Here is a 144179-nt window from a genome sequence, read left to right on the forward strand (position 1 = left end):
TTCCATAGTCTTTCATTCTCTATGCAATCAAAGGCTTTTCTATAGTCTATAATGCACATGCTGATTTTCTTTTGGAATTCCCTAGTGTGCTTCATTATCTATTGTATGTTTGCATTGTAGTCCCTAGTGCCTCTTCCTTTCCTGAACTCTGCTTGTACCTCTGAGATTTCTCACTCCATGTATGATTGGAGCCTATGGATGTTATCATACAGAGAAAGTTGGAAATGTAAACAGCGATTATCCCAGGCAAAACACGAATTCGCAATTAACATTTTCAGTCACATCGCTATCAAAGAGGCAATAAACAGCAACAAATCACTATCTGGATTTCCCTGTGAATGATTTGTTGCTGTTTATTGCCTTTTTATTACCTCTTTAAGAGCAACATCATCTGAAAATCTTAATTGCAAATTCACATTTTGCCTGGGATGGTTGCTATTTAAATCCCTGATTTTGCCCAATTTTCCCTATGTTATAAAGTCCTATGTTGCAGAATTTTGAGCAGAATTTTACTTGTGTGGGAGATAACTGCTATGATCCTATACTTGCTGCAGTCTTTTGTGTCCTCCTTTTTGTGGATAGGGATGTTAACAACAAAATAAGAAGACAAAGAGAGAAAGTATAGGGAGAGAAACTGGAACCTTTTAAGAGTAGCTGAAAACATGGGATGGCAGAGGATTAATTGGTGCTATTCTTGACAAATTGGGACAGTTGGAGAGTATATAATAGCCTCTATGGTAGGAAATACCTTCCACCAGCTGTGATTTTGATAACTCTTATGGGGTTTTTTGTTATTCAGTTTGGGCAACTTCTTGAGGATTGGTGCTACAGATACACAAATGTGCAGGAGTTAGGAAGTCTACAACTCCCCCTCAACCTATCCATTTACAATGTGAGAAAGGCCCTCATGCCTTCTAGGGACCATGTGTGGGGAGAGTTTTTTGGCTGAGTTTCAGGTCCTCATGACAGATGTCATTTATAGGTTTGTAATAAATCTCCAGTTCAAGACTCCTCCACATAATGAATAAATATCCGAGGGTATGCTATTTTTCTGATTACACCAGGCCTCTAAACAAGTTTGACTTTTTGAGTTTCAGTAGCTTAAATTTATCCTCCCTGAGCCATGAAACCCACTGAGTGACCTAGAAGAAGTCACACACTCTCAGCCTTAGAGGAAGACAATGGCAAACTTTCTATGAAGAATCTTGCCAAGAAAACTCTATGAAGGGTTCACCTTAGAGTTGCCCATAAATCAGAAATGACTTGAAGGCCACTACCCCAACAAGTGCTACCGGGGAGTCCTTCTAACACTGCATTTATGGCTTCCTTACTTTAATGAAAGGAATGCATCATGCCTGGGATTCTACTTGACTTATACTGGCAGTCCAGGAAGGCAAATGACTGTGCAAAAGCAGCTGGACTGTACCTAGGAACACTTCATAGCCAATCAGCTGTTATTTGGGTCAGGAGGTCAAGCTTCACCTTGATACCCTCCTGTTTCAATGCTGAGGGTCAGGGTGGTGTATTGGGCAGGGAGCATCTGGATATCTTCTTGCACAGAATAAATTATGCCAATGTAAATTGCCAAGAGGATTTCAGCCTTTGTTGTCAAAGACTCAGTTGTTCTCATGCTCCAGCATATATCCAGTGTGGAAAAAAAACTCCTCTTCAAGCAGCTTTTCTTCACCCTCTGTCAATCTCCCCTATACAATTTATGAATCATAGGATTAAGATATTACACTTGCCATTCCCTCATCTCAGAAGGGCATTTTGATATTTATCTAATCCTCTAGCAACCATCACATAGGTCAGAACCATACTATGCCCCTGTGTTCCTTCCAGGCGATGATTTGATCAAAAAAGTAGGCACATTCATCACAGGAATTATTACATGTGCATAGTAGAGCTTCCTGGCTCTTCTTGCCAACAGCATTCTTTTCAGCAAAGTGATAAGCATCTACGTTGTTAGAACAAAAACATTACCAGAATACTTTCTCCAGAATGGGGGGTAAGAAGACTGGATCATCCGCACACACGCACACACACACACACACACTGAAATGAACTGTCAAAATTGAACTACCAAGACTCCTGTATAATTGAGCCTCTTCAGGAATAATCAGTCTGAAGTGTACTAAATGATTATACTCAAAGAGATATTGTCATTTAACCCTTCCAGGAATAGAAAAGGCTGCTTGCAATCTATTCTATGCACACTACTTGCAAGTAAGATGCTCTGAGCACTCTCAGGCACATCTATGTACATGCAGTGGTCATAAGAGTCTTCATGTTTAAGGATGTTTCAGTGATAATGGATAGGGAAAGCAGTTTACCTTCCCTTTGAAAGTATCTTCAGGTAGGTAAAATTAATACCAACTTTTCTGCCATGTTGAACTCCTCCTTTTAAAAAAAACAGTTTTGCTCTCATTGAAGAAATTCTGAATAATGGCATTCTCTGATTCAGTTGCATTCACTCCTTAGTCTCCACTACTACAAAGCCAGGAGTCCTGTCTGTGATCCGTTGTAAGAAGTCAGGATAGCTGTCCTACCCAGACAAGTACCACCCTTCACTAATCTGGGTGCCTCATCAACAAGTCATTGTCATAGCAATGGCTCAGGATGATGGAATAACTAGGAGGGAGTTTTTGCCAATGTCCCCCTGAAGCCCCTCCTCTACATCTGAGGTGGCTCAATGCCCAATAATAGGTCTATTCTTAGGAAGGAGTTGCTTCTTGAGACAGTTTTGAGGGATGCTGCTCAGACTGTGCTTTGCTGTTAAACTCTTACAAAACATTTTCCTAAATGTACAACAAACGTTCTCAAATTAATTTCTCAAATGTTCAGTACTAACAAGGAAAGAAGGGGTTTTCCCCCTCTAGATAAAGTGGACATCATTTAACAATAACCAGAATTCTAAACAGTGACTTGTCTGTCACTCACAAAACCACATACTGACTCAAAAGATCCTTGACTAATTTTTTTCCAGGATCTTCAATGACTTTTTTGCTGGGGAAGAAATCTTACCTTTTTGCTATTCATTTCTAATTTCCTTTATTAGATGGAACCTTGACAAAAAAAAATGCACCTCCCCAAAGACAAACATGCTTGGCTGCTCACCAAGGAACTGGAAGAGCATCCTCTATTTACCTCTGTATCGACGAAGATCCTCATAGCCCCACCTTGTTAGACCCTGTCAAACAAGCTAGGAAAACTGCCAAGATTGCCTGCTATATAAACCTCTGAAAGTCCAGGTGAGCTAATCCTTCTGGCCAGAATCTGGCTGAGCATTGTCCCACCAGACTCCATTCAAGATGGGGTTTGGCACAGGGCTGAGGGTCCTCTTGTGGGCCTTCGTATTAACTATCTGCTGTATCCAACAGAAAGGTAAAATCTCCCTTGTTCTTTTGTTTGATTTCTAACAACCAATCAATTAGATGTCTTAATTCACTTTCAAAAATATAACTCATTCTATATGCTGTAAGTTTGGATTTTAATTACTTCTGTCCTCCAACCCTGGAAGCTTTTCTATTCTTTCAGCTAAATATGTAAATTTTCTGCCTTGACTGGGATGTTTTAATTTTGTACTGCCTGGAGCCAAAAACAATTAGTGATATCTTGAAGGTAATAGTTTTGAGGAGTGTGTGAGAATATATAATAACCCTTTTCCTTGAAAAATTGCTAGTCTACTAGAAACATAAGCTTCTTAACAAAATAATTTGTTTGCACTATAGAAATACATGTATCCTATTCAGAAGTCTGTCAGAACAAAAACTAGATTGTGTTCAATTATTACACTGTCATCTCAGGTTTTAAAATATTGTATTGTACATCCAAAGGAGACACAATGCAATATCCAGTGTCTGTATGATGTCAGCAAGTGCCACAAACCAATGCATAGTGCTGCAACTGTAGGAGAAGTCGGAGGTCATCATGCTGTTATAGTCTTTTTTTTTTAAGTCTGGTAAATAAATGTTCACTTTTGTAGCTGCGTAGAAGATAAACGTTGTGGTTATTCACAGCTACAAAGCTCCACAAGATGGGGAGAGTGCCATTTTGGGGTGTATCAATACTATAGCATTATAACAATTTTATATCATTTTCATTGTAATCCATCCATCCCATGGAATCCTGGAAGTTATAGACTTGAGCTGTTGAACAGAAACTGTGAAACACTTCATTCAGCTGCAAATGCAAGGATTCTATAAGACATCACCATGCTATTAAAATGGCATCAAACTAGTATAATTGTGTAGTGCACATGTAGCTATAGTTCTTGATAACATGCTAGTGTAATTTTCATTCTATTTCCTTTAATACATCGGCCAAGAGAAAGTAGAGGAAAGACACACAAAAGCCTTCCATATTATAGACCATGACAGAAGAATGTGATCCCTTGCTCAGCCCCCAATGTTCTCCATACTACTGTATTTTGAAAGATTCTTATAGGGCTGGCCCAGGTTAGCTAGATGACTGATGAAGAATACTAAAAGACATCTTCACCCTCGCTCAGTTAAATTAAGCTGTAATATTCTTGGTGGACAAGATCCTGCATCATGCAGGCAGAGCCTAACTCTCTTCTAACATGTTTACTTGAATTGGCACAGAAGGTGGAAGCTGATCTCTCTGCCAGACTACTTCTCCAGATGCACAATAACAACTAAAGAGAGGACTGCCAGGCAGAGCTCTGTCTCCCCAACTGCTTTAATCACCAGTGGCTGGTGAGGGGACACAGAGAGTTGTGACTGGCGCGCGCATACACACACTCTCTGAGTGGCAGAGAGAGGACCTTGTCAAAAGGGTTACTAGGTACTTTCTCCAGCAAGGTCTGCAAAAGTATATGTGCAGATTTAATCACCTCTAGTTATGCCTGCATATGTCACCAACAGGACACTGACCAAAGCCAGTTAAATTATTTTGGCAGGTGAAGCAGGAAATTCCATAAGTACTTTTACCATCCTAGCAGTAAAAAGGCAATAATAGCAACGTATATAATTAACCGCTAATTACGCATCTGTGGTACTCATATTGCTTCTGGAGGTGGCTGACTCACCCTACCAAACCTCCGAGCTGGCCAGGGGTACTAGGCCCACATTTTGATCAGAAACTGTTAATGATGTTTGCAGAATTCTCATAAGTGCATGAGAGGTAAGAAAAGTCCTTTTGTTACTAATCTAAAATGATTCCTCAACAACACTTTTTCCAAAGTAGGTTTCATTAAAATTGATGTGACTTCTTCTCAGTAGGGTTGTGCCTGCTTCACTTTTGTTGTGTGAGTTCAAATAATTTTCCTTGACACTAAAGTGTTTTAGAAGGTTTAGCATTTACCTTTAATATTTACTTTTTCTTTTGTTTAAGAAATACAATACATATAATATTTCCCTTAAGCAACTGGTTGGCTATAGTGGTTGGGGAAATGGCAGAGAGGACTGGGTAAATAATGGAAACAGAATGCTAGACTATATAGTCCTTTCTATGTTTTTATGCTCTTTTTACTTGAAATCACGCAGAACAACATTGTGTTAGATCCTGTTAGCATTTTGAAAGATGCTCATCTTTCCCCATTCATATCAGAGCAAGTATAAAATGCTTAACTTGAGCTGGATTATTATTATTAAAAATGCCTGTTTACTGAAATATAGACTGAAGGGGAAAGTATATTGACAGTTCCATTACATTAACTCAGGAAGAAGCAATCAGTGAGCTCAAATCATATAGAGGCTTAGAAGATCACCCATATTTCGAGAGAAATTAGTTAATACAGATAAATGTACAAATAAACATCCTTACAATCTTTATTTTTTTTTTATTCTCCCTTTGTTTGTAGTCTCTAGCACAAAAGGCATATCTGGAAAGGTGACCATCATTCCACAACTTACGCAAACACCAATTATCACATGTAAGTTAATAAAATGAACTATTTCATTTATTCCCTCATGTCCATCAAATAGATCTATAAGAACAGCAAAAAGGATAAAGCCATATCATCATCACTGGGTGCCTCATTCTGACCTCAAAGTGAAGAAACCCACAGCGGTGGTGGAGTGCGAACAGTTACCTGGCATCAGAACAGAAGGCCTTTGCAATGAGGGAGGATTGAGGCCACTCTGGGACAAAGATACTCCAAACTGTCCCTGGAGTATCCTGTCCAGAGCAGACAGGACCTAGATTATTTTGAAGAGCATAGGTTTTTGTTTTGTTTTTTGTGATAATACTGGTAGAGTTGGGATGTGAACACAAGCATGTAGATCAAGCATGCTCTATTCTTTCCAATTCTGGAGGCCTTTTATATTGAACACATTGTCACAATAAGTAGGATTGTAATTTTTATTTTTATTTTTTGCCTTTACATATTTCAGTCCCCTCTGAGTATTAATCAGCACACCCCACAGTTTTATGTTGTATAATCTGCATTAACATGTTCTATAGCACAATGAAATCTCATTCCAGAGGATACAGGTCTTTCCAAAAGGAAGGATAATAGCAGATTTGGCGTGATTCTAAGTTGAATGCACAGAAAATAGAAGCCTATTGTTAATACAACAAATAATACTACTTCACACACAAGTGTATGAGATGGCCCTAATAAATCAAGCCTACTAAAAACAAAAACAAAAAGATGTAGGTGATGGTTTTCGCATCAGAACAGGACATGTACAACATACCTTACAATCTCTTGTGAATTCACAGCCTTCAATAAAGCTCACAATGGGCAAGTGTGTAGCACATGGGGCAACTTCCATTTCAAGACATTTGATGGAGACATCTTTCATTTCCCTGGGCTCTGCAACTATATCTTTGCCTCCCATTGCAACACCGCCTTTGAGGACTTCAACATTCAGATAAGGCGCACAGTGGCAGGGGAAACCGTGTCTATCACTTATGTAACCATGAGGCTGGATGGAGTAGATGTTCAATTGGAACCAGATGCCATTATGGTGAATGGTGAAAGGTAACTACATAGCACTATGTACCAAACCTTAAATTAAATACTTTGGAGGGTCACACCCAGGATTTACACCTTTGCATTTGTCTCTTGCATTTTGTGTGTGTGTACAAAATGTTTACAAAGCTAATGCAATCAAAAGGCCAAACAGACATATTCATTTATTTCTGTATTGTCAGAAAGAGCCCAAATGAATCCAAGTCGTCTCCCATCTTGGGAGAAACGTGGGATATAAATTCAATCCATCAATCAATAAAATAAATAAATATCACTAGTCAGAGAAATGGTATGAGTGTAAAATTACTGTGACATGGACGACATTCAATATTTCTTATGTTTTCTCATTAGGATTGAACTGCCTTACAGTGGAGCTGGATTCATTATTGAAAAATCTGCCATCTACACTAAAGTTTCTGTCAAGCTGGGCCTAAACTTAATGTGGAATGAAAAAGACAATCTAATGGTAAGTGTTAGGTGATAAAAGAACTGACAAGAATCTGCAGTAAAATGTTGCAGAATGGAGTGCTGATGTTCAATGTTCCATCCAGACAAATATGCCTTCCTTTATTATTCTCCATAGTTTTCTTATCTGTCTATTTTCCATTCCTCAGCCCCAGCTAAATCCATAAAGCATGCTAAGTCCCTTTTTTCTATGACCTTCTACATTCTTTAGCATTATTGTCTTTTCTAATGAATTGTGTCTTCTTGCGATGTGGGCAAAGCATGATAGCCTCAGTTTCATCACCTTGGCTTCCTCAGAAAGTTCAGGCTTCAGCTGTTCTCTGATGCATTTGTTTGTCTTTTTGGCTGTCCACAGTATCCTTCTCCAGCACCACATCTCAAATGAGTTGTTTTTCTTCCCATCCACTTTTTTCACTGAGCAGCTCTCACATCCATAGGTGGTGATGAGGAATGAAATGGTTTGGATGATTCTAACTTTACTGTTTAGTTGTATGTTTTTACACTTTAGGATCTTATCTAGTTGTCTCATGGCAGCCCTTACCATTCCTAGTCTTCATATTTCTTGACTGCAATCTCTTTTCTGACCAATGGCTGATCCAAGGTACGGGAACTCTTATACTATTTTGATTCCCTCATTATGTGGGTTGGACTTTTGTAGATCCTCCATGATCATTAGTTTTGTTTTCTTTATCTTCAGCAGTAATCCTGCTTTTACAATTTCTTCTTTTGTCTTCCCTAGTAAATTTTCCAAGGCTATTCATTTCCTCACTCCCTTCTAAATATTTTGTATGCTTTTGGAAATCATTAATTTTATCCATGCCACCTGCCCCTCCCATTAATTCTTCCAAATGAGATGGCACTTCCTAACTATTTCACTCAGAGCAAGGAAGCTTTAGCCCACCAGATGTTTTGGACTATGGCTCTCTTAATCTTATACTAGTGGCGAAAGCTTGATGTGGCTGATAAGAATTGTAGTCCACAACAGACAGGTGGGGTGATGTTTTCCCTCCTCTGTATTATAAAATTCTTTGGTTTCTTGGATCAGGATGTTTGCACTATATTCTATAAGATCACTTTCTTCATGGAAGATGGCATAGGCTGTAATGCTCTGTAACCACTGAACTGAAACAGAAATGTTCTAAGTAACTGCTTCTAATTTGAAATCCCCAGACTCAGCATGAAGATGTGAAAAGTTCCTTAGTATGCTAGTTCCTGTTACACTGTGTGTGCATTGTATGGGTGTGTGCATTGTATGGGTTGCATAAGTGAAGTCACTCATATGTGTCATGCGTTTTTTATTCTCAATAAAGTGCCTATTTCCAACAGATAACTTATTTGTAGCTGGGATATAACTGAAGATGGCTACCAAGATATGTGTCCCTCTCCCCTTTGACATTTGAACTCCATTTTTAAGGATGAAAACACATTTGGATTACATATTTAACATATTCATGTGTTTTGTTGGAGGTGCCACTTGTTATCTCAATTTCTCATTTTCTCATAAAAAATCTATTTTATAAGCAATAACCTTACTATAGATTTGCAGTGTTTTGCTCTTTCTAAAGAATAGAAAGTGTAAGGCAAAGAGAGGGTGATGCTTCTGTTTTGAATATTACAGTGAAAACAAGGTTGTTATGAATAGCATATAGGTAGTGATTCACCAACGAAACACCAATTTTCTATCCACCAAGTTTTACATTAAGTTATTAAAACACAACACTGATGGAAACTATTTTGATGTCTCTAGTGCAGCTGTTGTCTTAGATTTTCAATATATATTGTGGTGTGCCTATCTATTAATTTTATCAACTCTCTTCTATATAATTTCAGTTGGAACTGGATGAAAAATATATCAATCAAACCTGTGGGCTTTGTGGGGATTATAATAGCATTCGAACTTACAATGAATTCATTTCAAATGGTAAGTATAAAAAACATTGTTTATTGAATTTGGTTAGCCATGGTTTTGGGGGCATTATTCACTGAAACCTGTGGAAGCACAGTTTCTTCAGCATTTCAGTTCTTCAGCTGTCTTGGGAGGGGGGCTTTAAAAACAGGATATTTCAAGCAGTGTTGTTGTTGTTGTTTTAAAGAAAAGGAAAGCAAGTAGTTTTGCTTCATGTGTGTCATTTTTACTTTTTAAAACTCCTTTCTCCTGAATATTTCAATCTCTGGCTCTCCAGATTGTGCTGGACTATAGTATCTCTCTACATCCCTGATCTCAAGCCATGTTGGCTGGGGCTTATGGGAGTCAGAGTCCAACATTGCCAGGAGGGCCATACATTCACCACCTGTAGAATATTTAAATATTTGGTGACTTTCCATTTCTATGCTTATCATCAATAGACCTAGTCCAATACCCTTTGCCACCTGTAGCAGAACTGCAAACAGCCCCTTAATGTTCAGAATACCCATGGAATTCTTGAAAAGAAACCTCTGTACTTTCTCTATACAAATCTCTTGATCACTTGTTGCTTCCTCTTTACAAATATCTTCTGCCTTGATTTATAACAGGTGCCCACTTAACCAACCTAGAGTTTGGGAATATGCAGAAGCTGAATGGGCCAACAGAAGACTGTGAGGATCCTATACCATTTCCCCTGAACAACTGCACTGATGTATACGTAAGAACTTAAATACTTATTTTTGTGTTTTAGATTCTTTTGCTTTCCAAATTAGGTTAGAACATAAGGAAGGGTTACCAAATATCATATCAGGGGAAAACAACTGTGTCTTTCCCACACAGAGAGTATCACACTGAGTATTATGTTCCAAAGAGCAATACATGCTGTCCTCCAAGACAAATGTATGAGCATTCAGAACAGGCCTTCTTGAAGTTACAGAATGTATTGGCTTAATGAAGTTTTTTGCTTTTGTTTTTCCAACTAGGATTTCTGTCGAGAAGTACTAACTGGCTCTGCATTCTCTCAATGTAATGAAGTTGTGTGGGTGGAGGACTACATTGATATCTGCGTACAGGACCTGTGCTTCTGCAATGAGTCTAATTCCTTTTCCTGTGCCTGTGATACTTTTGCTGAATACTCCCGGCAGTGTGATCATGCTGGTGGGCACCCTGAAAACTGGAGAACCCCAGAACTATGCCGTAAGTACTGTAAATCATAGTTAGTCAGTAGCCAAAGTGGATATATCCACATATAATCTTGACTTCAGCAGGTCAGTTTCCACTGATGTTCAGTTAAGTCATCATGTGGTAAAATAAGAATTACATGATACTAGAAACAGTGCAAAACACACACACAATGGGTTGCAAAGTTGCAAACTTGTGTGTAAATTATAAATTGATAGATTAGTGCTTGACTGTGGAGAACTGATGTTGTGTCCCACAGGTCCCTGTTCTGTATCTATCATGTTAATCATCTTCATTCATGGTTTCCATGAACAGGTATGGAAAATACAGTATGTTTCACAACTGCGCTTAATCAGAATAGGCAATCTGATGCCTTTCAGGTTGGCTCTTCCTAATGGAATGGAATTGAGTTGTCATTTTTGGGGGGCTAAAACTCCTAAGAGCCCCAGCCAGCATGGATCAGGAATTATAGGAGTTGTAACTTGTAGCATCTGGAAAGCACCAGCTTGTGTACCTCTGGAGTAGGTGATATAATCATAAGAATAAATCTGAGCATTGCCTCTTAATCTGTAAAGTAAAATAAAGAATTTGATAAATTGGGACATTTGGGGTGTTTGGATGTGCATCCCTGTTCAGCTAAGTGATCATTTGCTTATCTGTTATGGACACCAGCTAAGCAAAGGACAGGAGCTGTGATCAGCCAGAGGAATGAAGTTGATGCAGAGAGATCCCATCTCATATTCTCCCTGCATTTGAAAAGATGACTTTCTGAAGTTCCAGTTGAAATGACTCAAAGAAAAGCGAGAAAATTGCACTGATATACATTTATTATAAGTTTTGTTAAAGAAGGCTGACAGTCTGTAAATTAATTATCTTTTATTTAGTTTACATAGTATGGAAATAAAAGAGGTAGTTTGCTGAAAATAAAAGACCATTTGGCACACCCCAGCTAAATCTCAGAATATTTCTCATCTCATCAATGCTGTTAGTATTTCACAGATGAAAAATAAGACACTTGTAGCTGAGCAACATCATAGTGTGTTCAAAATGGCAAACATTATCAGTGGTGAAGAACAGACTGCAGTAGTTTGCTTTTGCCTGATCCTTCAGGGAAGGGCAAGATTTTGCCCAATCCTGTCCTTTCCTCTACTTTCCTTCTAAATTAACAAAGTACAAAATACTTTTGCATACTGATATGCAAAATATGCATTTTTGCAGTAATTGAAGTAAGCTGAGGTTAAAGGGGGGAGCGGGAGAGGAAGAGGAAGAGAGAGACTGGGACATTTTAAAAGCATCTGAAAAAGTGGAGCAACAGAGAATTAACTGGGACTGTCCCTGTCAAATCCAGAAAATTGGAGGGTATGTAACTGGGTGGAAATGCCTGGGATCAGACTGTTACTTTCGCTGAAAATGTAAGGCTGAAGATAGGCTCACACATGGAGATTTTTATGCTACAGTACTTTGTATTTTGTAGACACATATGCACAGAGGGAGCCTAGTTTGGGAAGCCCAACTACTTTGATCTAGCTGTGGGCAGGATTTAAATGTAATTAATTAGAGAATAACTGATAAAGGAGGCAAACACCATTTAAGGTAGCATGTTATTAGTATTTAACAATTAATAATAATAATATTTATATTTCTCCACCTCTCCCTGTGGATCGAGGTGGGGTTACAACCCAATAAAAACATACAAATGGAATCAATAAAATCGAATGCAGTACATCATCTCAGCAATAATAATATCCAATAAAAGCTAATTTATCATAGTGCAACAGTTTTATAACAGTAGAATTGTTCATTATATAGATTTATTTGCCTAAAGCAGATTATGCTGCATGCATCCAAAGTAGAACTCAGTTTGAATTTTCTCCCTGTTAGCAATGACATGTCCTTTCAACATGCAATACCAAGAATGTGGATTACCCTGTATGGACACTTGCACCAACCCTGAAAGATCTCAGCTCTGTGAAGAACACTGTGTGGATGGTTGCTTCTGTCCACCAGGTAAGCTTTCTTCCTCAGGTGTTTCCAAATGATGAGTGGGAGGCTTCCACTTATCCCCACCTCTGCCATCATTGTGTGGGCTTCCTCCTGTACCACTGCTGAGGCTACCAACTGTGGAGGCCTCTTACATGTAGAATTGGTAAGGGCTGCTTGACAGTGGAACACACTCCCTCAGAGTTTAGTGGAGTCTCCTTCCTTGGAGGTCTTTAAACAGAGGCTGGATGACCATCTGTTGGGGATGCTTCGATTGAGAGTGCCTGCATGGCAGAGGGTTGGACTGGATGGCCCTTGTGGTCTCTTCCAACTCTACAATTTTATGATTCTGTGTCTTAATGGTTCATGCACAAGACCTTATTCACTTCATCCTCACCAAACACCACCACTCTTAATTAACTGCTGCCACCACAGACACTGTGGGTTTGAATTTAAACTTTCCAACTTCCCTTTTGTAGCATTCTCAGAGACAGTGTGATGTTACAGCATTGGACTATGACTCTGGAGGATAGGGTTAGAGCATTGGACTATGGTTAGAGCATTGGGCTATGACTCTGGAGAATAGGGTTTGAATGCTTTGTTGTTGTTCCTGTTGACCTTGGGCAATTCACACTCTCTCAGCCTCAGAGGATAGCAATGACAAACCCCTTCTGAAGAAACTTGCTAAGAAAACCCCATTATAGATTTGCCTTAGGGTTACCATAAGTCAGAAATGATTTGAAGGCATACAACAACAACAACAACAACAACAACAACAACAACAACAAATGTCCATGGCCACCTTAGTCGATGAGCTCTGTTTGGGTATCGACAGGGGAAGTGTGACCCTGTTGGTGCTCTTGGACATCTCAGCAACCTTCAATGCCATAGACCATTGTATCCTTCTGGAATGCCTGAGGGAGTTAGGTATCGAGGGCACTGCGCACCAATGGTTTCAATCCTACTTCTCGAGCAGATTCCAGATGGTGAAGCTGGGCGGCAGCTGCTCTGCTAAAAGAGAGCTGATATCTGGTGTCCCTCAGGGCGCCATCCTGTCCCCCATGCTGTTTAACAATTACATGAAACCGCTGGGAGAGATCATATGCTGATGACACCCAAGTATACTTCTCTATGTCTCCAATGGATGCAGTGACTAGGGATGGCATCTCTCCTCTGGATGCCTGCCTTGGGTCACTAATGGGCTGGATGAGGGAAAACAAACTCAAATTGAATCCAGGAAAACGGAGGTACTAGTGATAGGTTCCCCAAATCCAGAGACGGAGATTTTTCAACCTGTCCTGGACAGGGTCACAATTCCCCTAAAGGACGAAGTTCACAGTTTGGGGGTACTTCTGGATCCATCTCTACAGTTGTCATCTCAAGTAGATGTGATGGCCAGAAGTGCCTGGTATCAACTTCGGCTGATATGCCAACTGCATCCCTACCTGGACTGAAAGGACCTTGAAGCAGTGGTACATGCACTGGTAATCTTTCATCTTCATTTCTGTAATGCGCTCTACATGGGGCTACCTCTGCACCAAGTTCAGAAGCTTCAACTGGTGCAAAATGCAACAGCCAGATTGGTCACAGGAACACCTGTACTAAAATCTCTTCACTGGCTACCAATTAACTTCTGGGCACAGTACAAAGTGTTGGTTATTACCTTTAAAGCCCTACATGGCTTGGACCCGAGTTACTTGAAGGAACACCTCTCCCTACATAATCCTCACCGCACTCTCAGAATCTATTGGATTATCCAAATATCAGATTGATATCAACTTCCCACAAAGCATTCACTGTCATGTCCCCTAAATTGTGGAATAGCCTGTCGGAAGAGATCCAATTTATCACTACCTTAGGAGCCTTTAGGAAGGTGATTAAGACAGAACTCTTCTGGTGGGCTTATCCCCCAGATCTTTTGTAAATAAATATAAAGGGACATCTCACTCTTAGCATGTTAAGTGGACCAGATGATGATATATTGATTTTAATGTGATGTCATGATTTTATGCTGTATTTTATATGAAATTTTATTTTTATAATTGTAAGCCCGCCTCGATCCGTAGGGAGAGGCGGGAAATACAAATAAACTATATTATTATTATTATTATTATTATTATTATTATTATTATTAAAGTATTCTCAGAGGCAAAGAGTATAATAATAATAAGAAGAAGAAAGATTTGTTAAGCAGAAATTAAGCATAGCATCAGATTTTTTATTCAATACATCCAAATCACATCTCTCATTCTCTCACACACTCATATCCTAACTAACTCTGTCCCTGACTCTATCTCACCCTGACTACCTGCCAGGAGAGACCAGCAAAAAGAACTGGCTTCCTGGTGGTTTGGGAGCATGGCGTACTCATGATGCATGCTATCAAGATGCAGAGAACATGCTATAAAGCCACCCCGTGCAACCACATGGCAGTGGCATGAGGTGGCACAGCATTTAGATTCTGCATACTGCCAAAATAGAGGAAAATCGCCACCACAGCAGCAAGGGCACCTTTTTTTCAGGTGCAAAAAGGAGCGGCTTTCTGCCACTTCTTTCTGCATTGGGAAAATGACGGATTGTGGCTGCAGCATGCAGTTGCCACAGCAATGATCCAGTCCTCAAAGGGTCAGCTAGAAGCTGCTCCTTTGGGGTGGACTGTTTCGCCCCTAACTCTCCTAACCACTCAGACTTCTAAACCCAACTCTCAGAGAATCAACTCTCACTCTAACTGCCATACACATCTGCCCTTTTAAAATCCCCTCTGACATTCAGCCTGTATCGGGTCAGTCCAAACATTCTGTGCTCTTGCCCCTCCGAACAGATCCTAACCCTTAGTACATCTACTATATATTATTTACATTACCATACTGGGTGTAATTAATGGAACAACATTTCCATCCAAAATGTCCGTAACATAGCATTGTGCTCTTATCCTATCACTACCAATCAAAAACCATTGGGCAACTAGTCCATTTTTTCTTCTTTAACTAGTATTGTCTAATGAGAGGAAAAATCACACTGGAAGTGAAAGAAAAACGTGAAAGGTTGACACCAGATATCCCATAAGCATCTTTGAATGAGACTGTGTGATTGTGTTATAAAAATTTAGCCTGGAAATACCCAATTTCTTTAAGTCTTTGATTGCTAAATGATTGCAGTGATAGAAACTTTTCATATCACATGCTTCCTCCAGGGTAAATGTCATTTATCTCACTGGGACACTTGTATTATGGCGAAAATTTCAACAGTGGAAGAGGGTCATGAATCTGTGTTAATTTTTTGCAGTTAAACAACAGAGTTCTGCAGCACCTTAAAGACTAAAACATTTAATTTGGTATATGCATTCAGTTTTCAACTAAATTCATCAGATGCACAAATCTGTTGAAATTAGCTGGAGTCTATGAAAGTTTATGCAAGATAAAACTTGTTAGACTATAAAAGGTCACAAAGCTGATGTTCCCCTCTTATGGTATTCACTATATGGGCAAGAAAATATTTTGCAGAAAGTGTGTGCCCTTTAAAATAAAAAAGAGTGTAGAATTAGCTACTGGCTCAGGGAAGCTGTGCACATTTTGTAACCTGCAAAGCAAGATCTATATCATGCTTGTTTCCCACAATTGAGACTGAAAGTATCTTATCAAATTTAAAAGCATGTAAAATGTAGGCATGGAGATACAAACCCCCCTCCCACCTATTGTAAAAACTTATTGTCCACTTCCTACTCTGAGATTTTCATGTGAGCTATTTTCTGTTGTAATACATTAAATATCCAGTAAGCTCTGTTTTCTCGTCAGAAGACATAAATCTATTACCTTTTACTAAAAAAACATAATGTGCATATTTTTCATTGCTTTAGGAACTGTGCATGATGACATCAGCGGCTCTGGCTGTGTCCCCCTTGAACAGTGTTCCTGCATTTACAATGGCAAATCCTATGCTCCAGGGGCCACCTATTCAGAACCTTGCCGATCCTGGTAATGTGTGTGTGTGTGTGTGCGCGCGCGCGCATCTTCAAGTCGCCTGTTGATTTATGGTGAACCCATGAATTTCATAGGATTTTCTTAGGCAAGGAATAATCAGGGTGGTTTTGCCAGTTTCTTCCTCTAAGATATAGCCTACAGCACCTGCTGTTCCTTGGAAGTCTCCCATCCAAGTACTAACCAGAGTTGACCCTGCTTAGCTTCCAAAATCAGATGGAATATGGTGTTTTTAGGGTATTTAGACTTTCCAAGTAATTTACCTCCTTTGATAAGATGAACCTGCTGTTTTCATCTATGATTTCAGTATTTGAAAGTGTTGGCAAGTCTTTCAAATCTTCTGTTACCTAATCATTTTCACCAGATGTTCCAAACATGGAAGGGGGGAACCTGCTCACTTTACAATGGTCCCTTCCTTAACTGTCTTGTGGCAAGATTTACTAAATTGAACAAAAGGATTTATGTCTTTACTTTTAAAATGTTTGTATCAACATACGATATAAATCACAGAGATGTAGCAAAAAATAGAACTTAATATTAGTCAAAATTGTTGTCTTACAAATGCACACATTTTCATTTGATTTTTTGCCAGTTCCTGCACTGGAGGCCAATGGGACTGCACAGATGTTCCATGTCCTGGCATTTGCTCAGTAGAAGGTGGATCACACATCTCCACTTATGATGAAAAACATTATGATGTCCATGGTGACTGTACTTATGTTCTGTCTAAGGCAAGTTTGCTATTGATAAAATTAGCAAAGAATGTCTATCTGCTCCCTTTCTCTCACTTTCTCATATATGCATATACTTACAAAACACACACACACACACACTTACATTTACAGATCACACCTTCTTTTTCTAAGATTATAAAATCAGAGTCTTTGTTGCTCGGGCAAATCCCTGGCTTGGATATCTTATTACATTGTTTATATAGTTCTTTCTTTCTGAGTTTTAAATCCATCTCATGTGAAGTAGTGGCATTCTTGTAAATTTGCAAAGACACGGGCTCAGAAGTGACATGGTGCTGGTGGGGGTGAAGAGAGAAGAATATATGCAGTAAATTTTCCATTTTGCCCTGATTTAATTAAACACTCCAATGAATATATTTTTTAAAAAAATGAATAGAGCACTCTGACTACAACGCCCTGTCACCTGGGATGATTTGACAATGAAAGCAAAATTAGGCACTATTAGGAGGATTCCAGACTTCAAACTGAAGATGTATGGGACTATTTCAAAAGAACTAGGTTTGCTTGCTTCCCCATATTTAAGAAGCCTGGCATGTTCAGTATTCTCAAAATGGAGATATGCAAGAAGTGTCATCCTTCTGACAATTTTGATTGAAAGTGCTCCCAGTCTCCATAAAAAGATCCAAATTTTGTTTCTATATCCAAAACAACCTCTGGTAGATGTTAAGCCAAATCCTAAATCCTTAATACTTCTGATTTAAGGAAGATTAGTTTGTATATCTACAATAACCTCTCAACACAATTGTACATTTCAGAACCACTTGAAATAAATTAATGATACAGAAGGTAATTCCTATTTTCACTCTTTAGACTTGTGATGACAGCCTATTTACTATTCTTGGAGAACTCCGCAGATGTGGCCTAACAGAGAGTGAAACATGCTTAAAGATGGTAACCCTCAACATCAATGGAGGAGAAACTGTAAGTATTCAAATCAATTTGTGGAGAGTACCTAGTAAGCCAATATGGCTCTAATGATGACAGTAATATAGAAATCTGTGTGTAAAATAAACATTTTTATTCCATTTTATGGAAGAAATATCTCATGTGGCCCATAGGACCACAGGACATCCTTCTTTTCCAGGACATGCCCTACATTTCACCCTTCTGTCCAGAAGGAATTTCAAAATATCCTCCATTTTGAGCATGACTAAGAAGCATGAATTTATATTGATATGGGTGTTTTGAGGTTTCATTTTGTAATATCCTATGTTTTTCTTGGATGTCCTACATTTTGTGGTGTCTTGTCCTTTGAAGTTAGGACATCTGGTCACCCTGCTGTGACCAGATACAGGCCCAATACAGCACAGCCACAGCAATGATCCACCCCCAAAAGGAGCTCCAAGATGGAGCTCCTTGCCATAACACTGCCAAGGTGTCATTTGTGTCCTGGGGCATCACAGTGATGTCATGCATGCACCATGCTGTTTGGACGTGGCATGCGCATCACATCATCAATACGCATGCCGTGTGGATAGCACTGCGTAACAATGGTGCTGTCCACATTAACTAGGGCTTGGGAGTGTGCGGTTACTGTGCATTCCTAAGCCCTAGTTTTGGCCCAAGGGCACAACAAATCAGGCCATAGTTACCTTTATCTAATCTCAGGTAAAAAAGGCTGGAGCAGAGGTTCAGTTTGTTTGTTTGTTTGTTTGTTTGTTTGTTTATAGCACACACACACACTGCCCATGGCTTAAAAATCATTAATTTGCCCTCAGCCTTACAATAACACATAAGGAAACGGGGATGGCAATAGGAGAGGGAATTAAGTCCAGCAGATGCTGGCTGCTCTTCTCTCACTCAGAAGTCAAAGAAGTTGCAATTGGGATGGCAGGAGGGCTTCTCACCAGCCCCTTGAACTATGCTTGTTCTCTCCTTCAAAGACCACGGGGGGGGGGGAGCATTTGGTATCGAGGGAGAGCTTCTCACCAGCCACTCTGTGATGTGGCCGATGGAGCTGTGTCTGGCTGCTGTTCTCTCCTTCAAAAGTCAGAGCAGGGTCTGCTGGAATGGAGGGAGAGCCTCCCATCAGATTCTGGGACTAAGGCATGATATTTTCCCCCTTAGAGGCCACCACGGTGTTTGTTCCATGTGTGGAACTTATCCTTCTATACCCTCCAGTACCACCTTAATTCTATTCCACAGTTCTAGCAGATCCATTTGAACAGCACAAAAAAAATGGCTCAGGAGGCTGTGAAAGCAATAGGTGACAATTTCTGCCCCTCATTCCTTCTATGACTGGAAGTCTTCCACTGAGTGGAAAGGCCATGTGTTGATCTATTCAAACTAAAGATATTCACATGCCAAAGGACACAATACCTAATAAGGATATACATTCACATCTGGATCTAGGAGCATATGTAATGGGGGAAATGAATTACCCTGTTGAAGATAACATTAACATAACAGAAATAAAACAAGAGATGAAAGCTTGGAAACATGATTGTATTGTAGAAGACAGGAAATATGAAGTGACACATATTAAGGGGAACACTTTAGAAGTGTACTTTCTCTTTGGGATCAGTTAAAAGCAGTGCTGGGAAATGTTACTTTTTGGACTATAAGTCCCATAAACTTCTAGCCAGAATAGCCACTGATAGTTCTGGGAGTTGTAGTGCAAAAAGGTAGCTTTTCCAAGCTCTGTTTGAAAGCGTCAAAGAGTTAAGACAATTACTTATTTATGTTACCAGTTTGTATTCTCTCTGATCTTTTAACATCAAAGTACAGGGATGTTATTAGAATTATTTTAGACAGCAGAATAAATTACCCTGCTGTGGAGACTGTTGTTATATAAAAGTCTGTAAACAAACAAAAAAGTTGCCATCTTTGGCTGAAGAGTCTGCAAAGACAAGTCTTTATAAGGGGTGGGGAGGAGGAAGAGATAAAAGGCTGAGGCTTTAAAGACAAACATTGACAGTGGAATTGTTCAGAACTGAAATGAGGATATCATCTTTCTGTCTTTAATGGTTTATGAGTGTATGATGTAATTTCTAATCACCCTGATGAGTATGCTTTTTCTCTTTCTCACCAGACGGTTGTGATCAAGCCTAATGGTGATGTATTCCTAAACTGGATCTATACCCAACTACCTATCTCAGCAGGTATGTTGCATACCAGAAATGATTAGCTTTCACCAAATGTTCCACTCTCAGAGACAAACTCAGAAGAGTAGCTCACTATTACCACAAGCTAGCAAGATTTGATTTAGTTATCATTTACTGATCACTTTTCCCCAACTAAACTGGGTCTTCTGATAATGGAACTTAGGACTGGAGAAGAGAAGGATTACTTTTTTATGGAGAAAAAAAAATCTTCTTGTTATGCTTTGGGAATGTCCAGCCTCAGTTACTATAATGAACTGGTTGAAAGACTGACTAAAAATCTTTGTAACTTTTAACTAGTTCAGAACGGCGAGGCAAGTTAACTTGGACTCACTATAATAAGTACTGTATATTTCACTTAATTTGAACTGGAGTAGTTCCTTTCCAGCTATAGGCTACTAGTTTAAAACAGTCTTGAGAGCAGTGTATGAGAAAAACTGTGATCTACCATATGAAATTGCTTAGACTTAATGTCTTTTTTGAAGCTCTTCACTAGGTGAGGTTATGTAAGTGACCACCAGATACAAAAAATTTTTCTTTTGTGCAATCTATTTGTGGGACTCACACCTGAGAGATCCCTGGTACCGTCTATGTCACTTTTAGGTGCCACACAAAGTCTGTTGTGACCTCTCAAGCTTTCAGTGGTTAAACCATTCCAAAGGACATTGCCAGTTGTGTACTGTATATTTCTTATAAGGAAGCAAATAACAAATGATTTGAAAGATGCGTGCAATATATGACTGTAGCAGCTCACAGCACAGGAATATCAAAAGTGGAATGGGAAGCAGGATGGTCAGTGTGGAGTGATATGATGACTAAGTCCACACTGAAAGTAATCATACAGATATCGCACCTTATATCAAGCCCTGTGCACATTCTCGATACATCTATGAATTTGTATGAATTAGTCTTCACAGAATGTGGCCCCTCCTCTTCTGAGGATCTGGCAGTAATTGCAGCTATGAACCTCAAAAAATATGTGCATTTGTTTAAATCCATAGCCAATGTGACCATCTTCAGACCTTCATCTTTCTTCATCATGGTGAAAACCAGCTTTGGCGTTCAGGTAGACATCCAACTCATACCCATAATGCAATTGTACATTCATGTGGATCCATCTTTTAAAGAGAGGATGTGTGGTAAGAATTATTTATAAACTTTTTTTTTTTTTACATATTTGGTTCCAAATGTGTTGTGAATTTCCTGAGTCATTCAAATGCTTTGGTTTTCTTTTAAAGGCCTGTGTGGAAACTTTGACAACCGCGAGACAGATGACTTCAGAGTCCTAAGTGGAGTGGTAGAAGGAACAGCCGCTGCATTTGCTAACACCTGGAAAACACAGTCTTCATGCCCCGACATCAAACATAAATTTGAGGATCCTTGCTCACTTAGCATAGAAAATGGTATGCGTATGTTGAGAGCTGTAAGAAAAATACACAAATTTTGTTAAACTATAATTTTCAATTATAGGGGGCTTTTTATTTTTAAGAGTGAAAGATGCTATACTGAAATGGGTATCCCTCATTCTTTTTAAGATTGTGCCTGTAACTTTTGCTAATAATCATAAACTGCCACATCTATGCAGAATTATTTGTCTCTGTGTACACATATGTAGACTATTTTCAATACTTGACCAGGTCCTTCCATCAAATTAGGCAAATACTGCCTATTGTTGTAGCACATTGTTCAAGTACCGAAATATCCCAATTAAAATCAGGGGTATAAGCTGTGTTAACATTTGTATCTACAATAGTTTTCAAAGTGATATGAATGGGTTTCTTCCCTTTATAGAGAGATATGCCAATCACTGGTGTGGACTGCTGACTGACCGTAATGGACCTTTTGCTAAATGTCATTCCTCAGTGAATCCAGCTCCCTATCATAAGGTATAATGCTAGCTATTTCATCCAGTTTAAAAAGATTCTATGAGAAATCTATGTATTTATCAGAAAAAGATTGTTACACAGTCAAAAAGATGGATCTAAACAGGTATCTTTTAAAAGGCCTTGGTTTAGCAGACTTCTTACCTTTGCTCTATTCAGGGAGGGGACAAGTATGCTTATAATCCCAAAGAATCTTTTGCTGAATATTGTGTAAAACAAGAAACTTTCTTATCTCTACAGAAGCCCAAATATGAGACTATCAGTGGGGAAAACCAGAGATCAGTGGCATGAGAGGCTGTTAGAAGGGAGGATAAGCGTGGCAAATGAAAGAGTGCTAAGTGGTAGACAAGAAGAATAGTCCTATTGAGACAGATGTCCTATCTTGCTGGTCAGAGATGATTAAAATAAGGCCCAAGAGTGAGACTGACATGAAAATATTTAGATAGGGCTTCCAGATATTTTGAAGGCTGGGAACATAGGCAATCACAGTTTGAGCAGAAAACAGAAGGTAGTTCTAAGCATTAGCTCACACATGTGTGTTTATCACTTGGATGACTACAAAAGCTCATAAAGGCCTCTACAGGTATGAATGGGTCATCACAGATCAAACACTATAGGCAGAGTTTTCTTTCCCTGACTCTTTTTCCGTGACACTGTTCAATAAAGTCAGTTCACATATTCCCCAGCAAACTGTCAACAGGTGATAAATTATGCTATGTATCCATGTGTGAACTGGTTTGAAGTTTTCAGTGCTAGATGAATATTTGAAACATCAGCTTCTGCACCTGAAGACAAATAAACTTTTCTGTTTTCTGAGATACAGCATGAGACCTAGTTTCATTTTCCTGATTAATGTTTATAATCCCAAATTCTTTATTCTGAACATTAGACAATGCAAGAAATCTATTTTAATCTCTCTAATGAAACTCAAAAGACAAGAGTATCAATAGGGATAGTCAAGACATAGAAACATATTTCCATCATCAATTGTGACACTGTCAAAATGGTTTGAAGGTACATAATATGGTCCTGCTGATGGAGCCAAGTATGCTTGTTGGATGGGAAATCATTCTTTGCTGAGCTAGACAAGGATGCAATTGAAATCTAGTGAAAGACTTTAGTCTGAATAGTAGGCAAACTTTTAAAAGAGATTATTTGGAATTAATACATTTTAACAAGAACATTTTCTTTCTTTCTTAGAATTGCATGTTTGACACTTGCAACTGTGAGAAAAGTGAAGACTGCATGTGTGCTGCTCTCTCTTCTTATGTAAGGGCCTGTGCAGCCAAGGACATTGAACTTCCAGGATGGAGAACCACTGTATGTTGTAAGTGCTCTGAACAGCTAATCCAGGACTTTCCCAGAAGAAATCATTCTGCCAATGTTTTCTATCAATTTCTGCACCCTGCAAGTTTCCTCCAGTGTAGGGTTGCCGTATTCCCTTTGCATATTATATGCCGTATTCTAATTTGCATATTATACAAATTATTATAATCATGTGTGTTAATAATTTGCATTGCCATGGACACAATCACCGCACAACACAAGGCCATCTCTGCTTGCCTCCTTTCCTTTCCCTCCTTCTGGCCTGTCAGGGGAAGCAGGGAGAGAATGGAAAGATAAGGTGGCAATGCTACACCTGTGCAGTAGCAACTGGAGCCTGAAAAGCAGGATGAGGCTCTTGCCAGTGCCCACCTTTTGCATTGTTTTCTGCTTCATCACCACTGCCACAATTTAACCTATTCATTGGCTTGTGATGAGGGAGAAATTCTGAATTTGCTGCTTCAGCTGGCTCTCCTGGCTGAGACATTTTTTTAGTCTCTTCAATCTGGTATTTTCCAGGGTTTTTGAGACAAATAGCAACCCTACTCTAGTGGCACTTCAAAGGAATGGATTACATGACCCATATTTCAGTAATAATTTCCAGTAATCCTTATTCTTTGAAAAAGACATACCTAGGAGCTTATCACTTGGTGTTTTAAATCGGCTCCAGCTTCCTGAGCTGCAGCAGGATGGAGGTGGGGATTATCACACACTAAATCACCGCAGAATCGCCAGCTTCCATCAGCCCAGGTCCAAGCCACACTCTGCCAGCACTTTTTAGAAGTCGGAAAGCTTTCTGATATCTTAAAAGTGCTGGTGGAGCATGGCTTGGCCCTGGCTGGGATCCACGCTGATGGCAGCCGGTGATTTGGTGGGGATTTAGTGTGAGATAATCTCCACCTCCATCCCATGTTCTGGCTGCAGCCCAGGAGTCTGGAGTTGATTTAAAATGCCAAGTGATAAAAAATAACAATAAAATCTAGAGAGCAACTGGCTGAAGAAGGAAATAGAATCAATTGGTTTACTTATTACCAAATCAAAAATAGATTTCTTCAAGACCTGAAATCTAATGGTATAGAAACCCAATTACTAGAAATTGATAAACTGCTTATGGATAATATGGACAAAAAGATCTCTAAATACTGTACTTTATTGCGGGAAAGAGATTTTGAACAGGAGCCGATCAAACAATATATGATAGATCGGGCAAAAGATATGGGTAAAGAAATTCCTTTAGAAGCCTGGGAAAGGGCTTGGAGTCATACTAATGCCTTCACCCAATGTATGAATTATAAAGAAATTTTTATTAAAGTCAGCAATAGATGGTACTACACTCCTGCGAGATTTAAAAAATGGGTAAATTAAAATCTGATAAATGTTGGAGGTGCCAGGAAGACAAAGGGACAATGATGCATATGTGGTGGGACTGTGTAAAGGTGAAACCCTTCTGGGACGAGATCCATAATACAATTCAACAAATCTTTAATATTGGATACAAAAAAAGACCAGAACCATATTTGTTGAACTTGACTTATTTTATTAAAAATAATTACGAATGTAAATATTGGAAAACTATACAGTATATGATAACCGCAGCCAGACTGATTATTGCAAATCACTGGAAAGACACTAATGTAATACAACTAGAAGAATGGCTTATTAAGTTAAATGATATTAGACAACTGGACTTGATTTCCTGTAGTTTAAAGAGGGGAAGTAAAAATGAGAGGACACAGTTGGAATAGAAAAAAGTGGTGTCCTTTTTGAAAAAAAGGTGGAAATTGGAGGACAGTCTGGTTGAAGCTTTCTCATAATGGATAATCACTAGAAACTCTTCAAAAATAACATTGATGTGGAAACAAGGTTAATTTTGAATGACCAGTTCACTTTTCTTTGAACGTTTATATTAGCTAGGGTTGCAATATTTTGGTACTAAATAATGTTGGAGAAAACCTTATAAATACACCATGGGAATTGTTGATAACAATGGGGAATCTTCAATTAATTGAGTGTATATAAATTTAAACAAGAATACATATATAATTAAGGAAACTTCATAAGAGGGGAATTCAAAGCTAGGAAGTAGAACATTTGCTGAAATCAAAGCTTTGTTATTTTGAAACCTGAATTGTATAGACAATATATGTCATTGTAACTATGTATTCAGGAACAAACTTGCTTTTTCTGTATGGCAAAATTTAATTTAAAAAAAAGTATCACTGGGAAAAAAATGCCAAGTGATAAGCTTCCTAGTCATAGACATTCATGCTACATTTTAGCCATGTACTGTGTATGTTGAATATGTATCTCATGAGAAGCACCCCAAAGCTGCAAATGTTTGGCAGCCATATTATTAACCAGGACACATTATGGAACACATCATTGATTTATTCTGTTTTCAATAGATGTCCATTTACTTCTGATCTCAGTTCAAAGTTCTAGTCTTAAATCGTCAGAGATTTTGATAATGATCACTATTCGCCATGCATTGAGATCAGGGCTGGGCAACTTCAGAGGGCAATTTCCCACATCCTGGACCCAGCACAGCATACTGCACCCAAAACTGCAATGGAAATCCATTTCTAGTTTCATGAAAATGGTGTTTGGGAACAAAGCAAGGCACATGAGGAAGCTGCGTGTTGTTTTAACGAAGAACAGTTGCTCCTTGAAGGGCTCAGAACCATACATTCTCTGTGTGTGTATTTTTTATACGAGCCATGGGAAGTCTAGGTGGGTAGAAGGAGGCACAAAATTAACAGGAAAGTATTTGATCCATGTGGTATCTTTTGCCCACCCTGATTCAGTTTAACAACTGAAGCACTTCTCTGAGGCAGGTGAATGCTAAGGATAGAGTCTTAGGAGTCATGGTACTTTAATGCTTCTCTGAGGCAGTACTGCCTGCATTCTTAGGTTTTGCTTTATCAGGTATTTGGCTGACATTGGGTGTGCTGGAAGTAATAGTGCCACTCTATTCTGCTTTGGTCAGGTCTCACATACATACTGTGTCCAGTTCTGGACACCACAATTTTAAAAGGATGTTGAGAAGCTGGAGTATGTCCAGAGGAGGGCAACCAAAATGATGAAGGGCCTGGAAACCATGCTTTATGATGAGAGACTTAGGGAGCTGGACATGTTTAGCCTGGAGAAGAGATGGTTAAGAGGTGATATGATAGCCTTGCTTAAGTACTTGAAGATGGAGCAAGCTTGTTTAACAATGGATGCAAGCTACAGGAAAAGAAATTCCACCTAAAAATTACGAAGAACCCCCTGACAGTATGCTGTTCAACAGTGCAAAACACTCCCTCAGAGAGTGGTGGAATCTCCTTCTTTGGAGGTTTTTAAACAGATACTGGATGGCCATCTTTCTGGGGTGCTTTGATTGTGAGTTCCTGCATGGCAGGGGGTTGGACTGGATGGCCCTTGTCTCTTCCAGCTCTATGATTCTATGATTTACACTACAGTTATATCAGTTTGATAAACTTTTAACTGTCATGGCTCTATCTTAAGGAATCCTGGGATTTGTAGTTAGTCGAGGTACCTTTAAATCTTCTCCTATATTTCAGGGGATTGTTCTTGAGCTCTCTAGCAGAGAATTCTAAAAATCTTGCCAAATTGCAAGTCCTAGAATTCTTTGGGACAGAACTACAACTGTTGAACATGTATCAAATTGAAATAACTGTGTAGCACAAATATGCCCATTTACCTAATTCTCTTGTTGTATTCTTACTTTGCTATTTTAAGTGATTGTTTGTATCAGCTACCTTGAGTGTAGGGTCTTAAGGCCAAACCATTACAGGTATGTATGTTAATTAAATAAATAATGGCATTTTATTTGTTTTCCTCCTTCAAGCCAAATACATCACTTCCTGCCCCCAATCCCAGAATTACAGCTATGTCATCAGTACCTGTCAACCTACCTGTCGATCACTGAGTGAACCTGATGTCACCTGCAATGTCAAGTTTGTGCCAGTTGATGGATGCACATGCCAAAGTGGCACCTACTTGGATGATTCTAGAAAGTGTGTGCCTGCTAACAAATGCCCCTGTTATTACAAAGGAAATCCTATACCCTCTGGCGAAGTTCTCCATGATCTTGGTGTTGTATGGTAAGAAAAAAACATCATAGTCTAAATATCAGTATTTAAATATATCATACATCATGTTAGACCTGAAAATGCAGGCAGGTCTCAGTTTGCATCAGGGTTATGTTCCTGGACATGTGATGTAAATTGAGAATAATGGAGGAAGCCAATTCCATAAGGAATCACTGGAAAGTAGGGGGATGTGTTCTAGTACACTAAGCCACAAGGTTAGTGAAAAATCAGAACTCATCCTAGAGAAATTGTGCAGATGCTCTTCAAAAGGACAAGAAGGGACAGAAGCTGCTGATCTCAAGACTGTTTGGCTAGCATAAACTGGCTTGCTGTTAGACAATACAGGCCTTGTATCTGCTGAGATTTGGTTCCAGGACCCCATGTAGATACTGAAATCTGTGGATACTCAAGTCCTTTTAAATATAATGGCATAGTAAAATGGTATCTATTATGTAAAATGGCAAGAAACAAGGTTTGCTTTTTGGAACATATATAAAGAGAGAGAGAGAATGTTTTCAAACTGTGGGTGTTTGAATCTGTGGATAAAAAATCAGTGGATATGGAGGGCTGACTGTAGTTTTTATTTTAGAGGAGCACACAGACAGAGAGTGACTGTGGTCTGCTGTGCCTTCTCCACCAAAGTTACTGTGTTGAGAAGGCACATCAGGAGAGACAGATGCAGCACATCTCTACACTTCTGTTCTGCTGCATTAAAAAAAAGGGGGGGAGGGGATCCTTAGATAAAATGCCAGTGATTCCTCCCTTCCCAATGAGTCCTCGATGGTAAGCAGGCCACAAAGTTCTTTGCCATTTTTACTGCATCACACTTAGCAGAGTACACCTTTCTGCACTGGTACGCTTACTCACTTACTCTCTCCCCACCATGGCTTTCCTACCTGAGCAGGCAGAGGAAACCCTTCTCTCCAGCCACACCAAAAATCCTAGATTCAAATTTCTTCCTCCCTATCACATACCCCTTTCTAAGAAGGCAAAGGAAACCCTTTCCTTTTGGGAACATCAAGACTGCACTTGTGTTCTTCTCTTCCTCACTCCTCCAATCTAGGCAAGTAAGCCCAATCTAGGATGCATCCATACTGCAGAAATAATCCAGTTTGACACCACTTTAACTTCCATGGCTCAATGCTATAGAATTCTGGGAATTGTGGTTTTGTGAGGGACCTCTAGTGCCAAAACAAACTATGATTCCCAGAATTCCATACTATTGAGCCACGGCAGTTAAAGTGGAGTCAATTTGGATTATTTCTCCAGTGCTGATGCAGCCTAGATTGAGTTTGCCTGCCTTCTGCGGTGTGGATGAAGCCCTGGTCAGTTTTTCTTATGGCAAAACACACTCTCCTCATCCTCTTGGCCTTTTTGTCCGTCCACCACACTCAACTGCACAGCCATGCTGGGAGAGAGATGCATTATGCAAGAGATATTTATTTATTTATTTATTTATTTATTTATTTATTTCTGGAGAATTGTAAATGTCATCTGTTTTAAACAATGGTAATGTAAATTGAGACTTGCCTGTAGTTGCATTGTAGCCGAGTGATTGCTTTTTCCACATTCTAGTAATGTAAACTAAAATGCCTATATATGTATAAGTAGCAGAATTTTTGTGGGGGGAAGGGGGATTAGAATTAGTAACAGATAAGGTCCCATTTTCAGATTCTAAATGTCCCAGAATCATAGGTATAGCTGCATTACAAGCTTTACTATGCTATCAGCTACTCTTTTGTACTGATTTTTTTTCATGGTTAGATTATAAATTTTCAACTTCTAGGTCCAGGATTTCAAATCACAAGAATATTATTATTATTATTATTATTTAAATGATAATTAAAAAAACATACTCCCTTTTTATTCCATGCAGTACTTGTAGCAAAGGAAAGCTGAATTGCATTGGTGGAGGAGATTCAAAGCCAGGTAAGAAATATATATGTATCTGTATACAGGCAGCCTACATATTACATGAGGGGTCCATTTCTGGACCTTTCACGTTATACAATTTTCACATAAAATCTAGAACCCTATTTTTTTTACCCAAAATGAACAACAAAGTGTTCTCACTAGGCATCTTCCAGTGGAAGCATACCACAGAATCATGCTGGAAGATCTAGAAAATATGCAGAGAGAACATATCTTTTCCAATGTGTTTGCTTGAACCTGTATTATATGAACCTGCATAATACACAGCCCAGTTGTATTTATATACTTTAAATCCATTTTGCTCTTTAATTCTAACCTACTGAGTCCAGTTAAAAACTATGAAAAAAGTCAGTTCGTTACAATAAATTAATTAATAAAAACATCAGTCTGAAATCTTGTACTCAGTTCCATTGAACAATGTAGAGTTACTTTTGAATAAAGATGAATAGAACCAGGCTATAGATTTTTATTTTTATTTTGATACACACACTTTATTGTGTCGACAGGTATGAAAAGACGAAAAATGCCAAACTCTATAGTGGAAATATTGTACCTGTATTTATGATAGAAAACCATATTGCACATTGGTGGAGAGTACACTGCAGGCCATTAAAGATAGTTCCAGAAACCACAGCACACAGAGTTCACCCCATTTCTTTTTCCCGTTGTAGTCAATGCTTGCAATTTCACCCCTTATGTATGGCATGTTTTATCTCTCTCCCTTCCAGCATGTGCTGCCCCCATGGTATACTTTGACTGCAAAAATGCCACTACAGGCATCACTGGAGCTGAATGTCAGAAGAGTTGTCAGACACTTGATATGCACTGTGTAAGTATGCAGGACCTAGACTTTAACATGGTTGTGCAGTAAGTCTGCAAGCCTTTCATGTGAATTCATTAGATAAGTTTTTTGCATCCACTCTCTAACAGCCCTGCCTCATTCCCACAACTTACAGGATTCTGTGTCAGGGAACCGTTGTTGTTGCTGTTGTTGTGTTATTGTTGCTGTGTGCCTTCAAGTTGTTTCTGATTTATGGTGAGCCTAAGGCAAAGATATCGTGGGGTTTTCTTGGCAGGTGTGTTCAGGGGATTGCCAATCTCTAGGGCTGAGATAGTGTGACTTGCCCAAGGTCACCCAGTGGGTTTCCATGGCTGAGTTCGGATTCAAACCCTGGTCTTCAGAGTCATAGTCCAGTGCTCAAATCACTGAGCCACACCGGCTCTTCATGCTGGCTGTGAGGGGATTATCTGCCTTCATTAATGAACCTGCCATTGGTCATCCCAATTAATAGATCAACCATTGGTCATTCAGATCTTTGTATATACATTACCCATCCCCCTACCCAAGAACCCCCTAACATTACATAAATATAGTGCTTGTTATTCAATTTTAAATGCCTTGGTACTGGCTTATAAAATCCTGGGACCTGTAGTTTTGTGCAGTACTTAGTATTCTCTGCCAAAGAGCTCTAGTTTTGCACCAAACTACAAATCCCAAGATTCCATAGGATGCAGTCATGGCAATTAAAATGGAACTGTAATATTATAATTTGAAGTTGGAAATGGACCTCAAATCTCTTAGGTATACATTGGAACTGCTGAATTAAGTAGACATTCATTGTTTAACAGTTCCAGGCTCAATCATTTGAGCCAACTCAATTTTGGTTCGATTAGAAAGGAGTAAAACCATATGGTTAAGGGTATTATTATCTCTCTTCTGAAGCTGTGTTTTGTTCTTGACTCTTACAGTACAGCACACAGTGTGTCTCTGGCTGCATGTGCCCTAGTGGGCTAGTGTCAGATGGCAAAGGTGACTGTATCCCTATGGACGAGTGTCCATGCATCCACAATGATGTCGCTTATAAGGCAGGAGAAAAGATCAAAATTGACTGTAACACCTGGTAAGTATTCACCCAGAAAGAGCTAGATGTTTGTGAGCATCTTCTTAAAAATAGATGGCCTACATTACAAAAGAAGATTATCAAGTTGGATAACAGTTAGAAGATAAAATGGGGCCATCCCCATTACTTTTTTTCATGTTGATTTACTCTTCCGCTCCAATAAATACGTAAAAATCTGTCCATATTCAGTCACATATAAGCATTTAACACTATAATGTAAATGTGATACTCTGTGTGTGTGTGCGCGCGTGAGAGAGAGAGAGAGAGAGAGCATGAAATACAGCCTACAATAGCTGGTTCCTGGTATTTATTGCTGATCTGACATACAAGAATTAACCAGGGCTGACTCTGCTTAGCTTCCAAGATCAGACAGGATCTGATGCCTTTAGAGTGTTCAGGCAGATAGACTATAGTGTGTGTGTGTGTGTGTGTGTTAATAAATATATTTCCCATTCTTCAAATAAAAATTTCCAAGATGATGCAAATAAAAACCATATCAAATAATTAACAATAGAAAATACAACAGACAAAACAACAATATTACCCTTTAGGAATTGCAGAAAACTAGGAAATTCAAAGGTATTCCAAGATGATGCAAATAAAATTTGTATCACATAATTAACATTATAACATAACAATAGAAGAACAACAATATTGCTCTTTAGGAACAGCAGAAAACCAGGAAATTCAGAGATATTCTTTGAAAGTTATGGTAAAATAAATTTCTCCCTATCGTACACTGTTATTTTTGTCTAATAACTTCTGTAACAATTTTCTTTATAAAGATAAATTCAAATATCCCTCTGGTTTAAAATGACAATAAATGATAGTGTCCTAGATTTAGAAAACAGTGCCCCGTCATTTCAGAACAAATCAGAGAAGTGTTACGAAAGGATATTTTGGCCATTCCACAATAGAAGTTTCAGAAGCTTTAATATGCATGAATGGCCTAAACATTATATTGTCTGTGGTAGAAACAATAAAATTAATTGGTTTGGATTTCTGGTTTTCCAGCTGTCCCAAAATTATGAAAAAGAATGCTACAACCTGGGCTTTTTCCTACGCTTCTTTTTCCTCACCCACAACCCCATATTATTTCTTTCTTCTTGTCTGCATATGTTATCTATATATCTGTTCTAGATATATTTCTTTTAACCATGTTTCACAAGGCTACAACATGCTGTGTTAAATGTATATACGGCAGTTTATAGTTGAGCAAACACTTTCAAATGCTATTTTTTCCTCTCTTTTTTTTTAGTGTATGTAAGAACAGAATGTGGAAATGCACCAAAAACAAGTGCTTAGGTACCTGTGCTGTTTATGGAGATGGGCATTATATCACTTTTGATGACAAGCGTTACATTTTCAATGGGAAGTGTGAATATACCTTAGTCCAGGTACTGTGAAACTGACTTGGCGTTATCATTAGTGAAATTATCTTTATCCACTACAGGAAAAAAAAATCAACTGTTCCTTCATGTCCTCTCCCCCAACCAAACCTGTTTTTTCTTAGGATCACTGTGGACAGAACAGCTCCACTCCAGGAACTTTCCGAATCATCACTGAAAATGTTCCTTGTGGCACAACTGGAACTACTTGCTCTAAGACTATTAAAATCTTTTTCGGGGTGAGTAGCATTCCTGGTTTGCTAAGACTAAGAGAGCACTATCAACAATTCGCTTCTGAAAGGGGATATTATTTTCTCTGCACATTAAGCTCCAAAGAACACTCTACCAAACAAACAACTCTGGAACAGGCAACTTAAGTAAGTGTACGTTGTGACCTTTGTTAAGGATTCCATGCAGCTTGTTTCACCCACCTCATGGCAGAGTGCTTGTGATTCTCAAACAAGAGTGCAATGTGAGAGATAGTAATGCAATTTGAAAGCAGAGTAATTAGTATTCTAAAGAATAAGGTGAACAACAACCAGTCCCACATCATTGTGGAAAAGAGATTCAGGAAAAGAGATTTGCTGCATCATTACAGGAAAAGAGATTCCACTTCAACATTAGGAGGAACCTCCTGACAGTAAGGGCTGTTCGACAGTGGAGCACACTTCCTCAGAGAGTGGAGGAGTTCCTTTCTTGGAAGTCTTTAAACAGAGGCTGCATGGCCATCTGTCGACTATGCTTTGATTGAGAATTCCTACATGGCAGGGGGTTGGACTGGATGGCCCTTGTACTCTCTTCCCTCCAACTCTATGAAGTTTATCGCACTGGGGTAAAAACGTTCCCCAGTGCATTCTAACGGGCAACAGCGGGGCCGTACACGGAACGTGATGAGAACCGGATGGGGCCCAGAACACGAGTTTACCGCACAGGGAATGCCGCTGCCGCCGCATGTTCCCATCGCATTCCAATCAGGTTCCAGAGGGCACCATTTCTGAGAACGCTTGGAAACAGTTCCCAGAAATGGCGCCCCCTGGAACCTGATTGGAACCTGATGGGAACGTGCGGCGGCGGCGTTCCCCGTGTGGTAAACTCGTGTTCTGGGCCCCATCCAGTTCTCATCACGTTCCGTGTGCGGCCCCGGTCGTGCCCGTTAGAACGCACTGGGGAACATTTTTACCCCAGTGCGATAAAGTCCTATGATTCTGTGATTGTTATCTATGCAGCTGGAGTTCGAAACACTGCAGAAATAGTCCAGCTTGAGGCCGCTTTAACTGCCCTGGGTCAGTGCTAGGGAATCCTGTGAATTGTAGTTTATTGTGCCACCAGAGCTTTCTGACAGAGAAAGCTACATGTCTTAGATAACTACAGTTCCCAGAATTCCCTAGCACTGAGCCAGGGCAGTTGAAGTAGTCTCAAACTGGATTATTTCTACAATGTGTTTTGGACTGAGTTCAGCAGAGAAAATAAAGGTGGTTTCATCTTCTCTATAAAAACATATGAAATAGGTTTGCTTACATATATTAAAAGTTTCACAATATCTCATGGTGAGAATCTCGAACATGCTCTTCAGACTCAAGGGAGAAAAGTGCAGACTACAAAATACAAGGCAAACAAATTCAGGCTAGCTGATGTAGGAAGAAAGAGAATGAAGGTGACCAAAGTGTCCGTTCAGCCACAGATTTCAGGTACTTTACAATCCACATATAAGACCAACAAATAGGAGAGGGCATGAATACAAGCTATGCCTAAATTCTTAAGAGAGATGTGCAAACTAGCAATTACAGAGTAAAGGCATGTTAAGGCTGTTACTTCAAAAACTCCTGTTCCAAGCTGTTTTTTTTACATGAATGTTTAAATATATATATATATTAATGTTAATATTTCCATAGATAAACATGTTTCAAGTTTTTTGTCAAGACAGATTAACTAATAAAGTGGGGAATGGTACACTTGAAATGATTCTTGTTTACATGTTGTTGTTTTAAAACTCATCATACTTCAGTTTTTAATATTGTAATTGTTTTCCCATTATTTGTTTTCCTTGCCAGACCTTTGAGCTGATACTCAGTGAGGAACACCATGAACTGATACAAAGGGGAGAAGGAGGTCATCCGCCCTACAGGATTCGCTATATGGGCATCTACTTGGTTATTGAAGCCTACAATGGGCTGATTATCTTATGGGACAGGGGAACAAGCATTATTATCAAACTAAGTGCTGATTTTAAGGTGAGACATCCTTTATAACAGCAATGGGAAAGTGTGGCCTATAGGGATCGTGTGCCCCAAATGCTGTTTTTCAGGCCTTCTGCTAGGGGAAATGGGAAAATGTTTTTTCTCTGTTTTGGCTCGCTCCCCTCTCCAGCTGATTTAGGCTTCTGGTTGATCTCCAGGTTTGAAGAAGATATCTTCCTGGTTTAAATAAGGCCTTGCCTGTAATTAAAACTGATAGGGCAGAAATAATAATAATAATAATAATAGCAAATTGCTCACACACTTGCTAGATGGTGGAGGGTGAGTTTTTAAAAGAGATGTTCAGAAACATTATAAATAGTTAAGAATTTTGGGGGGGACATGGCTGGGGTATGCAGCCCTCAGATTTCAGGTACTTGTCCATCCCTATTTTACAGTCCACATATACCATTACCCAATATTGTACATTGTTTACTTCCAGATCTCTTTCTTTTACATCTTGATTTTTAAGGCCCATTAATTGGACTATAAATCCATGTTCATCTTGTAAGTTGGCTTGGGTTGCTTACTGGGAGAAAGACAGCATTGAAATGAAATGAAATGAAATGATAAATAAATAAATAAATAGTTAGTTCTGTTGGAAATTGTCACTATGTAAATGAGTTTAGGATCATAGCGGGTCTAGGAGATCCTAGACAATGGACCTTTATTGTAATGACTCTATTGTTTTATTTCCTCCTCTATACAGGGCCAAGTCTGTGGCTTATGTGGGAACTATGATGGCAATGGAATTAATGATTTTACAACTCGAAGTCAGTCTGTAGTAGGTGATGTGCTGGAGTTTGGAAACAGTTGGAAGGTATCACCCACATGTCCAGATGCCAAATGCACAAAGAATCCCTGCTCCAAGAACCCATACAGAAAGTCATGGTCCCAGAAACAATGCAGCATCATCAACAGCAAGGTCTTTGCTGCCTGCCACTCTCAGGTACATCAGACTTCTTGGATAGAATCTTCCTGAAGATCAGAATTCATTCAAGTGCTCTTGAGAATTTCCAGGTCTAGTAGCTTGTGGTGGTATCACTGGATTTTTATGCTTAGTTGATTTCAGCCAGGGCCAGGAAAAATTGCTGTTTTGGACTACAGTTCTCAGAATCTTCCAGCAATCATGTCTGTGTATGCTAGGAAATACATTCCCTAAAAGTAACTTTTTCAGGGTTTAATTCCAGTATGGTCATTATAAACCAAGTTACTTTCAATATGATATCCAACCTGACATTCATCCTTGCCTAGTAGTGGGTGTTATCTCAAAGAGCCGTTGCTGGGCGAATGCAACTCTTATGCAGCCCAGACCACAGTCACGCTCATCCAGTAGCCTTCCAAAAATGGGAGCTTGCGGTTTTTGAAAAGCTGCAGATTAAGCACGGCTAGGGTCCAGGCTGCGTACAGGTAGCACTCGCCCAGCCATGGCTGTGTTCAATAATGCCTGTGTTTGACTTTTGAATCCCACATCTGTCTTGGCAGGATTTCTGGGTGCGATTATCTCCTATGTGCTCACTCATCATTCAATAGATGGTTCACTCTAGTTGTGATTGACTAACAGACCAGACAAAGACTTATACAGATCTTCCACCTTGCCACTCTAATAATGTGAAAATAAAGACCACTTTATATAAAGCAGTTGCTTTCCCACCTGCCATTATCAGACTAGTTAAATTTATCAACTTTACAGCCAGTGTTTCATGCCTCATATATCTATCTCTTATTTTTACAATTATTATTATTATTATGTTTATTTATATCCTACCTTCCTCCCTGTGTACAGGGACACAATTGAAGAAATTGTCACTAGTAAAATATGCTTAGGAAATACATATAGCAGCTCCTTTAATTTTTTAATAGGTCGACCCAGCTAAATATTATGAAGCTTGTGTGACTGACTCCTGTGCTTGTGACGCTGGAGGAGATTGTGAATGCTTCTGTACAGCAGTAGCTGCCTATGCTCAAGCATGTAGTGAATTTGGAGTGTGCATATCCTGGAGGTCTCCATCCATCTGTCGTGAGTACTTCTCTCATACCTCAGTGGACAGTGAAAATAGAATGAACAAGTAGCTTCAAGATCACCACCAATTGTTGCCACCAACTGGATATAAAACTATTTTGATATCTTGCCTTACAATGAATGGCACCTTGAAGAAAACTGTGCCAATTACATTGCTGTGAGCTCATTTTGAATCAGCAATTGCCCAATACAGGATTCCAAATGGATGGTAGATATCACCCCATCACTGTGATTGGAAATAGCAATAGCAATAGCATTTACATTACTATACTGCTTAATAGTGAACTCAGCACCAGCCACCATCTTGAGAGGGAGAGACGAGGCCTGGCCTGGCAAGACTAAGAGCCCTCCTCCCGTCCATCTTGAGGGGGAGAGACGAGGCCTGGCCTGGCAAGACTAAGAGCCCTCCTCCCGTCCATCTTGAGAGGGAGAGACGAGGCCTGGCCTGGCAAGACTAAGAGCCCTCCTCCCGACCACCATCTTGAGGGGGAGAGACGAGGCCTGGCCTGGCAAGACTAAGAGCCCTCCTCCCAACCACCATCTTGAGGGGGAGAGAGGCCTGCAATTTTTTGTATTGTATTGCAATTTTTACTGTACACCACTATGATCATTGCGGAATAGCGGTCTATAAATAAAACTTATTATTATTGTTATTAAGTGGTTTACAATCTGTAAGCCATTTGCCCCCAACAAGCAGGTTATTAATTTTACTGACCTACGAAAGGATGGAAGGTTGAGTCAACCTTGGAGCCCTGGGATCAAAACCACAACATTGTGCCTGCAGTCCCGGCATTTAACAACTGTGCCACGAGGGCTCCATACTTTACCATTTGAATACTCTCTACCATTTGAATCATATTGGCCTGTTACAGACAGCCAAAATAAAGCTGCTTCGAGTCACAGTGGAGGTATGGTGTTTCAATGATGCATGCGTCCTAAGAGTCCAGAAGCCACACCAAAGCCACACTCCAGTCCTTAGGGCTGGAGCGTGGCTTTGGTGCGACTTCTGGACTCTTAGGACACATGCATCATTGAAACACCAAACTTCCACTGTGACTCGAAGCAGCTTTATTTTGGCTGTCTGTAACAGGCCATTGTTGGATTTATGTACAGGCACATGTCATAGAATCCACAGTTATTTTAATGACAAAAGCATTAAATTGTTCACTGTTTCACATTGTTTTACATTGATGTTATGCATACACAGCCCTAGGAGCTTGTGATATAGGTTAGGATGTAGATATTTTGTTTGCTTGTTTGTTTGCTTATGTGTATCCATACAAGAATATTTGGTTTTTAATCATTTCTCTATCCTGTTTCTTTTAGCACTGTTCTGTGACTATTACAATGCTGATGGTGAATGTGACTGGCACTACAAGCCTTGTGGAGCCCCATGCATGAAGACATGTAGAAACCCAAGTGGGAGATGCCTTCATCATTTACCAGGCTTGGAGGGTAAGGTGGCCACTGAATTATCCCACTGACTGCACCAGATGCAATAGGATGAAGGTTTCTCACACACGCACGTGAACAGTAGTATACAACTCATCATTTGACTCATTATGCAACCCATCAAAGTGGTACACAACTCATCATCAGGGGAAATGGAATCCATGGGCTGCATGTGACTCCCAAACCCCACTCATGCTTTCTATTTGTCAGTTAGTTTCAAAGATGCTACAAGATCCCATTATATACTGATCTTCCAGACTAACACAACTATGTCTTTGTATCTAAAGTACATTGAGAACAGAAAAAGAGAAGAAAAAGAGCAGATTCCAAGAAAAGTATAAAATCCACGAGTTTCTGATGCCATTAAGTACCAGAAAGCAAACAGTACTTTTTATGCATTATCTACAAGTAGCTGCAAGATATGGAAAGAGAGATACAGAAATGGCAACCCACCATACAAAAGTCCCTGTTCCTGATAGCCATACACAATAAGGCTGCCAGAACCCACTCTCAGCCTCAGTAGATGGCAATGGCAACCCCTCTGAAGAAACTTGCCAAGAAAACTCAATGATAGATTTGCCTCAGGGTCACCATAAATTGGAAAGAAGGCACACAACAACAACAACAACAAACCAGAATCCCCATGGCTATTGGCCATGTATGCATTCCACTTCTCTCCCTCAACTAACTTTTCCTTTCTCTTAGGCTGCTACCCATACTGTCCTCGTGATAAGCCCTATTTCAGTGAGGATGAAATGCGTTGTGTTGATGTTTGTGGTTGCTATGATGATCAGGGTCACTATCACCCACCAGGAAAAAAATTTCACGCAAGGGAGACTTGTCAGTCATGGTAAGTAATGTATATAGAGTTTGACAATATTGGGAGCAAATAATTTTACCAGAGTTTGGCAGCCAAATGCTCCCAATCATTTATTATATTTACTCATTCTTATTGATTTAAAAATGGCACTTTATGCCAACTATCAGGTACCTACCACAATGTGATAGAGTTCAGCAAGAGCAAACTCAAGTGGGCAGAAGATAAGAGTTCAAATTTGGTTTGGACTATGCAAGAAACCTTGGAGATTAAAAACATGGAAAATGTTAAATTATTCTTATTTACAGTTCTCTATCAGGGCAGTCAATGTGGTAACCTTTGTTGTGCCCAAACATATTCGGTACTAAAAATAAGTATTCATATGTACAGTATACTTATTTAGCATACAAGGTATGCAGGCCTCCTTTTCCCCTGAACATCAGAAAAGCAATAATGAAACTTATATATTGTGTTCCTGCAAATTGTCATGTACAGATGATTCATTCCAGTTGAGGCAGTAACAATGAAACAAGTTGGTATTACAGCAGAGGGAGAACACCCACTCACAACATTGAACAACAACAGCAACAGAAAGAGTGAATTCTAAGTCTAGCACCTACTGAGTCCAGCTAGTATAAAAAGAAGAACAATGAAAAAAAGCAAAAGGAGAAAGAAGAGGAAGAGGCTGGATGAACCATGATAGGAAGATTCCAAATCTTCATTAGTTGACTAGGGAATGCATTAACAGCAATACTGTATGAGAACTAGATGAGAAAATAGTTCAGCTGTGATTACAGGTTGAGTATCCTTTATCCAAAAATGCTTGGAACCAGAAGTGTTTTGGATTTTTTGGATTTTGGAATGTCTGTGTTTGCATATACATACTTAATGTAATATCTTGGAGATGGGACCTAAGTCTAAACCCAAATTCATTTATGTTTGTATACACTTTATACATAGAGCATGAATGTAATTTTATACAATATTTCAATAAATTACACATTAAACAAAGTGTGTGTACATTAAACCATCAGAAACTATATTAACTATATTAGCCACCCATGAAAAACATTTTGATATTTGAAGTACGATATTTCAGACTGGAATTCTGGATAAGGGAAACTCAACCTGTAATATATACTACTTTTCCTTGCTTTCTATCTCTCCATAACTATCTATCCATATAGCAAATGTTGCAAGCTAAAAATGTTGGAGAGGCATTTAAAAATAAATCTGTTCAAATAAATTGCCTTCAGCTATGTGCAGCATTAAAGGGAGGATGTTCAGGTTCTAAAGTTGGAAACATAAGTGTTACAGAGGCATCAGCACTCACCTATGAAGTGTTGAGAAGTATGTTCTGTAAAAATTATTTATCAGCTAATATTATTTTTGCATCATATATTATTTTTTAATCAAAATTAACATTTAGGTACAACTAAGTAGAAAATAAGCATCGATATATGAAGCTATGAAATTTTATTCTTACATTTTACTGTTGTTTCTTTCAGTCAGTGCACCAATAGAGGCATAGAGTGTAGCTACAACCCTAAAGGTACAGTATAGAGATTTGTGATAGACACTTTAAGAAGTATTTCATATGACTTTGCTTAACCACAAGTCATTCTTATTCCAAATTTCAGCATGCTACTGCTATTATGAAGGAAAGACCTATAACTACAAGGATGTCATCTACAATACCACAGATGGCTTGGGCTGGTGCATGATTGCAACCTGTGATGTCAATGGAACCATCAACAGAGAGCTCTACAAATGTGCAGGATCTACACCAACAACACCATTTACATTTACCACTGTTTCAGCTACAACACAAAGTGAAGCAGGTATACCAACTGGGGCTGAAGGGATGGGTACATGGGATCAAGCACCAGTTAATTCAGTCGCAGACCTTCTTCAAAGTAAATTTGAGTAAGGTTGTGTGTGTGTGTGTGTATATATATATATATATATAGAGTTCAAATAAATCCTTTAGTCTAGCTTCAGATCTTCATCCCAAAGTAGTTTAATAAATACTGAGATGAGTGGGGAAACATCTTCCTCTCAAAAGGACAAATGGCATAATGGTGTACTTTGTAGAACCTATTGGATATTCTGAACAGTAAGTAATCAAAAGTGACCTGTGAAAACTGATAATCAGTGGTTGGTCCTAAAGCATAGGAGTAGCTATCTTTCAGATAAGATGGTGAGTGGTGGCTTCCAAGTCAGTAGGATAATAGATTCACTCTGGTTTTTAATCTAAATTTTAAAGGTGTTTTTCTACTTGCTGAACTTATTTTATGGATATGTTTTAGCACCCTTGGTGCTCTTCTCAAATTTAGATTAAAATCCAGAATAGATTCACCACTTCACCATCGTGGAAACTGTCAGCTGCTACAAGCAAAATGCCACAAAAACAAGGAAATCTTAATCATTTCTTTTCACTTCTTCAGAGCATGGAAGGAGCATGGTACAAATAACAATATCAAGTATAAATAGTACACTTTCTTCTTTCTCAGAATGCTATAAAGATGGTCATTTTCCAAAATAGAATAACAATTGCCAAAGTTGTTGGGTTTTCCTTTCTGACGAATAGTGCTTTTACTTACTTCAAATTTTGGAGGGATGCTGTGCAGATTTGATCTTTTACTTTAATGATACAAAATGCTTGGAGTTCATTGGGAGATATTTTGTTTGTTTAACATTTGTATCATCATCATCATCATCATCATCATCATCATCATTCTATGCTTGGAAAAATATAGGACCCTAATTCATCAACTTGTTTCTGCATTTCAAATCCATAGGCAGAACAATTATAGGATCATAGAGTTAGAAGAGATCCAGCCCAGTCCCCTACCTTACAGGAAATCACAATCAAAGCACCCCTGACAGATGGCCATTCAGCCTCTGTTTAAAAACCTCCAAAGGAGGAGACTCCACCATATTGTGAGGGAGTGTGTTCCACTGTCGAACTGCAGAGATGGAGAACATAATGGCTGGGTGCCAGCAATTCTTCTTGAAGAATCTAGTGCAGTAATGGGAAAGCTATGGCCCCAAAGCTATTTCTTAGGGCCCTAAGACCCCAAAGCATTGTTATTGTTAAGTGCCATCAAGTTGACACCTACTCATGGCGAGCCCATAAATGTTACATCTCCAAGCCCCCCTACTGCCTGGCTCTGCAAACTCAGGCCTGTGACCTCCCTCACTGGGTCTATCTATCTGGTGTATGATCTTGCTATCTGCTATCCTCTACCTTTTCTAGAATTATTGCCTTTTTTAATGAAACATGCCTTCTCATAATGTGGCCAAAGTACAACAGCTTCTGTTTGATCATCTTCGCTTCCAGGGAGATTTCAGGCTTAATCTGTTCAAGGACCTGTTTGTTTGTCTTGTTGGCTGTTCATGGTATCCTAAGCACTCTTTGCCAGCACCACATCTCAAATTATCTGATTTTTTTCCTAATCTGCTTTCTTCACTGTCCAGCTCTCCAATCTGTACATGGTGGTGAGGCATAAAATGCTTGTACAGTTCTAACTTTAGTGTTCAGTTGCATATCTTTACATTTTGGAATTTTGTCCAGTACTTTCATAGCAGCCCTTCTCATTTCTAAACTTCAGAATTTTTGGCTGCAGTTTCCATTCTAATCCAAATTATGGGAACTCTTTAACTATTTTGATTTTCTTATTGTCTAGGTTGAATTTCTGTACTTCCTCTATGATCATATTTTTCTTCTTTATGTTCTGCCTTTGCATTTTCTTCTTTAACTTTCCTTAATATTTGTTCCAAATCTGTGATGTGGAGACGCTGCCCCTTTCTGCCCTGGAGGCTATGGCAACCACACAGCATGGCCTGTGCATAGCAGAAAAAGAAGCCCCAAAAAGGGGCTTGTTTTTGCAGTGCAGAACAGGCATCATTGGGGCACTCGAGTGCCATAATGATGTCCATTGTGTGCCATACCATTTGGATGCGGCGCATGAACGACGTCATTTGCACTCATGCCATATGGATGTGTGCGTGCCAAGATGGCGTCCAGGCAGTGTAGTAGTGCTCAGGAGTGTGCAGATGCTCTGCTCTCCCAACCCCTAATTTTGGCTCCAGGCCAGCACATAGTGCCAGTCTGTACTGGGCCAAAGTCTCTTGGAGAAGCCAAGGTAGGATCCTAACCTTGGAAGTTGAACACTTAGAAATACACCATGATTTCATTTACACACACTAAGGAATTTAGCAGCCAAATATCTGAAGACACAGATTGGGTGTTTTTTTGATACTGTTCTCCAAAACATAACATATACTGTGCCAGAATACTATTTTATTTTTTAAAACCAAGTAAACAATTTTGTTTTGAAATACCAGGAAAGAAAACTACCAAACCTTTCAACTTATCAGTGACTTAAGGAATGGAAGGCATGCTTATCAAATTTGCAGATGACACTGAATTAGGAGGAGGAGTTAATACACCAGAGAACAGCATTAAAATTCAAAATGATCTTAATAGATTAGAAAGCTGGGCCAGAACCAATAAAATGAATTTCAGCAGGGAGAAATGTAAGGTACTATACTTAGGCAATAAAAATGAAGTGGACAGCTATAGGATAGGAGACCCATGGCCTGTCAACATTACATGTGAAAGGAATCAAGAAGACGTACTAGACCACAAATTGAACTTCAGTCAACAGTGTGATGTGGTAGCTAAAAAACCTAATGCAATTCTAGCCTGCACCAATAGAAGTACAGTGTCTAGACTGAGGAAAGTAATAATACCACTCTGTTCTGCTTTGGTCGGGCTTTACCTAAAATACCGTGTCCAGTTCTGGACACCACAAATCAAGCCAGACATTGAAGGGCTGGACCATGTCCATAGGAGGGCAACCAAAGTAGGCACTGGAAACCATGCCTTATGAGGGGTGACTTAGGGAGCTGGGTATGATTAGCCTGGAGAAGAGAAGGCTAAGAAGGGATATGATAGCTTGATTTAAATATTTAAAGGGATGTCATATTGAGGATGGAGCAAGCTTGATTTTGGCGTCTCCAGACATTAGGACTTAGAGCAATGGATTCCAACTACCGGAAAACAGATTCCACCTAAACATGAGGAAGATGTTTCTGACAGTAAGAGCTATTTGAAACTGGATCACACTCCCTTGGAGTGTGGTGGAGTCTGCTTCCTTAGAGGTTTTTAAACAGCCATCTGCCAGGAGTGCTTTCATTGAGTATTCCTACATGGCATAGGATTTGACTGAATGGTCCTTATGGTCTCTTGCAATTTTATGACTCTATGGTTCTTCGAAAACAAACTAGCAAAGGCAGACTGAAATAATTACATCTTTTTGACAGGAGGAACTACACCAAGCACAACGTCATGTGTGCACAGAGTATGTGAATGGACAGATTGGTATGATGTGAGCTACCCAAGATTTGGACCAAACAATGGTGATTATGAAACACCAGAAAACATAAGAGCCAGAGGACACAATCTTTGTAAAATTCCAGATCAAGTGGAATGCAGGGCACAAAGATTCCCCAATGAAAAACTGGAGTCATTAAATCAAAAGATAACTTGCACCAAAACTGGGGGTTTGATCTGTAATAACAAAGACCAGGTTCCACCAATATGCCAAAATTATGAAACCAGGTTCTTATGCTGTGAATATACACCATGTGGTATACCAACATCCTTACCTGCAACATCAACAGCTGCAGAAACAACAGCTATATCTAAAACAACGCTGCCAGCATCCTCAACAGGGTCTACAAAAGCAGAGACCCCCTGGTCTCCTGGAAGCATGGCCACCACCCTTCTCCCACCCACTTCCTCACCCGGCTGCCAGCCCCGGTGCCAATGGACCGCTTGGTTCGATAACTACTATCCAAGCTCAGACAGAGATGGCTTTGATCTGGAGAACGAGGAGACAATCCGAGCAGAGGGAGGCCAGGTCTGCGAAAACCCTGTGGACATCCAGTGCCGGTCAGAGGAACACCCCCATCTCAGTCTGGAGGAGCTTGGTAAGAAGGTGACCTGCAACCTTCAGGATGGAATGGCGTGCCTGAATGCAGAACAGACAGGAAAGATCAAAATGTGTCCCAACATGCAGGCTAGATACCAATGCTGCGACTACAGCCACTGCAAACCGGGAACCACTGCACCGGGTTTCACGACAGCCGCCACCACAACCATAGAGGGCAGCACCCCTGGAAAGAGCACGCCACCAGCATCCTCCACGGGCTCGACCCCAGCTCCCCCGGTACCCACCACGACCCAGAGCACCACAGTTGTCTCCACCACCCCAGGAGTAACAGGCTCGGTAAGCACACCTGGAGTCACCCCCGGAAAAGGCTCCACTGTGACCGCCACGTCCCTGCAGTCCACCCCCGTTTCCATGCCTACGGCGTCAATCCCAACTGGAGCAGAGACTCCCGGGGTACCCGGAAGCACGGCCACCACCCTTCTCCCGCCCACTTCCTCACCCGGCTGCCAGCCGCGGTGCCAGTGGACCGCTTGGTTCGATAACTACTATCCAAGCTCGGACAGAGCTGGCTTTGATCTGGAGAATAAGGAGACAATCCGAGCAGCGGGAGGCACGGTCTGCGAGAACCCCGTGGACGTCCAGTGCCGGGCTGAGGACTTCCCCGATGTCAGGCTGGACGAGCTCGGTCAGAACATGACCTGCAACCTTCAGGTTGGATTGTTGTGCCGGAATGCCGAACAAAAAGGGAAGATGGAAATGTGTCGCAACTTTCAACTTAGATATAAATGCTGTGACTACAGCCACTGCAAACCCGGAACCACTGCATCTGGTTTCACGACAACCACCACCACAACCATAGAGGGCAGCACCCTGGGAAAGAGCACGCCGCCAGGATCCTCCACGGGCTCGACCCCAGCTCCGCCGGTACCCACCACGACCCAGAGCACCACAGTTGTCTCCACCGCCCCAGGAGTAACAGTCTCATTCAGCACACCTGGAGTCACCCCTGGAAAAGGCTCTACTGTGACAGCCACGTCCCTGCAGTCCACCCCTGTTTCCAAGCCTACAGAGAGTACTAAGCCTTTTGTCACAGTTTCCATAGCTTCCTCCAGTCCTACTGTCACCACAGGTATGTTACTGATGCATTCCGCAATATTACTTTCCAATTTGCCGAACAATTTTTCAAATATCACAATTTCTTTAAGTACCATCTTTCATGAGTTTTGGCTTTGCTGATAATATTCTTTAAATATTTCTTTTTCCTATATTATAATGCTAACATTATGCTCAGTATTACTTGCATTTTTCTCATATTTTTAAGTTGACATATGTCTCTTTTTTTACAAAATGTTATCATGGCATCCTATTTAACTTTAGAATGTAAATGACCTTCTTTTCTACTTTCCAAGTATATTGTGGTTTACATATTGTCACTATGTACAATGCTTTTCACAGTGAAGAAAGAGTTTTTCTTTTTCCTGTTTTATTTGTGCCATTTCTATTAAATTTAGATGTCGCCTTGCAGTTACACTTAAAATGTAAATATTGGATTATTTTGTTCTTGAGTGCAAAGAGAATGTGTGCTGGCACTTTATGCTAGTCTGTGACAATATAAGGGTTTCTGTGCAATTTTCTAGCAGTACTTGTACTCTTGGAACTTGTATATTTGGGAACTTTCATATGTGTCAAAATCCACATGCCTTTCACACAGAACCCCCTCCCCAAAGTATTTTTCACAAAATAGATTAATTCCTTGGTTTTTGAACAGGAATTATTTACAGGAAAATTCCACATTTTTTTGTGGAAAAAAGGCCTGGTGGACTCCATGGTTCAGAAGGTCTAGCGCCAGATTTTCCTGAAAGGGATAACTTAGCCACAGTAGTCCATGCTCTCATTTTAACTTGTCAAGCTGTTTAATGTTATTTTAATTTTTCTAATGTGTTTCTATTGTTTTCAATTATTTTAATTTTATTTATTTATTATTTATTCAATTTATATCCTGCTTTTCTCTCACCAAGAGATGCAAGAATGCTTACAAAGTTTAAAATAACAGGTTAGCTAAATATGTCCTAGTACAAAATATATTAATACTATTAAACTTCTGTGCTATAAAAGTACATAGTTTAAAAGTTTAAAATACATTTTAAAATACATGTAATATATAATTAAAACACAGAAAGCTTTTTTTAAAAAGCACACCATTTTCAGTTGTTTTTGAACTGTTTAACTGTTTTAGTGAACACTGCCCTGGGATCCTTGGATATTGGGTAGGTTATAAATACAGTCAGCCCTCCATTTTTAAAGGATTCATTCCAGACTCTTCCCCCCCCCCCATGAAAACAAAAACTCACAAATATTCAAGCCCCATAGGCTTGAATGGGGATACAAGCCCGTAAGTGGTATGCCTCGGGTGCATGCCCCATTTTAAACCCCTCAGTTTGCTCCTCATGGGTAAGCGAGGGTCCCAGATCTGAAGTCCATGAAAATGGAAGGGCAACTGTATGTTCATAAATAAATAAATATAGTGTTCTGTGATTTCCATTCTGATATCCATTGTCTGACATCTATTTATTTTCTTCTTATGCCTTCAACAGCATCAAGTAGTTCCATTACATCTACTATAGGAATTACAACGGTCACTTTAAGCAGAACAACTCCTTGTTTCTGTCATGTGTCTGGAATTACAGATTCTTTATATTCTCCTGGTGAGTATCTCTTAATATATTTGAAAAGGAACTGAAGTAATAGTAATCCATATATTGCTTTGTACAGTGCACCCTTCCCATCCCTGTGGATAGGGAAAAATACAGACGCCAAGCTCCATATTCAATGGATGCCGACATGCATGTGCCACCATTGAATAATATGTGGCATGGTGCTCTGTAGGTGGTCAGATCTGTGGATCTCTGACCTGCCAATACAATGGGCCCCATTGTATATATAGTTCAAAAATGTCCTTTATAATTCTACCTCCATAGTGAATTGCTCTAGCTAGGAAAGTTTCTATATTGTATTGTTTTAGATGGTTAGTGAAAACGCATGTATGTAAGTGTGTAGGCATTTTAAATCAATGCTACTTGAAATGATGTTCAATGGAGTGATGCTGGTCTAGGAGCTATCAGCTCCTGGTCTCAGGAGAGTTTCCAGGAAAGAAAGAAACAACTGCAGCCTATGAGCCTGTTTGTGCCTCTGAGCACAAATACAATCCTGGTTCCAAATACATATCTGGGGGGAAACTGTCGGTCACCCCACATTGGATGGTTTAAGAAGCTCTGTTTTCAATCATTTTGTTCATCTTCTTTTACCTGGCTTCTGTCAGCTTTTGGTCTACTGTTTTCAATGTGGGTTTTTTATTTTACAGGTTTCATTCATTCATTTATGAATGAATGATATGTGTTATGATAGAGCACAGGCAGAAATTCTGATTAAATAAACAAAAAACTCCAATGGCTAAAGGAACCAGCTAAGGCTTTATTGTAAGAAAGATAGGGGAAAGTGTTCTAAGGCCCCATACAGACAGGCCAAAATAAAGCTGCTTCGGGGCACTTTGGAGGTATGCTGTTTAAATAATGCATGGGTCCTAAGAATCTGGAATCTGTGCCAAAGTGGCGCTCCATTCCTTAGAACTGGATTGTGGCTTTGGCGCGACTTCTGGACTCTTTGGACGCAAGCATCATTTAAACAGCATACCTCCAAAGTGACCTGAAGCAGCTTTATTTTGGCCTGTCTGTATGGGGCCAAAGGGTGCAAAGCTAGCACTCAGCTAAACTAGTTTTACTGTATTTGATATAATTTGCTATATGGCCAACCTGGCTACCCCTGAATATGTTTTTCACTGTTGTAGAAGTGTGTGAACGAAAGGCTGTGAAGAGAAGGCATAAAGTTCCCTAAATGTGTCAGTTTACATATCCAAGAGGCTAGAATAAGTGGATAAGAGATGAGGAGTAACATAACTCTATCAATATCACTCACTCTAAGATATCTTTAACCCTTTAAATGCTGTGTGTTGTTTTATTTCCAATAATTTATATGTCAAACATCCATCTGAGTGTTTTCTAGAAATGCAGTATAAAGCTTTGAGCATGAATTCATTCTGTCATAGCAGCAGGTTACTTTGTCTGAGTGTGGAAAATTGACATAAGCATCAGAGCATCTATCCTTTCTCTCATCTCCCTTTCTACCTGGCCTTTATTCTTTACATCTACTACTATGTGCTAATAGTTAGTTTGTAACTGTTAACTATTTAAAAATTGTTATTTATGTAAGTTACATGTATAATGTGATCTAATTCACGCTAAGTAAGGACTTTATGCAGCCATCAAGAAAATTTATTATTATTATTATTATTATTATTATTATTATTATTATTATCTTTTATTTATAAAGCACTGTAAATTTAATAGCACACAATATATAGATTAAGCCAACATGGTGTAGTAGTTTGTGTGTTGAACCAGTTGTACAAAGATAATTCTGATAGAGGCAACAGGAGCTGATAGAAATACACTGTTGGGTTCTAGCCAGTCAGTTTTGTAAATTTTGCAATTTTAAAAATTTGCACTAACTATTAAGCAGTAAGAGACTGGGCATATTTCTGTACTTTTAAGCTAGTAGCATTTTTGCAGATATATACCAAATCATCTCCAAAAATTGGTACAGTGCTACAAAATGTGATTAAACCCATTTTACTCAACCTGTACACCTTTACCTGGGCATATGTATCATTGAACTCAGTGAAGCTTATGTATGAGTAGACATTTTAGGATTCTGTATCAGTTTAATCCTATGCATGTGTTCTTAGATTTACTTAAAGGTAAATGGGATAAGCATTCCATTGAGCATAGGTAAACATATAAAGTTGATGCATACATATATTCTTAAATTGTCAAATTATTTTGGTTTGTAAATACTGCTTTACAATTCATTTATTTTTCTTTCCTTTTTAATTAGGGGACATAATATATAATAGAACTGATAGTGCTGGGTGTAGTTTTTATGCCATTTGTAACCAGCACTGTGAAATTGAAAGGCACCAGGGACCATGTCCTTCAACAACTCCTCCCCATCCACCAACTACACCAACTTCACCAGTTACAACTGCTGAAACATCTTCAGCATCAAAAACCACTGTTTTTGTTCCCTCAACTGAATCATACACTTCTTCACCGGTATCGACCACACCAGGCATCCCAGGTTGCCTTGATATTAATCCAACTAGAAAGGTAAACCAATTTTAATGCTATTATTTTTATTGTTATTATATTTATTTGTATCCTGTTTTTCTGCCAAAATTGAGATTCAAAATGGCTTACAATTTAATAACAACACAACACAATTAAAAACATACAAAAAGTGAACATTAAAACAGGATTAAACTATTCACAGTATTAAAACAATTTGAGCCTCCAGCAAAATGCAATTTTTAAAAAAGATAAAAAGCTTTTTAAAATGGTTTAAACACTACACTACCCCCCAGCCTTTTCTTTAAAAACCATGGGGCAGTACTGATGGTTGGTGGGACACTGCCCTTTTTGCCCCGGATTGGTGCCATATCAGCCTCACGCAGCGGCACCACTCCACTCCCTGTAGGGAGCAAAAAGAAGTCACTCTAAACAGCTTTCTGGAAGGGGTGTCATAAGCGCTGAGTTGTGGCATCGTGATGTCCCTTCCATGCAGCACTGTTTGGGCACTGTGCCCAATGTGCTTCATCATGGCGTGCATCCTGTGGACCATAATAGTGGCCAGGCAGCACGGTAAGGGCTTTGAATGTGCAGACGCTCAGCCCTCACCGTGCATACAGTCCAGCACAGAGTGCCGGTCTGTACAGCCTGTCTTCTTTAAAAGCTTGTCAGAATAAAAGGGTTTTGCCTGTCCATAAGGACAGCAAGAAGGAGGGCATTGTGGCTTCCCTGTAAAGAGAGCTCCAGAGACTAGGTGCAGCCACTGAGAAGGCTTCTAGTTATAACTAAAACCATTTTTGTCACAGGTTTTCCAGGAATGTATTCTTGAATTCTGTACAGTGGAAGGGGAACTCAGCAGCCCTCCAGACATTTTTGGAAGGCAACTCCCAGCATTCTTCAGTTTTGGCTGCACTGACTGGGATTGCTGGGACTTGCAGTCCAGGAATATACTGAGGCATATGATTCCCACCACTAGTGAGAATTTAAACATAACATTGTTATTTGGTAAGAGCTTGGAAAAGTTACTGTTTAAAAATATAAATCCTAGAATCCCCAAGCCAGCATGTCCATTGACCAAGTAAACAGGGTGATATTGGGAGCTGTAGTAAAAAAAAAAGAAAGAAAGAAAGAAAGAAAGAAAGAAAAAAAGGGGGGGGCTTTTTCCAATATATATGTTCTGTAATCACACTAAGTGTGTGCTGTCAATAAAATCATTTTATCAACAACATTCCCAAGAAAATGAAGAGTTAAGCTCCAGGTAAATTGCAACTATATCATTATATTTCCATTGAAATATTAATATACAATATCAATCTGTATTTATCACAATCCTTCTGCCTAACTATACAGAAAGAAACAATACTTTTAAATGTATAGTATTATGGATTAATTCAGCAATTTTTGTTTTTGAAATCTGCAAAATAGCTTCACTTTTTTTCAATCTGATCCACATGTCACAGACTTTTAATGCCTGAGAATGAAATGATTATTTGCATCCAAAACTGAATTGAATAATTATCTGTTTTCTCTGTGTTGTATGAGTTTATAGATTTTGATGATTTTTCATATTTCATTTTTTTTTTTTTTTTGTATGTGCAAAAGCAATGAATTTTGCACAAAAGACAATGTGGATAACATTGCTTGTTGTGTAGAATACACTTTGGTGTATTTGGTTTTGTTTTTTTAACTACTAAGGCATGAATCCTTCCAATAGTCACAAGTAGACCCAATCAATCACCAGCATTGACCTAACTGTTGTTATTACCAGTAACAGTTGATTTAATAATTCTGTTTGGGGCAGGGAGCATCAATAGAATTCAGGCCAATGCTTTTCTGGAAAGACAAAATGACAGTGAAAATGGGATGAGGAGGGAGTGCCAGTCATTTTTGTCCCCTTTTGGTGACAGTTACTTATATTCTTTCTAGAGTAATGTGATTTCATTTGTCTCAATAGTACACCAAATGCACAGTATTTTAACAATGGTATACTGGAATCCAAATGCAAAATCAGCATCTCCAGCCATGTAAGTGAGGTCTGATATTGGTAACAGAGCAGATATACCTGCACCTAGATTCAACTCAGAGGTGTGCTTCAGAAGAGTATATATGAATGACTATCAATCAGAATGGGCACATTTATTTGACTGGGCATCTTGTAGTGCCAAATGGATAAATGAAGTCTACACTCAGATGTGCATGTGATTTAAGTGATCTAAAAAGGAATGTACATGCAGGATGTCTTTAGCTGAATAAATGAAGCAGGTGTGCTGCAGTGGATACTGGGGTGAATTTGGAGCCCAAAGACTGAGGGTCCTTTCATACTACATAATTATAACACTGTGACTCTACTTTAACTGCCATGACAACATCCTATAGAATCTTGCGATCTGCAGTTTAGAAGTGACCATTTAGACTTTTCAGCCAGAGAGCTCTAGTGCCTCACTGCACTACAAACCCCAGATTTCCATAAGATGCAGCCATGGCAGTTAAAGTGGAATCATAGTGCTATAACTGTATGATGTGAATAGGCCCCAAGACTCAAATCTCCTGTCCCTTAGGGAGCTCACAGAATGATTTTAGAGTAGTCACAATCTTTCACCTAATTTATCTTGCAGAGATGTTATTATGATAAAAGCAGGAGTATCATGTGTCTTGCCTCAAGCTCTTTGGATAGCTAGTATATAAATGTAATAAATAATTACAGCATATTTGATTTCCACAATTTAATTACTTATATCCTGGTGTTCACAAAGCAGAAGTCTGCTCCCTAGTCATATAGCAAATACAAACAGATGCAAAGGCAACATATACTGTGCAGTCAATGCAACAGGATTTCCATTTTCAGGATGGAGGACATCTGACTGTATTTTTAAGTCCTGAAGGGAAAGTAAGAAAGGCATTGTTGCATGTAGTGTGTAACTCATCCAGCTGTTGCCTCTGGTAAATGATATCTAAATCCAATTGTTAGTTACAGCTAAAGTAGATGCACTGAAACATTAGGACCTTGGCCAATCAGCATTTACATATGTTCCATTGATTCAGTGGTTCTATCCTAGTTGGCACTAACAGTTGGATTTAGGCTCAAGTTTTGAAGGTTTCTGATGTGTTTCAGAAAATTGAAAATCTTCTTAGCAGATACAGAAGACTCAAAGGTAATAGCAGTATAAACCGAAGGAAGTAACATCTCCCTTGCCATTTTTAGCTCTCTTAAAAACAGACATCTGACCAGACTTGGTCCAGGGTGAAGTAGTATGGTGAAAAGATATTGGATTTTTTATAGGGCTTTCCCACAGTTCAGCATTGTTGCACTGGAGATCTGCCTTGTACTCACTTGGGATTGAATTAACAAATTATATATATATATATATATATATATATATATATTGCCTTTGACCCTCACCACAGGGATGAGGGTGGGGAAATAACTTATTTCTAAGGAGCACAGTCATTCTAAAACAAATTTCCTGTGGATCACTTCTAGATCAATGAAACTTGGATGTTAAGCAACTGCACTATGGCAACTTGTGAAGGAAATAACAGAATTGTTGTGGTGCCTCTACCACCTCCAGAAAAGATAGAATGTGCAAGTGGACTTGAACCAGTCAAAATAGAAGATATAGATGGCTGCTTCCACTATGAGTGTGAATGTAAGTACAATAATTTATAGTGCTGTTCTATGCATATCAACACAAAAAGCAGTCATGTTGAGTCAAAATGGACTAACTCCCAGAAAGCTGAGTATAGGATTGCAGCCTTAGCAAGCAAGAAGAGAAATTATGCATGTTTTGATTTTATGGTATGAGATTATGAGATAACACAAAAGTGCATTATTCATTATATTCCTACCCCCTTTAGTAATAATGGACAGTTACTAATGGGTGTATAAGAGCGGTACCTGATCCTTTCAATTTAATCAGTGGAACAGCTAATGATTCTACACTATTAATTTCCTTTTATTTACATTTATTGAAGATTTCATTCCAGCAATGAATACTTTTATCTTTTGGTTTTTCCATTCTAGGTATTTGTACTGGTTGGGATGATTCTAACTACATGACTTTTGATGGTGCTTATTACACTTTCCATGACAATTGCACTTACATCCTGGTGAAAGAGATTGTAAATAAACATGGAAACTTCAGTGTTTTAGTTGACAATTACTTCTGTGATCCAGCTAATGATCAGTCCTGTTCCAGAGCCATTATTGTAAATTACAACTCTATGGCGATAGTGCTAAGCAGTCAGATGCACAATGGAGTGAGAACTTCTCAGGTATTGTGTTGTTGCTTTTATATTTATATGTATAGATAGATAGATAGATAGATAGATAGATATGCGCATGCGCGCGCACACACATGCATACTAATACTATCTGAGCAAAACAAAACAAAATAAAAAGCCATAATAACAGCAAGATCATATAATCCAATCAGTGGTTTGAGAATTACCCCAATTTCCTCTGACTGCAAAGTTTCCATTCAGAGGAAAGTCCTTCTCCTCGAATGATTCAGTGATGCTGGAGGGGAGCCGACGATTCCCTGATGTTGAAAAGTGCACCAGGCTTTCATACGCGGGCACTTCCTCAATGTTTTAGAGGAATTTACCAGTGCATAAGCGCTGGTGTGATAATCTTTAGAGTAACATACAGTGGTAGTGTCAAGTGGCACAGTGAAACCTGTGCATAGACAGTGGCCCAGTATCCTTACAGAGTGCTCCACATTTTCCTGCAAAATCTGGAGCAAAAGGTGAGATTTTCTACACTGGATTAGGGGAGGGATAATGCAGATTCATTGTGGAACTGGCCTCAAGTTGTGAAGATAGTCCTCACTCAAAATAGCATTGTGTAGACACAAGGACGTAGCTAGGATTTTAGGAAGGGGGGGTCCAGATTAAGTGCCACCATTATAATGGGGCTTGGGTGCGGCGGCACAGCAGCACACACCATTCATTTTTCTAATGGAAGGGGGGGCCTCCGGACCCCAAGACCCCCCCCCTTGGCTATGTCCCTAGTAGACAGGTCAAAATGAGGGTGGGGAGAAACCAGTTTATATGGCCTAAGTAGACATGCCCTTCTTAAAACCTAATCTTTGGTCACAATCTTTCATTGTGAGATGTATCTCCAGTGTATAGCTACAATACGCTTCCTGGTGCGCTCATTCCTTCCTCCCCCATCCATCTGCAACAGATATTCTCAAGGAATTTCTGGGGGTCCCAAGGATGATGATACTATTCTATGTCCAACTAAGAGAAAATAACTGGAAGTGTCTCTGCTGCTCTCCCAGTTCTCCACTGACATAGAAATGTCTGGGATTGGGGAAAGCTGCCACACAAGGTGATTTGTGTGTGTGTGTGGGGGGGGCTGGTTGTTATCTGGTCGGAGCAGAATTCCAGCCTCCATGATGACCAAAAAAAGAGGGTTACAATGGCCTAGATGGCCTTATGCTGTCATAGCTCACTAAAACAATGCCAACTTTTATTTCTATTTTTCTGTTCCTCTTCATTCTCCTTTTTCTTTCTTTTTTTCTCTCCCCTTTCCATCAAAAATTGAATTGTAACAAGCATATTGCATGATATAAAAACATAAAATAAAATAAAATTTGATATCTAATGCACATCTTTGCTATTGCATGGCTGTAGTAGACAGTACCTTTAAATAATCACATCATTGGTATGACAAAGGTGCACATGATTTGCTTGACTTTTTTTTTAAAATCCCTATCAGTGTAGCTGGGGGCTAGGGGTTATTTTTTTCCCCTCTTTCCCAAGAAATAAAAGCACAACAGACTCTGCTCCCAAGTTGGTGCAAACTAAATCTCTTGTGCACACATATTATATTCCATTTATACCCCACATTTAAACCCGCAGGAGTTTCGTGGCTGAGAAACTGTGACTCCCCCCCCCCCCAAGGCTAACCTAGTTCAGGGTTGTTCTGAAGGGCTTGCCATTGTCGGGGAGTGGGGGGAGTCGCCCAAATAGTGTGACATAGATGTGCATAATTTGATTGACAGTTTTTTTAAAAAATGAGAACGATTGAAATTTGGCTCCTTTTTAAATCGATACAAATGGTAATGTGAACTTCAACAGGGTTAAATTGCCATGGAGAGATTCAATCGGAGTAAATGTAGTGGGAACTTTGATTCGGTATTGCATCATCGAATCTCTCCTGATCTACTCGGCACAAAAACGCTAGTGTGAATGCAACCTTAAGCTTGTTTTTTCTACTGCTGCTTTTAGGTTCTTTTCAATAATAAGCCAGTCAATGGGCATTTCACAGTAAATGGCATTATAGTTACCAGTACCAAAACTACCATGACAGTTGAAATCTCTGCCATCGGTGCATTTATTGCCTTCAACGGACTCACCTTCTCAATAAAACTACCATATTCCCTATTTGAACACAACACGGAGGGGCAGTGTGGTAAGTAAAATAAATAAATCCCAGCTTTTTAAAACTATTTTCACAAGCCCATTTCTTCAAAATCATGCATTGAGCATGCACCAATCACCAGTCTAACAATAAGAGCATATGTTCATTGTGTATAGAGGAGACTCCACTTCAGTTCCTGAGATATCCATTTCAGAAGATCTCAAGGCCAAGAAAGAGCAGGTACCAGTTGGCATAGAAAGGACTGAGCTAGATGGATGAAATGTCTGGATTAGTATATGGCAGTGTGCTGTTCCTATGTGCCTTCAGGCCAACCTATCCTATGGTTTTCTTGGCAAGAATTACACAGTAGATGCTTCGCTTTGCCTTCTTCTTAGGCTGAGCGAGTGTGATTTGTTCAGAGTCACCCACTGAATTTCTGTGGCTGAGCAAGAGTTTCTATGGCCTTCCAGAATCCTGGGCTGCATCCACAATGCAGAAATAATCCAGTTTGACACTAATTTAGCATGCTATGGAATTCTGGGAATTGTAGTTTGGTGTGGCCCCAGAGTTCTCTGAGAGAGAAGGCTAAATGTCTCACAAAACTACAAATCCCAGAATTCCATAGCATTGAGCCATGACAGTTAAAGCGGTGTCAAGCTGCCTTGAATCCCATTATGGGACAAAGGTGGGATATAAATCCTTGAAATAAAAATAATAATTAGTATAAAGACGGATTATTTCTGCAGTGCAGTTGCAGGCCATGCTCAACACTTAAATCACTACACTGTACTAACTCTACATTTAAACATATCTAAGAATAGAAGCTTAGAATGCAAATTATTATATATATATTTTTAATAGACCAAAAATAATGTTGAAAATTTAATTTAGGAAATCGGGTTTGTGATGCTGATGATATTCAAAGTAAATATGCACTCATGCACTCTGTATATTTAACTCTTCCTGCTTCTCAGGAACTTGTTCAAATGACCGGTCAGATGATTGCCGCTTGCCCAGTGGCCATGAAGCCAATTCGTGCGTTGAGATGGCTGTCGAATGGCAGGTTTATGACAAAAATAAGCCTTATTGTGAAGGAGTTACCCCGACACCAACACCGACACCTGTGTTGCCTACACCAACCAGCTGCACAACTCCTTCTCCTCTGTGTGAGCTGATTGTGAGCGAGTAAGTTAAATCCAGTTTTTACAAGCATTTCAGCCTTTTCCTCTTGCAGAACAAATATTTAATAAAGCCTCTGATGCACAGATAGTACAAAACAACAACCCTATCATTGCCAATATATGGGGAATCAAAAATGTGTTCGTTTGTTTCTTAAAGGGAAAGAGTACCTCTTTCTTTGTTGCTCTTATAATATAGATTTGTGTTAGTAGACATCTAGGCCTATTACAGACGGGCTCTTCCGGCGCCCCCATCACGTGCTATGGGTTGGCCGAGGACCTAGCGTCCACACTGGCCTCACCCCTAGCACATGACGAGTGCGTAAAGATGGCGGCGCCCTATACACACGGGCGCCGCCATCTTTACATGCTGTATGCACAGCATCCGCACGTCGCGCACCGGATGTGACGCCTCAAGTGCGCGAGTAGCGCCTTGTGGTGTCTCATCCGGGGTGGAAGAAGAAGCACCATTTTGGCGCTTCTTCTTTGCTGTGTCCGGGAACCGCGTTGTTTGGATGCTGCGGTTCCTGGACGCAGCAACCAGCAGCGGCGCGAGACTGCCCCTTCTGGGTGGTCTGTAACGCGCCCTAGACTATTTTCCATTTAGTTGTATATCAAAAAGAAGGGTGACATTGCAAAAATCCAGGATCAGTACTTCAGTGGTGGTAGCATACCAGTTGAAAGACCCCTTTTAGCAGTGAGACGCAAAGGAATCTTTCTAGAATTAATACATTCATAAAACTGACATCCTTGCCAAACAGAATACTATCCTTTTTTCTGTACTTCCATTTTGAAACAGTTTGGCTCCAGATGATGTGTGCAAGCCATGGCTCAACCACATCTTCTCTGCTTATAGTATCTTTGTAGATTGCCATAGAGTTCTGCCTCCCAAAGTGTTCTATGAAGATTGCCTCCTTGAAGCCTGTCAGTCTGCCAATGATTCCCTGAGCTGCCACTATGTAGAGATGTATGCTTCCCTTTGTGCAGCTAAAGGTGCTTGTACTGACTGGAGGAGCAAGACCCAAGGAAAATGCCGTAAGTAGAACACACACATGTTTAATTATTCTAAAGTAAATAACCACTGAACTGACCAAATGAGGTGATACCAACAAATGCTTACTGACCAATGCAAACAGCAATTTGGCTGGTGTTAACTTTATTTGTATGTCATATTCTGATTTTATTGCCATGCTTCTCATTTTTGACAAAATTGAGAAGGCAGAAGGCAAAGCAGCAAGAGAAATGAAAGGCAGAGAGAGTAAAGATGCCAAGCACTAGGGGAAGAGAGGTATTGTCCAGATTCCTCCTGTGTTTTGAACTTTATAATGCCTTTGTAACATCTTCCATAATCCCCCATGGATCAAGATTACTGATGAAACAATCCCTCCAAAATTCAGGTCACTGACAGCAATAAGAAGAAAAAGTGCCTGCAGGAGTTGGCTTGGAACATTCTGGGTCTGCTTTTAGATTTAAGGTGGATTTTGCCAGGTTTTAGTTAGTGAAGAGAGTTGAAATCAATTTGAGAAGTAATTGTTTACTCAGTAAAATGTCACTATTCTTCTTTAATTGTGGAGAGATTTGCAAAAACATTCCTGAAAAATGGACAGAAAATGATTTTGCTGAAAAACCTGTAAGAAGAGTAAAATTATTCCCAAAAATGTTCTCAGTAAAAACAGGGGTACAAATATTCTGGAGAGCAAACAAAACAACCCTAAATACATTATTTCCCTAAAAAGACTTATCTTTATTTTCTTGTATACCTAAGAGTAAATTCATTAACATTTGCAATTTTAGCAAGAGGCTGAGTATTTTCCTAACACCAAGAACTAAATAGAACAGAAGAATATGGGTTGAATCCAGAACTGACCCTTCAGCAATGGAAGGACATTGGTGAAAGGATCCAGTAGAAACTTCCATTAGAGAAAGGGGGTGGCTTATTATGTATAGGGTAAAATTCTCCTTCCACTTACAGACCTTAATGCTACCTCACACACTGTTCAAGAGAGGTCCCTCAACACTGAGCAGATTACCTGGCACCTTGAGTGGGTACAGATGGAGAGGGAATAGCCAAAAACTGCTTCCCCTATTTCCACTTGTGAGATCATGTAGTTTGCAGAGTTGCATTCCATTCTGGTCTGACTTCAATCCTATGAATATTTAAATCTGAGGGTTCCTCCAGATGTTCCTTTAGTCTTTACTTTTTCTGGGTTGTTTTTTTTTTCAAAAAAATATTCAAACAATATTTCTCTGGTCCTTGATGATTTTCTGGAAATTCCTGACACCACTTGTAGTAATTTATCTCCACCTCAGGTAAGCTTCTTTTTAATCATGAGACCTATTGGAACAATATGTTTCCTTCTATTCTCCTTGTTTCTCTTCTTTTTAATTTTTACAAAATTATTATAGTGTTATCATGCATCAGTGAAATGCCATGTTTGCTTTATAACACTTTGAAAAATTAGATTCAGAGAGGAAAAAATTTGCCCTTCAAACCATAGGACCACCTCAGCAGTTTTATAAAATATCTTGAAGAGCTCTAAACCCAGAAACTCACTACACACGCTCACATGGCTAGAATGAATCTAATAGATACAGAGGTAATAGCTACAAGCAAAACACCCCCAAACCTAAAGAGTTGCTCGGCAAGAACCCCTGCTTCTTTAGACCAATATGGAAGAGGCTTCAGTCATCAAAACCCAACAGTGAACAATCAAGATGGAATTACACTGTGCCTTGTGTCTCTTTTCCTCTTTGGGGTAGAGATGTTGGTTGGGCAGAAGCATTAGATTAATGTTTCTTCTCCAGATAGGTTCAGTCTAAAGCCCTCATGACTGATTTATCTGTTGTTTTAAAAGCCCTTGAGGAAAATATCCTATAGAGTTACATGTAGGATATAGTTCTGCCTTCAGAAGTCATTGTCTGTTTCTTAATGATGTAATTTATTCTCTTCTCTACAGCATACCATTGCCCCAAAGACAAGGTATACAGTGCCTGTGGTCTTGTTCCTGCTCCCACTTGCATTGATGGGTAAGAATAAACTGTTTTCTTGGGCCCTTACTGATTAGTTTTAATGGCTGTGCTTATCCTTATTTGGTGTTTTTATTTCCTGAGTGTGGCAGCAGTGGACAGTTGTTTAGCTAATACAGGAATATTCTGTGAATTAAAACAAATGAGCAGATAAAGTCTTAACTACTTATTATTAATTCCATCTAAGGCTTCATAAATCCCAACTTTAGCTAGTATCTAATTTCAGGTTTTGGATAAGTGAACTATTACTGGTACCTCCTTCAAACTTCCTTGTTTGGCTTTAAATGTAAAGAATCATCTCTCATTCTCAAACATCAGATGCAATAATCTTCATGTCTCATATTCCAGATCATTACAGAATATAAAAAGTAATGGCTGGCATACTATTAGGGCACTATACTAACATTAAAATAGTTGCATAAGCATGGTTCCTAGTGCAGCCAGCTGTTTGTACAAGCACACACACAGCCTTCTTCCTCACTTTAGATGTGGTAGGTGGGGAGATAGTTGACTGTCACTCAGTAGGTGAAGCTATGGCATCATTGCACAATTGTAGGATCTAGCATAGATACACTGACATATGCTTATATTGCAATAAACATTTATAGGATCTGGGTCTTATTTCTAACATCACTGTTCCAGAGTATTCCTTAATAGATAGAAGGTACTGATCATGCAAATAATATCTCTTGGACACCTTTCACTGTTACAGCGATACATATCCCATAATTAGAAGAGATCTGCACCAGAATGGAGAGACAAAATGGCCCCGTGTCACTAAACTGATGGAAGTAGATATAGTAGCAGACAAACATAGTATTGCATGGATGGGATTTCTACCCCAAACACAAACTGGTAAAATTAACAGGTTGCCTTTGTTGTATCTTCTACAGTAGCAGAGACTGAGGTGTGGTACATACCACCAGCAAGCAGCGTACCTGTGCCGATTTTAGGGTTAGGGACCATGTGGCAACTGCACAGTCCCTAGCCCTAATACATGTCGGCAGCATTACAATGGCAGCACCCTGTATACATGGGCACCGCCATTGTGATGTAATGGACGCATAGCATCCACATGTCACACCACACCAGTTACGTCATGAGTGTGTCATTGGCGCACTCACGATGTAACTATGGCGGTGGAGAAAGAACCTGGTTTTTCCAGGTTCTTTGTCCTCCAGAGTGAAGCCTCACAGTTTAGCATCTGTGGCTTCCTTTTGGAGGAAATTAGGCCGCCACCAGCCCGGACTTACCAAGAGGTATGTACCGGGCCTAAGCTGTTTATCATGCTCATCAAAACCATTCATAAATTGAATACTCTTAAATGATTGTTTTTTTATGCTTGTGCCAATTTTTCTTCAGATCACTGCATATGTGAGTAAAATGTGAGTAAACGTTTGATTACAAAATTAGAAATACTTATATCCATTCCTGTTTGCCTTGCAGGCCAACTGAAAATAATAATGCCCATGTTTCTGAAGGATGTATATGCTCAGAGGGCAAAATCCTGTTCAATTCATACTCTGACATCTGTGTCTCAGAGTGTGGTAAGTTTCTCCTTTCATAGTTAAACAGTCATAACAAGTTAAACCATAGACAGGTACAGCAGTAAAGGGCTGTGTAGAATCTTTGTTCATGTCTGGCAGCCAAATAGAGCCAGTGTAGTGTAATGGTTTGAGTGATGAGCCAGGGTTCAAATCGCTGGTCAACCATGGAAACTAGCTGGGTGACTGTAGCCAAGTTATACTCTCTCAGTCTCAGAGAAATATGAAAGCAAATCCCCTGTGAACAAATCTTGCTAAGAAACTCCTGTGATAAGTCTGCCTTAGGGTCACCATAAGTTGGAAACAACTTGAGGGAATTGTTTTTTGTGGGGTTTTTGGGCTATGTGGCCATGTTCCAAAAGAGTTTATTCCTGATGATTTGCCTGCATCTGTGGCTGGCATCTTCAGAGAAGCATATACATTTCTCTGAAGATGCCAGCCTCAGATGCAGGTGAAATATCAGAAATGAACTCATCTAGAACATGACCACATAGCCTGAAAATCCCACAAGACACTAAGAATGCCAACCAGGTAAGCCTTCGTCTTCACAACTTAGGGGGAACTCAGCTGCAACAACAAGCCAAGTAGAGCAAACTAAGGAGCAGGAGCAGTGGAGGAATATTTTGGTTTTTCCTTTCTTCTCTTCCCTATCATATTGAGTGTAATGGGAGAGAATTATCTACATCAGCTCCAAAGCTGGCATAATTTTCAGGACCTGACTAGGGGTATGGAAGGGTAGTGGGGAGGCTTAGGGTACTGCAGATTAGTAGACACCATTGATATAACTCTGTCTCAACCTGTGCTGGCTCCCACACTGCCAACACAAGAGCAATAGCAAGGGAGGTGCCTGCAGAAGCCTCAGTGGATATCCTGCAGCAAAGATCCCATCCCAATCACTGACCTCCTTCTCTAGCCATGGAATTGCATTTCCACTGAACCCTTCGATTTGAGTCTCACAAGGGAACATGGGGCTGAGCCTTTCTGGTGTGGAAATAATACATGTATAGTCATAATTTTAGTTTTCTGTACCACTAACTGACGCCTTTATAATTTCATCCTCTCAATATATTTTTTAATGACAAGCAGGCTACAGCATGTATAGCAGGGAGCAGAGATGCCACACCAGGCTCCATTTCCTTGCCTCGCTTTGGGTTTTTTGTGTAACTATGACAACCACATGTAATGAAAGCAAGTTTTTTTCCGTAGTGTGAAATACACACTGAGAACTGTAGTCTGGTAAAACACCCAGTGTTGCTGCTTTTCTTCTTTGATTCCATTGCTTAGAAATTTGGAAGGCAGATTAAAGAATGTAAATAGAATTACACAGGATTTTTCCTTGAGGTGACCTTACTTGTATAATTGGCTTACTGACCTCGGGGGGGGGGGGGGGGAATACAAAGCAGCATAAATATTTAAATAATTTCTCTTCTTGTCTAGTGCATGGATTGATGTAAACTGCTATCTCCCCTTCCATCCTAACAGCTGTTTTTGAGGACTATGCAATCCCTACCTGTACATCCAAATTCCAGGGGGCAGCACAGAATTGTAGGCAGTGGTCTCCCCCACCACTAGTTCTGCATTAAAATAAGGCACAAGTAAAAACCATTAGGAAGTATAGTTCTCCTCTTAAACAAAGTATGGCTCCCCAATGAGCCTCGTTTTACTACAAAACTTTTCAGAAATCACAGGTGGGATTTTCCAACTTTGAGCTGCTATTGATTTTCAATGGCAGCAGTTGAGAGAATGGAGATGGGGGAAAACAGTTTGTAATAGAATTAGCGAAATCAACAGTTGCTGGAAAAATAAAATATAATAAAAGGCTAAATTAGTAAATATTTTGTACAGAAACAGAAATGATTATAGACATAGGGAACCAAAATGGGTATCAACAACTTTTTAAATTGAAATCCCTTGTGTTTATGTTTGAGCCTCGTTACATTTATATGAATTTTTGAAGAACTTATATGAATTCTTCTGCCTTCATTCCTTACAGGCTGTGTGGGACCAGATGGATTGCCCAAACTGGTAAGTATTTCCCTGAGATGATTACATAGACTGTCGCCAAGTATGTTAGCAATACCAACAATAATTTAGGCTGCAAACATGAGCAGGAACCAATAATTGCCCCAATTTTCTTGGGTTGTGGATCAGTAATAGAGGCTCAAGACTGAGATGATAAATAATTACATGGTTTTTACTTTCTTTTTTTAACAGCCGGGTAGCAAATGGAAGAGCAACTGTCAAGAATGTATCTGTGAACCTCTGTCAGTGAGTGTACAGTGTAAGCCACTGACCTGTGAGACCTCAAAAACACCTGTTTGTGAGAAAGAAGGCTTCATACCTGTTCCTGTGCTAACTCCAGAAGACCCATGCTGTCCAGAAGTGCAATGCAGTATGTACTGTTCCTTCCTAACCAAGACCAGTTGATTGCTTTGGCCCAAATTCTGCTCTGTTACACTTGCACACAGGTTGATCTATAGAATCAATTGTAATATGACATGACACAGAGTCAGCAAAGAAAGATGAATCTTAATTCAAAATGATAAGTCTGCCTTAAGGTGGGATTCACTCCATCACAATCACTAGTGAAAGGAAGCAATTTACATTATTATGGTTGCTGTACATCTCACTTTCCAATATAGCAGCCTTTGTCTCTTAGACTACAGCCTCTTGGAATAAAAACATTTTCCTTACAGAAAACACAGATATTTAGTCATTGCACAATTGACAGAAAACATCAGCAGGACCACTTTGTGGCCATTCATTATTGATATGGTATTACCATACCAAAGCCATTCCTAAAGCACATGGAGGGGAAAAACATGTTGATCACCACTGTGGGAACTGCAAGAAGGCTCAAGAAAAAGAACTGTTACTGAATTTTAACATTAGTAATACATATCTATATATCATGTCCCTATAGCTGACCAGGCAAGGTTTTCTTTCATGAGTTGATAGTAATGCTTTTCTCATTAGAGAGGATGCCTGACAAGTGATACAAAAAGACTCCTAATCAATGCAGCTGAACAGCCAAGTCACCATTTTCATCTACAGAAGCTGCACCCCACAGTCTTTCTGAGTTGGCACTTTCTATTTAACATGTACTAAATGTTGGACTAAGACTCCAAGAGACCAGGGTTCAAATCCCTGCTCAGTCATAGAAACCCAATGTACAGCCTTGGGCAAATCACACACATACTCACTCAGGCTCAGAGGAAGGCAAAGGCAACCTCACTCTGAACAAGAACAGTTTCTAGTTATTTCTCAAAGCTGTTTTTAACAGAATTGAAGAGTAATTTTGACATGAATCTTTCAAATTTTATGGTATTATCTTATCAATCCTTATTTTTCAAGAAAGTAACAAATGGAAATACAATGTGCAACAGGCTATGTAACAAGTTAACGTTTTTCATCATCATAATGATTAACAGGAACTACCATTTTCAATCACTGTAATAAATGACAGAAAACATTACTTTTGGAAAGTAGCTTCCAAGCTCTGATGATTCCCTTCCACTCAGGCCCCGAGCAGGCAGGCCAAAGGAGCAGCTTCTGGTCACTTCAGGGGCATGATGTGCACATGCTCCCAGAGCAGCCAGAAGGTGCTCTGAGGCCATGTAAGATGGCCCAAAGCCGCCGGCAAAAGGCATGGTAATATTACTTTAATTTGTTATCTGCCTTATTTTATTAAATGTTAACATGTACTAATATGTATTATATTTAATTATTTTTGTAGAATGTATGCCATAGGCAGGTTTATTTTATCTGTTTTAATTGATTATATGTACAATGCTGTGTAAATTTCAGCGCTATATAATAATAATAATAATAATAATAATAATAATAATAATAATAATAATCCACTCCTGCTGGTAGCTCATTTGGGACTGCCACCATGGCCCCTTTGTAAAGTAGGCCATGCAGTTTCTTCTGTCCCTAGCTCATCCTGGTCTGATTGCAGGTGGAGCAGCCAGAGGCCACTCCTTCATGCCCGTCTGCTTCATCTTCTGTGGATCTGACTATTTTATAAACATAATTAGCATTAGGGAGGGGGTTTCAAACCAGAGCTTGGAAAAATGTAGGGAGGCATATTCCCAGGATCCCTCAGTCTGGATATTTTGAGAGTTGTAATCCAAACTATAACTTTTCCAGGCTCTGGTTAATATTTTTTTACCATGCATACAACCTGACCCCAACCTGTCACTCACTAATTGTGACATTATTCCAGCAAGGTAAGAATTGTTTTCTAGTATCATATGCCAATGGTGGCTTATTCAGCTCTTTCTTCATTCTGATTCTTTCACAGAATGCAATACTAGTGCTTGCTCAAATAAGAAGAAATCTTGTGATCCTGGATATGAATTAGCTTCTGTTCTTTTAGAAGGAGACTGCTGTGTTACCTTCACATGTGGTAAGCACTAACCTTCTGGTCCCAAAGAGGAGGCAGACTTAAAAATAGATGAGAAGTATAAAATCAACGATTTAGGAGAATCCAAACGTAACAATCAAAGTAAAGTGAAAACAATTTTTTCAGTACACCTTCACTTTCCTCAAAACATATGCTGGAAACAGAGGATGGTGTTCTGGGACAGTGCCCATCACAGTTACAATTTTCTATCTATTTGTTGATTAATTTACTGGAACAGCATTAAAGAAAATCAAATCTCTGCTTAGCCACAATGTTCACTGATGCTGCTATTCTGTAACCACTCAGCTTCAGTAAACCTAACAACACTTACTTCTGAGTCAATGTGCATAAGATTGCATTGTGGCTGATTTGAAGCCAACCATTTCTAATCTTCCTCAAAGTGTCAATATGAAGAGAGTATGTGGTTGGGAATGGGCTGGGGAACCATGCATGGTGCCATCTCAGTTTATTTCTCTGATTTATACATAACATTACCATCCTTCTTTTTGCTCAAACAATGGCACTCTCCTTGGAGTTAGATGTTGCATATTAAACAAAATAAAAGTAAATTCAGTATAGATAGATTACATAAAAGATGCAGTATTTATGTATAAACTCTTTGACATTTTTAACTTAGCCATTTCCCTCCCAGGATATTTCTAAAGTAAAATATATTTCTCTTTTCAGAACCAATCCCAAATATCTGTCTGTTCAATGAAACAGTTTACAAGGTAAGACTATTACTTTACATATACATTGTGCATATGTGCATATGCACACCAGAAATAAACATATCCATATCCCATTTGTTTTTCAATCATAGGCAGCTTTTGGTAACAGCAGCCACATTCAGGATTCAGTCTAGGAAACTCAGGATCCATGTTCTTGAACTCATTCAGATGACAAAGGAAGCTAGTGCTGTTTCAGCATGTTGATTTGTTTATGTATTTATTTATTTGCTTCTTTGCAAATACATTTGTATCCTACTCTTCAACCCTAAAAATTTCCAGGAGTAGCTAACAATTATCCAGAATAAATAATCAACAAGAGCATTATAATTGCAGAATGACAAAATTACAGCAATGGTTGATAAGATCACATTAAAGACAACAAAGGCATAAGGTTGGCTTCAGACTTTCTAGAGTGGTGTTCTGTATATGAGATGGTGCCACTGGTAAAACTGAGAAAGGCAAGTGTATTACTTTTGCATTGCTCACTATACCCTACTTAGGTGGGGAGAATATCAGACAAAAGTGATTTAATCAGTCAATCAAAGCATGTTTTGGTAGGAAACACTTATTTTGTTACAGACCTACCAATGCTACTGTACATTTTATAAGACACTCAGTTATATGAGTTTTGTACTGGTGGTACACACATCTGAATTTTAAAGTTTAAAGTTTTCAGTTTTTACTTGAGGTCATATTCAAATACTACCCTGGGTTTCCTCATTCCCTCAGTAAGTAACATTAAGAGTGAAAATGATACTAACCTACTTGAACCACCTATGTATAAGTCTCCAAGTGGGCAGATGATTAAATAACCATTTTAAAGGGATGACTGCTTCATTAACTCTGAAAAATGATTGATTATAGGTCATCTCTTGTGCCGCATAGAAAGCAGCTCATTAAAGCAGCCCAAACTATTATTATTCCCTGCTTTAAAAAAAAAAGCAGGGGGAGTTTCAGCTTTCTTACAACATTTCTATAATGATGACTTGTCCACTGGCCATTTTGATGACTCCTTCTCTGTGCACTCCATTTTCTATAGATTTTTCTGCAGATGACAAGAGTACAATTCATGACATTTCTTGCAGGCCAATCTTCAACATACTTGCTTAGAAGCAAGTTTCATTAAGTTTGGAGGGTTTCATGCATGATGCCCTTTCTAAAAACTATCCTGCCAATCAGCTGTTTTAGGGGTAAATGAATATGGCCCTCCAGAGGTTGCTGGCCTAGAACTCCCATCAACCCCAGCCAGCATGGCTAATGGTGTGGGATTCTGGGAGCTACAATCCAAAAACGTTGGGCACAGTCACCCAACCCTGGACTATTTAGTAGGAAAAAGGAAGTATGTTTGTAGGTGGCTCTTTTTTAGAACCTTAACTAGTGGGGATTCATCTTTTTTTCTAAAGGGGCACCTTCAGGGGTGGAAATTGTGTGACTCTCCAGATATCGTTGGACTGCAATTAATGCAACCCTAGCTTGCATAGCCAATGGTGAAAAACTCTGGGAGCTGGAGTCGAACAACTCTGGGAGCTGGAATCAAACAACATCTCTTTGTTAGGAGGGGTGGAGAATTGATCTTAAAGTTAGGTGAAATCCATACCCTTCCAGTAATAAATATGCTCAGGATTGTAGCCTCAGGGTCAAAGTAATTCCAAAATGTAGGGAGCAATCGTATTTATTTCATTTACATTTATGTTGCATCTGCATTTCCTACAGCAATCATGTAATGTGTGAAAGGCAGGTACATAGTCCAAACTTCCAGAGAGTGTTAACAGAAACTTTAGGTTATGGCTGGCAACTATTATTATTATTATTATTAGTAGTAGTAGTAGTAGTAGTATGCTTTTCTCCAAAAAATTGAGACTCAAAGCAGTTCACAGGTTAAAAGAACAAGAGAAAATAGTCTGTCCTGCTCTTATGCTTTAAGAACAGTGTGGTTTGAAGAGATCAGCAGATGAAACTTTAACAACACGGAGATAAACAATATCACTTGTTGCCTCTGCAGATCTCACTGCTATTTAGCCCTTAACACATTACATTTTTACTGAGGTATTAATAATCATGGTGACAATGATCAGAATTGCCACAGTTATCCATTCCCCTTTTGGACTATCACTGGAATTTTGGTAAAAATGAGATGAGACTAAAAATTGAAAACACTTTGTATGTGAGAAGTGTTTAAGAAGCCTTTGGTGTATGATTTTTAACTAGCTGAGCACCCACAGTTTAGTTTATAATGAGACTGCTGTTCTTTTACTTTTGCCAGCCTGGAACAACAGTTCCTGGTAAGCCTTGTGAAACATGTGTGTGCGGTGATGAAATAGACCCAGCCTCCAAGAGAAATATTGTGGAATGTACTGAAGTTGCATGTGATACCTCTTGCCCAGTGGTAAGCAAGAATCCTTCTTTTCGTGTTACTGCTTAAGCTTTGTTTTGTTTTTTAAACCTGTATTATTACACTGTGAGCACAGATCCCACTGATGATTAAATATTATTATTTTCTACCCAACAGGGTCATGAGTACCAAGTAAAAGCTGGAGAATGTTGTGGAAAATGTGTCCAAGTAGCATGTGTCATCACCCTTAATGGCACTGTTGAGTTGCTCAAGGTAAGCATACACGTTCTCTTCTTGAAATCTTTACAAGACTGTAAAGATTATAGGCAAGACCAAAACTTAGCAATCAAATCTCTTTCCTGCATTTTTGCTAGCTGACCTTTTCAAACTGGGACAAATACAGTTAGAGGCCTAATCTCTACACTGTCTACTCAAATGAATGCTGAGGTGATATGTCTGAGCCACTGAAATGTGGTTATGTGAATAGCTGAAGGCATGCTTCCCCAGCTGAGTGCAGTATAGAAATGCACAATACTGGATTTATCCATTCAGTGAATACACACCAAGGAATCCCCAGCCAGTTTGGCCAGTGGCATGAAGCGTGGGAAGGCTGGGCTAAACTGAATACGCCATTCCACAGTCTTTGAATACACATATTGTAGGGTTATCACATTAGCATCTGTCTGTCTCATATTTGACGATCTACAGTATTCAAACCTGAAGCAGGAGCCTTCAAAGAAGTTCTGTGGAGCAAGAATGTAGTGTTTTGATAGTTCAAGTAAGCAAATACAGAAACAATGTACTAGGAAGATGAGGAGTCAGCTGTGGAAAAAGATGTCTCATCCTATCCAAAAAAGAAAGAAAAAAAATCTATAAAATTTTGGGACACAATCATGAAAATAAAAGGCAGATAGAGAAAATGATGGACTCTTCTCCATCCTGGCCACCCTCTGTTTTTGAAATATGAGACATAGACTGATTAGGAGCCTGAAAAGGACCAAGCCCAGGCCTGTTCTAAATCTCCTTATGACAGTTTTCTGAGGGCTTGTTGACATGGGTTATTTACTCAGAATTCCCTCCAGGCTAACTATGTTCTGTTTACAAGTTGTAGGGACAAAACCTCAGATCGGGTGCAGACTGTCTTAACCATGTCTGCACCTGACTGAACCTTTCCTCCCTTAACCCAAATTTTAAACCTTACCTTTTACTATAAGTTTTTGTCTCTCTCTGCAGCAACAGTGAGTGGCTGCCTTCCCACACAGTCCTTGCAAACCAACTGGTGCTGCCACTGCAGCCATGACTAGCTTTGGGGTCAGAATGAGCCATTCAGCCTGAATAACATGGCTGGGCACTTCACAGTGACAAATAGGGAATCACATGGGAATGCAGCTTCCGTCATCACTGCAGAGAAACACAATTAAAGTGGGAATTCAAGATCGGAATACTCTGGATGCAGCCCACAGTATTCTGACCAGTGAAGACAAGCCTTGAGTCACAGATCCATAGTCCCTCAAGCCCATTTATGCAGTCACTTTGTGCTTAAGAAACACTTACTCTGAATAGGGTTCACTAAGACAAAGATAGTCAAAATAACTGCAGTCAGAGCTTAAATGAAAGCTGGGAATCACACAGCCTTCTAGATGTGGTTAGTCTGCATGTTCCAGCAGCCCTTGCGAAGTTAGCTATTGGTGCAGGACACTGGGGTTTGCAGTTAAACAACATCTAAATGACCATGTAGGACAAAGTAAATTTTCCTGTTGCTACATGCCACACACACACACACACCTACACCTTGATTTTTGAATTTATCTAGTAGTTATGCTGTAATCTCTGATCATTTCTCTCTGAAGATGAAGATGCACACCTAGGATAAATGGTAATATGCTCTGAGGTATAAATGAGTGGGTGGAGAGACATTTAGAATGCATTTGCTGTGATGTAGCTTGCAAGTAAAAATAATGCTATCTTTTGTCTCTTTTTATTTCTAACAGCCTGGTGAGATTTGGCACCCAGAAACTAATAACTGCACTCATTATGAATGTGAGGAAATTAGCGACTCATTAGTTTTAGTCAATACCGTAAGAAAATGTCCCATGTTTGACCCAGAGGAGTGTGAGCCTGTAAGTTTTATTTAATGCTTTCTTTCTAATTACAGTCTGTCTTCCTCCAACCTCAGCAGGTGTCATGCCCCAGGCGGGGTCTTTATTGCTTTATTGTTGCTTTCCGGTGGTGAGGGCAGGGAGGGGGAGGCAGTTCAGAGTAGGAAAATGTGGTTGGTTCCAGTTCCAAGAGAAAGAAGTGCAGTCCATCCAAAGAAGATCATTTTTGTTTCTTCACCATTTGGAGCTGGGACCAGCTGCATAGAATCATAGATCTGGAAGAGACCTCAAGAACCTTCCAGTCCAACCCCCTTCCATGGAGGAACTCACAATCAAAGCCCCCCCCCCTCAAGAGATGGCCATCCAGCCAAGACCTCCAAGGAAGGAGACTCTACCACTCTCCGAGGGAGTGTCTTCCACTGTCAAACAGCTCTTACTCTCAGGAATTTCTTCCTAATGTTGAGCTGGAATCTCTTTTCCTGTTGTTTGAATCCATTACTTTGGGTCCTAGTCTCTGGAACAGCAGAAAACAAGCTTCATCCTCTGCATTGTATCCCTCTCTTCAGTGGTAAACAGCAACACCCCCTATCCAAAGCGCTTGACAGCTGCCTGGAAAGGCAGGTTCAGTTGGGGCTGAAAGGACTAGAGAAGAGTGATGATTTTAAAAAAGGAGAATACAACCATAATGAATATGGGATTCTGAGAGCTGTAGTCCAAAAAGTTACTTTTCAAGGCTTGCAAATATTTTGCCTCCAGTCATTTACAGCTTTGAAGATTTCACTGAGATTAGACTCCATAAATGGACTTGTTATTATTATTATTTCCTTTTCTCTCAAGATTGGGACCCAAAGTGGCTTACAATTTAAAAAACACAGTACAATTAAAAACTTACAGAACTGACAATTAAAATGGTATTAAACTATTACGATATTAAAAAGATCATTCATTTAAAAATAGAATATATATATATATATTTTTAAATCACTTTAAAAACCATAAACTTTAAAAACAATACACCACCCCCAGCACATCCTTTTCAAAATTTCCATTTTAAACGTCTGTCTAAATAAAAAGGATCTTAGTCTGCCGGTAGATGAAGGGGCCATTATGGCCTCCCTGAGAAGGAATGGCCTTCTAAAAATAATATTTAAGCATTTCTATTATGTTTCCATTGGTAGTTTTAAGACTAAGTATATGTTGCAAAGCCACAACTAGAATATTCCTGTCATTGCATTTTAGTAACAATATCCCCCCCTACACAAACACACACACACACACACACACTGACTTTATTTCTTTTCCAAAGGATGAAGTGGAGCTGACTGATGATGGCTGCTGTAAAAGATGCAAACCTCAAGAACGTAAGTGATTGTTCTTTGCTTACCTTAAAATAAAGGAGTTGCAACTGGATGACTGGGACTTGTTTTGAGGAATGGCTGTGTAAAATTCTCTGCCTAATTCCACGAAGTCTATATGCGGGCTAGGATCCATCCTCTTTCAGCTATCCCTTGTATAATAAGATAGAGGCAAAGTGACACTGGAGGTTCTCAACCTTCTTTTGCTCAGTTTCCCAATATTGAATCATTCAGACTGTATTGACTCTCCCCAAGCATGACTATGGTTGCTTTAAACCACATGTACCTGAAACATCCCTCAGCTAACACATAGGTGAAATGTTACCTTTTACTGAAGAGGGAACAGTAAGAAATTAACATTACATACATTGTGATGTAGTAGTTTGAGTGCTGGACTATGGCTCTGGAGATCAGGGTTTGATTTCGCACTTGACTATGGAAACCCACTGGGTGACCTTTCAGACCCAGAAAACTCCATTATAGCGTCACCTTAGGGTCTCCATAAGTTGAAAACAACTTGAAGGCACATAACAACAACACACCTGTAGAGCTCTTTTTGTTTTTAGCTTATCTGTGGTGTATCCACAGCAGTGAATATGAGGACAACGTGTGAGGGTTTTTTTCCCTTCTCTTCCTTTCTAGAAAAATCCTGCAAGGTTCATAAGAACCAAACACTTATCCGGTCAAATGACTGTATATCCACCGATGTTATAGAAATGACATACTGTGAAGGGGCCTGTCCAAGTTCTTCAGTGTAAGTGACAAGAAATCTTTCTATCCATTCATCTATTTCCTAATGAGACATTGAAGTGATCTCTCTCTGGCTTTGCTTCGCGAATGAAGATTCAGGAAGGACTCATCCGCGCTTTGTACAAGCGCGTTGGTGACTAAAAAGGCCAATTCGGGATAAACAGCAGAAAGTCTCCTTGGATGATGTTTCCAGGTTGCGGTTCTTTCTGCGTTGTTTCTCTTCGAGGCTCGTTCGGTGTGAGCTTTCGAAGGAGGCTGCAGCGTCATGGATAGTGCATCTCCATGCCTCCCGAAGCGAGGCCAGGGAGGACCATTGTTGGTGATCTATCTGACCAAGCCTGAGATGTTGTTTCAGGGAGTCCTTGTATCTCTTCTTTGGGGCGCCCCTCTTACGCTGACCCGTGGCGAGTTCACCGTAGAATACTATTTTGGGGAGGCGATGGTCCTTCATCCTAGAAACGTGTCCTGCCCAGCGCAGCTGCATCCTCAATAGCATGGCCTCAATGCTGGTGATCCCTGCTTGCTCGAGGACAGCAACATTTGTCACATAGTCAGTCCAGTGTATATTTAGAATTGTGTGGCAGTATAAGTATTCCACCCTAGCAGACTCCTTGATACAAAATGTAGCATGGCATTCCTAATGCCAGAGGTCATTTTTTAAAAAGAAAGAAAGAAAGAAACATTGCTAGAGATACAAAACAAAATATAATGTATGCAGTTTATGCCCTTGTCTATTCAGTGCAAAGGGATATGATTTTGATACTAAACTTGGCACAAGGATATACAGAAGTATTGCTGAAGTCTCACTTCTCTTCTAGATCTTAGTATTCACTATAAGGGTTGTGTGGTGCAACTCTGCCAGCAGATATTTACAGTATACTGAGACAATGTAGGATCTCTGCTACCACAGGTATATACTTTGTTATACTAGGACACAGGTGGACAAAATGTGGCTGTGGGAGCTCTCCAAACAGCCCTTTTCCTGGCCAAAACGGGTGAACTGTTGGGGTTTTTGGCGGGATCCAGTTTGAAGACCCATTTTGGTAGATACAAATAGATGGTTTGGAAATGTGTGCTAATAAGATCAGAACTCTCTTTTGAAACCAGGATATCATCCGCTCCTGTTTTCACTAGGATTTCAAATAGAAAGATTTTTGCCTCTGAGATCACTAGAATCTAGCAAATTTAAGCCGGGAATAGAGATCTGCCAGTGAGCCTGTATAATACAATTGCATTTTATGGAATATGTCTCATTTAATGTCTTTCATTTGGACAGGTATTCCGATGAGACAAGGGCAATGCAGCACAAGTGTACTTGTTGCCAGGAGCTCAAGAGCCATAGGAGAGAGGTGACCTTGACATGCCGGGATGGCAGAAGTATCAATTATGACTACATCTACGTGGATGAATGTCAGTGTATGACAGCATGCATCCCACAAGCCACCATTAGTTAGAGAAAAAGAAGAATATGCATTTGTCCCAGGATAAAGAAACGAGCATGTTCCAAAGCAGCTAAAGTTAGCATTAGTTGCCATCTAGTGCTACTTCATCTCTCTGTATTCCCCAAATAATATCTGCCTTTTTCTTGGTCAGATGTCATATTAAATTAATGTACTCTTTCTTGCATGAGAATTTACAGCCATCTGGCTAGTTGTTCACAGAATGGGTACATTTGGAAAACTCTCCAAGCATCCCTAAAAAGAGAGTAAAATGGTGATATACATGTGTAACATTTTAATGCAGAAAACTGAACTCTTGTACTTGACAGGTTTGTCCTGTGCTGTTTATTTTTGGCTACAGTTCTTTATGTTACTAAGCATATTTTTTTTTGATGAGCACAATCTTTTGTATAGTATTAACAGGCATCTGACTGTGGTGAAAATAAGTATGATTCCCATTTTTTTCTGTATCTCAAGGTTAATTAAAAATAAGCATGTTTCAACTTTGACAGCTGCTGTTTTTATTAATTCAGTACTGACATCCCTTAAATGAAATTATTGCAGTGCAAGACAGAGACCCCAAGAGGACAGAGTTACCACTTGCATTTCCTTATGATATTTTATCCCTAACACAGATAGTTTTTCTAACTACTGTAGTAGCAAAGTGCAGCATGCTACTAAATAGAAGCAACTTATATCTTGTGCATCACATAAAACCTAATTGTGAAGGAAGAATGTAAAACTCAATTATTTATAGGCTGGATCCGGACTCACAGAAAATCCACTGAAATCAATGGGACTTAAGTTAGTCATGATTTCAATGGGTCTCCTCTTCAAGGGATGACCAAGTTTGGGTCCAACTATATGGGTCTTTTCTATACCACCCTTCGAATCATACTCCCACACCAATTTAGAATAATGAATTAAAACTGAAATTAAAATAATTGAAACCGTTGGTCCACCAAGCACAATCAAATGGTCAGCAAAATTACATTTTTATTTCAAAAATTGGCTGCTAAAAAGACAATAAGGTAGCAGAGTCTTGTGGAGTGTTTTACAACTGGAAAACCATCTCTGAGAAGTCTCCACCATTCTTACTTCAGGAGGCCTGTCACTGAAGACCTTAACAGGTCTCTAACTAGTTTGTGTTCTGACAAATGAAATAAGGATTTACAGTGGTATGTGAAGCTCACCAAAGTTGAGCAGCTACCACAAGGAATAACTTCAAGGAACTTGCAAAAGATATTATGGGTCCTCCTCCTCCACCTCCACTTTTCTCATGCCCTTTTTTGAGAGAGAGATGGAGAAGGGGGAATGGCAATCTCTAAAACTCCATGAATTTTGCCTCCATGTTTTCCATGATGTCCCTTATTTGTTAATCTTCTCAATAAAATAGCACAGATAAAATGCTGCATAATCTGGTCATAGAGATCTAAAGATTTTCATGCTACACTTCTGCCTTCACCACAGCACTAAAAGCAGCTTCTTATTCATATTGGAGGTCCAGTGACATTTAAAAAAAACTGTTTTTGTGAACAGCTGAATAGCTTATTGTTACATGGAACTGAGAAAAGTGATCTTATACTGCTAACAGCTGTGCAGAAGAGGAGCAGTTTGCTACAAGAAAATGAACAAGTCACATTTATCTCAGCTACTTGCTGGCCCAGGAAAGTTCTCCAAAATAATACATTGAGTCCATGTTTGGCAGATTTTCATTATTAGTGTCCTCAGACTGCACTTTAAGCCTCTTGTTCACTAGATGGAAGTGCATATGTATACTAAGGGGTGAAGGAAACACTGTTAAATCCTCCTCACATCCATGGGAAAAACTGAATTAGAAATAGATAATATGAAATATGGAGATGGAACATCTCTTCTGTCATTTGCACCTGTCTAAAAGTAGAAAGGTGATGATGCTTTACAGACCTCCAGTGTAATTCTAGACATGTTACTCTGCCAAAATTCCATTCAATGCCATTGAGTTTTGCTCCGCAATAAATATACATAATGAGCCATAATGAAGTTAGATTCTGCAAAATGCATACCCTTTGTCCATTTTACTGGGTCTCAGTTATTTAACAAAGGAAAGATAAGGGCCACAACAATGCAAATGGAATCAAAACTCCACAGAAACGTGAGATATCTGTCAGTAATTTGCAATATCCCATGCGTCGTCTGAGAACAATTGAAAGCCACACTGCATCTCCTTTGAAAAAAGCTACACAGAAAATCAAATTAACTACTATTTCATGTCATCTTCTGCCACACTAGCTTCATTCTTCCTTCCTACTACCCCCTTTTGACAAAGGGTACAAAACAGACATTCTTCTTGAAAACACCAATGCACCAAAAGATGCTGTATTCAAACATCCTGTATTGTTGCAAGCTGGGGGTTGTTTTTATAGAGATACAGGCATAATGGACCCCTTGTGGAGCACGCTACTACCTCATGCCCAATTGGTATTGTTTCATTACACTAATTAAGCTTTCTTGGTTTTCTCAGCTGATATGCCATTTGTCTAGTGAGAGGTGGTGCTAGCAGCAAAACCTTCAATCTGAGAATGTAATCCTAGTGTCCAGTCATAGAGTAAGCCAATATGTTCTATCGTTCCTTCAATATCAGTGGGAGGAGTTTTCCCACTTAATGGGAAAATATATAGGCTTCCTCCTAGTCCCAACAGAGTATCTAAACTATGTTCCCCAAGACTATATCTTGAAGTTTGCAACAAGGAATGTTGCTTATTCTTTCTGTCTCTCCCATTATCATGGTGACTAACACTACTGAAAGATATGCTTCCTTTTCTTGGGAAGCAAAACAACCCGTAGAAAGAAGGTAACAGACACTATTTTGAGTTGATTTTCTGCATGTTCCAATTATTCTCAACAAAGAACAAGACAAACATTAAGTATTTTAGACAGAATTAAATCTCCTTCCTACATAGGTCATTTTCTAAAGAGCATGTTTTATTGGAATCAATCTCAAATTATTTCTTGAATAGATAAATTTTGTTTTGACCACATGGAAACAAACAGGTCCACATAAACTGCAGTTAAAGTAAAATTGCCAAGGTTACCTATTTTCCCTCAGCCCATAACCAAATGTGTCACTCCAGCTGCCAAATAATTCACTCAAGAAGATGCACGGAGGATTTTCCCTGTCAATTTTAACCAATTATATCTTTGAAGCAGGACAAAAAGCAATTGCAGCTTAAGCTATTATTCTTTACCTGTAGCGGAATCCATTTGATTTTAGTTTGTTTATATTTTACAATGAGCAGAGGATTTAGTTTGTTTATATGTAACAATGGTCAGACAAACTGGATGAGACAAAGAGATAAGGAATGAGTATCACTTTCAGAATGTAGTTGATAATTGAGGGGATCTTGTAGCATCTTAGAGACCATGTGAACAAAAGAGGTTGTAGCATAAACTTTCATAGCTTTGGCCTACTTCCTCAGTGCAGATCAAGTCTACCAAAGTTTATACTACAACTTCTTTCAGTCACTTAGTTCCAGTGCTATAAGATCCCTTTGCATACTAATACAGCTATGTCTCTGAATTTTGCACTGATGATTGAAGAAGTCCGTTGTCTGTAGGAATGTATTGTAAAGATACTGTCACCATACTTTAGGCCCAGGACTGGAAAAGCCATGTAAACATTGAATAATAAAACAGAAAGATGAGTTGCACCACCAGATGTGTAACATTTCTGTTGCTGCTTACACTACATTGAGGTAGTGCAGATGAGCAATTCAACAAATTCTGATAATGGCATATATTAACATGAGCAAGAGAACAAAGATAAACCTATAATCAAAAGCAGGGATGGGGCAGGCCAGTGTTGGTAATAAAACACTTAAGTGGACTGTTTCATTATATTGGAAGATGCAACTGGCACATTATTATTTTTTCTGGTGAGTTTTTTTTAAATTTGGGAATGATGCATTGTATTTAGGATGACTTAGCCAACATTTGATAACATTCCTCCCTCTGTAAATGATGCATAGCCAAAGAATGGAGAAGGGGAGTGTGTCCTGCAAAGTGTGGGTGTGTGTGTCTTCGTCACCTGTCAAAATGATGGCCTCATGAACTTCATACGGTTTTCTTAGGCAAGGGATACTCAGAAGTGGTTTTGGCAGAACCAGGGCTGATGCTGCTTAGAGAATAATGTTGAAAAAAATGAGAGAATAAAGAGTGCCATGCTGTCAGTCCCATGTCTGAGAAATCTCCAACAAAGTAATCTACAGTTGGCTTTCCACATTTGTGACTTTGACTTTTGCAGATTTGATTATTCATGGATTTGATTGATATGCTCTCTCTAGGAATGTCTAGGTTCTCCAGTGTGACTCTGTTGTCAACTTCTGCCAAGTCATGCTGGAGGGACCTAGAGATTCCTAAAAAAACACTTCTCTAGGCATTTAGAGGTCCTCCAGCACACTTATCATCAACTTCTAACAGATGTTAACCACAGAGTTGCCCTGGAGGACCTAGAGATTCCTAGAGAAATGTTCTCTCAGGCTGAAAAGAATAGTATTTTTTTAATTGCAGTTCTTTCACTTCCATGGTGGTCCTATTCCCTTACCCCAGTGAATGTGGAGGATCCACTATATTTGAAAACCATTACTTAGGTTCTCTATTAACTTCCAAGAGTTTGCATTATCAACACATTTGATACCTTGATAAGTCTTAGAAAAACAGTTTCTCAATAACAATTCCAGTGCAGACTCCAAATCCATTTGTCAAGATGTCTGTTGATAACAAGATTTATACAGTCGATGATGCTGTGAACAGGTCCAACATGAACTGTTTATAGAGATTTCCAGTGCATTGGACTCCTCCCCGAAGTATCCAGTGACCCTGAATTTTAAGGCCAGCAAAGCATGTGATTACCAGTGCTATTAGTCAAGCCTCTATCTCATTATGAGATTATACTTCTCAAAGGATAGAAAACATACGTACAAATTACTAGTGAGGTCAATAGTGCCCATCCTTCAGTCTCAGTCTATATAAAGCTGTATCTATATACTCATTTTTTCCTCAACATTTTTGGTTGTTGAAAATATAATTTGAAACATGGATATGTAACTAATGTAAAAATTATCTCCTTTCCTCTTGTTTACCATGAATCTATCCTTGTTTGCTAAAGAGGTTTTACTCCAAAATCTGTAATTACTGTATGTACAACAGATGGCAAATTCTTCTCGCCAAGAGAAGACAACAAAATCGTTTATGCACCATTTGCATTATATGCTATTAATCAATCCTGACATGATACTGTGTCATCTACTGCAACCACTTCAGACTTAATTAGAGCAAAATCAACTACTTTCCCCCTCTAAACACAAGGAGGAGAATAGCCTTCTTCCTGTCTACTAAGCTTCTGACTCACCAATGATGCTGTCCAGGCCTCTTAGTATTATAGTATAGCACTGGTGATTTCACAGACCTGTCACCACACTGAAGCTTTACAAAGGCTTCAGTTCAGCTGATACCATTGAATTACCACGTGTAATGACTGTTGCCAAATTATGCCACCATCAATAAATCCACTCAAGTAATATAAACTATCTATACAAGAAGAATATAGTTGATGCAGTTTCTTCAGAGTTGCTTATTTCTCAATAGAAGAAAAGTAAAGTACAACTTTGCTTTAAAAACAGAAATTTCAAACAGAAATGATTGAGACTGCCCTTGTCTTAAGTGCTAGCTCATAGTAGTTTCACCATGTGGTTGCTTACTCAAGTGTATGATCCTGGACCTGGGGTGGGGGGAAGCATGCCCTGCATTTGCATGAATTGTTCACTAGGTTAGAGACATAATACTTAATTTAGCCATGTAATTCATTGCATAATTGTACCACAACTCCCGCCCCCCATCTTCTTCTTAAAAGTACAAGCTATTGAAATAATTTTTCCTGAAAGGAGATATTTTCGCTGACAAAGTGGGTTAAAAAGTAATCCTGATTTCACCTGATATCCTAACTAATTCACAATGAACCATTAAATGCAGCCAAGATCCAAGGGAGTGCTTCCACAAAATGCACTGCTTCTACTACCAGCAAAGTTGCAACTCTCGCACCTGCACTTCAGCCCTGTGGCTCTCCAGAGGGCTGAGAAATACTCTGAGCAAGTTTTTGATGGCACAGAGGGCTTCTTGAGGGAAGAAGAAGGAAAAGAAGTGCCAATTTTGGTGGCAAAGCAGAAGATCCAATGGAAGTATAGTGGGCCCTTAGTATCTGTAGATACCAAAATCCATGGATGCTCATGTCCCATTAAATACAATGGTGTAGTAATATGGTGTCCCTTAGATAAAATAGCAAAATCAAGGTTTGTTTTTTGGAATTTATATTTATTTCTGAATCTTTTCAAGCCATGGATGCTTGAATCTGTGGCTATGTAAGGCTGACTATACACCCTTGCATCCTGGCCTTAACTAAAATATTTTTTTAGAAACACCCCCTTGGCTCTTATCTCAAGAGTCAGCCTTTTTTTGAGAAAACTCATTTTGCTGCCCAATCCTAGCCATAAAGAAAAGTGCAACTTGCTTCAACATATCTTACTTGCTAATTATGGGTCCTGGAGACAGAAGTCTAACTTATACCCACAACTGGGGGAAAAAAAAAAGATCAGCTCTACTGATGACCTGGGATATCAGGAAAAGCTTCTTCAAGCACAGAATGAAACAATTTTGCAACTCTCCTTAATTGAACGAAAGATACAAAATTGGTATTATCAACCACTCCAGCTTGTTAGGAGCAAAACAAGACAAGATCCTTGGAGAGATGACAACCATCTCATGGGTACTGGACATGTGCCCTTGCTGGCTTATGCAAACAGCCAGAAGGGACTGGATAAGTGGGTAAGAGGAGAGAGGTGGGGGATGCCTCACTGTAGCAACGTAGAGTTCCATTTTTGCCAAAGAGATTGTGGGGAATAATCCAACCACACTAGTTAACTACCAGTATGCAAAGGGATCTTGTAGCACCTTTGAGACTAAGATCCCAAACACACAGCAGAAATAATTCAGTTGGAGATGGTTTTAATTGCCCTGGCTCAGTGCTAGGGAATCCTGGGAATTGTAGTTTATTGTGGCACCAGAGCTCTTTGACAGAGAAGGCCAAATGGTCTCCGAAAACCTTACTGAAAGATAGGTGGTAGCATACCTCAGATTAGGCTTGCCATTTCACGCTGGTGGGCGGGACTTTCCTGCCCCCTGGGGGGCATGCCCGGTCCCATCCCGCCCCCGGGTGGCTGCCCAACTCTGAGCTCCCAGGGCTGCTGCCTACCTTCTATAGAGTGCTGCCTGTGAAGCATCCCTGGAGCAACAGCAGCAGGAGGACTGAAACCAGCAGGGGCAGGGTCTGCTGCACTGCCCTGCCTCTATTGGCCAGCCCTCTGCTTCCTTATTTGGGCAACATCCATGCAGGGAGGAATTTACACTCAGGCCAGCTGCTTCCCCCTTTCTCTTTCCCCTCCTTCTCTTCTTGTTGTTCCGTTTTTTTTCTTCCCCTCCTCTTCCCCTCCTCTTCCTCCTCTCCCTTTTCTTCCTTTCTTCCCCCTCCTCATCTTCTTTTTCTCTTTCTTCCTCTCTCTAAGCCCCCCTCCTCTTCTTCTCAGGGGTCCAGGGCTTCTCAAGAAAAGAAAAAAGGCTTTGGATCTGTCCCATAAATCCCTCCTAAGCTGAGACATACCTGGGAAAAAGAGGGGGCGAGGGGTTTGGGGGGGTTGGAGGGGGCAAGGAAAAGGAGGAAGGGGGGAATTGCTAAGAAGGCTTGGGAGTGGGAAATGTAGTTTTCAATGGCACAAGGGGCTGCCTGTGATCTTGCAAATGCTATACCTGCTTAGAAGTGGGAAATGTAGTTTTCAAAGGCACAAAGGACTGCCTGTGATCTTGCAAATGCTATGCCTGCTTGGGAGTGGGAAATGTTCTTGTAGAATTGGGGGGGGGGGGGTTGGCCAGAAAGAGAAGTACATTTCAGCCTTCTGTCTAGGAATAATGCCAAAATGTCCTCCAATTTGAGCATGCCTAAGAAACATGCATTTATATTAACATTTTAAAAAAATTATCAATTTTTTCATGTGTCCTCCATTTTTTAAAAAAATGTGTCCTACATTTGAAAATGTGGCCCTACATTTGTCCTACATTTGTCCCAGTTTGGAGGTCCTGCCTTATGGCAACCCTACCTCAGATGCACTGAGGAAGTAGGCTCAAATCTATGAAAGATCAAGCTACCAACTTTTCTTTCAGTTAGTCTCAAAGGTGTTACAAAATCCATTTGTTTACTGATTTTCCAGACCAACACACCTGTTTTTGAATAGTTAACTTCCTGACAGTCTCCAATACCCTTTTTGTGTCTCAAGGTTCTGGAGCATATGGTGACCTCTCAGCTCCAAGAGTTCCTAGATGAAACACATTATCTGGATCCATTTCAGGAGCTTATCACTTGGTTTATTAATTTGGCTTCCCTATCAAAGCTTAAATTTTAATTCAGGCTGCATCCTGATCTTATCAGGTTTTTGCTACAGAATTTGCAACCTGAATACAGCCCAGGTGCATCCTTGCTTCCAGGAGCACTCTGCACTGCCCTTTCTGGTTCCAGGAGTATTCCAGCTTAAGAAAATAGCCACCAGAGCGCTCCTGGAAGTGGGGATGCACCTGGGCTGTATTTAGGCAGCAAACTTGGTAGCAAAAATCTTTTGATAAGATCAGGATGCAGCCCGATTTGAAATTTAATCCAGGAGAGGTAAACCAAATTAATAAACCAAGCAATAAGCTCTTCAGTCTGGATCAAGTCCAGCATATACCACAGTTCTTCTCTCTCTCCAAAACCAGGGTAGTAGCAGTTAAGATGGAGGGAGGGCCTTTAACCTAACTCTGGCTCTAGGTAGAGTAGAGATGTGCCTGCCTCTCCTTCTCTCCCTCCAAGGCCAGGATAGATGATTACATTCCAGGTAGATTACTGCAAAACACTTTTTGTGGGTCTGCCTTTGGAAATTATTCTACAGGTCCAAAATGCTGTAGCCAGGCTGCTGACTAGGACATTACAGGGCGCATATAGGGATGGCATAACCCGGCAGCCCCCGTGACAATCACGCTTTTGGGGGGCCTCTCACGGTCACGGCCCGGTTTGGGGGCCCCCCACGCCTTGTTCCCGGTTCGGGGTCCGCTCCTCCGCGCGCGGCTGTGCGCCACTCTCCCCACCTGGCGCACTGGCGTAGCCTAGAGAGCAGCTCTTTAAAACATCTGCCACTCAGAGCTATTATATAACAAGTGAGCCCACTTGGTATATATACCCTCAGGAAGCCTTACTTTCCAGGTTACAGTGAGCAAAGAAAAAAAGGCCATCAATCGTTCATGTTGTCTGAGAGTTTAATTGCCTCATCTTTTAAATGTATACCGCGTCAGTATTCTTGTAATTCTTTATCACAGGATCGTTTTTGAGGCCCTAAACACCTTTAATTGTAATATGCAAATTTATCCCGAAGCTGACCAATGGGAAAGAAGCAATCAGCCCTCCGCTTGGGTTGGTTTTCAACGGCTTGGTAAAGGAAGAGCTTTTGCTTTGCTTGTAAATAGGAAGGGCTTTGCGGTAGCAAAGGCTGCAGAAATAGTTTGACTCCCCCCTTAAACATCCATGGCTCAGTGCTATAGGATTCTGGGAAGTGTAGTTTCTTGTGGCACCAGAGCTCTTTTGACAAAAGGAGGCTGAATAGTCCACAGAGGAGGCGTTGCCTGAGGGCAGAGCGGTGGAAGAGAGGAGGCTGCTCCGGATGGTCCTGGCACTTCCCTTGGCTCCCTCCCTCCCTCCCTCCGCCTCCTCCTCCTCCTCCTCTCGGAGCAGCCCCACAGCCAAGCTCATTCACACTCCCAGGCTTTTCTCTCCCCCCCCCCTGCACTTTGAGACCCCTTTAACTGCCAAAGCTCAATGCTCTGGAATTCTGGTGTCTGAGGCATTTGGCCTTCTCTGTCAGAGAGCTCTGGTGCCACAATAGACTACAATTCCCAGGATTCCCCAGCACTGAGCAGTCTCAAACTGGACCATTTCCTCAGTGTGGATGCACCTGGGGAGGAATTCTGGGCACTGCAGTTCAACTAAGTTTGGAGAGTTATGAGACTCCCTGTCAGAGATAGCTCTGGGGCCACAGTGTACTACAATTCCCAGCATTCCCCAGCACTAACCCAGGACAGTTAAGTCACTCTCAAACTGGATTATTTCCTCAGTGTGGATGCAGCTTTGGTGAGGAACTCTGGGCATTTCAGTCCAGCATTGTTTTATTTCTGCAGTGCATTTTGGATTAGAGACAAGGTGACCAGGCATCCTCCTCCTTTTCCAGGACATGTCCTCCATTTGGATCATGGCTAAGAAGCATGGATTTATAATTACATGGGTGTTTTTAGCTTTTATTTTTGGCCATGTCCTACATTTTTTTGCTTGGGTGCCCTACATTTTGGGGTGAGGGCATTGGTCACCTTGGTCAGATAGCTTTCCAGGGGTTTAACTGCCATTCTGCTGTGGTGCTGGAACAGACCACCATTCCCAGAATTCCATAGCATTCAGCTGAGGCAGTTAAAGTGGTCTCAAACCAGATGATTTCTCCAGTGTAGATGCAGCCCAAGCCTTTTGCCTCTCTTATGTCTGAGATTTCAAAGCCCAGCCCTGGCACCACAACAAACTACAAATCCCAGGATTCCATAGGATGGAGTGATGAGAGTGAAAGCAGTGTGCAGCAGCCTAAGTTTGCTTAATGCAGTTCTTAACATGGTGCACCTCTTGCCTACAGAGTCTCCCAGGCCCCAGCGGGGCCCTAGAGTCCTCGAGGGGCTTGGGAGAGGCTGTCTCCCAGGCCCAGCGAGGCCTTGGAGAAGGTTTAAAAATGTAGGACCTTTTTTTTGGTTAATTTCCTGGCCAGGAAATTTTTTAAAAATGTCCTACATTTTAAGCCTTGTCCTACATTTTTCCCAGTTTTGAGGTCCCCCGGGATGGCAACCCTAGGCGCATATAACTTTCTTGTTGAAATAGCTTCACCAACTACCTGATGGTTTTCAGACAGAAATCAAAGATCTGGCTATGACCTTTAAAGACCTACACGTCTTGGTTCCAGACTACATGAAAGACCATCTCTCCCTATATGAGACTGGCAGGATTTTAAGATCTTCACAGAAAGGCTTCTGTCATTCCCATCGCCCACAGGCACATGTGGTAAAGAAACAGGCAAGAGCCTTCTCAGTGGCTGCTCTCAGACAATGGAATTTCAGCCCACAGAAGGTTAGGTTCACCCCCTCATTGCTCTCTTTCTGTTGCTAGTCAAAGGACTTTTGATTTAAGATAGGTTGTTGACTCAGTTAATGGGACAGAAGGGGTTTTAATGGTATATAGTATGCTTTTTTTTAAAAAAAATTAAATGTGTCTTAAACTGTTTTTACTTGTGCTCTTCATAAAATTGTGTGTGTTTTTTTTTAAAAAAACAACCCTTCTGTCCTAACAGTGTTTAGCTATATTTTGTTTTAATTGGTGGGAAGCAACCTAGGTGTTTCCTGTGCTGGGAAGAACAGCAGGATATAAATAAATGAAATACATACATACATACACACTCATGAGACAGTGGATGGCCAATGCAGTGAAACTTTCTAGCATAGACAAATGGTGGCTTTACATGTTATATAAATTTAATGTAATCATTACTGGATGGAAGAAATAAAATAAATTTGTAGTTCTTAGCAGGACCTTGTACAAAGGCCTGATATTGGCCTTTGAAACAGTCCTATGAAGCAGATCAGCATTATTCCTGCTGTATTAATTGGCAGGACTGCAGGAAAGGGTATGCAACTGTGATCAAGAATGGATTCAAACCCAGTCTGTTTCAAGTGCAACAGAACAGCCGGTGGCTCTCACATGATACACCTTATCCTTCTAATAAGCCAACCTTTCGTTAAGAGTAAGCAGATTGAAAAGAGCCCTTTGTAGCTGAGGAAAGTCTTTTTGCATTTAAGTACAAACTACTAATGCTGCACTAAAATTGTCTACATTTTACTAACTGCAAATTTATTATTCATTTTTAGCCTCTGGAATTACCATGTTGAAAGTATGTTCACCATAACAGGCCACATTTCATCATTATTTGGTATACATTTATTAAATTAGATAGAATGAGAAAGAAAGACCTTACAATGCAAGAGACAAACATATAGACCTCAATACAGTAAAAAAACAATGTCTTCAGAATTATTACAGCAAAACATTCTCTATACAGTATTACAGGTCAGCCAAGACAAGCAATTATATCAGTAAAGGGAACACTTGGAACCATCAGCACACACTCAAATGGCAGTAAAGAAGGTAGCAAGCATCTAGCTAGACAAAAATATTCCTGCACTTTACAATTCACAGGCTCTTGGCAGGTTTGAAATTAATACCAACACCAGCACAAACCTCAGCTGGACTGTGGAGGGAGGCAGTAAGGGATGTACAAAGCTGAAGATGACATTTTGTTAAATGGAGCATATGAAAAAACAGTATTAAGAGTTGTGCACTGCACAACATTTACTTTAACTGACAGGTGTCTAGCGCATTTTCTGTTCTGCGCATCAGAAATATGTGCCCCAGTGTTATTCACAATTAACTGGATGCAAGTGTTTTTGAAATTCATAGGGATAACTTCCAAAACTGTTTGCAGGATCAGGCTTCATCTGGGCAGCTATCAATAATAATATAATAATAATATTTATTTGTATACCGCCCTATGGCAAACCAATCCGGGCGGTTGACAACAGTAAAATATAAAATCAAGATATGCATACAACTACAGTCATGCTTGCAATTACCCCTTTTCCTTTTTAATGACAAATACATAGTAGTCATTAAAAATGAATACTAATTTAATATTGATAGTGCATTGCTATTATGACAGAAAAATATTAATAGTGAAATAATATTAACAGTGAAATATTTTATTATAGTAGCTACTAGTAATCTATGAAAGCTCTTTCAGTTTTAAAATATAAAAATGAAGAACTACTATTTATACTCCTAGGGTCTTCTACAAGCTCTGTATTGTTGGGACCTTCAGGAAATGGAATTTAGTTTGAATTTTCCTGTTTCTAGGTCTATCTTACATGAAAGGGCATTCTCAATGGTTTTCGGTTGGATCCAACTTAACCTCCTCTTAATGTAAAGGCTACTTGAGCTTTCCACACAACACATGCTTTGGAAAGTTGAAGGTCCAGTCAGAATAGAGAGGCAGATGACACTAGGGGCTACTTCAGTTTTTTAAAAAATCACCTGCTGTGATTTCCACCACTGGGAGTATTTTGAGCCAAACATTGCTTGGGGTAACTGCTGCCAGGGGAATAAACTCCAGATATCATTAATCATGTTTATAATTGAGCTCCAAAAGCTTCACATGTACAATTAAATGCCATCCCTAAGCTATAAGAAAGCCTTTAAAATTATGTCTGATGGTTACTTCAGAATAAACTCAAATATCTAGAAATGTGTGCACAGTAATGCAGCTCACTTTATTCCAGCGAAATGGTCCATCTTTTTCTAAAGAATCAATTGCCATTTTCACTGAACACTTCTGAGCAACATTATGTTTAAAGATCTAACGTTCACATATATCACAGGAATTAACTGTGCTATGATGCTACTTACAAAGGTCTAATATTCATTAACATGCCAATCTGGAAGTACTGCAAGGTATGAAAAAGAATCCAAAATAATCTAATTTTCTGATGGACAAAGATTGGTTCTGGAACAGCTGTAGGGAATATATAGCCCTCCAGATGGTTTTGGACTGCAACTCAGAATAGCCCTAGCCAGCACAGCCAATGGTGAGATATCATGGGAATCACATTCCAACAGTAAGCTGAGTGCCATGTGCTCACCATCTGTGTTCTAGAGTATACTCTAAAAATACATTGCCATGTATTGTTATCTATGAATTTTAAAAGAAACAGAAGGAGAGGGGAGGGGAGAGGAAAAACTAGCACTTGCAGGTCTGCTAACCAAAGTAGGACAGTTATATTTTAAGTAACAAATGGTAAAAGGAAAACACATACTTTTTGGTACAGTATTTAAAAATTATTTTCCTACCTATACTTTAATTATTAAAAAAATAAATATTTTAACTATAGCTGGCTATACCAGGAATATTTATGAGGATATGATAAAAGTAATTTTAGTGGACTAAATTTTTTAGTGGAGTACTTTTTAAAATGCTTCAGAGAAAGGAGCAAAAATAAATGAAGTTGAAAAAACATGAGCGCTTCCTTTCAAAATAATAAAATTCACAGCCAATTTGAAAGCCTATATTGTGTTCAAACACCTGAGGAAGGACAAAGTACGGCTAACAATAATATAAGGTATTTAAAATGTTTTAAAATGATCAAAATGCCAAACTGCACATAGTAAGAAAAATGTGCATATTAAAGTGCATTACTTTACTTTTTTAAAAAACAAAGAAAAACAAATTGATTAAACAAATATAAAATGTATTATGTTCCAAAGTTCTACAGATCTAACAATACACAATGAATATGTACAATGCTTATCTTCCTATCTATTGGGATTGTATTTAAGTTTGGTTTGTCTCATTTGGAACAATGGATTGTTTTGTAAGGTTCAGCTCTGATGGAAAGAAGTCACTGGGCATGCAATGAATTACAGTGTATATTCTACTAAAAAATTGAAAATCGTGCCTAAAAACGGGAAAAAAAATGAAGCCAATTTCTTCTCAAAACATTATTTTATGATGACTGATAACCAGGAAGCATGATTATTAAACCAAGATGTCAAGTTTTTCAGTATGTCATACCTCTGTTTTCACCTTTTTAAACAGCTCACCTATATAGAAGCAAGACCAATACAGGTAAACAAAAGAGCACAATAAGCTACAATTTTGTCTCTCAAGAGTATGCTGCTCTATCCTGAGAAATAAGTGACTGTAGATTTCAGAAGCAGAACAACATCTCAGACAAGAACCACTATCTCTTCATCAAAAGAACCAAACAAATATATTGCATTCATGCCCAATTAACAAGATGATAAAAAGAAACTTTCTCTAGAATGATTGCAAAAATTAGAAAAATGCCGGTTTGTCTACCTTAGGAAGTGTTATGAACTGCTGCACTGTCCAAGGTTTACTAAAAAAAGGTACTGTGGAATAACTCCTTGTGTCTCACAGAAAGGGGCAGAAATTACTTCTCTTAAAAACACTCTATGGAACAGCAGTCACCCATCATCCCACTACCTACATCCTCCCCTTTATCTGCAAAATGCATAGTGCTGAAAACTAGATGTATATGCTTGTGTGTTTCCCAGAAACACAAAAAAGGGGGAGCAGCAAAGAAACCCCAACTCCGCCTCTCACAGAAATGCAGCCATACATGGCAGAACTGATATTTCATAAAAAGGGCTGAGGTTTTCATAAATCATATGTAAAAACAGATGTGTAAGTGTCCCAACAACCACCATCACCATCAAAGAAAAAAAAGAAAAAACTCTTCAGATACTTTCTCAGAAAGTTCTTCCTCTAGCTAAATCCCTGGCTTGGCAAAATCAAAAGTAAAGATAACAGTGAACATGGGGAATGTGCAGAAGGATCTAAGATTCTTCTGCAATTTGAAGCAAGGAATTGATAGCAGCATCCTTGTTCCCTCTCTGGGCTTCTAGTACTGAACGGATTACTTCTCTGTCCATGTTGGGGAACATGTCCTGGATAGATTTTAGATCCTCTTCATTACAGACATGCTGAGGGTTGACTGCGGGAGGCGGAATTGTCACAGGGACCATGCCTGGGTTACAAACAGCAGGCATTCCTGGAAAAAAAAAAGACAGATAGTTGAAGAAGACTGACAAGTCTTGAGGTCTAGCACATCAAAACTAATAATTAGTATAAAGTATTGGTCAGAAGCTTCCAGTTGAGAATGTAACTGTGTTGTAGGTGTAAAAGCAAAGATACATAAGAACTGGTTTAATCAAATTCTACAATTGGTCTTGATGGTCTTTTGGAAGAGCAGGGTAATATCCAACTGAGTCCACATACAGAATAAAAGACCAACAGCAGATAAGGTTTCTCCCTCTGCTGTACTTCCGCTCCACACATACCACATATGCCTCTGAGGGTTTGAGAACCCTTCAGAGCTGTCTGGGATATAAGGGAAATCACACTGTGAGAGCATGAAGTCCACAAATTCAACACTGAATGGAATCTTTAATGTATTTACAAGGCTGTAAAACTCCAAGCATCTAAAAGAAAATGGCTACTATGGCCAACAATCTGAAATACTTCTTTATTTCTGAATCTATCATGTAGCTTCCTAAATAATTAAGAGTTGCACCTATACCTGTGTTTTTCATAGCCTTGAAAGTACGTGTGTAATCAAAGCAGATAGCCTAGATTAAAGGCTGGATCATAATATCAACGATATAGGAGAAATAAGGCAAGCAATGTGTGTAACTAGTTTAGGAAACCAAGGTTGTCTGGCTGCACTCACACCTCACATACCTTTCTATCTTAAAGTACACTGGACCTATATGATAGAACAAAGGAAGTTTGTTTAGAAATGATCATAAATAAAAGTGTAAGAGCTATGGATCCAACTTCTCATGATGATTAACTTGATACTTCCCTGAGAACTGAAGTCATGTGAGAATCTGGCCCTATGATCAGCCTCCTACTTTACTAGAGTGAAAGGATGAAAAGGGAATTTATTGCTGCTCTGGACTCCTGAATCCCTGGGAATAAATAATGGTGTCTAAGGAAGGAACCAGAGCATTGAAAAGGAAGTGGAGAGAAAGAGCAGGTTTCTCAGCAATTATTTTTCCGAAGCAAATGTAAAATGCCCATTTGTAAGTAGCAAATATTCTCATTTCATCCTGAGAGATGTAGCAGATAATTTAGAATACATTATCAAGAAGAAATCAACAGACTCACTTAATAGCCACAGTTTTCACGGCTCAAACATTATGAAGTATATCAATTAAGCCAAAAGTATTAATGCCTTCACAAATTTACCAAATTACTATTGCTGGTAAAAGGCATTAGTAAAAGGCCAAAATTAAAACAAGTATATTTTGAGCTGAAATGGCATCTATGCTGCTTTTAATTTGCTTTAATTTAATGCAGAGCAGGGGCTTTTAACTTTAGGTCTATGGATGTGCTTTATTATTTTTTTTCTTTAAAAACTTTTAGGTAAAAATTAAGTTTTTTAAACTGTTCATTCGAATTTTCATTCAATACTTGTCTATGTAAAGGAAATCCATTTAATCCGATAAAATAAAATACGTTGCAAAAATTTGTCTCTGTGTATCTATGTGAATTTTTTTCTAGGGAAAGGGTCCATAGTTTGCATCATATTCGCACAGGGGTGCTTCACACACACACACACACACACACACACACACACACATACACACACCAAATAAGGCTGAGAATTGGGATATACCTTTACAAATACATAGGGGAAATGTATGATCATCATAATGACTGGGGGAGGCTAAAGAACTCATCGAGAATATTAGTTTAGAGAAACTTGTAATGGCAGAAGATGTTTGAATATAATATTCTAACTGATAACATACATGGCAATCCAATCAGCCACAAAGCCAAAAGTAAATTCTGTAGAACATTCTGCAAAACCTAAGTTGCATGATGCGATCTGCTATCCTCCACTTGGTACCTTTCAGATGTCTTGGACTGCAACTTCCATTAGCTCCTGCAGTCAATTTAACATATTACAATAGAGAAAGGAAGTTGTGAACCAAAAAAATCTGAAGTGTGCTAGGTTGAAGAGAGCTGCCATGGACAGCTGTGTACTTCTACACAGAAGGAGCAGAACTGGGATTACAGAATTTTACAAGCAACCTTCTGGAGTACAATCAGAACATGAAGAGTACTTTGATCTGATGTAGCACATTTTCTTTTAGAAAACTTGGCCCAGGGATTTACAGAGTATTAAAAGTGCTAAAATTAACATTTCAGCATTTTTTGTTGGGCCACCTAAAAAAAATGTTCACATTTGTTCTGTGTCTCATGTGTGAGGGAAACAGCTAGAAATAATCTGAAATATTAATATTGCCAGTTAAGAAAAACAGTTATTAAAATGTCATTTTCATCACGGTAGTCACTTGAGTTATTCACCAAATAGTCTCCCTGAATCAAAACAGGTAAGTGCTAGTATTGAATAATCAATGCTTGTACACAGATTGTTGGTGGCCTCTTTTTTCCTCCTGTTTACAAAGAATGTACTTTAAATTTTAGAAAGCAGACTTGGTTTCCAATGCAATAGCACAACTGCAGCCAAAAAACAAAACAAAACAAAGCATTCAAGCATAAGCAATGGCACTCAATGAAACATACATATAAAATAGCAGTGTGTTTTATAGCCAGTGAACACTATTTATGGACAAGCAGTGCAAAAGGGGTACAAAATAAACTCATTCACGTGGTACAGAAAATATTACTGAATTTAAAAACAATATTCAAGCACAGTCAAGTGCCTTCCCAGTCCTACACCTTTTTGCCCTGCAATTCCCTAAGTGAAACCAAGCTATGAATATTTTATCTGTACAATATCTTCTAATGCCACAAACAGGAAAAGAAAATCTAACTTTCATTACCATCTCAGTATCTCATCTGAATGCTACTGAGTTTTTTTCCCTTTAGACTTTCTTCTGTCAAGACCATGCTATGCTAGAGATTAAAAACATTACATAGCAAGATAAAAATTCTAAGTATCATATTATTTCATCATCTCCTCTCCTCATCCAAAATACTGGACACTGGACATTTTACTCAACAAGCACTTTCTCAAGGCACTTGACTGGACATTTTGTACTGCAGTTAACAGAGAGGATGTCACAATACTCACTTTCTGATGGTGAGTCCAATAATGTGTTGTACTACAATCAACACTGGAACATTACAAAGGAGAATAAGGAAACGCAGCACAAGTAATTTCCATTCCTCTCTCCTCATTTTTACCATAACATGATACATGGAGCTTGCAAAACACATTGCTGCAATAATCAGAGGACTATAAAGCTCATGATAACTACTGTACTTTCTGGCATATAAGACTACTTTTTAACCCAGGAAAATCTTCTCAAAAGTCAGGGGTTGTCTTATATGCCGGGTGTCGTCTTATAGGGTGGGTGCAGAAACTTCTGAACCGAACTGGAGAATCTGCGGTCGCTGCATATGGTGGGGTAAGCTCAAAAACGGCCACAGCTGCATTCCCACTGCATGCAGCAACCATATGAAAGCAGCAAGGGTGGCACTGTACAAGTACAGTAGAAGAAAATCCATTCACCAGGATTTGTGGGAAGAAGTGACTTAACGCGGTCCCAATTACAAGGTGAGGGGGTGCCTCACCAGGAAGGTGTAAGTAAAGGGAGGAGCAAGCTGCAAGCGTCTGGGATGGCTGAGGTCTGGACAAAAGAGCAGCGTTTGTGCTTTCGGCTCTGATAGTCTTGGAGACAGGGAGGGCTGAGCAGGCAGGGAGAGCTGACCAATCCAAGCAGGCTTTGTATACAACAAGTTTTCCTGCTACGTACCTGCATGTCATAAGTATTTGAATTAAAATTACCATATTGAAATCAAATCTGATGTTTTTAAAATTTTTATTTGATGTGCATTGGAAGAGAGGTAGTCTTATACGGCGAGTATATCCCAAACTCTATATTTTAATTGGAAAAGTTGGGGGTTGTCTTATATGCCCAGTCGTCTTATACACCGGAAAATATGGTACTAGGGAAACTAACAAGTTCCATGTTACCACAGCAGCCCTGAGAAGAGTGACAAACATGTAGCTGTTTTTAAAAAGAAGCACATTAGCACGCATATGCACCACTGATATAATATAAACTTTTAATGAAGTGTGTTCACCAGTTAGGTGCAGTTTGCATTCCAGTTCAAGCACTGGGTACCTACCAAAAGCTTCACATTTGCAAATAAAGTAAAAGGTGATAACAAGAAGATACTGTGAGTAATTTGTTTCTGGGTCTAGGAATTAGGTAAACAGCCTGTTCCAAGTAAGTTAGCACTTCCCTTGACAAAGCAGATACATACTCTGGCAATATTCTTCAATTCAAAGTTGTCACTGGAGAGCCAGGTGATTTCAATAATGACAAGGTGGTTATGGCTGTCCATGACTTGCCTGACAGTTATGATAATTCTAGCCACATGTAGCCTTTCACCTCATTTCTGGAACTATATGGAGATTTGGTTGCCACCCTGCTGTCATTTATTTGGGTAACACGTTTATTTGGGCAAGCTTCCAGGAAATAGGTGTCAAGTTTGTTCCATCATATATTATCTTACAATGAGCATTTGAGCAATGCTTGTATTATAATGTGTTTTATGGAAGTTGTTAACTACCCTGGGCTCTTGGTGAGAACCCCAAACCAAAAAGATCTTTCTGGTTTATGGGATGGGGGGTGAGCAAATTAGTAATGCCTCCAAACTTAACATGATCAAAAGCTAAGAGGCAAGTAGATGACATAAAATCCAAGTGACAAACAAATCAACAAAATGGTTTATTGATATGTTCCCAAAATCCATGTCACACACAATTTTCTCCTTACTAAAAATATTCAACAACCAATCATTAGATTGTTCTGTGCTACAAGCACCTTACTCAGCACAATTTTCCCCCATAAAACAAGTAAAATGGTTGCAAGTGGAAACAGTATAAGCTTATACAGTGGGCCCTTGTTTTCCGCTGGGGTTTGGTTCCAGGACCCCCCCCCCCCCCATGAATAACAAAATCCATGTATGCTCAAGTCCCATTAAATACAATAGCATAGCAAAATGGTGTCCCTTATTTAAAATGGGGGAAATCAAGGTTTGATACTTGAAATTTATACTTTTTAAAAAATATTTTCAAGCCGTGGATGCTTGAATCTGTGTATAAAAAAATCTGTGGATAAGGAGGGCCAACTGTATGGTAAAGGTCACATTCACACTTTTAATAATGATTAGTGATATAAGATATAAGCCCATGACTTGTTGTGCTGCTTGACAACTCTGGCAATATCATGCTTGTTTTTGGAAATGCTTTTCTGTACTGAACACACAAGTCCCCTCAGAAGCAACACAACAAGGGACCAGCCCCTAAAATGTGCACAGAAATATAATGAAAATGCCAGAGGAAAACAGGTATAATTTGGCAGTGTAGTGCTTTTGGCATGATGAGATTAGACATGAATATATATCTAGCAAGGTTCTACTGGTAATGCAAGATTTGTTCAATGATAAAATTCTTTTTCAGTGATATGACAATGAACATTCAAACACCACCTCCCCTTTCAAAGCATGACAGTGAAATAGAAATATCTAATACCACATATTTCAAAGATTATTTGAACTGTGTATCCTCAAGAAAGGCAGGTATCTTTCTTGTGAAGAAGCTGTTCTGCCATCACCATCCTTTTGTACAGGTTTATGTATAGGCCACAACCCCTTTAATCACCCTAAAAACATAAAGGTAGGTCAAATTCACATCACAAGAGCTAAATATCTTCTAACCTCAGTTGATTCCACACGTTTTACTCAAACGAGTTATTTTATCATACAAAATATATGTGTTAAATCTATCAAATGATGAAATGTTAAATGAGTATGAAAGGAACTCTAAATGCTAGAAGAAAGGATGCATAAGCTAATACTATTGTTTATGGTATAGTGGTGAGAACTAGGTATATTATTGTCAGGAACACTGAGGGAAAAGACTGGTAGAATTATTCATATACATTTAATGGGTAAACAAATATTCTGTAATATTTGTGGGTGTGAGATCATTTCTTCAATGAATTGTCATAAGGTTTTTCTTTTTTAAAAAAATACAACTTGTTTCCTATTCTGACGAAATAGATTAAAATACTGTATAAAATTCCTAGACTCTGTGTATTGTGACATCCACCTGCAGTGTCCTGTATTGGAACATACTGCATACAAATAAAAAGCAGTTTGCACAACCTCATGCAGCATTCTTGTTCCAGTGGCATGGAATGCAAGAAGGAATCAAAAGGACTTACCCAGAGCAAAGTATTCAAGCCCTGAGGACAGATGAAAGTGTGGGAAAGGAATAAGACATGGAAAACAGATATTATTCTACTTTGAACTAGAAAATATCCTTGAAGGAAGACAGTGGGTAAAATTCACACATACTTCAGATCTTAAATTCCATGATTTTGCCACATATAACACTATGGATCACTAACTCACTAAACACGTTAAGTGATCCTCACTTGCCAATGGCAATATATGCTGTGAAATGATTAGGTAATGTCCAATTTTCCATGGTATGGATAATGTATTTCCCAAAACTTTGTACCTGCCTTTTTCGTAATGCCAGTCTCCCCTCCACCCTTCTTCCCATCCACATCTGGATCTATTTTTTGACATTCAGCAACTGACTTTCCTTTAGACTAAAGTAACTCCATATAATCTCTTGTATATCCTTGACATTCTTATCTCTTGATTCTATTTGTCCCTTTCTACTCTTGCCTTTCCCAGTTGAGAAATATCTTGCAGTGGTAAGTTTCTCCTCCTGCAAAAATTTACCTCAAAATAAGAATAGAGACAAAACAGAATAATAACAATCTCCACACTGAGCTGTAGATGGGGAAGTCCTGAACTGAATGTCATTCACTGTGTCAGTCTGAAAGGGTGTTCTAAGTGTGTTCCAAATCACACCAAGGGGCTTAGGTCTGATATGCTCATTGCACTTACCACACCTTTTTTAAAGATCTGAGTTCTGAATGCAACGGTTTATAGATGAACCCACAATCCTAAGGACACTGGATGCAGGGCTTGCCTGTGCACTGCTGCTCTCTACATAATAACCTATCATATTCTGGCAAAATCTGATCCATACTGAACCTGAGAGATAATACAGTGTTACCCCGGGTTACGAAAATAATTCGTTCCGCCGCCGCTTTCGTAACCCGAAAGGCTTTCGCAAGCCGAAACCCCATAGGCGCTAATGGGGAAAAGCCGCGATTTGGTGCGAAAAAGCGCCGAAAAGCACCAAAATTTCTTTCGTAACCCGAAATAACCTTCGTAACCCGGAACAGTTTTTTTCAATTGGATTTTTTCGTAACCCGGAAATTTCGTAAGGCGGCGCATTCGTATCCCGGGGTAACACTGTATTCGAACATTAGTATTGACTAGATTGCACAAAATATTTTCTTCCTGAGAATATTTCAATTCCCTATAATTTTCGAAAGTATCAAATGCAGCCATGGCAAATTATAATCCCCACGGCAAAGTTCAAACCTCCATGACCTTCACCGCATCATAGCATTCTTTTAAATAATCCAAATGTGTTATTGGAAAAAATAAGTTAACCATTATTCCACAACATATAGACAAATAAAATAAACCTACTCTCACTAAGATTATCCACCATCCCGTGAGGACTTTAACTTTTACTAACTGCCTAGTACAGTGATGGCGAACCTATGGCACGCGTGCCAGAGGTGGCACTCAGAGCCCTCTCTCTGGGCACATGTGCCATCGTCCCAGCACAGAGTTTGCCAGAGTTTGTTACTAGAAAGCCAGAGGGACATGGCACTTTGCAATAAATAAGTGGGTTTGGGGTTGCAGTTTGGGCACTCAGCCTCGAAAAGGTTCACCATCACTGGCCTAGTATATAAACTATACAATAATATTTTAATCTTAGAAATTAGTTTTAGCTGAGATCAAGAGGCTCAATGTCTTTAAGATGCTACTTCAAACTATCAATATTTCTCATGTGTAGCCACAAAATATCAACAGATCATGGAAAAGCTGAATGACATTGCATAGTTAGATGATGTTAGCAGACAGCAACTGAAACTAAGCAGCAAAGCAGATAAAGTAACTACTCCCTAGTGCTAAATCTGGTGCCTTTGTAGCAATTTCCTTATCTAGACTTTTTACATTTCCTTCTAAGCTTTCTGCTTACAGTTCACTCCTACTTCCACATGCATGTATATAATTATCTGCTAACTCAGGATCAGAAATGCAAAGACCTGGGAGGAAAAGAAAAAACCTAGACCAGAGGCTTTTTTGTGGCCTACACCCATTTTCTTCCCTTTAGAAAAACAATTCTGTGAAATACTGAAGACATGGTCTCCCCTGGAAGTTAGCTTTTAAAGACAAAATTTCATTTACTCAGGATGTGCAGACTTATACACACACACACACACACACACACACACAATTTATCAAGTTACAGGCTAAATTCCTGATTATACTGTACTTGCAGAGATAGCAAACAGTCAAAAGTTGTTGATTTTTTTTACAAAGTTTTAACTTTTAACTTTCAATATCCAAACAGGTTGATAGCCCTTAATATTGTGACTATATGAGACATTTGCTGTACAAATAATTGTTTATTACTAGAGTTTTGCCTCCCAGCTTTTTTAAAACTACTTTTCAGATCGCAAAAGTCAAGATACAGATTCTTAGGAAGGACGGGGTGCAGCAGTTTACAGTTTTCTCTCTATGTTATGCTGCAAAATGTGCCATTTTGCTTGAAAAAAACTAAGGGGCTAAACAGACTGGATTGAAGCGCCTGTGTGGGGGCAGTGTGGGGTGTGTGGTGTTTGGACGAAACATGCCCTGACACCACCTCCACATCAGCATCATCCCACCCACCTAATCTCACAGTGGGTGGTGTCACAATGCTCCTTTGGCATGGTGCTGCCGCAGCAAAGACACCCTTTTTGCCAGCTCTAAAAGGGGTGGCATTTTGCTGCCTCTTTTTGAGCCAGCAAACTGCCTAATTGGGGTCATGGCATGCAGTTGCCACGGTCCCAATCTGACGCTGAAAAGGGCGGTGGGACACTTCTCTATCAGGGGTGTCTGTTTTGCTCCTATGGCACTTATACTTTTGAGACTGCAATCTATGCATGCATGCTCATTTCAGAATAAGCTTCAATAAACAAAGGGGGTTTTACTTCTAAGTAAAACTACAAAGGACTGCGCTATAAATTTTTTAAAGTACAGTATACTAGCTAGTGTATTTTATATACTAACTAGGAAATATGTGATGCACACTTTTGTTATGAAGGCCAAGTAAGTTTAAGTTTCATAAGAAAGTACATACTGCATATACTTCATTTCCTCCAATTTTCTGGCTTTTTTGTCAGAAAAAAATTTTAGTGGGTGGTGGCAAAACTAATTTTCTAAGGAACATTTATACAGTCTGCCCTTCCTTTATGCGGGGGATCCGTTCCCGACTCCCCTACGTAAAGCGAATTCCGCCTATGCTCAAGCCCCATTTAAATGAATGGGGCTTGTGTATGCAGTGGCGTGTGCACGCCCCGTGCACACGCCCCATTATTCCTTATGGGACGCCCCGCTCCTTCTCCCAGCATGGCTTTCAGCATATGCTGAAAGCCGCATATGACGCGGGCACACTGTACATCCCTGATAGCTCTTCTTTGGTTCTTTCATTAGAGTGAAAATGCAGTTCATATCTTCTGTTTTTAAACTGAAAAGGCTGGGTTTTTTAGTTTGTTTTGTTTACTAAGTTCTATATAATAATTGAAAATACAGTCCATATCTGAGGGAAATGGTTAAATACTATATAATAATTAACCATTTTCCTCAGATATGGACTGTATTTTCACTGTAACAACTGATCCAAAGAAGAGATACCAGTGGTGTATAAACTAAATTAAAAGACCAACTGACAAAGGGAACATCGTAATATCATTCATAAGAGAGGCTTAAGTAAATATGCTATTGAAGCTCAGTGGACATGATTAAATACCTACTGCTGGCAATATAATATTTATTCACTCACTGAAGGAACCCTACATACACATACAAAACTTTGGAAGTAATTGCACAATAAGTTGTTTAACAAAGAGTAATTCTGTGTTGAACACTATGAAGTTATATCTTCCCTTTTTAGTACAGAACTGAATTTGCTAAATAACAGACAGGAAGGAACAGTTTCCATATTTGGCACACTGAATAGTCCAATTTTACTTTAGTTAAATCAAAATATAATAGCACAGTTTATTGGTAATCTCCCACCTCCTGTTCAACTCTAAGAATTGGAATCATTATTTGGAGATTTTAAATACAACATGAAATGCACCACAAATTGTTTAAAAACTTATTCTCAAACTTCAAATAGCTCAATCCTTTGCTGTTTGTACTATATGCTATAACTGAAAATTTCTTCTGAAAACAATTGTACTTGACCTGGAGGATCAAGTTGACAATCTGGAATTACCATATCACTGCAGGCCCAGGAAGACTTGTTGGCTAAGAGTGGCATTTACCAATTCCAGGTAACGTGATATCTGTCAGCCAGAATCTTACTCGCTCAACACTGGAAATCAGCAGTCATCCCAACAATAGATTAGTAGTTAATAAAGTTGTTGGACGCTATCAAAATGGCCAAACTGATGAATTGGATAAATGGTAAATCATCAGGAAAACCAGAGATAGAATGGAATAAAATAATAGAATATTGTAATAAAAGTGGAACACTTAATACTCTTAACAAAGGAAATTACAAAACAGAGAATACTAAATCTAAGATTAGACTAAGATTAATGCATACTGTATCAGTAAATACAACAAATAACGATAAAGAAGTGAGAAAAAATAAAGAAGCGGTTTCATGAATTGGCAATATAGGTACACAAGGAAGTTAGAGAAGCTAAAGAAGTTAAAGAAGAAGATAACTCCATCAACTCAAGTATGGAAGATAAGATGAAAGAATTAAGAGCAGAACAATTTTCATAAAACAAAATGCATCATGTAAACAAGAAAGAGACTAATTAATAATGGGTTGAATTTAGAGCAAACAGAATATAAAATCAGGAAGAATTCAATATAACTGTTGTAGAGCAAATTTAAATATATTTAGAAAATATGATATTTTCTTTGTAATATGTATTAATTTGTGAACTCCTAAATATACAAAATAAAGTACCCCTCCACCTAAAAAGTAACATGACATCTGTAGCAGTTCTTGAATAAGAACAGTCTGAACATGGTTACCCATGCACTGATATCCTCAAGATTGGATATTTGCAATACACTTCCTTTGAGTATGCTCTGAAAATAGCACCTAGTGCAGAATTTAGAGGCCATGTTGCTACTTGAGCATGTTACAACTTTGCTAAAAGAATTGCTTTTGCTACCAATATGTTACTGCAACAGGTCCAAGGAGATGCCATTAACATAACGCACATAACAAGTGGGCTCCAAGTTTTACTTTAAAAAATTATGCAGTACTTATGCAGTTGTAATGAATCTTGTACACTATACAGGAATTCTGACAAAGAATGGTAGCATATTGAACAAAACACAATAAAATATTTATTCTTGTGTAGAATAACATTATATAAGCATAGTGGAAAAAGAACGAAAAGAAATTTTCAGGTGGAAGTCACCAAAGCCCACGTAAAATAATTTCTGAAGAAAAACTGGAGAAACTTTTAGCATAGTGGTACAGAGCTCAATTCAGCATAGGGAGCCCAAGAGTTATAGAAAAATAATGGAAGAAGTGGTGATCTATGGTAAGCAGGAGATGGGAAATTTATTCAGTTTCCTTGTCCTGTCATCTAGACCTAAAGAAATTAACAAAGTAATGAAAATGAATAGATTACAGAGACTTTGTATAATCCATTTCATTATGAAAGGAAGATTTCTTTCCCTTCATAAGAGAGAAAAACTGTTTCCCTGATCAAAAATAATTTTACGTGTACAAATTGGAGCTATTTGGAGAAACATTCCTTTTCCTATACAAATACCTGAAGCATTTTTAAAAGCAACTATAAAACTATACCAAGTACAGTTAGACTTTTCATGGACACAAGCCAACATGTCTACAAGAGTCACATAAAAAAATATACATACTCTACATCTATTGCAAGTATGCTAGTTGCATGGACAGGAAGTATATTTGCCTATTATTGGGCATAGTTTGAACCTGTGAAACCAGTTTTAAGAGTAAAGCAAAACAAAAAACATGGTACGTTAAGTGCACCATTTAGTGCCTGGTTGGGCACAATCAAGATGTAATGAGTTTCAGAACTGCAGGCCTCTCCACTAGCGCAGCCACAAAGGGGAATCCAAAAACTTTCACTTCTCCTTTCAGTTAGCCGTAGTTTGCCACATAAACTTAACACACATAAATTGTGATTGATCTAAATTAAGATTAGTGGAAAACTAACTGTAGTTTGAAGCTGGCTTGTTTCTACTAACATACCATATATATTTGTGTACAAGTCGACCTCACGTATAAGTCGAGGGATGGTTTTAGGGCCAAAAAATGGATTTTGATATGACTCATAGATAAGTTGAGGGTAGAATTTACGAGACAGAAAGTTTTAAGATCGGGTTGGAAGTGCAGGAAAAAAAAAGAGAAGTTTGGTTGTCAGAGGAAACACAAGAAGGAGGAGCAAGAGGAAAAGCAAGGGTTTGAAAATCGGGCTGCAAGTGGATGGAAAATGGGGAAATGCAAGGAGGAGGAAGAGGGAAAGTTTGAGATTGGATTAAAGTTGAGAAAAAGTGGAGAAATGCAAGGAAGTGGAGGAGCAAAGGTTTGGAGATCAGGCTGCAAGTGGGTGGAAAATGGGGAAATGCAAGGAGAAGGAGGAGAAGAAAAGGTATGGAGATCAGGCTGCAAATGGAGGGGAAAAGGGGAAATGCAAGGAGAAGGAAAGATTTTCAAATTGGCTTGAAAGTGGAAGGGAAATGGGAAAATGGAAGGAGAAAGAGGAGGAGAAGCAAAGGTTTGGAGATCAGCTTAAACTGGAGGGGAAATGGGGAAATGCAAGGATGAGGAGGTGGAAAGGATTGGAGATAGAATTGAGAAGGGAATCCCCCCCCCCTGCCAAACCCATGCCATGCAGGTCTTTCAGCAGTCACTGCCGAGGCACTGAGAGTGAGGCATCGTGGCTGCTTTTTAAAGGACCTTTATGAGCAATATTACAGTTTGTTGTTGTTGTTAACTGCCCTCCAGTTGATCTCAACCCATGGCAACTGTATTGACCTGTATAAGTCGACCCCAGATTTTAGGGTCAATTTTTTGCCATAAATTTCTTGACTTATACGGTAGTTAAACCTTAACACTGTCAGACTTCAGACAATACTGCAAGCAGCAGTTAATCACTGAATCCTTCTAAGCTCATCCTGGCATCTGCACTGACAAAGGAACAAGGATGGGAGAGTGATAACTGTGGCTCTTGCTCATAATGCTGCACCCACATACTGTAATCTATTCATGACACTCTCCAACTCTCAGAAAATCCATAAAAAACAAAAGTATGTAAATATCCATTTATCCTTCAAATTATACTTTCATACTGAACACTACATTTTATATGCTGGGTACTTTGGTGAATAGCTTGTTTATCTCTCTGTTTGTAATTTAGCAGTGTTCAAGAGCTTGTTTTTACTGCTCATATTCAAAAAGAGAAAGCTGGGGAAACATACCTGTTATAGGCACATATCCAACTCCTTGCTGATACACTGTGGGCATCAGGACCACTGGCTGGGGCTGCATCATCATGGCAGCTGGTAAGGACTGCACATTAAAAAGTTAATAGAAATGCCTGTTTTAGAAATTATTCTAGAAACAAAAATAAAGCAGCAAGATAATGTATTTGCAAAAAACACTTCAGGATGTATCAGTTACTGCATTACTAAACAACACACTGGTACCAGTCAATAATTACCACCACTTTAAAGGAAATTTAACTGTAAATACCCCTGAATTAATTAACATTTGAAAGGAACTCTAAATAGACACCTCCATTTCCTCAAATCAAGCTAATTTTTTGTGACAAAACTGTAAGGAAATTTTAGCACAGTTTCACTTTGGAATGCATTTTTAAGAAGGGAATAATTCAGATCTCCAACTATGGTTATGTGCATAAGACCTTCTGACAGAGGTGCTGTTTTGTAAATTCAGTTAACAAATATCATTGGGCAATGTTTTACATGACACCAAACAACACCATGCACAAATAGTAACACACTTCTGGACTTGAATTTTCCCTTCTTGCATAAGGTACTAAGCAAAACGCTTTCCATCTAAAAAGGTCTCAGACATGTGGACTGGCACTGGATACACATTCTCTAAACAGAGCCACCTTGAATCCCATTTTGGATAAAGGGGGCAAATAAAACCAATAAACAAATAAATTCACAAAGTAACAAGAAAAGCAAAGGGTAAACACTGCAACAAATAAGCTTCATTTACAAATTCTGCAGATTTTACCACTGGGGAAAACATTTGAAGCTATGTTGTTGTTGTTAACTGGCCTCCAGACAATTCCGACTCATGGCAACCCTGTGGATGAGACATCTCCAAGACCCCTGATCCTCCACTGCTCTGCTTAGGTTCTGCATGTTCAGGCCATGACCTCCCTGATTGAATCTAGCCACCTTCCTTTCGTTCTCCTACCTTCTACCTTTCCTAGCATGGGTGTGGTCCAAACGGCACTTTGCACCGGCCTGGCCATGTACTATGGTTGCGTGGGGGCGGAGCAACCACACACCCCACAACCCTAGTGCATGGCAGCAGCATAATAATGGCAGCACCCTGTTTATATGGATGCCGCCATTGTTACGTAAGCACCACGCAGTGTCCGCACGTGGCCGTGCAGCGCTTACAAAATGAGCGTCAGTGGTGCACTTGTTACACCAGCCATGCGTCTTTAAAAGAACCTGGTTTTCACAGGTTCTTTTTCCGCCGGAGGGAAGCCGCATGGTTTGGCGCCTGCAGCTTCCCTTTGGGGGGAAAAAGGCCGCCACTGCTACGGACATTCTCTAAGGTATGTACCGGACCATGATTGTCTTTTCTAACAAATCATGCTTTCTCATGATGTGACCAAAGTACAACAACCTCAGTTTCATCTTCTTGGCTTCAAGGGAGATTTCAGGCTTGATCTGTTCTAGGATCCATTTGTTTGTCTTCTTCCGAGTCTAAAACTGCTCTTAGAATCATAGAATCTTCATATGATACTTTCTTTGTACAAGAAAACAAATACGGTGATAAAATGCACCCTCGCCTTTGACAATTGGGAAACATCCTGTTTCTCCATATTCTAATTGTAACCTCTTGTCCTAAGTACAGATTCCTTATCAGGACTATCAGATGTAGTGGCAGTCCCATTTCTTTAAGAGCATTTCATAGTTTTTTGTGATCTATGTAAATGGTTTTGCTATAATCTATAAAGCACATACTGATTCTCTTCTTTGCAATCTGGTCCCTAGTGCCTCTTTCTTTCCTGAACTCTGCTTGTACCTCTGGGATCACTCTCTCGATATATGACTGAAGTCTATGCAATAGAATTTTGAGCATAAACTCCCTTTACCACCTTCATTATTAAATAATTGTCTCTCTCAACAAAGAAATCTTCTTCAATTCATTTAATATTTTTACCATTATGAATGCCTATTTCCTGGTGAAGCCTTGGTGGCGCAGTGGTTAAATGCTCGTACTACAGCCATTCACAGCCATAATGTTGTGAGTTCAATCCCAGGGGCTTCAAATTCACTCAGCCTTGCATCTTTCCGTAGGTTGGTAAAATGAGTATCCAGCTTATTGGGGGCAATTAGCTTACACACTGTAAACCACTTAGGGAATGCTTAAGTGCACTGATAAGCGGTGTAGAAATGTACTTGCTATTGCTATTGCTAACCATTACCGGGGATGAATAGTACAATAACATCAAAGATCCATAAAACAGTGATGCCTTTACTGGGCCAACCAAAATGCACAATACACATGCTGCAAGCTTTTGAAGCTCCACTGGGTTCCTCAGTTCAGATGATATGGGAAGGAATTCATGGAGGCAGGCCCCTCCTCTTTCTGAAGAAGTCCAGGAAAAATGGTTAGGTTCCATTAGCCAGACAAAGTAGCCAGAAGGAGGAACTGCTTGCATAAATACAACAGTCACAACATCTTGACAAACTGCAGGGTCTTGACTAACATGCCACCCTTTCCCCCTTTTTCCTGTATGGTTTTTAACACCTTTTGCCTGTTGAAGAAGCCAATGGAGCGTCAAAAGCTTGCAACAAGCATTGGGTCTTAGTGCATTTATATAGAACATATTAACTAAGGGTTGTCACCTGGAGCTACTTAACATGATGCAATTCCTATTGTGAGCCTTTGTATCATTTCAAATGCTGTGATTTAACAATCTCACTCGTTTCAACCATACAAAATATTTTTATAACCAGTTTAAAAAAACATTGCTTCCAACACCCCTAACCCCCGCAAATGTGGAGGGCCAACTGTAATTGTTATTTTATACACATTTATGTTTATCAGTTAATTACATATTTACACATATGTTTAGCTTACCGTATATGACATAACCAAATTAATCATTCCTTCTTTGTCATCTCCCTGCTTTCCGCTCAGACTATACCACTCATCTTCTACTTTCCCTTGTTTCAGTGATTCAGGAATAGTAATGTGAGTCCAAGCAATACGATCATCCATTGAAAAGGCTCTCTGAAAAGCAATACAAATATTTAAATAATTAAGCAAGAAAAACATATTTAAAGGACATAAATAATCCAACTACAGTGGTGCCTCGGGTTACGAAATTAATTCGTTCCGCGGCCGCTTTCGTAACCCGAAAAGCCTTCGTAAGCCGAATTGCCATAGGCGCTAATGGGGAAAAGCCGCGTTTCGTGCGAAAAAGCCGAAAAAAGCACCAAAAATTTTCTTCGTATCCCGAAAAAACATTCGTAACCCGGAACAATGATTTCCTATGGGATTTTTTCGTATCCCGAAAATTTCGTAACCTGGGTATTTCGTATCCCGAGGTACCACTGTATCTCTATTATGAAATTTTGCCACTTTAAAATTACACTAAATCAGGTAAGAGTGATATAAAAATCAAACTGCCTTTATATTACGATTATGTGCTCCTCAGAAAGGAGGTTATGTCTATTCCTAAATGGAAACATGTTAATGGACAAGAAAGTTTACTGTGGTGAACAAGAAAGTAACTTATTTTTTTAAAATGACCTTCTTGGTGGTTGCATCCAGACTTTGGAACTCCTTCCCTAGAGGCCAGGATGGCTCTGTTCTTGCTTTCTTCTGTTGCCAGGTCAACATTTTTGTGCCATCAGACTTTCACAAAATGACTAGGGTTGGGCTTGTAATGCTGTGCAGTGCTATTTTTTAATTTGTATACAAACTTTTAATGAATAATATTTTCAATATTGAATGTTTTAACTTTAAAAATTGTTTAATTCCTTTTTGAATCTTACCTTTATACTTTTGTTAATGTTTTTTGTATTTTTAAAGATGTTGTTAGTTGCCTTCAGTCCCATTATTGGGGAAATATGGGATAAAAACTAATAAAATAATAAAATCATCAGCATTTCTTCAAAGTTTCAGGATGTATTGTAAGATTAAAAACACTAGAGTAGACCATTTTTCTACCGCTATTATAAGTTACATCAACTGGCTTCATTTAATCAGACTTGAAAATAAGCAGCTGCAACAAAATACTATCGAAATATTACCTAGATGAGGCCTGATTGATGTCTTTGGAACAATCTGATTTAGCAATTATCCATTCCCCATAGAGGCTTATAAACATAATGAAAAGGGGTGTTCAAAGTCTCTGATGAAGCATTTCAAAAGTTAAGAAATGGTAAAAGGGACAAAAAAAATCACATGTACACTCAAGACAGAAGTCACACCGCAAAGTACAACTTGAAACTTATTATGAAGCATGGTCAAAGCCCTGTGAGAGATATGACACCTGATTTTTTTGTTGTTGAAAAAATGTACTTATTTATTATCTTCAGTGGAAGAGACTATCAGTTCATGTTTTGTCAACACCTCTTCTAAGTGGAATTTTATCATTACCAGAAGAATGGGGAATTTTTATCCCACTGGACAGATTTAGCCTATGATGCCTATGGAGTTTTGCCTCCAGGTCTTGTCTATCTTTACTTTTCAAGAGAAAGAAGCAGCTATTTGAGAAGATGAGACTCTCCTTTCTGTTTCCATAACCAGATAAGCAGCCAACCTGATCAAATTAATGCTTATTAGGAGAAAGAAAGAGCACGGGTAGTAGTAGTACAATATGCTGCTTAAATGTACTGAACGTACAGTAGTCAGAATCTCACAGAAAGAAGATTCTTTCCATCAGTGTAGCTCCTTAGCATTTTCAATAGCACCACTAATGAAGAACATACTTAGGATCAAACGATTCCACTGTACAGCATCTTTTGTCTATGTAAACTGACAGAACTGCAGATTAATGTAAATTTTATATCGGACACTAGGTTGTCAAAGAAATAAAATCAAGTTTAGCATCAGTAAATTTCACAGGACTCTTTTTAATCATTCCTTTCCGTACACATACAAACTCATGTAAATGCCTACACCATGCTACTCTAATATTTCAGTTGGCATGTGCAAAGATCCTCTTTGCTGATATATAAAAGAAATTGGAACACTTTATACTAATGCTCAAATAAGAATTCCACATACTAGAATTTTACTTAATAAATTACAAACCCTGGAAAGTAGCTTTTAACATAAAAATATTTCTTTTAATTTATGTGCATAAAAAACAACTACATGCAAACACGTAACAATATCACTATTAATCAACTGCAGGAGGCCATCTGTATTTCTAGTGCTAGATCCTGCATTCCGTGAGAGTGTGGAATAACTATATATTCAGAAAAGAAGGGGGGGAAATAGCTGTACTATTTTAATGTCACTGCTGAGGGAAGATCAAGTTCTTTGTATATGCAAAAGGACTCAGAAGGAATAAGTGATACAATAGCGTGTGACCTTTCTAACAGACTTTTTCTCGTATATCAACCTGGGATAATGAGAATATTAAGATTGCAATGTATATCCTGAGAAGCAACAAACTGCAGCTATTACTGGTGAAGCAACTCACCCCCTCAGCTTTATGTTTCCATTCTCTTCCAAAGTTGTCTAAGCAATTTTTGCTTGTGGATACATTCTCCAGTAGTGCCATCCAAAAATCTGATTGAAAAGGCTCTAGCCCTCTCTAGCAGATATTAAGAAACTTCAGATTTTGATGCACCATAGCATACTCCCCATATCATTAAGGGAAGCAGTTCTATCATCAGGACTTTCCCACACACAACTCTATGCAATAAAGCTAATTATTAGTTTCAATTGGCAAGTCAATTCACCTTTTTCATAAAGATAAACAAAATACAACACATATTAGGGAAACATCCTCTTGAATTATGAAGAGACACAAAATTCTAAGACCTTGTTTAACAAGCAGATGTACATATGTGTTGACTATTCAGCTCTAGAATGTTTCAAAGGTGTTCTCTGTGTGAGGCACAGAGACCAAGATGAAGAACCACTGAATCATGGTCAACACACACGTATATCCCTTTGTTAAACAAGGCCTTGAAATTTTGTGTTGCTTAACTCAAGAAGATGTCTCCCTAGCATGTGTATTACATTTTGTCTTTCTGATGTTCATCTTTATGAAAAAGATGAATTGAATTGCCATAAAATTTGCATATATATTTAACAGGTCTACTCTAGTTGGAACTTACAACTGGACTGAAGCCTTGATACTTTGCACCAACCTTTTAAAAATACATAGCACTGGATTCAGACCAAACTTGTTCAATTAAGTCCCCCTGATGTCACAAGACTTAAATCACAACTTATTTGATCAGTCAGCATAAACCAGCAAACTTTTCAACACATACGTGAATGAAATGGTGCCCAAAGCTAGATTTTTATATGCAAATCACTTAATTTTATGGCAATTCAATTCACCCTTTTCACTAAGATAAATATATATAACATAACAAAGACAAAATTTAACACACATGCTAGGGAGACATCCTCTTGAATTAAGAAGTGACACCAGATTCAACTACATGAATGGTTTAAAACAAGGCTGTATGAAAACATGCTGATTTCAGAGGAGTTAGCCAAACTGTGTTTAGGACTGTAGCCTTTGTCTTTGAACAGTTACACTCTTGCTCTGGCAGTCAGCCATGCCTTTATGCTAGATATGGAAGAAGGCACTCCCCCTCTTCCCTGTTTCCTCTTTGGTCAGTACAAAAGGCAACAGACTGCCTAGGAAGAGACAGAACACTCTATGATGCTACATTAATAATAGAGATGGTTCAGGTGCATCCTACACATGCAGAACACAAACCAAGGCCCTGTACAGATGGGCCCTTTGCAACATCATGGCGATGTGCTAGGGTAGCCTCCGGGCAGCGCGTGCACAGGCCCTGCAACCCTAGCTTGTCACCATGACGCCATAGCTGTGCAGCACCGTCCAGACAGCACAAACAGCTATGACGTCACTGCTGCACGGTGTGCAGATGGAGCCGTGCGGGAGTAACATGCTCACGCACGCCACCAACTGTTTACAGCGGCGCAAAAAGGAGCAGCTTTTCAGCGCTCCTTTTTTTACACAACCGCACCACACAATTTGGTTGCTGTGGTGCAGCTATGCAAAAAAGAGAGGCGGCTCCTGGCTGCCTCTTTCAGGCAGTCTGTACCCCGCCCAAGATAGCCAGATGTGCTGTGACTGTGCAGGGGTGACACAGAGTAATTCCCCAGCCATCATCTCATTCCATGTCTCTGCTAATGCTCAATCTCTCTCTAGTGTATTCAGCACAAAACCCAAGATGAATAACAGAGGAGACGAAGATAAATCCAATCATCTGTTGCCACCAGTATGTTACTTTTTATACAATCCCAGGCTAGAAAGGCAGACTAGAAACTTTTGGGATTTGATTCACAAATATGTGTTCATAAGCTTAAACATATGTAGGACTCGAGTCATGTCATTTTATTAACCTGGAAAAATTACATGGTCTTCAAAAGGCTGCAGATATCAAGATTATTATGGGCTGCTTTAAATTTGTATAGCAATTGGAATGGTTTAGGTTATTTTTTTTTTCCAAAAAGGTAGCCTACCTGACCTCTGCAGGAACAAAAACTAAACACAACTAGCCCAAGAGAGCTTTCTGTTAGTCCTTCTAACAAAACAGCCCCTTTCTTTCTTTATTTGAAAAATGGCACATGGTGATATCATTAAGAAACTGCACTGTCACAAAACAGAACCCTTTACTTGCTTATCATGGTCAGAATGCAATGGCATACTTCTGCTGCTTGCACAAGTAATTTCCAAGAACATAACTAGGAGGTGATTCTACCTCCCTCATAAAGCCCCTTGCCCCATCAGCCCTAAAAACTTGTTTCAGGGGACTGAGAAACCCTTCAAAGAAAATTTTCAGAACCAGGGAGGGCTGTGAGCAGGAAGAGCTCAACACTGCCACAAGAATGTCATTGATGTTAGCTCCATGTCAGTGTTCAAACGTTTGGATATTTATCAGTTGAAGAATGGAGGCTACCAGGTTTACAGAAAAAGTTTGACTTATTTCTGTAAGCACAAAGAAATATGGAAATCTGGAAAGTTTCTGATACTTAAGAATACTATCATATTATATGGTTAATCTGTTAAATAGGAATTACACAGGAAATTATAGTTTTATTCTTGTTAATTGTCATGCCTCCAGAGCATCTTTGATGCTCCTGAGACATATATTTAGTTGAGATTATAATAGGTTTTCTATGTATTAGTTTAAGAGGGAAAATAGAGTTCTACAGCTTTAAGAAAGACCAGGATTGTGGGAAATCCCAGGGTCTTATGCTGTCTCCCTCTAGTTAGTTTCAGTGTGTAGTAAGATTTCAGCCAAGTCAGACCTGGAGAGAGTATTTTCCTTTGACAAAAAGATAAGTCCACAAAAGAAGAAAGATAGTCCTCAGAAGAAGAAAGATAGAATCCACCAAGAAGAGAGCAAGGTATTTAGGAAGGACTATTGAGAAGGAAGAAATCAGTTTCATGTTTATAACCAGTAAAGCTTTTGAAACTTAAGAAATTTGTGGACAAGTCTTTTGTTCTGGCTGTGATCCCGAGAGCCAGAGGCCTTACTACACCCAAAGTCCATAACATTGCTCTTGGGACAAAACATTAACCATTGGAGATTCTTCTGGATATTGGAAAAATATTATTAAGCTTTGATTTATGTTTTAAAATTAGTCATTAATCTATTCTCATTTACAGAAAAAGCTGATAGTTTATTGAGGAATGACTTTGCTGTGGGTACTAATGTTAATGGAATACAAATGGTAAATAGTGCCACAAACTGATTGTGAAGTGGCCCTAAACTGCAAATAGCAAAAAGTGTTCCATCAGGATGTCATGTCCTGCTGCCAGGCTCTTTTCTATGATGAAGTGAAACTAAACAGTAGTTGGTACAAAAAGCATCCTTTATCCCTAAGCCATGTCTTGGCAAATCAATTAGAAGACAGGAACTGCTCAAACCTCATCAAATATTTCAAGGTAGAAAGAATCCACTCCAGGGGGAACAGTGCACTGAATAACTTTGTTCCATCGAGGATTTTTGGCTCCATTGTGAGCTGTGGGAGTTTCATAGACAGCATAGCCAAGTCGTATTCTGCAGTATGGATCCATGCGTGTCATACCATAGTTCTTTGCTAATTTTGCCTGTGAAAACACAAACACATGGGGAAATTGATCAGTTTGATATCACTTTTCACGCAGGTTTCTAGACTGAAAAATGTACATTTGCCGTAAGCAACGTATTAATCATTGTATCAACCAATAAAAAGTACAGTTTTAGAAAAAAAGTTAACAAAAAGATGAAAGCAAGCCATGTTGCCAATTGATTTACAACATCTCATTTTAAATTAAGTCCACCTACTCACAGCACTCTAGGTCACATTCAAAATCTTCATGAAGGAATGCATTTACGCCCACTCAGCTGCATATGTTTTAATTCATAAAGCTCCCAGATAATTATAGCTTAGATTTACGTCTAGTGTGTAATGCTGTCAGTGACAAAACTGAGAGCAGAAGAGCTGAGCGTGAAAAGATTTTACAGAGAAAACGCAAGACAGGGCAAAGAAATCAGGACACGGAGAGATGAAAGCCATGCCTTGAAACATGAAAAGATTAACTGAAATTGCCCTCCCAGAAAAGGCAAAAAGTGGGCAGTGGGAGAGTATAATCGAATATTAAGGTTCTAATCATGATGTTTATATTGCCTGTTTCAACAAGATGATCTGAAACAAGAGATGCAAGACAATATCAAAACAAGCTTTTTCTATGCTAATATGTAAAGGGGTTAATCTATTCGCTCACCAATAAACAAGGCTGATAACAGAGAATGATTTCAATAATTTTGTGGTTAAAGTTTTCTTTGACTAAATTACGTCTCTAGATTGGGTGCTTACATGTACTGGGGAGCGGGGGCATGTAATCATGTAACAAAGATTCTAAAGGAGGAAGCAAAGGAAACTTACAAAATCCCAGCATACATAACATAACTGTGCTCACCCTAAAAGCTGGATAGATGAGAGAATAGAGAGGGGAGGTTGAGTGCTTCCAGGAGAATTGTGTTCTTAACTTTTACCAGGAGATGGTTCCTTTTTCAAGAAGTTAAAGTGCAGTACTTATATTGACTCAAGGAAAAGTCAACTCACATTTTGTGGGTCATTTTTTTAACTAAAATTTTCGAGACTTATACATGGGTATATACAAAATCCAGTAACAGCCAAAATCCACCAAACAGTGATATGTTTCTTGGATCAATCAAAATGCACCAGAGACAGTTGCAAGCTTTCAAAGCTACACTTGCTTCTTCACTAGGCAAGGTGTCAAAACCCATGCAGGTGAAAAAAAATGGAAGAAATGAGTCATGGGGCTGCATTCTGTTGTGGTTCTTAGTTCAGATGATACAGAGGGGTATTTTTTGCAGTTTGCCCCTTTTCCTTCTCGCTATGAGGTACCTGGGAGATTCCCGAAGTCCAGGAAATTTAACTTCCATTTGCAACACAAAAAGGTACTTTCTTTGCAATCCAGTATGTCTCCATCCTTTATGAAGCTGCAGGCCTTTTGTTAGGCAGAGAACTGAGAACAACAAAATACAGGTGTATGACTAACATCTTCATTTTTTCCTCCTTCTCCTCCTCCTGTATGGTTTGTTACACCTTGCCTGATGAAGAAGCCAGTGAAGCTTTGAAAGCTTGCAACATGTATATTGTACATTTTGGTTGGGCAAATAAAGGTAACCACTGTTTGAGGAATTTTGGATGTTAATGGAATTTGCTATTTGGCCAACATGGCCAACCCTGGATATGAGTATATACAGTAACTTTGAATCTTTATTCATAGAAATATTATTATTATTATTATTATTATTATTATTATTATTCTCTTAATTCTTATTATTATTTATTATTATTTATTATTAGATATTTTTCAGCATTGAAATTTACACAGCACTGTATACAATCTTTTTATTAGACATTCCCTGCCCTCAGGGTTACAATCTAAAAAGACAGACACAAAAGGAGAAGGAATCGTGGTGGGAAGGGGATCAGGTCCTGGAGGTCATCTCTCCCTAAGAGGCCTGGACCAAGGCAGGTGGACTGGAGGGAGGGCTCTGTTTCTTCAGGGTAAGCCTATTCATGCATCTTTTAAAGTTTAGGACTACGATAGCTAGGTTGGAGAAAGATGTAAAGTCCACACCTTGACTACCGATTGATTCTTAGAAATGGGTCCCCCAGTGGCCCAAGACATGCTCTGCTTCTCTTTGCACTGGAGTCAGTTCTTTCTTATCCTCTACTTCACTTGCCTGTTCAGAGTGCCAATTTGGGGGTGGGGTGGGGGGTGTGTTACCATAGGGACAAGCTGGCTGCTAGTATCTGTGAGTTTTGAAAATAGGTATTTGAAGCATCTTGATTACAAATTCAGTAGCCTGTCACAGATTTTAAAGCATTGCACAGCACTATCTCAATAATTCCACAGAACTTATATATATACAGTGCGCCTGCGTCATACGCGGCGCGCTTTAAGTGGTCTTGAGCGTATGCGCTCAAGCTGCGGGGGGGCAGGTGGCACATCCCATTCAAAGAATGGGCACGACCCATGGCGCTCCACGGCGCCCGAGCCCCATTGTTTCCAATGGGGCTTGAGCATAGGCGGATTCGCTTATGCAGCGGGGTCCGGAATGGATCCCCCTCATAAGACAGGCGGATTGTCATACATACTGCTATCCATACACATACATACTGGATCCATTAAAAAGTTTCCAGTTATGCATTTATTTACACACATGTTAATTTGTTTTTTTGTAATCCAGTAGCAACTGACTTCAGGGGTGATTAGATATACAGGCATACCTCAGTTCAAAACTTCTGAGAAAGAAGCTCCTTTCAAAATCTTTTGACAGGTGCAACATCACACCATCCTTTCTCTGTTTTATCTACCTGAATGTTTTTCCCCAGCATTGGCATCGGGAGAATGGTGAAGGAGGGTGGAGAAAGACAGACAGTACTGGGTTGCAGCAACTGTTCTGCAATAACAATGCCATAAAGGTTGGCCTGGAAAAGACTGAAATCTACTGTAGGTGATTCTACTGCCAGTTGTTTGGGCTTATGTCCAACAGGCAAAGTAAACAGTCACCTCCAGAATCACTTACTGAGCATGTGGGAAGAGCAAAACAAAAAGAAAGGGGAAAGCAGATTAGCCTGTCTCACCAACTATCCTGCAATGTTGAAAAAGGATAGACTATACATTCCGTCACCTTAATGGAAATCATTGTGGAGAAAAGTTGGATTGCTTCAAACAGTGCAGCCAATCACGAGCCAGCTGCCCTCAGCCAATGAGATGCTGGCAGGGAGAGATTGACAGTTCCGTGTGTGGCAGTTAAGAACTTCAGATAGGGTTCTGTTGAGTCCAGTGAGTGGACACAGTTTTAATGAGTTCCAGAGGGAACTGGGTTCAAGTCCAGGTGTGAGGGGCTTACAACCTGACAGATACTCCGAGTGAGGGAGATCTCTTAAAGAAATGAGAGGGCGGGTCCAACACCATCGGGACTGCCCTGAAGGGACAAGCCCTCCCTCCACGGCCAACTGTCATCGTCCAGCCTGGGGGGTGGTAGAGGGAGGGTCCAACACCATCGGGACTGCCCTGAGGGACAGAGCCCTCCCTCACGGCCAACTGTCATCGTCCAGCCTGGAGGGAGTGAGAGGGAGGGTCCAACACCATCGGGACTGCCCTGAGGGACAGAGCCCTCCTCCACGGCCAACTGTCATCGTCCAGCCTGGAGGGAGTGAGAGGGGGGTCCAACACCATCGGGACTGCCCTGAGAGGACAGAGCCTCCCTCCACGGCCAACTGTCATCGTCCCCTGGAGGGAGTGAGAGGGAGGGTCAACACCATCGGGACTGCCCTGAAGGGACAGAGCCCTCCCTCCACGGCCAACTGTCATCGTCCAGCCTGGAGGAGTGAGAGGGAGGGTCCAAACACCATCGGGACTGCCTTGAAGGGACAGAGCCCTCCCTCTACGGACAACTGTCATCGTCCCAGCCTGGAGGGGTGAGAGGGAGGGTCCCAACACCATCGGGACTGCCTGGAAGGGACAGAGCCCCCCTCCCACGGCCAACTGTCATCGTCCAGCCTGGAGGGAGTGAGAGGGAGGGTCCACACCATCGGACTGCCCTGAAGGACAGAGCCCTCCCTCCACGGCCAACTGTCATAGTCCAGCCTGGAGGGAGTGAGAGGGAGGGTCCAACACCATCGGGACTGCCCTGAAGGGACAGAGCCCTCCTCCCACGGCCAACTGTCATCGTCCAGCCTGAGGGTGAGGAGGGGAGGGTCCAACACCATCGGGACTGCCTGAAGGACAGAGCCCTCCTCCACGGCCAACTGTCATCGTCCAGCCTGGAGGGAGTGAGAGGGAGGGTCCAACACCATTGGACTGCCTGAAGGGACAGAGCCCTCCCTCCACGGCCAACTGTCATCGTCCAGCCTGGAGGGAGTGAGAGGGAGGGTCCAACACCATCAGACTACACCTGAAGGGACAGAGCCCTCCTCCACGGCCCAACTGTCATCGTCCAGCCTGGAGGGAGTGAGAGGGAGGGTCCAACACCATCGGGGACTGCCCTGAAGGGACAGAGCCCTCCCTCCACGGCCAACTGTCATCGTCCAGCCTGGAGGGAGTGAGAGGGAGGGTCCAACACCATCGGGACTGCCTTAATGGGACAGAGGCCCTCCCTCCACGGCCAACTGTTCATCGTCCAGCCTGGAAGGAGTGAAGGGAGGGTCCACACACCATCGGGACTGCCCTGAAGGGGACAGAGCCCTCCGTCCACAGCCAACTGTCATCGTCCAGCCTGGAGGGAGTGAGGAGGAGGGTCCAACACCATCGGGACTGCCCTGAAGGGGACAGAGCCCTCCCTCCATGCCAACTGTCATCGTCCAGCCTGGAGGTAGTGAGGAGGAGGGTCCAACACCATCGGGACTGCCCTGAAGGGACAGAGCCCTCCCTCCACGGCCAACTGTCATCGTCCAGCCTGGAGGGGAGTGAGAGGGAGGGTCCAACACCATCGGGACTGCCCTGAAGGGACAGAAGCCCCTCCATGGCCAACTGTCATCGTCCAGCCTGGGGGAGTGAGAGGGAGGGTCCAACACCATCGGACTGCCCTGAAGGACAGAGCCCCCTCCCACGGCCAACTGTCATCGTCCAGCCTGGGGGGAGTGAGAGGGAGGGTCCAACACCATCGGACTGCCTTGAAGGGACAGAGCCCTCCCTCCACGGCCAACTGTCATCGTCCGCCTGGAGGGAGTGAGAGGGAGGGTCCAACACCATCGGGACTGCCCTGAAGGGACAGAGCCCTCCTCCACGGCCAACTGTCATCGTCCAGACCTGGAGGGAGTGAGGGTGTGGGTAAGGGGCTATTTTTGTATTGCAATTTTTTTGTACACCGCTATGATCATTGCGGAATAGCGGTCTATAAATAAAACTTAGTATGATTATTATTATTAAATAACCTGCGGGTTATTATTTTGCCTGAGTGGCAGGATAGAGCTTAGAGAAAACTAAACAAGAGAAAGGGCAGGGTGAATGTCCTTGAAAACAGTAAACTTTGACAATGTAAAGAGTTGACTGGTTGAGTTGCAGTTCTGTTATATCCTGAGGGATTTCTGTATCCTGGGTGACTGAGTTAATAATAAGAATACAAAGATACATCTGGAACCAGTGCCCAAGAAAGACTAAATTAACAACTTCATATCATTGATACTTTATACAATTCTATTTTTAACCAAACTTTATTATTGTTTAAAAAACCACTTGGCCTGCAGTTTTTAACAACTCAGAAACATGCTACTAAACACTAAAAGGAGTCTAGAGTGGGTTGTCACATAAATTTGGTGGCAGTGGTGGGAGAAGAACTCCCAATGCCTGCCATCATAGGAAAGGACTGTGGGTGAGCATCACAATCATAAGAAAAGTGGAGACTACTGAAGGAAAAGAATTATCCTGGAATGCATGTTGAAGGAAACTTTTAAGTAGTCTCTAGAAGATTCAACAGTTTTTTGCTTACATCCAGCGGGCTTACCTGACCTGGTTGTTTCATTTCACATGAGAATATGTCAGTCCTTAATAAAATTCTGTTGAAATATGCTGACAGACCATATCCAACCTTTTTGGGGCCAGGCACTGGAACATGTGGTGGTTTCCCCAACTCCAGGGTTTCTGGATGAAATGGATTATCTAGATCCATTTCAATATGGTTTTGAGACCTGGCTATGGAACAGAGACCAGCCTTGGTGGATTACCTACACAAGGACAACGGGACAGGGGGAGTGCATCCCTGTTGGTTATCCTGGATCTCTCAGTGGCTTTCGATACCATCAAACATGGTATCCTTCTGGGCCACCTCTCTAGGATGGAACTTGGAGGTACTGTTTTAAAGTGGATCTGTTCTTTTGGAGGGGCGAACTCAGGGGTGGTGCTGGGGACTCCTGCTCAACTCCCTGGCCATTGGCCTGTGGAGTCCTTCAGGCTTCTGTTGTTGTCCCCTATGCTATTTAGCTATACATGAAACTGCTAGAGAGGTCATTTGGGGTGCGGAGTCATAATATGCAGATGACACCCAACTCTATTACTCCTTTCCCACCTCAATCCAAGGAGGCTGTCCTGTCCTAACCAGTGTCTTCATCAGTAATGCACTGGATGATAACTCTATAATGAAGTTACAGAATTCTGAGTTTGATACTGCGAACTGTTTGCTTTACCCGTAAACATCAAAACACAGTGCTTATTAAGAAACCTATGGCATTCTTTTAAAGATACTGTCAGTATCTGCTAACAATTTTATAACATCACATCATCTTCAACACAAAAATTTAGACATGCAAAAAATGGCTAATTCAAATCTGTACTTTTACAAAATTACCTGCACTACAGTGATACTCAGGTCTCCAACAGTACCCATTGCGCCGCCATATTGTAATTGTTGAGGCTCTTGAGCATCCATTGGATCTGTTGTTGTGTTTGTGTTGGGTGATGCGAAGAAACTCTGAGGAAGTTCACCAATATATACCTATAGAGGAAAACACATAAGCCAATATGATATTGCTTCTGCTTCCACCTGCGTTCTTTTTACAAATCTATGGCTTGTACAGACAGCCCAAATAAAAGCTGCTTCGAGTCACAGTGGAGGTAGTGTGTTTCAATGTGCTGTGTCCTAAGAGTCCAGAGCCACACAAAGCCACGCTCCAGTCCTTAGGCGTGGAGCATGGCTTTGGTGGACTTCTGGACTCTTCATGCATCATTGAAACACCATACCTCCACTGTGACTCGAAGCAGCTTTATTTGGGCTGTCTGTACCATTGAACCCAAATGCTATTGAACTTAACTATAATGAAAGGTGTACTATAATTATACTTGGCTTCTGGGTGCTACCACATACTAGATCTACTAAGACCTCCCTCATTCATAATTTGTTCACAAAAAAGCAAACCTAGCATGTATGAAGATGAGTGGCCAAATGGGAGTTTGGTGTGGGGAATTGCTGTCAGTTGTTTCCATTTAAACTGTTGGTATTACAGCAGAACAGGCTTGATGTTGGGGCCTAAGTAAAAACATGACAAATGCCACTAATACTAATGACTGCTCAAAACTACTCAGTGATGTTATAAGCCATGGTACTTTCCCTATTGGGAGGAGGGTAACATATATTAAATAAATAAATGCATAGAGTAATGAGACTTTCTTGATCATATTATATGATTGTTTAGGGAAGGTGGGAAGTATGCCTGCTAATACGCATTGACTTCTTGTTGGCGTTCAGTACCACTGATCATAGCAAGCTATGAAAACAGCTGTACAATTTGAGCACATTGCTTTGCAGTGTTTTCACTGCTATCTCAAGTACCCTTTCCATAAGCATGGTGCTAGAGGAGTACTGTTCAGCCTTATGGAAGGTACTTGCAGGGTTTCCAAAGGGATCAATTCCATCCACAATGCTGTTTAAAACCTAAATGAAGTCAATGGATGAGAGCATCCAGATCTGTGCGTGCATGCACACATGTGAGTCTGCGCATTGTTACTAGTATGCCAGTAACATATTAACCACTTCTTTTTCATCTCAAGCAGGTGTGGGTGATGAGACAGATGGGCTGATGAGGTCTCTGTCTTCAGTAATAGACTAGACAGGAGTGAATAATCAAGATTCAGTCCTACTGAGCTCTACTCTGTCCTCAGCTCTGTTGCTGGGTAGTTGCTCTAGCTTGTTGAGGGAAATGCAACTAGATCTAGAATGTGTGATCACATTCCCTATGAAGGGACAGATCTAGAGCTTATAGATTTTCTTAAATTCATCACTGACATTGGAGGGTCAGATGACCTCTGTAGCAGAACACCTTCTACCAACTTTGATTGATAGCTCACCTGTGATGCTATCTGACAAAGCTCTACTAACCTCTAGTACAAATTACTGCAGTGTATTTTTGACTTGGCTACCATCAGAGATTATCTGAAAACGACATCTACTACAGAACTGATAAGCCTGGTGCTAATTCACCTGTACTGTGTTTGTGGGCCAAAGTCAAAGCTCTGGTTTTAACCTATAAAGCCTTATATGATTTGAAGCCTCAATGCCTCAAGGACAGCCTTTTCCCATGTGAACCTAGTACATATTTGAGGACAGCATCAAAGGTTGGTTCTCTGACAGAAGTTTGAAAAATGGAAACAAGCCTTTTCTGAGCCCACACATATGGAACATTCTCCAAAAAGACACTTACCTTGTCCCATCACCATTTTGGTACCAGACACAGATATCACTAACAGCCCAAATGTTGTAGGCTACTTCTGTGTTTATTTTAGATTGTGGGAATGGTCGGTATTGTATTGTTTATAGATTATGTTTTTACAATGTGTATTTTTATCTACTGTGTTGGTAATAGTTTCTATTTATTGTCTCTCCTCTTTTATATTAGTTATGAATTCCCATATCTGTGTGAAGTGCAGACTGTAAATTACTTCAAGAATACTTTTTTTACAGAAGAAAGTGATACACACATTAGTAGCACTAGTTGTTGATTATATGAAAAGCCTGGTTTAACTTTTTACCAACCTTCCTCTATACAAAATCAGGTGATATGTTATAGATTTTAATAGGAGTAATACCTCAGTGTTCAACCTTGCCAATCTTGCCAATCTTGCAAATACTTGTCTTCATAGTTCCAGGAAATATAAAGGCTGTAGGCTACAATTTTTGAAGATGGCACAGAGCTACTCATGTCCTGCTAGATACTATCTTTCAGGTGTAGGAGTTAACATAAAATTTAATTAGTGGAAGCAGCAGCTCCTGAGTAAGAGCCTCAGGATTCAACAAGATTAAATGTAGCTAGTCAAGGCTGAAATACACTGAGGAAGTTTGAAGAGGAGGAATATTGTCACCCTAAATGCTGTCAGATCAAAGACCAGCTTAGTGCTTCTTCAAAAACCACTCAGTTGAATATGGAAAACCTTCTAGAATGTAAGAGTAGAAATGTCGCGGATCTCCTTCGGCAGGCCATTCCATAGCTTTGGAGCTGCGATGGAAAAGGCCCTCTGGGTGACCGAAGTTAGCCTAGATTTTATTGGCTGAAGTAGATTCTTCCACGAGGACCTTAGAGTGCGGGACAGACAGTACGGAAGAAGGTGCTCTCTTAAGTATTCTGGACCCAGGCCGTGTAGGGCTTTAAAGGTAATCACCAACACCTTGTACCTTGCCCGGAAACTAACTGGCAGCCAGTGAAGGGATTTCAAAACCAGTGTTATGTGATGGTTATGACGAGAACCTGTAATTAACCTGGCTGCCATATTTTGTACAAGCTGAAGTTTCTGAACTTGGCACAAGGGTAGCCCCATGTACAGCACATTACAGAAGTCCAATTGAGAGGTGACCAGCGCATGTACAACTGTTTCAAGGTCTCCTGGTTCCAGGAAGGGGCACAGCTGGTGTATCAGCTGAAGCTGTTAACAAGTGCTCCTGACTGTCGCATCCACCTGAGCTGTCAGGTGAAGAGACGAGTCAAGGAGCACCCCCAAGCTGTGGACAGAGTCTTTCAGGGGAAGTGTGAAACATGATATAAACAAACAAACTTAAATACTCAGTGCTGCTGAAGTTGTACTAATCTGCAACCTCAAAACACTCTTCACTCCTCATTCATAGTAGACTACCCCTGAAGAGTGATTTTTTTAAAAAAATCAAACCTCCTTATATAGCTGAATAAAGAGGCTGTAGCAGTTTGTCTTTGAAAAAAATAAAAACATTCTTATTGTCCTCAAACAGAAAGGCCAAAAGAAGTGGTTTCAGGCTGCTTTGGGGGTGTGGAGTTTGGATGATGCACACTCAGGAAGCAGCCAGAAATCATGCTGACACCACTCTAAGGGAGGAAAGCCGGACTAAAAAGGAGCAGAAATAAACCATTCTAGCCTGGGAAAGGGTGCACCTTCAACAGTGCATATAAATATCCTGACTTGAGACCGATCCCAAAGGAGCGCTCCATCCTAAACCTAACCCAGCATATAAACGCACCAGTGCAGATGCACATTTAAAATGTACTGAGCTGGGGGTCAAGATGACAATACAACAATAGAAAAGTGTGACACCTCCAATGATTGTAATTACAACACACGCAAACCACACAGTCCAAGATGGGGCAGGGGGTGAAGGGGGGCATGATTGTGCATTGCCAGAGTCTTACTGGGCATAATTCTGCTGCGATGTTCCGTCCCAGTGGAGGGTCTCAGGTGTGACTGTGTGCACCATCAAAGAGGGCAACCATCCAATGGGATGGCATCTAGGCAGCAGGCTGTCACCAGAGGTGTGTTCGTGCAATGGTGTGCAGGGATGGTGGGGGCGAAATTAACAAAAAAAAAATGGTGGTGCAGTTAGTGTGGACTTGGCCCACTCAGAAAAAGCAGCTTTAGGCTGCTCTTTCCTGCCCTTTTGCTTGAGGCCATTGTCCCCAAACCTTTTGGGGTTATTTTGAGCACACCAATACTTTTGACTGAAGGCCCCCACCACCACTCCCTTTCCCCTCACCACCCCGACTCTTTCTACCTCCCCCAGAAGGGGCTTACCACCCACTCTGGGAATCACTGGTGTAAGTGATGAAAAATAGCTAAGGATTGACACACACTACAGCAAACCCAGAGAGCTGGGAACGTGTGGGGCCTTCAGGTAGCTTATGGCAACCACATAAATAAGATACCACTTGTATGGACCTGTATCTTAGGGTTCTTTGTTTGACAGTGATCCACTGCAATTTCAATAAGGGAGCCTAAACAGCCTAAACACACTAGATCCCTTCTAATTTAGAAATTAAGAAGACTCATCCCTGGTTAGTACTTGGATGGGAGAATGCCAACCAATAATAGGTGCTGTATGCTATATTTCAGAGGCAAGGACTGGCAAAAGCATCTCTGTGTACTTCTTCCCAAGAAAAAATGATGAAATGCATGGGGTTGTCATAAGGTGACAGGCAACTTCAATGCATACACACACAAACTTGTTCCTAAAGTAACTGCCACTATTATATAATGATGATCATTCCATGTACAAGCTAAAATTACCCAAGCAGTATTTTAGCATAGCTCTTAACCCCAAAAGCAGTGTCATCATATACGCCTGTCCTGGCATCATTATGGTCCATGAACTGGTCTTAAGGACCAAATTCTGTGTGCATTTCAGCTATGCAAATTCCCTTTTGATTTATATTATTGCCTTGTAGTACTTCAAAACCATTAATTACATAAGTAAAGAGCCTTCTAGCAATGAAGCTTCTACTGTGGTATTTTGTGTTACCTTTTTGACTTCTTGGAGACTTTGCACATTAAGATACTGTCTCTGCTAAAAAACAGTTACAACAGAATTCTAGAGGTGATGTCAGCCTCAGAATATGCACAACATTCTCCTAAGAGTGGAGAGTTGCTAGTGTTTAATGTCTACAATTTAGTGGCAAATTTCACCAATTTTTCTCAGCAAAAGCATTATTCAAATATTTCTAGAAATGAAAGACAAGCTCATCTTATTGGTGCCTGAGTGAAAACAAACAGCATAACATTCTGGTAAGACAAAAAATTGCATTGCTTCCTGTTAGAACCCAAAGCATTGCAGCACTAAGGGATGTAAGCAATGACAAATCATAAGAGTATGAGCAAGAAAAAACACAACACAATTCCATTGCAAAAACAGAAAACAGCTTATGAACAAACCCCAACAAACCATCATAAATATCAAAGGTGGACAGCTACAAAATCTGGAGGACTTACATCTGAAATATATAGTCCTAAATGACAAATCCTTTCTAATTGCTACACTCAGCTTCCTATACCAGTAGTTTGGATATTACAGACCAATATTAACAAAACATTTGACACCCAGAGCACAAAGGATTGCTTTTTCTTTCATTAAAAACTGGAAACAGTCTTTACTGTTGCATACATTTATATTCCCAATAAGTTCTTGCAAAGCTACGCAGCCATCCTCCTGTCAACTTCAGAGTAACTGATCCAAAGCACGCTGCAGAGATAATCCAGTTTGAGACCACTTTAGCTGCTCTGGTTGAAGGTTAGGGAATTCTGGGAACAGTTTTGTTAAATATTTAGCCTTCTCTGTCAGACAGTTCTGATGTCACAATAAACTACAATTCCATAACTCTGAGCCAGGGCAGTTAAAGCAGTCTCAAAGTGAATTATTTCTCCAGTGTGTTTTGGACCTTTGTTAATATTTACTCTTAACATTTCGCTTTCCATTTTCATCCATTAGTCAGTATCTAGGGACAGGACGGCATAGTGGTTTGAGTGTTGTACTAAGACTCTGGAGACCAGAGTTCAATTCCTAGTTCACCCATGAAACCTACGGGGTGATCTTGGGCAAGGCACATGCTCTCAGCCTCAGGAAAAAACAATGGCAAATCTCTGAACAAATCTTGCCAAGAAAACCCCGTGAGAGGTCCCCAGGAGAACTAGCAACCATCACTCATTATTTTGCAACTTGATATAGGTAATATGAAAGGCTGGCCTTAATCCACATATGGATCTTTTCACTGATGCAGTGTTGGGTGGTGATACAGGTATGTTCAGAAAGAACAGCTTTAAGTGTGTGTGTGTGTGTGTGTGTGTGTACACATACATACTGTTTATAGCTGTCTATAAGTCTAAAAATGTATGCCCTAAAACTGACCCCAAAATCCAAGGTTGACTTATTTATGGGTCACTATGGTAATGTGATAGCAGCTCTTTCAGATTTCCCCATGTGGTGCCAGGATGAGTTTAGCAAGAAAGAGTCCTGGGTGATTCATTGACATTGCTGTTTGTTTAAGAGTTCCCCTTCCGCCCGTGCATCTGGCTGAAACAAAGCTGAAACAATGAAGCAAAAAGCCTCTATGAGAGTCTCTCTTGCCATACACACACATACACACACTGAAGGAGCCTCCAAGTTTTACCCTCAACCTATCCACTGGTTATAGCAAAATCCATAATTTTGGCTGCAAAACCTGAGCTCAACTTATACATAAGGCCCACTTATAGTTGAGTATATATCAGTTCCACTCTGTATTGTAGTGCTTTGACATTACCTTCACATCTTGGCACAAGAATTCCTTTTGTTCTAGAGGAAGAAGGGGAACCAAATCCATAGAAGGATGCAAGGAACCAAAATGCCTTGGGTGCCTATAGAAGGGCTACAGAAATAGGATATGGGCTTCCAGAGGCCAATAACCAACATGGTAAAAGATATGGAAACAAAATGCTATGAGGAAAAGCTGAGGAAGCTGGGTATATTTAGACTGGAAAAGATGTATTATGATAGTTATCACTAAATAGCTGAAGGGAAGACATGTAGAAGATGGCGCAAGTTTGTTTTCTGCTGCTCCAAAGAAAAGGACACGCGCCAATGGATTTGAATTACAATAGAGAAGATTCCAGCTGAATATTAGGAAGAACTTCCTGGCAGTAAGACTGTTCAGCAGTGAAATAGACTGGTGCTTTGGTAGAGCACAAAAACAGCTCCAGAGGATAAACGCACGAGAGTTACCAAAATATTAGAAATATTAAAAAACAATATTCAAGACTCCTCAAATATTAAAAATACTTAAGAGAACCTCAAAAATTAGGTATTAAATGCTTTCCTAAAATAGAAGTCCTTTGCCATTTGCTAGGAGATCACTAATGAGGAAGTGAAATGGGCCTCTCTGAGTTTGGAATTTCAGAGCTTTGACAGTAAATATATCTGTGATTGAATTGGCATATAAAATATACACTGAGGTACAATAAAATATCAAGCACAATTACCCTTAAAAGAAAAGAGTGAAGAAGCAGGCGTCTATATGTATTTCATGTAATTAAGATCATTCTTATTCTTGTGTGAATTGTGGAAAGGCAGCAATCCACTGACAATCTGACTCTTGGGGAAACTGTTCTGGGAGAACATTTGCTTGTCAGCCTTATACAAATTCCTCATATTATCAGAACACTCTAATTGCATTTGGTACTGGTAGGTGCTGCCACCCACGCAAGATGCTGACCACCCATGAGCAGTCTGGCTTTCAAACTAGGGCCCATAAATTATGTTAGCATCCAAAAATGCAGGTTGACCCTCCCTTATCCAAAACTATGTGCAGATATCTGCAATTACTGTACATGTTTGCTTGGGGTGCCCTGCATGAGCTGAACAAGCTAGCAGCCCTGCCCTTGTGCAAATAAGTAATCTGTGAACTTCTTGCCCTTCCAAAACTAATGACAGTGAATCAAATTGGCAAATAGTTTAAGATGGAAAACAGACCACTGACTGACTCTGGCTAGAATGTACATGCTATGTAGAGACTGCAGTTTTGGCATAAAACAAATCTCAGTGACTTTGATTTCCAATTAATTGAAACACGGCAGAAGAAGCAGGAGGATGTAGATTATAAACTAAATAAGATACATATGTGAAAATTGACCAAAATAATACTGATAATCTGCTGGAATTTCATACATGTAAACTGTTGACCATCTATATCTGGACGCAATGTTTTAAAACAAATATCCCTAGGGAAGAAAAAACTGCAAAAGCAAGAAACATGGATAGCTCTTTAGCATCCTTCAGTGGCTGTTCCATTGCATTACAAGCCTAGAAACTGTTTTCCAAAATATAGGAAGAACTAGTAGTTGATACCTTCTAAAATGACAAATTTCACTGGGGTACATCTGTCTTTAAGGATGGCTTGGAAAAATTCCTTGGGGAAAATTATGTATCTTAAGAAAACTTAATGTGCTGTTTTAAATACAGAAACCTATATTAACATTATTGGAAAAGTCAGCCAGTTCTTTCAGAGCAGAATGTATGTTAAATTTAATCCACTTCAGAAAATATACTGGTTCTGCTTTCATTTGAATTAACTACAAATTAGAGAACTATCTGAATCCAAAACTATTTAATCTTAAAGATGATTAGCTAAAGTCAGCCAGTTCGATGAATTATGATTTGAAATTGACATGTCTAACAAGTCATTCTTGATTTATGGCGACCCTAAAATGAATCTATGATGGGATTTTCTTGGCAGGTTTCTTCGGGGTGTGCGTGTGTGTGCCATTTCCATCTTCTGAGGCTGAGAGAGTATGACTTGCCCAAGGTTACCCAATGGGTTTTAAGCTCAAGCAGGAAACTGAACCCTGATCTCCAGAGTCGTAATCTAAGCACCACGCTGGCTCATATCCAAAGCCAAGAATGCAAGAGAAAAATCAAACACTACATATTATTTTGGCTTTGGGAATGAACCCAAACTACTGAAACCCACTGGGTAAAGAAAATTACAAAAATTAAGATGGTACATTTCAACACACAACACTGAAGGCCTGTGGGTATTGTGTAAAAACGGCACCATTCTTCACAATCCTAATTTATGAGCTTTTACTTTGCTCTTCATTTGTGTATGTTGTCCTTCCCTGTAAGTGAAAAAATATCAAGTAGAAGAACATCAATATCTATGATACCCCAAAAATATTCAGCGCAGGCCATGAACTATACAAAAGAACAAGATAAAGGAGGGAGGCATATCACATGTAAACAGAACTTAATCAAAAGAGAAAATAACCTACTAGCTTTTTCTGTCAGCCTAAACACTCTTCTTATGATACCTCCAATGCTATTACTTCATGTGTGCCTCCAAGTCATTTTCGAATTATGGTGACCCTATCATAGATTTGTTTTGGCAGATTTCTTCAGAGGGAGTTTGCCATTACCATCCTCTAAGGCTGAGAGTGTGACTTGGTCAAAGTGACCCAAATGGTTTATGCGGCCAAGCTACGATTCTTGTGGGCCCCGAGAACAGGAGCTAAACAGAGCCAGGCTAAGAGCTGATAATCTATATTTACATAGAAGTACATGAAAGAGAAGCAAGTACTGTATTAACAATAAAATCTCACATAACTTTCCAATCCCAAGGCCAGATACTAGCAGCCAAGATATCAAAGCTACCAGGAATTTCCCAGCCACGGATACCTACGATCCATAGATTTATATGAAAGTCTCCTATGAGAACCTACCCACCAGCTACATTCAGATGCGAATGTACAGAGGTCTTCCTCTGAGTACATCAACAGATGTTGGGGAACAGCTACAACAAGCCCTGAATTTCCAATACTTTATCAGATGTCCTAAGCCAATCCTTCAAAAATACCAAGCATAAAGTGGTTATTTTCTTTTTACTGCAGTTCAAGCTTTGGTTGTATTATTGCTTTATTGGTTTGCTTTTCATTTTAATTGGATTTCAGAATATTATGATGATTTGTTACTTCCATTTTGTCTACGCAAGTCACTCTTATTTATTTGCAAAGTACAATGCAGTAGATCTTAAAAGACAAATATTTACACACAAGATTACCTCCCTTTTGAGACAGAGAACTTCATCCTCAGTGCACAATCCAGTCCTCCTCACCTTGGTGTCCTCCAGACACTTTGGGTTTTAACTATGACCAAGCCCCTTCAAGCTGGCTGGAGCCAGGGGGTTACATTTAGCATTTGTGTTTAGATGGGAGAAGGCTAGCGTAGACATCAGGAAGCTGACACATGTGTCTGGAGGAGGGAAAAGAGAGATACCGCCTTTCCATGAGTCCTCCTACGCAAATGTGGCCCTACATGCACAAGGAGATAGATAACACAGGAATGTGGAGCTTTTCAGAAGGCAAGCCTCTCTTCTATGTGGCAAAAACATGTTTTTCAAGTATTCAAGAAGACAATCCTTTTCAGTACAACACCAGATGGCTCTTCTGCCTTTTGATGACCCATTATACACTGCAATGCCCAGAAACACAAGTACTGACAGGAGACATAAGGGAAAGCTCTTCTCTCTTTTTCAAAACGTCCTTTAGGCCTGAGCCACCCATGGATTACCTGACACCTCTGAAGGTGATTTGGCTCCACATATTGGATGGGAAGAAGGTCTGGGAAGGATATGTGCACACACTGAGAGATGGTGCATCTGCACAGCGTAGAAATAATGCAGTTTGACACCACTGTAACTGCCACAGCTTCATCCGACAGAGTCCTAGAACTGAGTTTTATGAAGAACCAGCAGACCTTGAGAAACAACCAATCCCAGGATTCCACAGGATGGAACTACGCCCCTTGAGAGTGGCTATTTCTACATGCAAGATGCACCCCAAGAGACCCTAAAATGGGCCCCTGCTGCTAGGTCTCAACCATAGGGCTGGGCCAGTGTGGCGCAGCGGTCTCAGTGCCAGGACTCTGGAGGCAAGGGCTTGAATCCTGGAAACCCACTGGACGACCTTGGCCCAGCCACACTCTCTCAGCTTCAGCGGATGTCAAATGGCAAGCCTCCTCTGAACAAATCTTGCCAAGGAAGCCCCACAGCAGGTTCACTTTTAGGGTCGCCATAAGATGGAAATGCTTTGAAGGCACACAGCAGCAGCAAGGAAGCACTAGCCCTCTTTGGCAGAGAAGACTAAAGCCTTTGTAGAACTACAAATCCCAAGATCCTCTACAGTGGAGCTACAACGCAATGGTGTCAAGAGTGGTGTCAAAGTCTCTTATTATCGTGTAGAGGTACCTCTCCTCACACACAGGTGCGGACCTGTCCTCCATTTCCACCTTATGTCCAGGAGGAATCCCCAAACATCCCAGAAGCAGGCACTGACACCGATCTCTAGGAGTCCTCCATTTCTCCCCAATTGCCCTCCATTTTGAGCAAGACTGAGAAGCATGAGTTTTCCCATTTGGATACTTTTACCTTTTATTTAGCCGCGTCCTCCATTTTTCCTTGGAACGTCCTCCATTCCGAGCAAGAATTTCCCCATTTAGATACTTTTACCTTTCATTTGGCCGCGTCCTCCACTTTCTTTCCTCGAAAGCCCTCCAATCCCAGCAAGACTGAGAAGCACGAATTTTCACACTGAGATACTTTTACCTTTTAGATACTTTTGCCTCCGCTCTGGGCCCCACAACAAACTCCAACTCCCAGAATTCCATAGCCAAGCTGAGCCAGGAAAAAAGTTAAAGCGGTGCCAAATCGGGTTATCCCTCGAGTGTGGCTGCAGCAGCCACAGACCCTGTATATTCGTCCCTCCAAGGCCAGAACAGGGAGAGGAGGAAGGAAGGAAGGAAGGGTCCCCTCCAGCCTCGGGATACTCACCGGGCCCCGCTGGGTGCTGACCGTGGTCGCCATGGCAACGCCCTCAGGCCCTCCGGGGGTCTCTCCCTTCTTCCTCTGGCCGTTCCGTGAGACCAAGTCAGCTGATCCTTCCCCCCTCCTAGCCACGCCCCCAAACTGTCCGCTACCCTGCACTGCCCATGCGCAGAAGACTATCCCACCCGCCCCCCTCAGCAGCAGCAGGAACCACTATGCGGCCACGCGCATGCGCCTGGCGGACTAGCCGCACGTTCCAAGCCGTCGCCCCTCCCCCTCTTCCTTCTCCTCCATCTTTGAACACCGCCGCACTCCTAGAGCAAGCTGGGACTCCCTGGGAATGCTAGCGCATGCGCATTGCCCTGTCTTCGGGGAAAAAAATTCCCCTCTAAAGTTCGCGTCACAGTGACTACTCCGGTGACGAATATAATAAGTCAGTGATGACGGCCCATAATTTTTTATTAAGAAAAAAATGTTTGAGTTAAACGTCGGTGACGCCACTAACACTAAGAAACAGCGCGGCCGCTTCCTCAGCGCCGCGTGAGAAGGTTCTGCTGAGTCATAAGGAAAACCACGCCCCCGGCGGATTCTGATTGGATGCCTGCGTTGGAGTGGGCGTGGCTCTGACCTTTAACTGGGAGGTGAACAGCGCTAACGGTTCGGAGGAGGAAAAAGTGGATTGTTTCACACCACAGTTAAAGGCTATAGCCACACCGAATGGGATCATGGGATTTGTAGTTTTTCATGGTCCTTGGCCTTCTCTGCCAAAGAGGGCTGGCGCCTCACCAAACTACAAATCCCAGGATTCTGTAGGGTGGCAGTTAAAGGTTGCATCCACACTGCAGAAACAAACTAGGTTGACACCACTTTAACCACAATGGCTCAATGCTGTGGAATACTGGGAGTTATAGTTTGTTGTGGTACCAAAGGTCTCTGAACAGAGGCGGCTTAATGTCTCACAAAACTACAGTTCCCAGAATTCCCTGGCACTGAGCCGTGACAATTAAAGTGGTGTCAACCTGGATTATGTCTGAAGTGAAGGATGCAGGCAAAGTGGTGTCAAACTGCATTATTTCTACAGTGTAGATGCTCCCTAGTGGAGACAGATGATGAGTTCACAGAGGTTTGTCAGATAACAGACGCAGAAAAGGCCTTGGCAACAAAAGCGTAGCTAATAAATACTTCAGATAAATAAAATAGTGCAGTTCTTTTCACCTGAGTATTATATGTGTGTAATACTGGATCTTCAGAGGACGTCTTGGATTTGGAAGGGCAGCTATGAAGGAACTAGAGGAGATCCTGAAGAAGAGTCAAGATGTGTCACTGAATGTTAAAGTTAGGATTGTCCATGCCATCGTTGTTCCCATTTCAATGTAAATAATAATAATAATAATAAATAAAAACTTTATTTATATACCGCCCTTCGAAACATCAGGGCGGTTTACAGCAATAAAACTACATTCAATACAATACAATTTACAATTTAAAAACAATACAATTAAAACAATAAAAGAACTTGTGCCAAATCGTAAGTTGCTAACAGAGGGGGGAGGGCTCTCAGGGGAAGTATCAGGTTGTATGGTTGTGAAAGCTGGTCTGTGAAGAAAGCCGACAGGAAGAAAATGAACTCATTTCAAATATGGTGCAGGAGAAGAGTGCCGAGGATACCAGAGATTGCCAAAAAGCCAAATAAATGGGTCCTAGAGCAAATCATGCCTAAACTCCCAAGAAGCCAAGTTGACTAAACTGAGAGTGTTATGCGTTGGTCATATCATGAGAAGACATGAATCCCTAGGAAAGACAATAATGCTTTATACGGTAAAAGGCAGTGCAGTAGGAAAAGAGGAAAAACCCCATTCCAGATGGATAAACTCAATCAATAAAGCCATGGCCCTGAATCTGCAAGACCTGAGCAGGGCTGTTGAGGACAGATTGACACGCTCAGAGGGTTGTCTCTCATTCATAGGGTCGCCATAAGTCAACATGATGGTAGTTAGCCAACAACAAAGCTAGTTTCCGCACTAAGGAGTTTATCACATGGGAGGCAAAGCGCCCAAATCCTGTGGATAAACAGGGTTTAAATCCTGTGAATATCAGGATTGTTTTCAGACGATGTCACATGACTTTGGCATTGACAACCCAACATTAATCCATGAAAAAAACGACAAAACTGTGTCATTTTTTAACTTTTCGATTTTCCCCAAGTTAAAAAGTGACACAATTTTACCACTTTTTGCATGGGTTAATGTTGGGTTAATGCCAAAGTCATGCGACGTTGTCTGAAAACAATCCTGATCCGTTCCAGAGGGGGAAATTTTTGAGAACTGTTCTGAACAGTTCTCAAAAAGCGTTCCCTCTGGAACGGAATGAGAAGGGAAGAGAGGGGGAATGGAACGAGTGAGGGACAGGTGTGTGTGGTAAAATCCGTCCCCCACTCGTTCCATTTCCTGCCGGGCCGGGCCGAGAACCCGGTGCGATAAAGTTCAAAATGCAAAACGGAGCTCCTTCCAGGTTTGTGGCACTGGGCGCAGCCTTTACACTGCCGCGCCAGCATCACAAAAAGGCCCCTTTCTCTTTGTTCCCACCGCTGTTGCATGAAGCCCCAAGGACACCCCTTTCCAGGCCGCAGGGAAGCAGCCTTTTGCCGCTTCCCCACGGCCTGGAAAGTGGCGGATCGGGGCCTCAGAGGCTGCCGCTGTGGCAGCTGAGGCCCTGATCCAGTGGGGAAAGGCGCAGGAACAGGCCACCCCAAAAGGGCGATCTGTAAACCACCTATGAGTCTATGATTCACTCCTGTCTTGCAGCTGCGAGAAGCTAGGCTCCTTGAAAATAGGGATGCTCCTCAAGAGTAGGAGACTTCTCAGTGGTAGGAAGACTAAAGAACTACTGACTGAAGAACTACTACTGTTTGCAGCTGGGTCCAGGTAGACTCTTGAAGAACTGGAACAGCACAGGCCTTAATTTCTGGGCATCTCACCTGTCCAGTGAACTACCTATGTCCCTGACTGTAGCTAGACCTTGCTCACGAAACCCTATTAGCCCCCGAATTTGTATATCACCTCTGCTATCATAGCTTCTGTCAGATTGTATTTCAAAATCTGAGCCCAGGTTGTAGAGCTTTCCATTTCGGTTGGTCCTGCCACCTGAAGCAATCTGCAACCCCCAGGATGTAACCAGGCTCAAGGAAGACACTTGTTTGGGTGCCTGCTAACGGACAGCCATAGACAAAAAAGAACTACTGTGACCTAGGTCTAATCTGCCCTACAAAAATAATGCAGCTTGGCACAGCTTTAACTGTCATAGTTGAATGATATGGAATTCTGGGATTTGCAGTTTTGTGAGACATGTAGCCTTCTCTGTCAGAGAGCTCTGGTGCCCCACCACACTAGAAATCCCAGCATTCCATAGCATTGAGCTATAGCAGATAAAGCGGTATCAAACTGCATTATTTCTGCAATGCAGATTAGACCTCAGTCACATGGCATAGGAGTTTATCACACACCTTCAGTTCCGCTCTGCTCCTGTCACCCCAGCGTCATCTATCTGCCATGGGAGCCTCCTAGTGGGATCGCGGATGGAGCTATTAAAGGGGAACGCTTCCTTTTTCATCATGGAAGCGTTCTCGTAATTGTTAGGAAAAGCGCCCTTTTTTAATAACGATTTGATCTCTTATTTAAAAAGGTCCCTTTTTAAAACAATTACGAGAATGTTTCCATGACGAAAACGGAAGCGTTCCCCTTTAATAGCTCCATCTGTGATCCCACCAGGAGTCTCCCATCCCAGATCGATGATGCTGGGTCAATGGGAGCAGAGCGGAACTGAAGGTGTGTGATAAACTCCATAGTGGTTTGAGCATTGGATTATGACTCTGGAGACCAGAGTTCAATTCCTGTTTGGCCATGAAACCCACTAGATGACCCTGAGCAAGTCACATGCTCTCAGCCTCAGGGGAAGACAATGGCAAAACTCCTCTGAACAAATCTTGCCAAGAAAACCCTGTGATGGCAAAGGTCACGCGAGACTTCGGCCGCCCATCTAGGAGGCCCAGTGCAACCCCTGGAGCACTCCAACAGGGCTCCAGGGGCTGCAGTGGGCCTGCAGCAGGCTCCACCTTGCCCTCCGCCCTCCTCCTCCTCCTCCCTAAGAGCAGGGAAAGGAGGAGAGACAGAAGGAGTGCAGAGCCAGAGTGGCAGCTGCAGCCACAGCAAGGCGAGAGGTTGGTAAGGTTCATTGGGGGAGGGGGTGAGCTGAAGTAAAAACAGTTGAAGGGGAAAAAAGTTGAAAAAAGTAAAAAAGTTGACACAGTGTGCATGCTTGCTGCAGTTTATTTTCAATTGCATTTTAGTAATTTCCTTGCTTGTAACTTTATTATTATTATTATTATTACTACTTGCCCTGGGTGTTCTTTCTGCAAAATGCCCTCTCAATGAGGAGGAGGAGGAGGATGAGAAAAAGGGGGAGGAGGTGGAAAGGTGAGTCATTTCAGGTCTGCCTTGGATTTTTTCCATTAATTTTAAAAAATATATAACACTTATTTTTGTTTTTTTATTTCAATATTTTTATTATTGCTTTTTATTGTACAGTATTGCTTTTTATTTCATTTCATTATTTTTATTATTTATGAAGGTGAGACAGTGTGACTTTCCAAAGTGCTGTAACAAAGGTCTGCTGTAACAATGATAGTGGTGGTGGTGATGATGATGATGATGCTTTGGTGGAAGCTCCACCCCCAGTGTGTGGCTCCACCCCCGAAGGGTGGAAGCTCCACCCTGGCATGTGGCTCCGCCCCCGGAAGGTGGAAGCTCCACCCCCGGCATGTGGCTCCGCCCCTGGAGGGTGGAAGCTCCACCCCCGGCTTCGGCCCCCCCGTTGTCTGAGGGACAGCAACCTGGCCCCCGACTCAAAAAGCTTGCCTACCCCTGATCTTAGGGTTGCTGTTAAGTTGGAAATTACTTGAAGGTATATGACACATACACACTCGTTTACTGGCCCAGATAATAAACAGAAGTGCTAACACAAGGCTCCATTTTCCGACTGTTCTTGTTTTCTGGCCACCTGTCTTTCACTTAATTAGTCTTAGGATTTTGTTCTCATATCTGATTGTTTTTCCTAAAACTATTTGGGAAAGAACACCCAGAAGAAAGTAAGAGTATTGTTGCACTGTCCTGTGTATAGAGTCCACATATTGAGACAGAGGTTGAACCAGGCTCAAGTAATGTACATGTCTGTTAGAACTGGCCTATTACGTCTGAGAGACTTTCTTTCCTCTTATTTTCATGGGAGGCAGCCAGTCCTGTAATAGAAAGGAAGAGCCACTTCTCTATCATACCATACTGTCTGAAACAAATGGCAGTTTCCTCAAGTTTAGCCATCTCTTTGAACGTTTAGCATTTGGCCTCCTACAACCTCTTGTGTAATTCCAGCCTCTTCAACAGAACAAAGCCAACTTGACTACTAATGTGAGTTCCGTTCTGGGAGATAAAATCTGATCATTCCAAAGCCTATTTAAATAATGTGGTTGTTTCCTGCTGCTAAGATCTACGGCATTAATTCAGTCATTAATTAAAATTCATGCAGCAGATCCCAACAGCTGGAAATAGAATGGTGCAATTAAGAGCTTTCTAAATTTATAACAGATATTTTTATGCACCATTGTATTGCGCATATGAAGGGGAAGATGCTCTGGTATTATCACTGTGCTGGCTCCAATAAATAAAATGATTATTATGTCATGTAATTAACAGAGTATAGGAAGATGGCATCCACCAGAGTATGGTAGGACAATGACCCTTCCCTACCTCCCAAACAATGGGACTGCATTACATTCAAGCAACCAGCAATGAATGAAAGGTTTGGTTAGCAATTCATAGCATCTGAGTTGAGAGAAAATTCTGCTATTTTTTCCTCTCCAAGAAGAGCTAGAGGACAGTAAATCTGTCCTTTTGGCTCAGTAGAAATTATCCCAAAATCTTCAGGATATGTCTGCAATGGTATGCTCAGTGGCATCACTAGGTTTGGCGTCACCCGACACAGTACCTCATGGTGTCACCCCCCACCATTGACCTCCTCTCATGCCACATCATACAGAATCCTTATTGATGGTTTTTGTACTAATGTTATTCATTAATCATAATCTCTGTATATTACTGAATGTTATGCTAATAGTTGTGACATAAACAACTAGCAAAATTAAAAGTAAACCTTTAAATTACTATACCTTTAAATTACAGTATCATACATGCAGGCTAAATGTATTTACATATACATGTACATGTAGTTGAAGTGAAAATTTGGTAAAATGTGATGTTTCTAAAGAATTATTTAAAAATTATTTTTAAATTAAAAAAAATTAAAATAAAATTTAAAAACTGGGGCCTCTCCTTTCTCCACCCTCAGCGCCTCACACCACCTCTTCAGCATTTTAAATGGAGACAGGTGAAGGCTACAGCCCCTTTCTGGCCAAAGGCAGATGTTTGAGAAGTGGTGTCACCTGGTACAGTCCACGCGCTCAGCACCTCCTGGTGATGCCAGGGGGTATGCTTGATCTTGAGGCTGGTTGCTGTTTCTCTCTGCTCTGGGCTTAAGGTAGGATTTAACTCATTTCAGAAAATCTTAAAGGGTCGGATCTCATGATAAAAGAATGGGAAACAAATATTTAAGTATAAATAAATAAATGGTGGTATGAGTACTTCCCAGAGTAGAACTATATTGATAGGTTTAAATGTACACATTTTGCTATTTTTAAAAGGAGAGATTGAAAACAATTTCTTAGCACCAAAACTGATGTTTGGCCCTGGGGGAGAAAAAAGGCTAGTTGCGGCTCTGTGTCTGTCTGGCTATAAATTTCCTTTTCTGTATTGAATGCATTGAAAGAGAATAGACAATACAAACATGTTCCCAGATTTTCATTATAATGTCACACCTGAACAGATGGAGTTCTTGAGTAATCTTTCTTAATTTGCTAGATAGTGGGCTTTTTTCCTGTTATGTCTTACAACTTAATTCCCTACCTCCTTGAATTAGAAGGTACATTTTGAAAAACAGCTAAAGCCCATTAGCAAGACATGTAATATGATTGATCATAATTGTCATTTTTTTCTCTGTTGTCCAGCATAGGAGTAGGAAACTCTATGTCTTTCAGAAGCTTTTAACTACAACTTCCATCAGCTTCAGCTACCATATCCAGTCAGGCATTATGGTAGTTGTAACCCCCCCCCCCAAAAAAAAAAACCCTAGAGAACTTGAAGTTAGTTACCTCTGCTCTAATGCTTACCAGTACAAAAAGCTGAATAGAAAATACCAAGTAGCTCTGGTTTAGTTAACTTGTAAAGTGAATGAATGTTCATCGCATATTTCCTATTGCAGTGCAATAATCCTTACTTAGTATCATTTGAAAAATGAACTATTCTTATTTATATCTATTTTCAGTTGTATATTTAGGCTGCAATCCTATTCACGCCTATCTTGGAATAAGTTCCATTTAACTGGGAGCATTTTTAGTTTCTGAGTAGAAAAGAATAGGAATGCATTGCTTTTTACCGAAAGTATCAGTAAAAGCATCTCTTAATGTACGATGTGCATCCCATTCTTTGTGCTGAACATTGAAATAATATCTCCTCCAATTGTCCCAATTTGGAAGGGGCAGTCCCAATTAATCTTCCATCATCAATTTTTTTCAGCTGCTTTTCAAATGCCCCAGTTACTTTTGTCCCTTTGTCCTCAACTTCCTTCAGTTGCAGTAAACTGAGCTGCTGCAAACATTTGCAGACTGCAAAAGTAGTTGACATGAATTAATTCATCAGGATGCAGAGGGAGGTGGGGGTGGAATCTTGCCTTTCTCAGTAGGCTCAGCAAAATCAAACTGCCTCAGCCTCTCCTAGCTTGTACTGTATGTTGTTCCTCTTTAATAATTTTTGCCATCTTGACCACACTCTGCTGTTGTCCAGCTACTCATGTCCAAGTTTTCATGTGTGAAATATTGCAGGGTATGTAATAATACTTTGTATTAAATCTGTATTAAAAGTCAAACCAATACATCTGATGGTTTTCCTTGTGAGTTATATTTTCATTATAGTGTTAGCCATGTGCTTCTGATTCTTCAAGCACAATGTAATGGCCTTCTTTGTATCAGCCCAAGAAAAATAGAGAATTCTCCCAGAGTTGTACATCTAAATTGCTTTCCAAGAGCATCCAACATTCAGAATCCTTTAACTGCTAGAATATTGCATAAAGTTGAAGCAATTGTATATTAATAGTCTGAAGTAAAATTCCAGGATAGTTCATTTCTTCCTTTAAACACATCTGTATGAGTTGTACGTGCAACTATTGGGCTTTTGACAAAGTTAAAAATGAAAAATGAAAACCAATTTTTAAAATTATTTAAATGTAGCTTGATTAGTTGTTTACTTTCTGGAGCTTAGTTACTTGGTCTTAATGTTTTACGGTTTCTGACTCTTCAGATATAGGTCATTCTTTTATTTATTGTAGAGCTTTTTTCCATGCTGTGGAATAAGAGAATAGCATAAAAAGTGAAGGTGCTTATTAGTTTCTTAGGCACATTTCACCCAAAACAATGTAGATATCCATCTCATTAAAATATTAAGTGCAAAATACCAGGAGATATGAACTCATTTTATGACAAGTAAGATCTCAAGTTTCCATGTCAGCATCATTATTACATTCTGGAGAGGGACTTACTCTTTTTAGTTTAGAACAGGTGAATTGGGAGTGGGGAGAAACAAGTCAATTCTACCCAAAACAACACTATCAAAACCCAGCATGGTACAGGCTGCTAGTAAAGATGTCGATGCCTTTGTACTAGCTTGATACTTCCCAGTCATTGAAATTGAGGCTTAAATCATGTTTAAACATGTGCCAGCTATGCACATACAGTCGGCCCTTCTTATACACGGATTTTTTATACACGGATTTAAGCATACACGGTTTGAAAATGTTCCAAAAAAGTATAAATTTACCTTGATGTTCCATTTTTTATTAGGGACACCATTTTGCTATGTCATTATATTTAATGGGACTTGAGCATACACGGATTTTGTTATACACGGGGGATCTTGGAACCAAACCCCAGCGTATAACAAGGGTCCACTGTAAGTCCCTTTTTGGACAATGCTTCATGATCCTCTGCTTCTGGGGAGCGGAGATAATCATTTCCTTCTGTGCAAGGCCTTTTTTGGACCATGCTTCATGATTTCCTGCTTCAGGGGAGCAGCCTTTGAGTGGAGCAGCCACATGATAGGAGCCAAGCTAAGGCTGGCTGGCTGGGGCTGCATGTTGCTGTTCAATCCATTTCAGCTGCAAACTGGTGGGAAGAAGCAGAAGAAAAGCCTTCCCTTTCTTTCCAATGCTTCTGAGGGAAGGTTTGATGGATGATGTAATTGTTAATGATTCAGTGTTCAGGTGTTGTTGTTGTTGTTGTTGGTTTTAAATCTTAAGTGTTAGGGGGATGGTCTGCTGCAACAAAAGATATTTAAATCGGGTCCCTGGTAAAAAAAAGAGGCTAAGGCCCATTACAAACGGGCTGTTTTATGCGTGCGGAGCGCGCACTAGGGTTAGAAAGGGGCAGTGCTTCTGCACCCCCTAACCCTAGTGCCCGCTCCACACGCACAAAATGGCGGCAGCCATTCCACACGGCCGCCTCCATGAGGACGTCACAACCACGCCGCCTCTATACGGGGCGGCGCGGAAGTGACGTCCTCGCTCCGCGCCAGGGCGCTTAGTTTTGGAGCTCCTTCCTGGTTTGGTACGCTGGGCGCAGCCTTCACACGGCTGCGCCCAGCGGACAAAAGGAGAAAGGGGCCGCTCCTCCCCGCCGCCGTGGGGTGTCCTTGGGGCTTGAAGCCCCAGGGACACCCCTTTTCAGGCTGTGGGGAAGCGGCGTTTTGCCGCTTCCCCGCAGCCTGAAAAGCGGCGGATCGGGGCCTCAGCAGCTGCTGTTCTGGCCACTGAGGCCCCGATACACCGGGGAAAGGGGCAGTCTGTAACCCGCCCAAGATAGTTTTTTGTGGATTTTTTGGGCTATGTGGCCATGTTCTAGAAGAGTTTATTCCTGACGTTTCGTTGGCATCTGCGGCTGCCATTTTTTTTCTGAAGATGCCAGCCACAGATGTCGGCAAAACATCAAGAATAAACTCTTCTAGAATATGGCCACATAGCCCAAAAAATCCACAAAAAAACGTGGATGCCGACTTCACAAAAGGCTAAGAGCCACTGATCTAGTGAATATGGGAGAGGGGGAAAGGAGGTGCTATCTGTGCTGTTTGTCTCTCTCTAGGTTGCTTGGCCTTCATTTTAAATATTTTTAAGAAAGCTCTTTTATATATATTTTTCTCCTTCACTCCCCTTCCCTACCTTTGCATGTAAAACAATAACTCAGGCAAGGACAAAACGTAGTGCCAGATAATAGTTGTAGAGACCTGATCCATCTCTCTGTTGTGAGCTCCTGATCTCTTGTGAGGCCCGTTTTCAACAGTGTAATAATGATCCCTTCTGAGCAGCACTGATCAATTAGGGACAATTTATGTGGATATCATTATGCCTCATTTCTAGCCAAGCTGTAATTAGCCAATGAGAGGGAAATCACCATTGCCACCTGCTGAGCAATTCTGGGCACTGCAAGCAGTCTATAAATGGGAATGACAGGTGTTGCTCTGTTTTCCCTAGCTGAACATTACTAGGAGCAGAATCCGGTAGTGTACAAAGGCATGTGATGAATTCATAGTAAATCTGGTAATTAAACTGAAAATTGAAGCCATGGGAAAGATGAGAGAACAAAAGTCTTAAAACTGATATTGGCAACATATGGATGTAATTTTAAAAAGCAGATTGAAGACGTATTTAAGATGTCTAAAAAGACTATAAACTAAATTTATTCTACAATAAAAAACTAAGATGCCACCTCACTCCCCTTCTCTTTTCTGCTAATTTAATACTTTTAAAATCATGTTTAGCATGATTATTTGTATTCCCAAATATTGGATTGGTGTGTATGCTGCTGGTATTGGAAATGCATCCCTGCTTTAATCCAAGGTTCTATCTGTCTGATTTTTCAGTTCACAAATTGTCCTTATGTATATTAAGGCAATCAGTTTGTAGTAGGCAGAATTGGCCAAAATGTTTTGCTGACTGGCGCAAAGATCCTATCGAACCTTGCATTCCACATTTAGAAATAGACTAGATTGTCTCTTTGACTTTAGTTCATTGTTGATAGGACAGTGTCCTTCTCTGTACCTGAAGGCAGTAGGCTAGCTTTGGGGATGCGGTCAGACCATATTGCAATGTGCAGCAGGAAATAGGTTTCTGTACAGTTTGCAGTGTGGGCTGTAATCAGGACAAAGGCTATTTGTTGAAACAAAGTAAAATAAGAAAAAATACAGAAGTAGAAGATTTAAATGATTATGGCTACATTTCATTTTTCA

General features: G+C 40.1%; 2 protein-coding genes across 3 annotated transcripts; one reads left to right on the top strand and one right to left on the bottom strand.

The window, feature by feature from the left end:
• The first annotated feature begins 3311 nt into the window (after window positions 1-3311).
• On the top strand, window positions 3312-76221 carry LOC121926390 (mucin-5B-like). Its single transcript, XM_042459334.1, has 50 exons — window positions 3312-3384; window positions 5825-5896; window positions 6688-6949; window positions 7292-7406; window positions 9236-9326; window positions 9920-10029; window positions 10295-10508; window positions 12375-12500; window positions 16330-16447; window positions 17043-17181; window positions 18013-18123; window positions 20234-20303; window positions 21305-21442; window positions 21542-21706; window positions 22095-22189; window positions 23387-23513; window positions 27360-27615; window positions 29480-29532; window positions 30264-30364; window positions 31285-31436; window positions 32695-32833; window positions 32950-33063; window positions 34876-35055; window positions 35768-36007; window positions 36922-37078; window positions 38408-38536; window positions 39239-39383; window positions 40859-40902; window positions 40991-41163; window positions 41556-41568; window positions 44682-46442; window positions 47908-48018; window positions 50264-50535; window positions 53975-54140; window positions 54515-54765; window positions 56728-56911; window positions 57835-58045; window positions 58895-59073; window positions 60996-61065; window positions 62512-62612; window positions 64603-64634; window positions 64824-65001; window positions 66916-67020; window positions 67705-67748; window positions 70012-70134; window positions 70258-70353; window positions 72072-72200; window positions 73486-73540; window positions 74177-74288; window positions 75561-76221. The coding sequence occupies exons 1-50, from the start codon at window positions 3312-3314 to the stop codon at window positions 75736-75738; spliced, it is 8280 nt and encodes a 2759-aa protein (XP_042315268.1). The 3' UTR covers window positions 75739-76221.
• An 11609-nt stretch (window positions 76222-87830) lies between these two features.
• LOC121937562 (toll interacting protein) lies at window positions 87831-121100 on the bottom strand. Of its 2 annotated transcripts, XM_042480869.1 has the most exons (6): window positions 121020-121100; window positions 114077-114259; window positions 108055-108207; window positions 105177-105267; window positions 97760-97780; window positions 87831-91539 (listed from the first exon to the last, which is right to left on the bottom strand). In XM_042480869.1, exons 1-6 carry the CDS (start codon window positions 121098-121100, stop codon window positions 91325-91327), a joined length of 744 nt encoding a protein of 247 aa, XP_042336803.1. In that variant the 3' UTR covers window positions 87831-91324. The 2 variants fall into 2 exon arrangements, with proteins under 2 accessions (XP_042336803.1, XP_042336812.1); XM_042480878.1 differs by lacking the exon at window positions 97760-97780.
• Between the last annotated feature and the right edge of the window lie 23079 nt (window positions 121101-144179).

The sequence above is a fragment of the Sceloporus undulatus genome, chromosome 1 (assembly GCF_019175285.1).
Source record: "Sceloporus undulatus isolate JIND9_A2432 ecotype Alabama chromosome 1, SceUnd_v1.1, whole genome shotgun sequence".
Classification (NCBI taxonomy): Eukaryota; Metazoa; Chordata; class Lepidosauria; order Squamata; family Phrynosomatidae; genus Sceloporus; species Sceloporus undulatus.

Bases quoted from the DNA above. Each gene is read 5' to 3' on its own strand.
- LOC121937562 (XM_042480869.1), bottom strand. From the start codon at position 121,100: ATGGATGCTCAAGAGCCTCAACAATTACAATATGGCGGCGCAATGGGT. The intron at 114,260-121,019 runs GTAATTTTGTAA...GTGTTTTCACAG, and splicing joins TGAGTATCACTGTAGTGCAG to GCAAAATTAGCAAAGAACTA. The intron at 97,781-105,176 runs GTATGTTTCCCC...ATCTGTCCTCAG, and splicing joins TGGATATGTGCCTATAACAG to GGCTTGAATACTTTGCTCTG.
- LOC121926390 (XM_042459334.1), top strand. From the start codon at position 3,312: ATGGGGTTTGGCACAGGGCTGAGGGTCCTCTTGTGGGCCTTCGTATTA. The intron at 5,897-6,687 runs GTAAGTTAATAA...GTGAATTCACAG, and splicing joins GCAAACACCAATTATCACAT to CCTTCAATAAAGCTCACAAT. The intron at 39,384-40,858 runs GTAAGTAATGTA...TGTTTCTTTCAG, and splicing joins AGGGAGACTTGTCAGTCATG to TCAGTGCACCAATAGAGGCA.